The sequence below is a fragment of the Haliotis rufescens genome, unplaced genomic scaffold, assembly GCF_023055435.1.
Source record: "Haliotis rufescens isolate VD_foot unplaced genomic scaffold, xgHalRufe1.0.p SCAF_18, whole genome shotgun sequence".
NCBI classification, from domain to species: Eukaryota; Metazoa; Mollusca; class Gastropoda; order Lepetellida; family Haliotidae; genus Haliotis; species Haliotis rufescens.
In genome coordinates, this window is record NW_025963868.1 from 1,752,355 (window position 1) to 1,896,533 (window position 144,179).

Genomic DNA, 144,179 nt, shown 5'->3' on the forward strand with positions numbered 1-144,179 from the left:
ATATATGTTCTTAAGATCGGAAGATCGGAAGATTCTCATTACGTAGGTGATTTTATAACTAGGGGCACAACAGGTGTTCGGAACATAATATTTTTTTATTAAAATGAATTTTTGTTTTTAAAATATTGTTGTTGATATTTGAGGTTTATCCTAAAATAGTCTGCAGTTACGGCAGATTCATGATGTGTACTGAATCCATGGCATTACCAAATGCATTATAGTTAACCATTTTGGGTATCAAATGAATAATTTGTTATGTTTTTACTTCGAACCAAGTGTTTCTCAGTCTGTGTTTTGAAAGGTGACGTCCTTGCTAAACTCCACTTTTGGATTACGGACTTGTACATTTCCCTTGTCGATGTTGACCTGGTACACGACTTATGTAACTTTCATTTCCTACTAAATGGCACTAAAGCGGATATGTTTGAACCCAGATCAGTACAAAATGTACCTGATATCACTTACGGATGTGTAAGGAAGGTAAAGGTTCACAAAGCATGTTGTCTGTGTCTTGCCCCTATGTGTTGTTTATGCTCACTACATGCTAGCAATAAAACCATTCCCCCACGTCTTAACGATTGCGGTATCCACAACGATGCCCCTCATATTGATTATCCGGTAAATATTGTTTTCTTTCGTCATTTCTTTGATGCAGACCAAATCCAAAACACCACCCCTATATTGTTAGCACAGGCACCGGTTTAATACAGAACCGCATCTCTCCGTTCGGCAAATGCTACTTTTAAAAACCTTAGTGTCAGTCTTATACACATGGTGGTACAAGCAAAGACCAGATTAAACATACTGATCCCTCTGAGCAGTTGTTTATAAATTCCTGAGCGAAGAGTCCGATACATACGGTTGGACTAAAAACCCTGTTCACTTATCTAACCATGGCCAAGTTCGGAATAATGATTCTATCTGAACTTTTATTATTTACCCTTAATCGTAGAGTTGGCCTGTGCGGGTCCAACTACTAGCCCGAGGTGTCCCCGCGGTGACCGTATCAACAACGCTGGACATATTAGTTTGGACTCCCTCCACACCTGGCACTGCAGCCAACTCTACCCCGCCCATACTTGCTCGTATTCAAGAGTATCTCAAACTGGAAATAATCATTCTGGTACTCATGTTCATTTTTGTCCTCATGTTGAGTCTAAACACACATCAAACCAACACATTTCTATTGGTGTTTGTCGGGCACCAAGTCTGTTCGCCTCAAAGTGGACGATATCAGTGCCCCACCCCTTGTTCTGTCCCTCTCTGACCAGGAGTATCCGTGTTCATCCATGGATATATTTTTAATGTGAAGTATACACGATATACGGCTTTTTTCCATTGGACGAGAGGTCGGTCACATGGGCGCGAAATTGTCGACTCAATCCGTGTCTAGACTGACAGTGCCAGTCGATAGCGACCTATGAATTTACCTCAGTATCTATTCTCACATCTTTATGATCACATTTCAATGATCGGCCAATTGATCAATGATGTAGCCACAGGTTCATGAACAACTTCGGTCATTTTGACGCCTTGTACTTGATGTGTGCAAAATTCAGATGTTACACTGTGTAGCATTCTCTATTTTTAGAAATCCATTCATCTAGTCGTAGCATATAATGACTCATTATTTTCAGAATATGCATGGGAAGAGTACCGTAGCAAGAATTAGGGATTAAGAAAATAGATACATTACATTGATTTGGTAAATTCAATTGAAGCTGTCAAAGTTTCTGGCTAAGATATGACTGACGCGAAATCACGCACAACGACAGCGCTTTTTATCGGCTTTTGTGACTATTTCTCTTGGTTACAAAGAAAAACATAAAAAAATATCAATACACAGATTGTCATTATATTTCTGACTACTTACATGGTACATCTATGCATGTACGATCCCTGAATCAACGAAAGTCCGCACGTACAATCACGCATTGTGATGTCATTTGACACAGGGACCCTTTTGTAAAAGTTGATCACCGGTTGTGATGTCATGTGTCAACGTATGTTGTCCATGTTTGGTAACTTCTTTGAGGTGAAAGTAGGTTGAAAACAAAAGTAATTTCTGATGTTAAATTAATAAAAGTAACAATGAGTTGGGTTTTTTTAATTTATGGAATTGGAACTACTTTGCTGTTCGGAAGTGTGAAGCATATATCCGCTAGTGTGTTACTGCATTCCAATATATAGAAGATATCTCAGGTGTCTCGTGAAATATGATGTTTCTCTCATTGAGTGACGGGGACAAGGAGATATTTCTTTTCCTTCGTCACGAGATGAGAGAAACATGATATTTCACCAGACACGTGGAATGTCCTATTTATTATATACTTTTTGTGTAGTTGACTGCAAGAAAATGTTGTTGTTTTTTTATTACAAATATGAAGCCTTGAAACGGAAATGAACTTTACCCAACACGCAGAGATGTTTCACTACCCCTTGTAATTGCGACCTAACAAGTAGTTCCGAGTTTGCAAAATCTTAAAAAGTACAAGGTCAATTTAAATCTTTATCATACACATGAATATGATTATATACAAAATCAACTTTAAAAAATTATTCTTGAAAGCTGTTGTAAGCGAAAGAATACACGTTGATCAAGTAACAAAATAGACGAACAGTCTCCATTGACAATTAAAATGAGAAAATTACATAGTTTATAACCAAAAATTATCAAAATAATAGCAAACGGCAAGAAGCGACATTAACTCCATAAATAACCATCTGACATTATTTTGCCTTGTCAATGCGGAACTAACGTAAAAAGGAAGACAACAGTTTGTGTACAGGAGATATACTTACGATAAAAGGAGACATTTTGCGAGGAGTGAGTGAGTGAGTGAGTGAGTTAGTTGGGTTTAACGCCGCTTTTAACAATATTCCAGTTAAAACACGACGTGTAAGCTTAATGTGGGAGGAAAGCCCGAAGTGGTGCAGGTCTCAGACGTTTACCACTTCGGTGAAACCCACGAGCACGGGTATGGTGCTGACAAACCTAGAAACATAGTCGGGGCCAACCGGGATTCGAACCCGCAATCATAGGTTTCTGGTGTGCCCAAGGGACGCAACTCTGGACAGCGAATCGCGGCGCTTTCGTCGTCTGGGCTACCCTTGCCCCCTATTTTGCGAGGAGGTAGCTCTTGTATGACAATAGTTGCGGCACAGTGTTATGTTCACTGCAGTGAAATATCAAGTGTTATGGATAACAACTTCTTTAATACACAGGACGAAGGTCCATACCATAAGTTCTTTTGATGCTGTCAGCAGGTAATTACACTATGGTATTTATAACACTTTCGGTCACCGCTCACACACCAAAGGTTCCCTATTTCAAATCAGATTATGGTACTCTGCACGCTTTTGTTTGTGTTTTTAACGCCACAATCAGCAATACTCCAGCTACCTCAGGGCTGCCATTAAATAATTGTCTCTGGACAAGGCAAACCATGCAATGACTTAAAGCACGGGCAACGATCCGCACAGTCAGTGACAGCAAGTCACATGAGCCTCTCAAAACAACCAATAGATAGTTGGAAAACTTGTTCATTCCTACTCTGTTCCACACGGGTACGTCTACACAAAGTAATATATGTCTAGTAATATATTTCCACAACATCAGGTACAACGGGAAATAACACACTTTTATACGGAAATATTATCGAGCGAAACTGAATTTTGTTACCCCTTACAAACAAATCACAATCGCTATCTGTCAGTATTAACTCAACACAGCGGCGACTATGTTTCTGTTTTACGTTGTGGCCGGAGGACTATTTGAGTGTGGTATGTATCTGTCTTCGTATATATTATATTGAGCTGTGCTTAAATCCTATTTTGCTTTAATAATTCGCAACATTAATATTTCTATCTACTCTTAACAAACATAATGGTGTATGGTGTTTATTTGTTTTGTGTGCAGCTCTTGTTTCCGTGACAGCTGACTACCGACACACTGTCACACGTGCTGGCTACGATGTTGACATGACCATGAACCCAGCTAATGTCAGCTACCTATATAACGTACGGGTGAATGGTTCGGTAAATGAAGTACTGTTAGTGGTCGTGCCTAAGTCACACCGAGTAGAAGTACGCAACACCTGGCACACCGGCTACACGACCAGGATCAGATACATAGGGCAGGACTCACCATCACAGACCGGACAGCTGAGGTTCACCATCTACAATGTTACTATACAGGACGCTGGTACTTACTACTGTGAAGGAAGCAAAAAGCAGAAAGTACCTGGATGTAGGCAGATCCTCGTTGTATCACGTAAGTATTATATGGGATCAACAGAAGAATATTCCAAGAAATGAAAGTGCATTAAGCTGCATTGCGGTAATAAATAAACAATGTCAGAAAGAAATCCCTGGTAGCAGAGGCTTCAGTTGTGAAGGAAGTAAAACCGTTAGGTGTATAAAGATAGGAGTGGGATATTACTTTTTAATGTTTCATACACATTGGGTCAGGAGTGTTTAGGTGTTTTGCATGGCGACATCATGGACGTCACATTTATCACTTGTGCCGTTGTGTCATTATCGCTATCCTTCGGAATTGTAAGATTTAAAAAAAAGCTGCCATGGCCTCCAAGATAAATTTTACGGAACAACATATTGAAGATAAGAACTGAAGAACGTACTGATTCCCTCAACAGAAAGGTGAATTGGAACTTGATATTTCAATTTGAGATATAACGATTGAAATACTGACATGATCTGGGGAAATGCACTCAAACGGCCGTTGGTTATAAGATAAATAGAGATGGCGTAATATCATGTCCAATGCATCATGATAAAACATTGTTAATTTCGATTTCCATTTACTTGGTGAGGTGGGGTAGCATAGTTGTAAAAGCTTTCGCTCGTCACGCTGAAGACCCAGGTTCGATTCCCCACATGGCTACAATATGTAAAGACCGTTTCTCGTGTCCCTCGCGGTGATATTGCTGGAATATTCCTAAAAACGACGTAAACCATACTCTCTCATTTACTCTATGTACTTGATATATGAAACGACGCAATATTATGGCCCTGGTTTAATTTTGAAATATTCATAATATACTCAACAGGTAAATAATGACAATGGGTTTCGAATGCTACCGTAATGAAAATATCAACACAACATAGTAAAGCCTTGTTTATTGACACTTGTGTTATGATCCTAGTACTGTGGTTTAACACGTTGAGGTAATAATATTTTAATAGGGAAGCCGACCACACCTTCTATCACAGGACCTGCCTCAGCTGTATCAGGTGAGAATGTCACCCTGACATGCTCCTCCTTCTCCCGGAGTCTGCCCCCGGACCACCCCCCACTGACCATGACCTACACCTGGAGGAGGAACAGGACCCTGCTAGAATCTGGTGACGGGTCTCACACAGGCGGTGATGTCCTGACAATAACCCACATCAGCAGAGAGAACCAGGGAGACATCTACACCTGCCAGGCTGTGGGGGAGGGGCCGAAGTCTGACTGGAGTCACGGACATGTACTGGAGGTTCACTGTGAGTAAGAACGTACCTTATTTAGGGTATAAGACGAAAATATACCTCATCTTTTCAACTGCGGTCGTGAGTGACAGTTTTGTAAGAACTGTGTTGGCTGAAGTAATATGTGTTGTGTACAAAGAGCCTTCATACCCTGAATTATTATTTTCAAAGTATGTTGGCGGGTCGGATCAGAATAAATAGCCAAAGTTTCAGCTTCATGGGCCTACAGTTTCAGAGGACATTCCTAACATGCATGATCACTATAACAATAGTGTCACAGCAATGTAGTTCACCTGGATATATTGTTATTATTATCAACAAAGACAGACACTTAACACTCAGTATAAATACAGGGGTTCAACACCTAATGCTAAACTATATAGTTTGAACGGCATATGATTACATCCTAAGAAGACGCATGGATGCTAAAGTTCACATTCCTCAGTCTGGCAATTTCAGAGAAGGTTAAAGAGTCAAATGTGCATGTTTTGAGAATGTATGAGCTTGGTAAAACACAAAAGTGAAAACAAAGGTCAAATTTTATAATATTGCGAAAACCGGAACGTATGAGACCCACTATCAACTAAACATATACCAAGTTTATGACATTTAGAACAAACATTGCTGAGTACGTAGTGGTCATTTACCGACCAACATTGGCTTCAAATGTTTACCTTGGCACTAAAACAGATATGTCGATATTGTTTTAATCTGTTTGTTTAGCACGTGGTGTTATAATGATAAGAACGATATCTCAGGTTCCTGATTGTGTCATTTATGGACCATGAACATGATAGAAGGGTAGCACCGGATCATATTTCCCATTACACTGCGATACGTGCTTTCTGCATTCCTTGTCTAAGAATACTTTCCGCTTGAGTACATTCTACCTGGAAGAATTTCTTGTAGGTACCATTAAATATGTACGCCACATGCACTGTTGCTAATCACCAATTAAACGATCCCTTTTCTGTCAGTGTGAAATTATAAAATGGGCCTCGTCCGACGTCCCTTGTCCACAGGTCGGTCCGTCTGTTAGCATTGAAACTTATTCTAATCCAGATTTATTGAACATATCAGTTTCATGTTCACATACCAGATTCTTCATCCACGTTCTACTTGGAAGCTCGACAAATTCAAATGTCCACCGCAGCAGAACATTTTTAAATTTAGGTAAATCTTAGTGCCAATCTCCTCTCCACAGAAAATGTTTGATATATTCTTTACAACACTTCAGAGGACCCGCCTTAAACATGAGTGAGTGAATATGGTTTTACGCCGCTTGTAGCAATATTCCAGCAATATCACGGCGGTGGACACCAGAAATAAGCTTCACACATTGTACCAATGTGGGAATCGAACCCGAGTCTTCAACGTGACGAGCGAACGCTTAAACCATTGGGCTACCTCACCACCCGTCTTAAACATGAAATAAGATCTTGTCATTGCTAATGTTACAACGAAATCATTTGTAATATGTTGGCTCCAATTATGTCTGTCACATACGTCCTGCACCAGCATACTCTTAAGCAACCCTAAATATTTAGAAGTGATTACACTGTAATAAGATGAGTTGACTGTCAAGGTCAACGTCACTATTGAAATCATCATGCAAAGTGTGTATAACCTAAATATTTTATGATCGGGTATTCCCTTAACCAGAAACACTGACCTTAATTGATCGTGAAAATTACAGCGTTTCCTCTTTCTCAACCCTTCACTGTACCTCTCCTTTTCATCACTCTTCGAGAGGCCCAGTTGTCTTAGGCACCGCGATTTGCTGTGCAGAGTTACGTCCCTTGGGCACGCCAGAAACCATTGATTGTTGGTTCGATTAGGTTTCTAGGTTTGTCAGCACGATACCCGTGCTCGTGGTTTTCACCGAAGTGGTAAACGTCTGAGACCTGCATCACTTCGGGCTTTCCTACCACATAAAGCCGACACACCGTGATATAACTGGAATAATGTTAAAAGCGTTGTTATACCCAATTCACTCACTCATTCATCCCTCCTTCCCCATCTATCCCCTCCCCCTTGTACAATATTGGCCCCTCCGTCACATGTGTGTTTCCAGTAGTTACACACGTACATGTCACAGAAACAATGTGCACATGTTTATCTTGCTATCCAGACACATATATTACAAAACCAAACTATACGCGTACATCACATTGTTTAGGATCAGAAGGATCCGCTGTCGCGTGCAGTAGCGTTTTCCGTTTAGCTGGTGATACAGTGTGGAACTACTGACCATAGTACATCAAACATTCCAGATGGACCTGACCTGATACAGTTTAACGGCGCTAGTGACAGGCTAAAGGCAGAAGAAGGGAAACCTCTCACAGTGAGATGTTCTGCCGACTGTCACCCCGCCTGCACTGTGACCTGGTGGAACACATCCAGACAGGGGGAGATCACGGGTCAAGCTGAGTTGTATATACCAGCTGTAGACAGATCTGTGTCTGGACAGTACACGTGTCACGTCAGCAACACGCATGGAAGTACATCACGGATCCTGACGCTGGAAGTTTTCTGTAAGACTTCCACAACATTGCTGGTGATAGACAGAATCTGTAACATTTATTTGGATAACTCCAGTAATAACCAATTTCATTTTCATTCATTTCAACTTTCTCTAATCCCACAGAGATGATAAATAATTTAAACAGGTAATATTGACTATATTCTGATGATGTGACATCACGTCAATGCGATTCTTGAGATTCTTTCAAATGGCAAGGCGTTTCTGTTCATTCAAAATCAACTTAACAAAGATCTGTATTAAAGACAGAAATCGATTGTTTATTTACTACCTAATTCAACAAACGAAACTGTTCCGATAACTCGTAAGATTTGCGACAAATTAGCTGAAGTTCACCACATTTACAAATTAAAGTGACTGCTTATTCCATGTGTTATATATCGGAAACATTAGAATCCTAAACAATGCTTTTGTTATTTATTAAATGTTCCAGCACGTGAGGTTACTAAAGCTGGTGTCGCTCCCATAGTCATGGGTTTCACCGAAGTGGTAAACGTCTAAGACCTGCATCACTTCGGGCTTTCCTACCACATAAAGCCGACACACCGTGATAATACTGGAATCATGTTAAAAGCGGCGTTATACCCAACTCACTCACTCACTCACTCACTCACTCACTCACCATCCTACCCCTCCCCCTTGTACAATATTCGCCCCTCCGTCACATGTGTACTTCCAGTAGTCACACACGTACATGTCACAGAAACAAACTGCACATGTTTATCTCGCTATAAACACATATATTATAAAACCAAACTGTACGCGTACATCACAGTATTCAGGATCAGAACGAACAGTTATCACGTTCAGTAGCATTTTCCGTTGTTAGCTGGTGATACAGTGTGGAACTACTGGCCATAGTACATCAAACATTTCAGATGGACCTGACCAGATACAGTTTACCGGTGCAAGTGACAGGCTAAAGGCAAAAGAAGGGAAACATATCACAGTGAGATGTTCTGCTGACTGTAACCCCGCCTGCACTGTGACCTGGTCGGATACATCCAGACAGAGGGAGATCACGGGACAGGGGGAGGCTGTGTTGTATATACCAGCTGTAGACAGATCTGTGTCTGGACAGTACATCTGTCACGCCAACAATACATATGGGAATACATCACGGAGCCTGACGCTGGACGTTCCCTGTAAGACTTCTACAACATTGCTGGTGATAGACAGAATCTGTAACATTTATTTGGATAACTCCTCTAATGACCAATTTCATTTTCATTCATTTCAACTTTCTCTAAACCCACATAGATTCAAAATAATGAGTAATTCTAACACGAACTATTGATCAGGAACTTTCAGGTTCTTCAAATGTCAAAAACAGTTCTGTTATTTCAAACTAAAATAAAAACAGTTCTGCACTGAAGACAGTAACCCATTGTTTACGTAATACATAATTCGACAAAAAATACACTGTTCCCATAGCTCCTAACATTTTTCACACTTGTACTGTATTTCACCATATATTCAAATTAAAATGTCAGCTTATTCCATATATACATCGGGAACATTAGAATCCTTAACAATGTTTTTGTTATATTTTGAATGGTCCAGTTGGTGAGGGTACTGAACCTGTCGTCGCTTCCATCGTCTACGTGGCTGCTGTCTGTTCTTTCCTGATCGTCGTCATCGCTGTACTCGTCGTCGTCGTTGCTTACAAAAACAGAATCAAGAAAGGTATTGTCTTAGTAATGATTGAGATAACAGAATCTGAATTGTGCTGATATTAGGGGCATTATAGGCATTTATAGTAGGTTGTTTTACTACAATTACTGCAAATACTGAATACTTTTAAAATTACTTTTTGCTTTGAACGTGTTCATTTACTGGGATATTTATTATCTATTTCAGGAGGTGAAGTGTACAGGTATTGGCTCTTCCTTCCACGACTGATACACTGTTGCAGCGGGTAACTGTTGACGGTAGAATATTTAAAGAACAGTGAGAAGAAGAAGAATAGTGCCCACATCCACAAGTTAATATTCGAGAGTTACCTGTACAAGTAAAGGTCACAGGTTTATCTCTACAAGTAAAGGTTACATGTTACCTCTACAAGTAAAGGTTACAGGGTTACCTCTACAAGTAAAGGGTACATGTTACCTATACAAGTAACGGTTATATGTTACCTCTACAAGTAAAGGTTACATGGTTACCTCTACAAGTAAAGGTTACATGGTTACCTCTACAAGTAAAGGTTACATGTTACCTCTACAAGTAAAGGTTACAGGGTTACCTCTACAAGTAAATGTAACATGTTACCTCTACAAGTAAAGGTCACATGGTTTCCTCTACAAGTGAAGATTACAGTGTTACCTCGACAAGTAAAGGGTACATGTTACCTCTACAAGTAAAAGTTACATGGTTACCTCTACAAGTAAAGGTTACATGTTACCTATACAAGTAAAGGTTACAGGGTTCCCTCTACAAGTAAAGGTCACAGGGTTACCTATACAAGTAAAGGTTATATGTTACCTCTACAAGTAAAGGTTACATGTGACCTCTACAAGTAAAGGTCACAGGGTTACCTGTACAAGTAAAGGTCACAGGGTTACCTCTACAAGTAAAGGTTACATGTTACCTCTCCCAGTCAAGGTTACATGTTACCTCTACAAGTAAAGGTTACATGTTACCTCTACAAGTAAAGGTTACATGTTACCTCTACAAGCAAAGGTTACATGGTCACCTCTACAAGTAAAGGTTACAGGGTTACCTCTACAAGTAAATGTAACATGGTTACCTCTACAAGTAAATGTAACATGGTAACCTCTACAAGTAAATGATACATGTTACCTCTACAAGTAAAGGTTACATGTTACCTCTACAAGTAACGGTTACATGGTTACCTCTTCAAGTAAAGGTGACAGGGCTACCTCTACAAGTAAAGGTTACATGTTACCTCTAAGAGCAAAGGTTACATGGTTACCTCTACAAGTAAAGGTTACAGGGTTACCTCTACAAGTAAAGGGTACATGTTACCTATACAAGTAACGGTAATATGTTACCTCTACAAGTAAAGGTTACATGGTTACCTCTACAAGTAAAGGTTACATGGTTACCTCTACAAGTAAAGGTTACATGTTACATATACAAGTAAATGTTACATGTTACCTCTACAAGTAAAGGTTACAGGGTTACCTCTACAAGTAAATGTTACATGTTACCTCTACAAGTAAAGGTCACAGGGTTACCTCTACAAGTGAAGATTACATTGTTACCTCGACAAGTAAAGGGTACATGTTACCTCTACAAGTAAAGGTTACATGTTACCTCGACAAGTAAAGGGTACATGTTACCTCTACAAGTAAAGGTTACATGGTTACCTCTACAAGTAAAGGTTACATGTTACCTATACAAGTAAAGGTTACAGGGTTACCTCTACAAGTAAATGTTACATGTTACCTCTACAAGTAAAGGTCACAGGGTTACCTCTACAAGTAAAGATTCAATGGTAACCTCGACAAGTAAAGGGTACCTGTTACCTATACAAGTAAAGGTTACATGGTTACCTCTACAAGTAAAGGTTACATGTTACCTATACAAGTAAAGGTTACAGGGTTCCCTCTACAAGTAAAGGTTACAGGGTTACCTCTACAAGTAAAGGTCACAGGGTTACCTCTACAAGTAAAGGTCACAGGGTTACCTATACAAGTAAAGGTTATATGTTACCCCTACAAGTAAATGTAACATGGTTACCTATACAAGTAAATGTAACATGGTTACCTCTACAAGTAAATGATACATGTTACCTCTACAAGTAAAGGTTACATGTTACCTCTACAAGTAAACGTTACATGTTACCTCTACAAGTAAACGTTACATGTTACCTCTACAAGTAAAGGTTACATGTTACCTCTACAAATAAATGTAACATGGTTACCTATACAAGTAAATGTAACATGGTTACCTCTATAAGTAAATGATACATGTTACCTCTACAAGTAAAGGTTACATGTTACCTCTACAAGTAATGCTTACATGGTTACCTCTACAAGTAAATGATACATGTTACCTCTACAAGTAAAGGTTACATGTTACCTCTACAAGTAACGGTTACATGGTTACCTCTACAAGTAAAGGTGACAGGGCTACCTCTACAAGTAAACGTTACATGTTACCTCTACAAGTAAAGGTTACATGGTTACCTCTACCAGTAAACGTTACATGGTTACCTCTACAAGTAAAGGTTACATAGTTACCTCTATAAGTAAAGGTCACAGGGCTACCTCTACAAGTAAAGGTTACATGTTACCTCTACAAGTAAAGGATACAGGGTCCCCTCTACAAGTTAAGGTTACATGGTTACCTCTACAAGTAAAGGTCACAGGGTTACCTCTACAAGTAAACTTTACATTTTACCTCTACAAGTAAAGGTCACAGGGTTACCTCTACACGTAAACGTTACATGTTACCTCTACAAGTAAAGGTCACAGGGTTACCTGTACAAGTAAAGATTACAGGGTTACCTGTACAAGCTTATCTTAGAGGGTTACCATTACAAGGTAATGTTACAGGACTACCTCTACAATGTTTTAGTTACAGGCATAGCATAAGAACTAGATGTTACAGCAGCTACAGGTTAAGCTTTAGACGTTATAGCTACAGGGTAAACACAAGGGTCTAAAGCTCAAACTTTGGAATGTATAACACAGTAAGATGTGTGTTACTTCTTCCTTCACTTCACATGTCTCTCTTTTCAGAGTTGGCGACCCAAATATGGGTGACAATGAAGGACAGTTTCAGCAAGATCCCAGCGGTAAGTATGGCAGGTCTTGCTATGGTATTGAATTGTCGGTTAATACCAATACATACAATATATATAAGGAAAGTATAATACATGTAAACTGTAAAGGGTGTGCCATACATCCTTCACAGTTGGGCTCAGAACGTTTCAGCAACCCCTCGTAATTCGCACATACCATTATGTTTCAAGTATGTCAGAGGTGACTTTCTGTGTTTTCCTCCAAGTCAGGAACTTCCCTCCAAGGATGACATCCCAGTCGGATGCTCTGTCAGAGCCATCACTAGTCCAAATTATGATATCCCAAATTACAACAGTAAAACCAGACGGTTACATTGAATGTATCAGAGGGCCCTCAGGGAAAGTACTAGACGTTACGATCACATGGTAACCACGAGAACATATAGCTTCAGGTTTAGCTCTAGTAGCTATGTTTACAGGTTTAGCTCAAGAAATTACACTTACGGAGTAAGCTCTAAAAGTTACTGTCACAGGGTAAGAACTAGATCTTAGTCACAGGGTAAGCACAACATATACAGCTATAGAAGCTACAGTGACAGGTTTTAGCTCTAGAAGCTACACTGACAGGTCTAGCTATAAACTTACACTTACATGTTTAGGTGTTGAATGTACAGTTCAGGGGTTAGCTCTAGAAGCTACAGTTAAAGGATTAGCTGTGGAATGTACAGTTCAGGGGGGAGCTCTAGAAGCTACAGTTAAAGGATTAGCTGTGGAATGTACAGTTCAGGGGGGAGCTCTAGAAGCTACAGTTAAAGGATTAGCTGTGGAATGTACAGTTCAGGGGGGAGCTCTAGAAGCTACGGTTAAAGGATTAGCTGTGGAATGTACAGTTCAGGGGGGAGCTCTAGAAGCTACAGTTAAAGGATTAGCTGTGGAATGTACAGTTCAGGGTGAGCTCTAGAAGCTACAGTTAAAGGATTAGCTGTGGAATGTACAGTTCAGGGGGGAGCTCTAGAAGCTACAGTTAAAGGATTAGCTGTGGAATGTACAGTTCAGGGGGGAGCTCTAGAAGCTACAGTTAAAGGATTAGCTGTGGAATGTACAGTTCAGGGTGAGCTCTAGAAGCTACAGTTAAAGGATTAGCTGTGGAATGTACAGTTCAGGGGATAGCTCTAGAAGCTACAGTTAAAGGATTAGCTGTGGAATGTACAGTTCAGGGTGAGCTCTAGAAGCTACAGTTAAAGGATTAGCTGTGGAATGTACAGTTCAGGGTGAGCTCTAGAAGCTACAGTTAAAGGATTAGCTGTGGAATGTACAGTTCAGGGGGGAGCTCTAGAAGCTACAGTTAAAGGATTAGCTGTGGAATGTACAGTTCAGGGGGGAGCTCTAGAAGCTACAGTTAAAGGATTAGCTGTGGAATGTACAGTTCAGGGGGGAGCTCTAGAAGCTACAGTTAAAGGATTAGCTGTGGAATGTACAGTTCAGGGTGAGCTCTAGAAGCTACAGTTAAAGGATTAGCTGTGGAATGTACAGTTCAGGGGATAGCTCTAGAAGCTACAGTTAAAGGATTAGCTGTGGAATGTACAGTTCAGGGTGAGCTCTAGAAGCTACAGTTAAAGGATTAGCTGTGGAATGTACAGTTCAGGGGGGAGCTCTAGAAGCTACAGTTAAAGGATTAGCTGTGGAATGTACAGTTCAGGGGGGAGCTCTAGAAGCTACAGTTAAAGGATTAGCTGTGGAATGTACAGTTCAGGGGGGAGCTCTAGAAGCTACAGTTAAAGGATTAGCTGTGGAATGTACAGTTCAGGGTGAGCTCTAGAAGCTACAGTTAAAGGATTAGCTGTGGAATGTACAGTTCAGGGGGGAGCTCTAGAAGCTACAGTTAAAGGATTAGCTGTGGAATGTACAGTTCAGGGGGGAGCTCTAGAAGCTACAGTTAAAGGATTAGCTGTGGAATGTACAGTTCAGGGGGGAGCTCTAGAAGCTACAGTTAAAGGATTAGCTGTGGAATGTACAGTTCAGGGTGAGCTCTAGAAGCTACAGTTAAAGGATTAGCTGTGGAATGTACAGTTCAGGGGGGAGCTCTAGAAGCTACAGTTAAAGGATTAGCTGTGGAATGTACAGTTCAGGGTGAGCTCTAGAAGCTACAGTTAAAGGATTAGCTGTGGAATGTACAGTTCAGGGGGGAGCTTTAGAAGCTACAGTTAAAGGATTAGCTGTGGAATGTACAGTTCAGGGGGGAGCTCTAGAAGCTACAGTTAAAGGATTAGCTGTGGAATGTACAGTTCAGGGGATAGCTCTAGAAGCTACAGTTAAAGGATTAGCTGTGGAATGTACAGTTCAGGGTGAGCTCTAGAAGCTACAGTTAAAGGATTAGCTGTGGAATGTACAGTTCAGGGGGGAGCTCTAGAAGCTACAGTTAAAGGATTAGCTGTGGAATGTACAGTTCAGGGTGAGCTCTAGAAGCTACAGTTAAAGGATTAGCTGTGGAATGTACAGTTCAGGGTGAGCTCTAGAAGCTACAGTTAAAGGATTAGCTGTGGAATGTACAGTTCAGGGGGGAGCTCTAGAAGCTACAGTTAAAGGATTAGCTGTGGAATGTACAGTTCAGGGTGAGCTCTAGAAGCTACAGTTAAAGGATTAGCTGTGGAATGTACAGTTCAGGGTGAGCTCTAGAAGCTACAGTTAAAGGATTAGCTGTGGAATGTACAGTTCAGGGGGGAGCTCTAGAAGCTACAGTTAAAGGATTAGCTGTGGACTGTACAGTTCAGGGTGAGCTCTAGAAGCTACAGTTAAAGGATTAGCTGTGGAATGTACAGTTCAGGGTGAGCTCTAGAAGCTACAGTTAAAGGATTAGCTGTGGAATGTACAGTTCAGGGGGGAGCTCTAGAAGCTACAGTTAAAGGATTAGCTGTGGAATGTACAGTTCAGGGTGAGCTCTAGAAGCTACAGTTAAAGGATTAGCTGTGGAATGTACAGTTCAGGGTGAGCTCTAGAAGCTACAGTTAAAGGATTAGCTGTGGAATGTACAGTTCAGGGGGGAGCTCTAGAAGCTACAGTTAAAGGATTAGCTGTGGAATGTACAGTTCAGGGTGAGCTCTAGAAGCTACAGTTAAAGGATTAGCTGTGGAATGTACAGTTCAGGGGGGAGCTCTAGAAGCTACAGTTAAAGGATTAGCTGTGGAATGTACAGTTCAGGGTGAGCTCTAGAAGCTACAGTTAAAGGATTAGCTGTGGAATGTACAGTTCAGGGTGAGCTCTAGAAGCTACAGTTAAAGGATTAGCTGTGGAATGTACAGTTCAGGGGGGAGCTCTAGAAGCTACAGTTAAAGGATTAGCTGTGGAATGTACAGTTCAGGGTGAGCTCTAGAAGCTACAGTTAAAGGATTAGCTGTGGAATGTACAGTTCAGGGTGAGCTCTAGAAGCTACAGTTAAAGGATTAGCTGTGGAATGTACAGTTCAGGGGGGAGCTCTAGAAGCTACAGTTAAAGGATTAGCTGTGGAATGTACAGTTCAGGGTGAGCTCTAGAAGCTACAGTTAAAGGATTAGCTGTGGAATGTACAGTTCAGGGTGAGCTCTAGAAGCTACAGTTAAAGGATTAGCTGTGGAATGTACAGTTCAGGGGGGAGCTCTAGAAGCTACAGTTAAAGGATTAGCTGTGGAATGTACAGTTCAGGGTGAGCTCTAGAAGCTACAGTTAAAGGATTAGCTGTGGAATGTACAGTTCAGGGGTTAGCTCTAGAAGCTACAGTTAAAGGATTAGCTGTGGAATGTACAGTTCAGGGTGAGCTCTAGAAGCTACAGTTAAAGGATTAGCTGTGGAATGTACAGTTCAGGGTGAGCTCTAGAAGCTACAGTTAAAGGATTAGCTGTGGAATGTACAGTTCAGGGGGGAGCTCTAGAAGCTACAGTTAAAGGATTAGCTGTGGAATGTACAGTTCAGGGGTTAGCTCTAGAAGCTACAGTTAAAGGATTAGCTGTGGAATGTACAGTTCAGGGGGGAGCTCTAGAAGCTACAGTTAAAGGATTAGCTGTGGAATGTACAGTTCAGGGTGAGCTCTAGAAGCTACAGTTAAAGGATTAGCTGTGGAATGTACAGTTCAGGGGGGAGCTCTAGAAGCTACAGTTAAAGGATTAGCTGTGGAATGTACAGTTCAGGGGTTAGCTCTAGAAGCTACAGTTAAAGGATTAGCTGTGGAATATATAGTTAAATGGTTAGCTCTAGAAGCTACAGTTAAAGGATTAGCTGTGGAATGTACAGTTCAGGGGTTAGCTCTAGAAGCTACAGTTAAAGGATTAGTTGTGGAATGTACAGTTCAATGGTTAGCTCTAGAAGCTACAGTTAAAGGTTTAGCTGTGGAATGTACAGTTCAGGGGATAGCTCTAAAAGCTACGGTTAAAGGTTTAGCTGTGGAATGTACAGTTCAGGGGGGAGCTCTAGAAGCTACGGTTAAAGGTTTAGCTGTGAAATGTACAGTTCAGGGGATAGCTCTAGAAGCTACAGTTAAAGGATTAGCTGTGGAATATATCGTTCAATGGTTAGCTCTAGAAGCTGCAGTTAAAGGTTTAGCTGTGGAATGTACAGTTCAGGGGTTAGCTCTAGAAGCTACAGTTAAAGGATTAGCTGTGGAATATATAGTTCAATGGTTAGCTCTAGAAGCTACAGTTAAAGGATTAGCTTGGAATGTACAGTTCAGGGGTTAGCTTTAGAAGCTTCAGTTAAAGGATTAGCTGTGGAATGTACAGTTCAGGGGTTAGCTCTAGAAGCTACAGTTAAAGGATTAGCTGTGGAATATATAGTTAAATAGTTAGCTCTAGAAGCTACAGTTAAAGGATTAGCTGTGGAATGTACAGTTCAGGGGTAAGCTCTAGAAGCTACAGTTAAAGGTTTAGCTGTGGAATGTACGGTTCAGGGGATTGCTCTAGAAGCTACAGTTAAAGGATTAGCTGTGGAATATATAGTTAAATGGTTAGCCTTAGAAGCTACAGTTAAAGGATTAGCTGTGGAATGTACAGTTCAGGGGTAAGCTCTAGAAGCTACAGTTGAAGGTTTAGCTGTGGAATGTACAGTTCAGGGGATTGCTCTAGAAGCTACGGTTAAAGGTTTAGCTGTGGAATGTACAGTTCAGGGGATAGCTCTAGAAGCTACAGTTAAAGGTTAAGCTGTGGAATATATAGTTCAATGGTTGGCTCTAGAAGCTACGGTTAAAGGTTTAGCTGTGGAATGTACAGTTCAGGGGTTAGCTCTAGAAGCTACAGTTAAAGGTTTAGCTGTGGAATGTACAGTTCAGGGGATAGCTCTAGAAGCTACGGTTAAAGGTTTAGCTGTGGAATATATAGTTCAATGGTTAACTCTAAAAGCTACGGTTAAAGGTTTAGCTGTGGAATGTACAGTTCAGGGGTTAGCTCTAGAAGCTACGGTTAAAGGTTTAGCTGTGGAATGTACAGTTCAGGGGATAGCTCTAGAAGCTACGGTTAAAGGTTTAGCTGTGGAATGTATAGTTCAGGGGATAGCTCTAGAAGCTACGGTTAAAGGTTTAGCTGTGGAATGTACAGTTCAGGGGATAGCACTAGAAGCTACAGTTAAAGGTTTAGCTGTGGGATGTACAGTTCAGGGGATAGCTCTAGAAGCTACAGTTAAAGGTTTAGCTGTGGAATATATAGTTCAATGGTTAGCTCAAGAAGTTACGGTTAAAGGTTTAGCTGTGGAATGTACAGTTCAGGGGTTAGCTCTAGAAGCTACAGTTAAAGGTTTAGCTGTGGGATGTACAGTTCAGGGGACAGCTCTAGAAGCTACAGTTAAAGGTTTAGCTGTGGAATGTACAGTTCAGGGGATAGCTCTAGAAGCTACAGTTAAAGGATTAGCTGTGGAATGTACAGTTCAGGGGTTAGCTCTAGAAGCTACAGTTAAAGGATTAGCTGTGAAATGTAAGGATTAGCTTAGGAATGTACAATTCAGGGGTTAGCTCTAGAAGCTACAGTTAAAGGTTTAGTTGTGGAATATATAGTTAAATTGTTGGCTCTAGAAGCTACAGTTAAAGGATTAGCTGTGGAATGTACAGTTCAGGGGTTAGCTCTAGAAGCTACATTTACAGGTTTAACTATAGAAGTTTCACTTACAGATTTAGCTCACGAGATTACAGTTACGGGGTTAATTCTAGAATTTGCAGATAAGCATTAGAAATGATACGGGTAAGCATTAGAAATGACTATATCCCCATTACAACTGTAAATGCAGACAAGTGTATCAACTGTATCGGAGGCCGTATTAAAAGCTTCGGTAGAATTAAACGCGTAAATTCGTGCATACCATCCAGTGATTCATAAACACACGATTATGATATATGAATGTATATAATATTATCTTAATTCGTATTAAATTTCATTTTCATTTCCTCAGAAACATATCGATTTTTAGTACAACATTATGATATGACACTATTTTGACACTTTTGAGGAGTTTGCTAGAGAGTTTGTTGGAGATAAGATGCTGTTATATTATCGAATGGTCAGCCCGTAATTGACCTCATTGTTAATAGTTCAGCCACACTTTCACCGAGATGAACCGGGAAACATTTCATCTTCAGCAACCCATGCTTTCGTAAGAGGCGACTTACGGGATCGGGTGGTCATGCTCGCTGACTTGGTTGATGCATGTCATCGTATCTCAGTTGCGTCGATGCTCATGACGTCAATCACTGGATAGTCTGGTCCAGACTCAATTATTTACAGACCGTCGTCACAAAGCTGGAATATGTCTAAATGTTAAGTTAAATAAACAAATAAAACAAGCAATTGAATTGTTGCTGATAACAGCTGGCTGTAGATAAGTCAAGTAATTATAGCACTCTGATCAGTCGACATATATAGGTTAGGGAATGTTTTACACAAATTACAATACTGAATTGGTACATGCACTGGGCGAACGATTCCGTGTTAGAGTAGGTCTTCAGCAACCCATGGTTGCCGTAAAAGGTGACTATGCTTGTCGTAAGAGGCGACTAACGGGATAGGGTGGTCATGCTCGCTTACTTGGTTGATGCATGTCATTGTATCTCGATTGCGTCGATGCTCATGACGTCAATCACTGGATAGTCTGGTCCAGACTCGATTATTTACAGACCGCCGTCATAAAGCATGAATATTGCTGAGTGCGGCGTTAAACAACAAACAAACCAACTTGACGAAAGTTTAAGTACGTTGTTATATCCTAAGTCACCACGAAGCACATTAAGAAGAGGAGAAAATGTTTGGCTTCTTGTTGAATTCAGAGGTTATCCTCCCAAATACATCACGTCATATTTTGTTCATCGTTACTCAACATGAAATTGTTTAAGGATGTGTGTCTAACCGGCAGCAATACACCCCCCCCACCCCCCCCCCCCCCCACCCCCCCCCCCCCCCACCCCCCACCCACCCCACCCACCCTTCCCTGTATTTGATTTCGGATTCCTTGTACTTGAAGTCCTTTGCCTCTCATCAATATCGCTTTTAAATCATGCATCGATGACTCTTTTATCTTCCTGTTCGCCCGGAAGAGGACCCGAGAACATGGTTCTAGTCATGTATTCAAAAATTAGAAACAAGATGAACCCTCTAACAAATATGTTAGCTGACATTGAAGTTCCTTTTAGAAGAATAGTGTTCGCAAACAAGGAAGCTTTTCGGACTTGACACTGCAAACGTCGTGTACAGTCCCTTACACATGACCCATGCAGTCGGTGCCACGTAGCATTAACAAGACTGTTAGCAGTTTGTCATGTCATGTCTGGTATATGTTTATGGGTGATAGCAGGTCGTTTACTACAGAATAAACGTTCATGAGAGTTTTATGAATTTACGTCAAATGTTCCGCTGGCTCTGGAGAACACCGTATCTCAAACTTTGAACATCTCTTGATGAGGAAATCGGTATTAGCAACACTATAGCCTTCGCTGTTCTATCATGTATTCACCAACAAGCCACAGCAGATACATCAAGCAAACATAAAGCAACTATATAATGTATAAAACATACAAACCATTCTCTAAAAATGCTCACTATGACCACGGGCACAAGAACGACTAATGTTTTGTTTGTTTGTTGTTTAACGCCGCACTCAGCAATGTTCCAGCTATATGACGGCGGTCATACAAGAAATAGTAGCAGTCTTAAGATCAATTTGTTGTCATTTAATAACCTCTAATTTGCACATGTTTGTAAGTACATACAGGTTTGGTTTTGTTTGTTTGTTTGTTTTTTTGCCAAACACCACACTCAGCAATGTTCCAACTATCTGACGGCGGTCTGTAAATAATCGAGTCTGGATCAGACAATCCAGTGAATGACATCAACAGCGTCGATCCAAGCAATTAGGACGCGAAGCTGTGCATGATAAGCCGTTTCGTAAATGGATAAGATTTCAAAGTAGAAATCGACACAATTAGGTAACCACTACCTCAGGCATCTACCATTAATACTACCCCGATCTGGATTAGAATTGGTTTTCGTCTGGCTATTCTTGCCGTAAAAGACGACTATGCTTGTCGTTAGGTGACTAAGGGGATCGGGTGGTCAGACTCACTGACTTGGTTCATGTCATTGCATCCCAATTGCGTAGATCGATGCACGTGATGTCAGTCACTGGATTGTGTGGTCCAGACTCGATGATTTACATATAGCCGTCTCACAGCATAAATATTGCGGCGTTAAACAACAAACAACAAACAAAACTATTGATATTATTATTTCGTTGTTGTTATTTGTTTATGATTGTGTTTGCTTCTGCCTCCAGACCTGTATGCCAAGGTGAACAAAAAGAGGGGCAGAAGAGAAGGTTTGGCCTGTTATTTTTTACTTGTGGGCAGTAAGTCTCAACTGAGGTGATGCTTTAAACATGACGTGGTTATTACGCCCTGACTGACGCTACCTTACGGCATGTCCGTTTGTCTTTGCATCTGAGGGTGGGTTGTTGGCCCGGCTGTCTAAAGCGTTGCAATTCGCTGAGCATAGTGTCGATCCTTGGGCACGCCAGAAACCTATGATTGTGGGTTAGAATCCCGGTTCGCCCCGATTATGTTTCTAGGTTTGTCAGCACCATACCCGTGCTCGTGGGTTTCACCGAAGTGGTAAACGTCTGAGATCTGCATCACTTCGGGCTTTCCTCCCACATTAAGCTGACACGCCCTGATATAACTGGAATACTGTTAAAAGCGGCGTTAAACCCAACTCACTCACTCACTTTTTCTCTGAGGGTGGGTGGTTGCAATTCGCTGAGCATAGTGTCGATCCTGGGGCACGCCAGAAACCTATGATAATGGGTTCGAATCCAAGATTCCCCCTGGTTATGATTCTTGGTTTGTCAGCATCAGATCGGAAGTGGTAAACGGCTAAAAACCCGAAGGACTTCGGTATTTGGCCCAACCTTACCGCCCCCTATCTGACTGATGAAGGCGACCGGCTCCGTGGTCTAGTGGTAGAGCGTCCGCCCGGAGAGCGGAAGGTCCGGGGTTCTATCCCCGGCCGCGTCATACCAAAAGACGTAAAAAGATGGTACTTGTTGTTACCCTGTCTGGCGCTCGGCATTTAGGGTTAAAGCAAGGACTGGTCGGCTCGGAGTCAGTATACTGTGTCTGAGTGGGGTATTCATGTTAAACTGAGGCATGGTATCTCAGTGGGCTAGCACTATAAATCGGCATCAGTCCGGTCTAGTACAAGCAGCCACACACTCACACACACACACACACACACACACACGTGCATGCAGTCGCTATATAAGTGCAATAATCTTTGACGCGACGTTAAACCCAATTTTACCTCACCTCACCTCACCTGATGAAGGTACAAATAATTGATACTTCCTGGTTCTCCCCTCTGCAGGGTCTGAAGTGTATGCCACAGTCCAGAAGGTTATATCCAAACAGTTCACGAACAGGGCGTTTCAAGGCGCAGCGCCGTCGGTAAGTGTGCATTTGCGTTTATTGGAATTGTTGTGCTGTAAAACATTTGCTGAAAAAAGTATAATCTATTGCCATTAGTGTGCGTTTCGTTTAGCTGTGTGTGGACCAGCGGGGGGGATGGGGGCAAGCAACCTGAAAGAATGAACGGAATATATAAAAATAACATGAGTGAGGATGGTTTTGCGCCACTTTTAGCAATATTCCAGCAATATCAGGGCGGGGATACCTGAAATTGACTTCACACATTGTACCCATGTCGGGAATCGAACCCGGGTCTTCGGCGTGGCGAGCGAGCGCTTTAACCACTAGGCTACCCGACTGCCCAAAAATAAATTACATAATATGTTTTTTTCAGGTTATGGAGGAGATCTCTAAGATCATATATATTTTTGTTATCTCCAGCATGAGAGAGCAGTTCTCATCAACTTCCCAGACCAATTCAAAGCAGAAAGCAACAACCGTGGCGAAACGGTAGGTCCAGTAACTGTAGAAGGTGGATTTATACGTATATTCACTGATAAACTTAATCTAAAAGAAAGTTAGACGGTTGTTAGTGAAGTTTGTTACGCTTTCAGAACGATGACGGTCTGACGTATGCCGACCTTGACCTTGCCCCGCCCACCCTGATTGACGGCATGTCCGTCATACACAGCAGGGAGGAGCCCGTGGTGTACGAGGAGATAGACTTCTCCCTCACCCCCGGGCCACAGATGCCGGACAAGATCTGGGAGGTTGAGGAGGAGGAGTGGGAGGAGCGCCGCAGGCAGAACTTCTGGGAATGAAGATGAACAAAACCTGAGAATATCAAGGTTTTGTTTCGATGTTTACGAGATTATTGCATTGAAATATTAATTTCTCTCTTGGACGTTTTGAATTCATATTACGATCTAAAGTTAACCGTTATTCAGAAACATTTTCAATAGATTCAATTCCTGCACCTTCATGATGAAATATATATCAACTTGACGTCATTAGTTATAAATTATTTTTTTAAACCTAAATCAGACTGCCTGCCGTACCCAACCATACCAAATTGAGGTTTACGTCAGAGGCAACTTTCACGGCATTTGTATATAGAGATGACGCTAAAGTGAATCTGTACATATGTTAGCTTTCACATCATTTAAAAAAACAAAACGCTCCATCAAATATGTTTAGTATGTGAGATTAAAATTTAGAAAATATATATTCATATATATTATGTATAAATATAAATATATCACCCTCACATGAGGAGTACGGTTGTCTACATTATTATCATATGACACTTTTGAACGTTTATTTTTCCTTTCTAATGTGCTTTTCATTTACACAAAGATAACAATACAATAATACACCCAAATGTGTTTATTTAAGGTTGTGTACGAGCTGTTTTGACATTTAAGTTTTATACGGCACTCTAAATGGCGATCAATTCTTACTTAAAGCCTATATATTTCAGTTGACATTATAATTTTGTACGTAGTGACAGTTTTGAAGGTATATTTTAAGTAATGATAAATAAAAATAAAATAATAATAATAACAATTACAATAACAATAATAATAATAACAATAATAATAATAATAATAATAATAATAATAATAACAATAATAACAATAACAATAATAATAATAACAATAATAATAATAACAATAATAATAATAACAATAATAATAACAATAACAATAATAATAATAACAATAATAATAATAATAATAATAATAATAATAATAACAATAATAATAATAACAATAATAATAATAATAATAATAATAATAATACAAATAGTTGAAGGCATTACGCTGATCAACCCTCGTTCACAGTTATGAATCTGCCGACTTCTATTTCGTCTAATTACCCAAATGTGATCCTACCGTTATCACGAATCGGTTGTTTATTTCCACTCATATTGATCCAAACAACAACGGGAGCAAATGATTACATCGAAGGTTCTAAAGTGAACAAAGCCAGGTTACTCTCATGTATTTTCGAAGCAAAGACCGACATAGAACGAATCCGGGCTTTCGGCGTGAGAGGCGAACGCTTTAACCACAAAGCTACCTCAATCATCCCTTTTTGGTGAGAAATATTATTTTTGGAACAGTTTAAATATAGTAGTAGTAGTAGTAGTAGTAGTAGCAGTAGTAGTAGTAGTGGAAGTGATAGTGTGTGCTAGTAGTAGTGGTAGTGGTAGTAGTAGTGGTAGTAGTGGTAAAAGTGGTTGTGGTAGTGGTAGTAGTGGTAGTGGTAGTGGTAGTAGTGGTAGTGGTTGTAGTAGTAGTAGTAGTAGAAGTAGACGTATTTGAAGTAGTAGTGATAGTGGTAGTGGTAGTAGTGGTAGTGGTAGTAGTAGTAGTAGTAGTGGTAGTGGTAATAGTAGTGGTAGTAGTAGTGGTAGTAGTAGTAGTAGTAGACGTAGTAGAAGTAGTTGTGATAGTGGTAGTTTTAGTGGTAGAAGTGGTAGCGGTAGTGGTAGTAGTAGTAGTAGTACCTATGGTAGTAAAGTTAATAATAGTATTTAGAATAAAGTAGTGGTGGTAAAAGTGGTAGTGGTGGTCAAAGTGATAGTGGTAGTGGTAGTAGTGGTAGTGGTAGTGGTAGTGGTAGTAGTAGTAGTAGTGGTAGTGGTTGTAGTAGTAGTAGTAGAAGTAGTAGTGATAGTGGTAATGGTAGTGGTAGAAGTAGTAGTGGTAGTGGTAGTAGTAGTAGTAGTAGTAGTGGTAGTGGTAATAGTAGTGGTAGTAGTAGTAGTGGTAGACGTAGTAGAAGTAGTTGTGATAGTGGTAGTGGTAGAAGTGGTAGTGGTAGTAGTAGTGGTAGTGCTAGTGGTAGTAGTAGTAGTAGTAGTAGTAGTGGTAGTGGTGGTAGTGGTAGTGGTAGTGGTGGTAGTAGTGGTAGTAGTAGTAGTGGTAGTGGTACTAGTGGTAGTGGTAGTGGTAATGGTAGGAATGGTAGTAAAGTTAATAAAGTTAATAATAGTATTTAGAATAAATCAATTAATCATAAATACATAATATTATAAATAATAATGATAATAAAATAGTTTGATACAGCGTCCTAATTTTCCTTGTGCGACATAACGGAAGTCGAGTATATAATAGGCATTAGATCCATGACACAATGCATTTGATAACCTTGATCTCGTCGAGAAAATCTGATCTCATTTGTGCCCACAGAAAGTAATACCCACACGTACATGTGTGAATCTATATGTAAATGTTTCGTTTTATGGTCATCTGTATAAGTTTGGCATTTTGAAGTCAATGTATTATTTTAGAATTGGATACAGGCGCCTAGAATGCTCAAAATTGTTTGTCTGATATTTCCATCATGTAGATGGTACAAATTTACTTCATCCTTTACTTCAGCAGTATCATCGTCATGTAAATATGTGTATATGCTATAACTTGTGGCAGGATCGTGAGGGGTACGTGGGGGTTTTATGCCTCCGTCGTTGGGTTTTATCCCACTCGTGGGACGCATAAACCCCCATGTATCCTGAGTGATCCTGCTACAACGGAATTATCTTACCGACATGTTTTAATATGACACAGTTAAAGAATTAAAATAAATTCAAAATTGATATAAAACAGCTGTTTGATTGAGCTGATGTAAACTTATAATGCCACGTGACTTTCATTGACTCGGAAAAAGATTGTGGTCTTTTGCTTCGAAGCGGGTTATAAGGGATTTGTTCTAGCTGTCAGAAATCCACGTGCAGCCTGACTTGTTCGTGAAGAGCTATAAGAGACTTAATCTCCCGCTGATCAATTTATTTCCCTCCCAGGCGGGAAACATTGTATTTTATCAAGATCACGTGAACCAATTAGATCTCATCATTCTGACATGGAGGTATGATAATGAAACATGTTCAATTGTCAAGTGAACAACTTGATCTCCCTACTCCCATGTAACTTTGGTCTGAAGATGCGATACTTGTTTTGTTACAGATATGTCTCTACCTATCGAATACCCACCATGACTGTTTGACTGTATATATGGAATACCCACCATGACTGTTTGACTGTATATATCAAATACCAACCATGACTGTTTGACTGTTCATATGGAATACCCACCATGACTGTTTGACTGTTCATATGGAATACCCACGATGACTGTTTGACTGTATATATGGAATACCCACATGACTGTTTGACTGTTCATATGGAACACCCACCATGACTGTTTGACTGTTCATATGGAATACCCACCATGACTGTATATATGGAATACCCACATGACTGTTTGACTGTATATATGGAATACCCACAATGACTGTATGACTTTATATATGGAATACCCACCATGACTGTTTGACTGTATATATGGAATACCCACCATGACTGTTTGACTGTTCATATGCAATACCCACCATAACTGTATGACTGTATATATGGAATACCCACCATACTGTTTGACTGTTCATATAGGATACCCCCCATGACAGTTTGACTGTTCATATGGAATCCCACCATAACTGTTCATATGGAATTCTCACCATGACTGTACCGCTCAAATACCCGACACGACTGTACCGCTCAAATACCCACCATGACTATACCCATCAAATACCCACCATGACTGTATGCCTGTACATATCGAATACCCACCATGACTGTGTGCCTCTACGTATCGAATACCCATAACGACTGTGTGCCTCTACGTATCGAATACCCACCATGACTGTATGCCTCTACGTATCGAATACCCACCATGACTGTGTGCCTCTACGTATCAAATACTCACCATGACTGTGTGCCTCTACGTATTGAATAGCCACCATGACTGTATGCCTGTACATATCGAATACCCACCATGACTGTGTGCCTCTACGTATCGAATACTCACCATGACTGTATGCCTCTACGTATCGAATACCCACAATGACTGTGTGCCTCTACGTATCGAATACCCACCATGACTGTATGCCTCTACGTATCGAATACCCACCACGACTGTATGCCTCTACGTATCGAATACCCACCTTGACTGTGTGCCTCTACGTATCAAATACCCACAATGATTGTATGCCTCTACGTATCGAATACCCACCATGACTGTGTGCCTCTACGTATCGAATACCCACCATGGCTGTGTGCCTCTATGTATCGAATATCCACCTTGACTGTGTGCCTCTGCGTATCGAATACCCACTATGACTGTGTGCCTCTACGTATCGAATACCCACCATGACTGTATGCCTCTACGTATCGAATACCCACCATGACTGTGTGCCTCTACGTATCGAATACCCACCAAGACTGTGTGCCTCTACGTATCGAATACCCGCCACGACTGTGTGCCTCTGCGTATCGAATACCCACCACGACTGTGTGCCTCTACGTATCGAATACCCACCATGACTGTGTGCCTCTACGTATCGAATACCCACAATGATTGTATGCCTCTATGTATCGAATATTCACAATGACTGTACGCCTCTGGGTATCGAATACCCACCATGACTTTGTGCTTCTGCGTATCGAATACCCGTCATGATTGTATGCCTCTGCGTATCGAATACCCACCATGACTGTGTGCCTCTACGTATCGAATACCCACCAAGACTGTGTGCCTCTACGTATCGAATACCCACCATGACTGTGTGCCTCTACGTATCGAATACCCACAATGATTGTATGCCTCTACGTATCGAATATTCACAATGACTGTGTGCCTCTACGTATCGAATACCCATCATGACTGTGTGCCTCTACGTATCGAATACCCACCAAGACTGTGTGCCTCTACGTATCGAATACCCACCATGACTGTGTGCCTCTACGTATTGAATACCCACCATGACTGTGTGCCTCTACGTATCGAATACCCACCATGACTGTGTGCCTCTACGTATCGAATACCCACCATAACTGTGCCTCTACGTATCGAATACCCACCATGACTGTATGCCTCTACGTATCGAATACCCACCATGACTGTGTGCTTCTACGTATCGAATACCCACCAAGACTGTGTGCCTCTACGTATCGAATACCCACCATGACTGTTTGACTTTTCATATGGAATACCCATCATGACTGTGTGCTTCTACGTATCGAATACCCACCAAGACTGTGTGCCTCTACGTATCGAATACCCACCATGACTGTTTAACTGTATATATGGAATACCCACCATGACTGTACCAATCAAATACTCACCATGACTTTTCATATGGAATACCCAACAAGACTGTGTACCTCTATGTATCGAATACCCACCATGACTGTTTGACTGTTGCTGTAACCTCATGGTGGGTATCGAATACCCACCATGACTGTATGCCTCTACGTATCGAATACCCACCATGACTGTGTGCCTCTACGTATCGAATACCCACCATGACTGTATGCCTCTACGTATCGAATACCCACCATGACTGTGTGCCTCTACGTATCAAATACCCACCATGACTGTGTGCCTCTACGTATCGAATACCCACCATGACTGTACATATGAAATACCTACAATGACTGTATATTAGAAATGCCCACAGCGTCTATAGGACTGTACATACGGAATACCCACTATGTTTATCTGATCTCTCTTTGCCAAACATCGCAGCAACGTGTGTGTTCGTTGATAGTAAGACTTTGCATCTTGGTGTTTGTATATGACTTGGCATCCTGCCATTGTTATTGTAAGACTTGGCCTCATGCTGTAATCAAAGGCTTCGCATCTTGGAGTTCATATGATGCTTGTCATCTTGATGTTCTTATAAGGCATGGCATCCTGGTGTTGCTATAAGTCTTGGCATAATGGTGTTCATAAGTTAGTGAGTAGTTTTCTATCATGCTACGGCAATCATGCCAATATGTGTTTTGATATCCCCGTTACTGCAAACAGCTTTACTTTTTGTTATATTTGTGTTGTTTTCACATGTTACACCGGCAGGTATTCTGTTGACTACAATTGTGTAGTACAAAGCAAGTTTAGTCAACCTCTGTCCATATGGACTTTAGCATTACGGGTTGAAGTTCGCCAGTTGCCCCGACACTCTGAGATGAGTGTATCGTTTGTAAGACGGGTTGATTTCGTTTGTTTTCGGAATAGTGTCAGATATGGTGTAAATACATTTTTACACGTTTAATATATAATTCTTATACTTTTATATACTTTTTTTTATCATTTCAATCATTAATTGCTTAACACAATTTCATTACAATCAGAATTAAGTGTTAGCTAAGGTTGTTGTTTAACGAGGTCTGCATGTGATACAGAAACCAGTATTTCGGTGTTACGAGGGAGGTATCACTGAAGAAGGAGCGTTGTACATATTAAGTGTTTGATCTTCAAATATATCGTAAACAAATTGTCTACATATGATAAGCGAATGTGACTGGGGAACGGGTGCCCAATGGTGACGTTGTTCGTGTTACTGTTGTTCATGATGATATTCATGGTGCTGCCATGTCAACATCACAAAGTCAGGCGTTGTTCTTGTTACTGTTGTTCATGATGATATTCATGATGCTGACATGTCAACATCACAAAATCAGGGATACATAACCAAATCAAATGTGAACAGTATTATTCATACACACGCTGTATGTGGTTACCTGTGGGTGTATATTAATATATTTACACATGGGCATCATTAAAGCACCACAAAACTTTTCCGATATGTGTTAAATCAAACTTTGACTGGGGTGGTTCGTTGTTGAAAACACGACAAAAGGTTTGTCATTATTTTTTTCAAAATTTGATTTTACATCAGATGGTACTTAATAAGTATATATACTAGAACCGCCCAGTACAAGCATGTACATAGTCTAGTCTTTTGGTTACCAACGCTTATTTGTTTTCAATATCTTCATGACTCAAGGTGAAAATTGTCAGATTATTTTTATTCTTTATTTGCTATTTTGCAATAACTGATTATCGGAAATAAATGCTTGAGCAAATCGAGTCTTACATTTTTTGTTACACTTGGCAGTGCTACCAATACATACATTGACACCTCATTTTTCCGGCTGCTGGTTTCCTTAACACTGCTGGGTACATAAATACAAAAGTGGGCCCCGTGAAGATCCGGGTTAGAATTGGTCTTCAGCTGCCCATGCATGTCGAAAGAGGTGACTAACGGGATAAAAAATACAAGGCGTATTATTTCATAACCATTATTTCCTAACACAGGTCTGGCTTAATGCGGACACCACTGTCCGGATTAACGAGGTTTCACTGTTTTAGATATGCTTGTGTTACTCGTTCATTGTTTTTTACCCGGATGTTCGTTGAGTGAATTGGGTTTGTTTGTTTGTTGTTTAACGCCGCACTGAGCAATAGTCCAGCTATATGACGGCGGTCTGTAAATAATCGAGTCTGGGTCAGACAATCCAGTGATTGACATCATGAGCATCGACCCACGCAATTGGAATCGATGACATGCATCAAGCATCAGCGAGTCTGACCACCCGTTCCTGTTAGTCGCCTCTTACGACAAGCATAGTCGCCTTTTAAGGCAAGCGTGGGTTGCTGAAGACCTATTCTAGCCCTAACAAGTGTAGAATGTTTAGTTATATATTAGTTGTAGTTTCGTGACATCACCTCCATATCAGGGCCCAGTTCTATAGAGCGATTTTAAGACACACCTGCACAGTTCCCATGCTTTAAGGCTGATTTACGACATTCGTAGTGCTAAGATCGCTTCGTGGCACATGTACAGACTACATAGTGGATCTATTCGTGCATGCAGTATGAAAGTAGAAAACAATTCAAAGACACATCCTACACAGGTATCTCATGCTTTATTTTCTCTTCCAAGACCCATCGAGCACGTAATTCTATGGATAATCTGCTAATGATGGGATAGTTACCATGGCAGCTGACCTCGTTGTCATGACAACACATCCTACATATCATTAATAAAATATCATTAATACTCCATAGCCATATAACTAGACATTGATTATTTCAGGTCATGATAACCCACATGAATACAATACCACTACCACCAATACCAGCTGGCAATGAATGATCTGCACGTGACAGGACCCGTAACGATCCGTTGTAGAATAGGTCTTCAGCAATCGTAAAAGGCGACTATACCTGTCGTAAGAGGCGACTAACAGGACCGGGTGGTCAGGCTCGCTGACTTGGTTGATGCATGTCATCGTATTCCAATTGCGTGGATCGATGATCATGATGTCAATTACTGTATTGTCTGATCCAGACAGGATTATTTACAGAACACCTTCATATGGCTGGAGTATTGCCGAGTGCGGCGTTAAACAACAAACAAACAAACAAACAAACAAACAAACAAACACACAAACAAACGTGACATCTTTCTCTGCTTAAGAACACTCAAGTTGGTTGGATGGATTGTTGTTTTACGCCGCACTCAGCAATATTCCAGCTATATGACGGCGGTCAACACCCAAGTAAACCCAACAAATGTCGCACATGTCGACTACGCCCTTGTTGAAGAAACCAAATATTTTAACAAAAAAGAGCTTTATATTTCATAATTTCCTTCATTCAGGACATTCATGAACATAATGTATAAACATACTTAATCATTATGTTAATATGCATTACTACTGCTTTTGTAAAACTGCCACAACATTTCAGAGCAGGCAGGTCATGAAGGTCACATCTTCTTCCTTGTGTCGGCCCGCACTGACCTGTCCAACAGGAAATATGTCATCTGTCCCCCTCGTTTGACTTTACACACGCGAAACTACCTCAAACAGCCAACCTGGTTGATATTCTACTGCTGAAAGTGAAATACTTCCCGGTTCATTATTCATTGATGCTGTAATTGATTTCCTTCTCCAACACAGACGAGCCTTGCAAGCGTGTAGAAACCGGGTGGTGTGGGTTCAGTCGACAGGGCTTCTTTGATAAGATGCATGGTTGTGAAAGTAAGGAAACATGTACATTGAGGAAATTTCATGTGTCGAGTGAAATATTTCCTTTTGCCCGCCACGATATGAGAGAGACGTGATATTACATGAGACATGCAGAATATCCTATTTATTATATACTTTTTTGTGTAGCTGTCTACTGGTAAATTTAATTATTTCATTACAAATGTAAAACCTTGAAACGTAAATTCTCCCTGCCTAAGACACGGGGACAGTTAACCAGCTCTTGTATTTGAGACTAAAAGAGTAGGGTCACGAAATTTCTGTATCATGCATACAGATATTATTATTATATAGAAAATCAACAATAACAAAAAACATTCTTGAAAACTACGAGGCCGCTGTTGCAAGCGAAAGAATACACGCTGGTCAAGTAACAAAACTGGCGCTGTGCGAAAAGTACAGACTCGATTGACGAGTTAAATGAGAAATTTACAGTTTATAACGAAACATTTTCAAGGGAATAACAAATGGCAAGAAGTTATATTAACTCCATAAATGGCCATCTGTCATTATTTTGCCTCGTAAATGTGGAACTAACATAAAAAGGAAGTCAACAGTTTGTGTAGGGGTCAGAATATACGATAAAGGAAGACAATGTTAGGGAAGGTCACTCTTGTATGACAATAGTTCCGTCAAAGTGTTACGATCACAGCAGTGAAATATCAAGTGTTATGTTCACTGCAATGAAAATATCCCTTTACTCAATTTCGGAAAACTCACTTGAACACTGAAGCACATAATAAACTATGTTAGAAACAGTTGTATGACAAGCACATCTTATCCATAATTTATATATGATATGTCAGTGAATATGAGACTGTTTGGACATGATTTATTCAACACAACTCCACGTCATGAATCCTGGGGAAGGAAGCATCTGCCACGTGATTCACACGTGGACCAGGCAGACAGTCTGAAACAGAAACCTTCACTTAGCTATCGGTACAAACAGATATTCAGTTTAATTTCAATCACACAAAACATGAATTTCCATTTGAAAAGACATCAACCACACAAAGGTGGTTTCTGTAGTTGTGTCCGCATGACAGGTTCACGGTGCAGTTCTGAATCCCTATCTGACCATATCATTAAGGAGCGATGAGTTAATATTCTAGGGGTGGGTGGCAAGGCAAGATATTTTGTCCGTCACTTTTTCCAAACATGCACATTTTTCTCTGAAAGGAGGAGACGAAGAACTTATTTTTACACCGTGTTTTGGTCAATACATCCAGAATACCAAGCAAACATAAAACTTGTATCCATGGACATGTGCCAGATTACTTTTCCCAGTATTTGCTGGAAACAGGCGTCAGGAAAGTGCATGTCTTTCACTACTGAAGTCCCAGAATATATTCATAAAATATGGTTAAAAATTTGGTAGTTTCTCGTCACCGACACATGCACACCGATCTACAGGTCGGGAGTCTCTCAGAGTGTATATGACCGCCTCCGTGGTCTAGTGGTAGAGCGTCCGCCCGGAGAGCGGAGGTCCGGGGTTTGATCCCCGGCCGCGTCATACAAAAATACGTTAAAAGATGGTACTTGTTGTTACCCTGTCTGGCGCTCGGCATTAAGGGGCTAAAACAAGGACTGGTCGGCTCGGAGTCAGTATACTGTGTCTGAGTGGGGGTATTCATGTTAAACTGCGGCATGGTATCTCAGTGAGCTAGCACTATAAATCGGCATCAGTCCGGACTAGTACAAACAGCCACAGAAACACACACACGTACATGCACGTCGCTATATAAGTGCAGTAATCTTGGACGCGACGTTAAAACCCCATTTCACCTCACCTCACCTCAGATTTGACGTGCGCTTTCCGACTGATGCGTATTTCGCACACGGGTGTATGAGTGTATGTTAGATTCCGCTTTTATACCCGACTGAGTCTCTTACCTCTGCGGTTATCGAGCATATTTCTCAACAATCTTTCATTTGATATAGCGGATTAGTTTATTCATGAACGTAATTAATATGACCATCATGAGAATGTGCAGCGTTGGTATTTTAAGAAGATGTGTTATACCCAAGGACCAAGTGGTTTATAGTTACAGCAGACAATGTAACTAAAACCCGATGAGAAATCAAAATTGTAATACCGGAAACATTAGAATGAGTGAGTGAGTGAGTGAGGTTTTACGCCGCTTTTAGCAATATTCCAGCAATATTAGTCGGGGGACACCAGAAATGGGCTTCACGCATTGTATCCATGTCGGGAATCGAACCCGGGTCTTCGGCGTGACGAGCTAACTCTTTAACCACTAGGCTACCCGACCGCCCCACATTAGAATGAGAAATCACACATATAACTAGTGGTTACATACAACATGTTGTGCATGTTGCATATACAATACCACAAACACATTAGATGTACGTTTACATTAAGCAAAAAGTGCTGCAGATCAATGTAGATCATTGTCACAATCAGGAAAACATTATAAGGACAAAATGGGAAATTTGATAACAACAATGTATCTCCTTTGTTCCAAAACTTCATTCTTCTAGCAGTCACCCCCTCACTCTCCTCTTCTGATATACTTCAAGGGGCGGTCGGGTAGCCTAGTGGTTAAAGCGTTCGCTCGTCACGCCGAAGACCCGGATTCAATTCCCGACATGGGTACAATGTGTGAAGCCCATTTATGGTGTCCCCCGTCGTGATATTGCTGGAATATTGCTAAAAGCGGCGTAAAACCATACTCACTCACTCACTGATATACTTCCAACATCTTATCTCGGTATAGTTCAGTAATAACTTCCAACGCCATCATAATGCAATACATGCATAACCATATCGTTCTGTGTTGCAGCCGAAGACCCGGGTTCGAATCCCGACATGGGTACAATGTGTGAAGCCCATTTCTGGTGACCCCCGTCGTGATATTGCTGGAATATTGCTAAAAGCGGCGATTACTGATTACTGGTTACCGTATCCTGATTACCTGAGTGAGTGAGTGAGTATGGTTTTACGCCGCTTTTAGCAATATTCCAGCAATATCACGGCGGGGGACATCAGAAATGGGCTTCACACATTGTACCCATGTCGGGAATCGAACCCGGGTCTTCGGCGTGACGAGCGAATGTTTTAACCACTAGGCTACCCGACCACCCCTCCTGATTTCCTGAACTGAACTGAACTTTATTCACACTCAGGCCGCTATCAGAGGTACAAAATTATTTCAATAACATAATACATATACATATAAATATAGAATATATACAAAAACATCTTGGCCGAGTATGCATGTATATTTATACAGATTTACTGTGGTAGCAATACATGTGCAATTCAATAAGAGGGAGAGTTACTTGATAGGTTTAAACAATGACATGATGATTTTACAGAATTTGGACAGTTTTCTTGTTGTTCCTAGTCGTGAATTATTGAAAAGTAAATTCATTTTATGCATATTGGGTTTAATGTAGTAGAATCTGTGTAAAAAATGTTTTCTTTCGTTTTCTAAAGATGGACAAATAAACAAATAATGAAATTCATCACCTATGTCAGATAATTTGCAAAGTTGGCAAATCCTTTCGGTTAAATGTATTTTTCTCCATCTTCCATGCAGGTTCAATAGGTAGATTATGATTACATGTTATAAACTTAAGTAAGACTCGCCTAGGATGTGGCTTATCATCCCAGCCTATGGATTACCAGTGTCAACAACAAACAAACAATCATCAATCTTGTGGAACTCGTGTTTCACACATGCTGTTTGCTACTGGTTGATTACTTGTTTGCGTTAACTGACATTCCACTCTAGTCTTTCATTCAGCCATGACGATTCATTTCTGGGCTTAAAATATGTGTGTCCACGATATTGTTTCATCGTGTCAGTGTTGTGAGTGAGTGTGGTTTTACGCCGCTTTTAGCGATGTTCCAGCTATATGACGGCGGGGGACACCAGAAATGGGCTTCACACATTGTACCCATGTCGGGAATGGAACCCGGGTCTTCGGCGTGACGAGCGAATTAACGCTTTAAACACTAGGCTAGCCGACCGCCCCGTGTCAGTGTAAAGTGTGCACGTGGTTTTTTTCTTCCTGACGTCCCAAGACCACACATCTCCACAGTTACCGCCTCTAGTATTATCCTTACTTGGTCATATGCATGCATGCTACATAATCCATCCGTGACTCAACAGGGAAGTCAAAAGTCGTGACTCACAAAGAGAGTCAAAAGTACAAACGATCAATTCACATGCGATCTTTTCTCGACACATGTAAACAACCGGAAACATGACTGGATGTGAACGGCTAAACTCGCACACTCATGCATGCTCTTGTGAATATACTCAACATGCCCACGCATTACAAGAATATACCAAACATATAAAATGACCTTTATGATACTAGTGTGTATGTATGATTCCCTGTTGATTAGAACTTACACAATACATTTGAAAGCGCGTCATACCAATAGACGTTAAAAGATGGTACTTGTTTTGTTTTGTTTCTTAAATATTTTTGTATTCAATTCAGTATATGACATTACAGAGTTATACACGCGGCATTTACCTGTCAGGCACTATGAACTCACCTAAAGGAGAGATTAAGGTCTGGAGTAGAGGTAGTGGAAATGAAAGGGGTAGAGCTTTCTGGGGATTAGGGAACTTTAAGGAAAGTTTTAAAAAAAAGAATTAATGTAAGTGTAATGAAAGATGCCTGTATGATGAGAAGACAATTTTTAGAAATTACAAAAATAACAATAGGAAGAAACAATTATTACACTGAGAAACTGAGATGAGACGATTTACAGTTGAGATGGCTAGGTTTAGTATATAGATACTTGAAACTGACTAACATGACATCAACATGGCTGGTCTTCGCAATGCTGAGTTTGTTATGTCAATTGTTTATCTCAATCTATTCGTGTTTCTTGGGTTGTTCCATCGTATCAAATAGGTAACAGACTAGGGATTAGCAGTGCCATGGACCGGGAACTTTGTTGTCTTAAGCTGTAGGGGAAATGGGATGTAGGTTACCCTGACATTGAATGTGAAGGTCTAAACCCGCACACTCATGCATGCTCTTGTTTTTGTGTGCAATTGATTTCTCTATCCGAAATATATCAATTTAAGTCTTCAGAAACTTTTAAGATGGTACTTGTTGTTACCCCGTCTGTCGCTCGGCATTTGGGGCTAAAACCAGGACTGGTCGGCTCGGAGTCAGTATACTGTGTCTGAGTGGGTTGTTCATGTTAATTTGCGGCATGGTATCTCAGTATGCTAGCACTATAAATCGGCATCAGTCCGGACTATCACTGCAAAAAAAATTCATATGTATATACAAGCTTGTATATCCTTTGGAAAGATGATATTTCCAAAGGATATACAAGATTGGAAAGATGATATATACAAAATATACAAGTTTGTATATATGACATATACAAAATATACAAATTTGTATATATGGTGTATCCAAATTTGTTTTGTTTGTATATATTGGTAAAGGGAGATAATTATTATGTATTTGTGTATAATTATGATATATGTGCAAAGTGAAGTGTTTTAAGTTGAGCACTGTGTTTCTTTGTATATGTTGGTAAAGGAGGATAATTGCTATGTATTGCTCTATAAATGTTTTGTATGTGCAAAATAGTATCAGCAAGTTACAAAAAACTGATTTAGTGGCGGGTAACATTACTGGAATGTTTAATTAGTACTCCACACTGTTAGCGGGAGTACATTCTGTCCTTGCAATGATATTGACGGGTGGGCGGTTGAGGCGTCTGGTATGTGAGTAGACTTTATGGTCAAATGCACAGAGGGGATTAGCTGTCGGGGGCGATTGCTTTGGCGGTAACTTCTGTATTGAAAGTGTTTGATCTTGGATTTGTTTTACGGGGAGGCCGCGATGTGTTTTGTAACATGCTCTCGTGCACATATGCCAACAGAGTGGATTGCACAGAGGATGAAAACTATTTTATAACTACTTAAAAGTGTTGAATTTGGTTTGTTCTGAGCTGTCGGTTTCATTGTAGATATACATTGTTATAATGTGAAATCTCGGCGGAAACGCGGAAAATCGCGTTTTGTAAAACGGTAGTCCTTGGGGAAAATTGTATTATGAGCAACCGGATGCGTAAATAACGTGTGTAATATATTCCCGTATTATATTTTATAATACTTGTTCTTTAAATATTGTTATCAATGCGAGAACGAAGATTACCTTGAAAAAACACAACAGCATGCATATGTTCTAGCAAAAGGAAACTTGATATATATTCATTTGGCTTAATTTCTACTTTGGAAAACTTAGTTGGCGCTCTAAAAGCTTGACGCTGTATAATTTGGCACGCGCATGGTTGGGTGCAAACCATATGTACATCAATAATAATAGTAAAAATAATAATAATAATAATAATAATAATACATCATGATGGCAGTTTCAATGCAAAGATTAAGTATTTTTAAAGATATGGACAATAAATCTTGATAACTGCTTTAATCTTTGATCTTTGGGAAAATAATAATGGAATTGGTTGAGTGACTAACGTATTCTACTTTAAAAGTGACAGGAACGTGATTTACATAATTAAAATATAGAATAATATACAAATTATAAGAGAGGGTTTGTGATTTATTTTGGGATGAAGTCAGTGTTTAACTTGCGCTTTCCGACATTATGCGTATTTCGCACACGGTTAAGAAAAAAAATGCAATTCATTTATTTATAAAAAGTACGAATGCATCAATCCTACATCACAGGACCATGTACATAATTTGTTGAATGTTATTTCGTGAATACACAAATTGCATAACACATTCCCTGAGGACAAACCCAAATTGCCCGTCCCTTTGAGACAGGTGTTGATTAGAGAATGTATTGCCACCATATTATGTCCCGGCACTTTTATGACATGTAATGAACCTAGTCAATCCCTGGGTCTGTAACAACAACATGGGTCTAATAAAATCAAAGTAACATAAATGTTACGTCATTCGAATTAAAAAAGAGACTGAAAAAATGTAACATGAATATAATTGCCCTTTTGAGGGTAATATAATTTTGGGAAAATATACGTTTTCTTGTATTTATGGACGACTTCACACAAGCTGAAAAATTAAACATATGTTTATATAGCTATATTTACATACATGGCATTAACATGTAATAATAATATTGATCATGTTTGTTAATTTGTAAATTTCGTTGTTATTGGTATCCTGAGTATGTTGTAATAATGCATGTGTTCTGATCTTATTTGACGTAGATTACATGAACTAGTAGAGTGACTTTCTTTCATCAGCGTGGAAGGATTACCCACACATATACCCTTAATCCTTTGTCAAACAGAAAGAAGTCATATAGATATCATATCTAACTGGTACTAAAAGTTCACTATCAATCTCCTCTGATAACAAACTTACATTTAATATCCCCAAGCTACAATACCAAGCATGCTCATGGAGTAATTATGAGAAACCCGAATGATATCCTGTCTACGTGGTCACACCCGGTGATTGTTAAGACATTCAGACAATATGGCAGTCTGTATTCATTTCTTATATCCCAAAAGTCCCCACCAAGCTTCCTTTTATTAACATTGGGATGAGGGGAGATATACATATTGTATTAAATAATACATCAATACATCAAAACAGAACAAAAAAGATAGGTCAACAGTGCGGTTGATGGAAAGGGGTTTCCTAAGAAAAGTTATTTAACTCTTTAATACTTAATACGTGTCTCAAAGTATGTATTAAGTCTTACTACTAGTTATTATATATGTGCAAATCCACCCGAACGTCGGATGTACATGGCCGATTTCAAAATAGCTAAATTAGGCACTGTTCAAATTGTTTCCAATAAACCACTGATTAGAAACTCACTTAACCTTTAGAATAGAATCGTTTCTAAATATATTGTAGTTGGGGCATGTGTAAAAATTAATGCAGTGTACCATTGTGACAGCCACAAGAGCATGCATGATGTGTTATCTGAGATGTGTTTTTTAAGCCGATGGAAGTTTAAAGTGACAAAATCTGGTATCATGGCTTAACTGAATATAACATTGTCTAAGTTTAATAATCCTCTTTTTCCGGTGACTATTCCAATTATTAATGGTATCAGGTAGGAATGACTTGCATTCAGTTCTACAACGTATAGCCTGTGAATTGGTTAGATTTCTTTACATGTAATCACTAACAGCAAAGATGTTTTCCATCTTGTAAAAAGGTGTAATGGCTACGTTGGTCTCACTCTACATTTTCACGTGGCTTGTACCTCTTATTGGCCCACAAATAGTCCGTAATCAGTGAGTGGGCGAGGTAAAAATTAACGTCTCATCGGCATTATTTCAGCGTCCGTAATGAATTAATGTGTAGACATTCTAGGATTAATTCTTTTTCTTTGGTACAATTATCCAAAACATGGGAGCAAAATATTGGCAATATATAAATGCTTGTTCATGACTTATGTAAAAGGGGTTATTTAACTGAGTGATTGAGTATGGTTCACGGCGGTGGACACCAGAAAGGTATTTAAGACAATTAATCATAGGGCTTACCTCGTTAACTCGCCAATATCATAATCTGACTGAAATATTAATACCAAAGTCCTTTCATTTTAAGATAAGGTTTTGCACTTGGGCACACTTTGACGAGATATTGAACAGTTTTCTTTTTCCCCCCGATTAAGTTTTACTTGCATTCATTCATTTGGTAATTTTCTCCAAATAAGCATTAATATTTTATGCAGTAGTATTTGGAACTGTCCATTTTGGGAATAGGGTTGACCCCACCGCAAGCACAGTAAACAGAAATTCCAAGGTGAATAATATGTACTATAGTATGTTGGCTCGACATGCAAGACTCCATAATTTCAGCTATAAATTCATAGTAATATTAAATTAATTTTTTTTATAAAGAATTCATTGATGTATTTGACATGAGACGTAGCGACCCTCATGTATTTTATAATAATGTACAATTTCAATGCCTTAAATCTGTTGCATTAAACAATTTCTTTGATTTGATGTTGTCATATTGTGACTCAATTTGTGTCTAGTCTTCCAAATGTTCTATTGCGAATACATATAGTGTCAGCGCTCATGATCGCCATATCTATGAATGGATGAAAATATCATCATTAATAAACTTACCTGAGCTCAATATGTGTTCTGAAGACAAATCGCTGTAAAGCATCTTGCACGGCTTCGTTCACGTTCACCCTCAAATGTACGAAAGGAAAATCTGCAACTGTGCGTGTTCAATGTTCGTTGGCAATTTTGTGACAGGCGGTCGTTATTTTCATTAAGATTCCACAAATTCATAAATCACAACTGATGTAGCTGCCTTGGTTAACTGGAGTCAGGATATAACTAATTACAAACTCTGTTCTAATTATGCTAATCGAGGAAGTGCATTATACTGGATAAAAAACTTAGTAATCCTTTCACACTAATCCTTGTTTACAATGAACGCATGTCAAATGACTAAATAAACATCCTTTTTTATTTTCTTAAGTAGAAGTATCACAATGGGCGGTGAACACAACTGTTTGTAGAATGATAGTTTCAGAAAGGAATACAAATACAAATATACAGAAAGGGGTTTAAAATGGTTTCTTTCTTTGCATCCACGCATTGTTGTTGTTGATGCGGTTATTTGCTGTCGGAATTGTTTTTGCAATTCAATTAGTTAATTACATGTCACATGGCAACTGCATGTCACGGGGGCCTGGACATAAATCACGTGGTGCACTATTAGGCCAATAATAACCCCCAACGGGTCGGAAGGGGTCACCCTAAGTGGACTGCAAGCCCTCCAAAACAAAAATACCAAAAACCGACCTAAATTAATAAATCAAATACTTAAAAGCTCTAACGACCTAACTAAGGCAGGCAAACAAATAACCTTCTTGTGGATACCCGCCCACGTAGGAATATACGGTAATGAAAACGCCGATAAAGCAGCTAAACTATCCCTCAAAATCCCAGAAATAAGCTTAAACTTACCCATCTCAAAATCAGAAATTAAAAGTGTAAACAAGCAAAAAATCACAAAAAAATGGCATAACCTATATCTAAACTCAAATAGCCAAATCAAAAAAGTGCTCAGCAAACCACTAACCAAACCAAAAATTCTCCATCCATCCAAAAAAATCGACAGAGTAATCACTAAACTCCAAACAGGACACACCAACCTAAATAACCACCTAAAATTTTTTAAAAAACACACTACAGGTAACTGCCCACACTGCAAACAACCAGAAACCCCAGAACACGCACTCATCCACTGCACACACTACCTAACACATCGAATCGCATTACAAACCACCCTCAATCTAAACAAGGCTCTAACTCTAGAAGCAATACTAAACCCACAAAATAAACTAGAAAACTTCAAGGCCTTGGGCGTATTCTTAATAAAAACGGAACTAATAAAACGCATCTAAAAACACAATAACCTACCAAATCAAAATCACATAAACAAACAAACATCCACCATACCCAGCTCCCTTAGTTCACCTCCCCAATCCCATCGGCATCTATTCCAAATCTCAAAATTCCCCAATTCTATATAAGCAACCCCTAAAACCCCCCTCTTGTGTTGCACAGACCACCTTCGCCCCTTTCGGAAATACATTAAATGGCCTGGCCGGGCCCGTGTGCGAAATACGCATCAGTCGGAAAGCGCACGTTAAATCTCCAAAGTAAGTAAGTAAGTAAGTAAGGAAGGGGTCAACCTTGATTCTGCATCAATTCAAAAACTCCTGAATCCTCATCGACTCCTGAACACTTAGATTTTGACGTTGTCATCTTGATCATCAGAACCATCAAAGGCGGCAAAATACAGTAAGCAACTTTTCTCCCACTTTTCAATTCAGATGTAGACAAGTACAACACGTTTAGTAATGATTTAAAAAATTGTACGAGTTTCTTAGTGTCAATAATTAGTAGAACAGACGTAAAACAGACATACGAATGGACACGTTATAGACAACAATCCTATATATTTTAGTAACAATGATTAGTTGGAGTGACCAGTATATATTTGCAAAAAATAGATTTATAAAAGTTCAGCTTATTAAGTACAATACACCCATCAAATAGAGCTGCATGTGTCAGGGACCCAATCTAGATAGCGCCAACATCTAGAACCGCTGCGCCGGAAGTAGGTAACGTTTCTAGCACTTACGTCGAGTAAAATCAGAAATGATTCGCGTGATACATATATGATGTACATATATGTGAACAGCCTCTCGTTATTAATGCCCTTTAATTGTAGTCATCTTACTATTTGATCGTTTGTGCCACACAAAGCTATAAGTTCCGTAATAAAAATACGGAAAAATGAACGGATTAATCCCATGGACATATATTCAAAAATGGTAGCATAACGAATGAAGTAATGTTTTAATTTCCGTTCCCATAATACTGTTTAGATGAAACACCGTTAGCAACTTGAATGGGAATAAACAGTGGTAGCTGTCACTAGCCAAAGGATACTAGACTATACAAGAACAGTTTTAGCATCTCACACCGTCCCGACAGGCGCCAACCTCTCAAATATTGCACAACATATATTGATGGCGTAGTATGATATTAATATTACATTGTTTCTTGAATACTGTGCGAAGAATATTTTGTACGATGGCAAGATTCAAAACAAGTATCATTATCTTCTTTGCGAGGAATTTAGAAGTTGGAGTATTGAGAGAGGATAAGATCTGTGGATGAACAACATCACTTGCTTGATAATGGTGTTACAACATACACCTAAGCGTCGCTCCTAACTGTAATAAAGACGTTGTTCATCAATATATCTTATCTCTACTCAGTTTTCATTATCGCTAAAATTAGACAAAACTGTAAAAATGGTTTAACATGTGTGGTAGCACAGCTAGTCCCTGTAAAATTTTCATTTAAAAAAAATAAATAAAAAATCACAGCGCACAGGGAAATTGAGCGAGGCTCAATTCGAACGGTATTCCCATGTTATGTTATGTTTTTCTGAAAATGTACATGAAGCGGATTGGTCAAGAAGTTTATATGAAGACCACTCCGGAATACAATGATTCAAAAATGCATACATGATATTGTAAATATATCTAGATTTTTAGACAGGATAATGCATAGATAATATTCCAACAGTCAGATTAACCAGATTAAACAGATTCCTCTTCGCTGGGCAAACACTGGTCTATGTAGAATCATATCGTTATCTGGGACTACGGGTTGACGAGCATCTAGATATGTGAAACTGTGAAAGAGTTGTACAATTCTGCCAGCCATGCTTTGTCTTATTCTGTTGGGTGTATGTCTTATGATGTTTTTTTTATGAAACTGTATGAACGTCTTGTTGAGCCGGTAATGATCTATGGCTCTGGTATATGAGGATAAAACATTAATCTAATCCACAATAGAGCCGGTAAATTATTTCTTGGTGTTAGTAACGGTACCTCCATGTATAGCCACTAATGGAGACATGGGTCTCTCCTCCCCGTTTGTTACATTACATGCTAATGTTTTTAGACTACCCCAAGATTTAATAACAGTACTTGATGAAGAAAATGGTTACTATGTAAAGGTTCATGGAGTACTAAAGTTGTTAAAATTGCCTGTAATCTTAATATTTATGATGTTATCAATATTATGACTGCTCCAATGTCCCGAAAGAAGAAAATTGCCCATATTAAAAACGTTCTCGTAAACAAAGATTAACTGAGCTGGAGAACAGAGCTTTGGAACGATAAACATAACGTTAAGGGCAATACATTAAGAACTTTCATGATCGTAACGTTGTTGCTCCTTATGTTTTAAATACAGGGACCACCGTCGCATTTTAGCTAGTTTTAGATCTGGATCGAAACAGGACGATTTACAACCCCCCAAACCTTTTAGAAAATAGAATCTGCCCGCACTGTTTTAAAATTGTTCATAAAAGTTTGTCGAAAATGAATTTCACCTTATTAAATGTTATGTCCTTTATGATCTTAGAAGTATTTTACTTAGATAATGGTCATCTTTTTTGAAACACGTGACGCATTCATAAAATAACTTCCTCTGTAAGGTTCACACCCAATTGTCAGACATCCCATTTGGCAGGTGACCGAATCATCAGACAGACCAGTCAAGTGTGACCAGTGTATTCGCCTGGTCTAAACTACTAATTACTGTGCTGCTCTCGACCGTGGGCAGAGTAAGCTATTCACCACTCGTTAAGTGATACAGATTAACCAGATTCCTCTTCGCTGGGCAAACACTGGTCTATGTAGAATCATATCGTTATCTGGGACTACGGGTTGACGAGCATCTAGATATGTGAAACTGTGAAAGAGTTGTACAATTCTGCCAGCCATGCTTTGTCTTATTCTGTTGGGTGTGTGTCTTATGATGTTTTTTATGAAACTGTATGAAAGTCTTGTTGAGCCGGTAATGTTCTATGGCTCTGGTATATGAGGATAAAACGTTAATCTAATCCAAAATAGAGCCGGTAAATTATTTCTTGGTGTTAGTAACGGTACCTCCATGTATAGCCACTAATGGAGACATGGGTCTCTCCTCCCCGTTTGTTACATTACATGCTAATGTTTTTAGACTACCCCAAGATTAATAACAGTACTTGTAACGCTTTGATGAAGAAAATGGTTACTATGTAAAAGTTCATGGAGTACTAAAGTTGTTAAAATTGCCTGTAATCTTAATATTTATGATGTTATGAATATTATGACTGCTCCAATGTCCCGAAAGAAGAAAATTGCCCATATTAAAAACGTTCTCGTAAACAAAGATGAACTGAGCTGGAGAACAGAGCTTTGGAACGATAAACATCAATGTTTAAAACTACTTTCAACTACTTGTTGCTGGCGTACGCATTTTATATTGATCAAACTGTTATTAAGATCTGTAAAACATAACGAAATACAAATTATTTCATAACATCATATAGTTGTCATAATGAAAATAGTATTAAAGCATTATTGTCACATGCAATAATTATACTGTTCGGTATCATTAGTAAACTTTGCAACCACATATTATGTGAAACATTCTATAAGAGGTGAGGAAATTGAATGAAGCAGTGGTAAAATCTAACCATATATACAAAATTGTATATTTTGGAAATACCAACTATACAAAATTGTATATTTTGGAAATATCAAATATACAAAATTGTATATTTTGTATATATGGGTATTTTTTCTTGTGAGCTAGTACAAGCTGCCACACACACACGTGCATGCACGTCCCTATATAAGTGCAATAATCTTGGTCGCGACGTTAAACCCCATTTCACCTCACCTCATTTGGAAACCGCAAATGCAACATTCATTCCACAGTATACACTATGCTACACCATATGCGCTGTATACGTGGATTACACAGCTTTCACACTCCCATGTACTTTGTTTCCACGAAACCATTCATTTTATGCAGCAGTATATTGATTTTCAAATATACATCGACTGTTCAATATTGCAACAATGGAGGACTCTTTCGTGCACACGACACATGCTTGTTGTTTCAGTGTGTTGATGTTCGATGTTTCAGTGTGTTGATGTTCGATGTTTCGGTGTGTTGATGTTCGATGTTTCAGTGTATTAGACAAAATACTACACTAATCAAACATACACCACTGGATATCTGTGTACCATGAAGGCTATTCACTATCACGGGGCTGAGCCTGGTAAAATGCATGTCAAGCAGGCTATTGGGAGTTATAAATAACCCCATCAACATTCACCACAACCCACGCGGCAAAGTGAAGTGTCTAGATACCCGGGCATAGGCAACGTCTTAGGATCTGTTGTAAAGGGCGACAGAACGTCCGCAGTCGTACTGTATCATATCAACTATTACTGTATTAAACTAGTCGGAGTCATATTACTATACTATTTGAGTAGTTGTACATCTAAGCCGCGATGGTGGCTGATTGTAGCTGGGGTTGCAATTGTCATTAAAGTTGTACGTGTGATTGTAGCTGTTGTCGATGTGATTGTAGCTGTTGTAAGTGTGGTTCTAGCTGTGGTTGTAGCCATGGTTGTAGGTGTGGTTGTAGCCGTGGTTGTACGTTGATTGTAGGAGTAACTGTAGGTTTGTTTGCCTCTAGGTGTGGCAGTAACTGTAGTTGTAGGTGTGACTGTAGTTATGGTTGTAGATGTGGTTGTAGGTGTGGTTGTAGGTGTGGTTGTAGCTGTGGTTGTTGGTGTGGTTGTAGGTGTGACAGTAACTGCAGTTGTAGGTGTGACTGTAGCTGTGGTTGTAGCTGTGGTTGTGGCTGTCGTAGCTGTGATTTGTAGCTGTGGTTCTTGTAGCTGTGGTTGTAGGTGTGGTAGGTGTGATTGTAGGTGTGGTTGTAGGTGTGGTAGGTGTGATTGTAGCTAAGGTTGTAGGTGTGGTTGTAGGTGTGATTGTAGCTAAGGTTGTACCTGTGGTTGTAGGTGTGGTAGATGTGATTGTAGCTGTGGTTGTAGCTGTGATCTTAGCTGTGGTTGTAGGTGTGGTTGTAGCTGTGGCTGTAACTGTGGTTGTAGGTGTGGTTGTAGCAGTGGTTGTAGCTGTGGTTGTAGATGTGGTTGTACCCCTGATTTGTAGCTGTGGTTGTGGCTTTGATTGTAACTGTGGTCATGGTTGTAGGTGTGATTGTAAGTGTGGTTGTAGCTGTGGTTGTAGGTGTGGAAGGTGTGATTGTAGCTAAGGTTGTACCTGTGGTTGTAGCTGTGATCTTAGCTGTGGTTGTAGCTGTGGTTGAAGCTGTGGTTGTACCCCTGATTTGTAGCTGTGGCTGTGGTTGTAGCTGTGATTGTAGCTGTGGTTATAGCTCTTATTTGTAGCTATGGCTAAAGATTTGAATGTAGGTGTGGTTGTAAGTGTGGTTGTAGCTCTGAGTGTAGCTGTGGTTGTAGGCGTGGTTGTCACTGTGGCTGTGGTTGTAGGTTTGATTGTAGCTGTGGTTGTAAGTGTTGTTTAGCTGTGGTTGTAGGTGTGGTTGTATGTGTGATTGCAGCTGTGATTGTAGCTGTGGTTGTAGTTGTGATTGTAGCTGTGGTTGTAGGTTTGTTTGCAGCTGTGGTCATAGCTGTAGTTGTAGCTGTGGTTGTAGGTGTGGTTGTAGCTCTGATTTGCAGCTGTGGTTGTAACTGTGGCTGTGGTTGTGGCTGTGGGTGTAGGTTTAAATATAGCTGTGATTGTAGCTGTATTTGAAGGTGTTGTTGTAGCTGTGGTTGTAGCTGTGATTGTAGGTGTGGTTGTATGTGTGGTTGTAACTGTGAACGTAGCTGTGGTTGTAGCTGTGATTGTAGGTGTGGTTGTATGTGTGGTTGTAACTGTGAACGTAGCTGTGGTTGTAGCTGTGATTGTAGGTGTGGTTGTATGTGTGGTTGTAACTGTGAACGTAGCTGTGGTTGTAGCTGTGATTGTAGGTGTGATTGTATCCCTGCTTGTAAGTGTTGTTAAGCTGTGGTTGTAAGTGTGGTTGTAGCTCTGATTTGTAGGTGTGGTTGTAGGTGTGGTTGTGACTGTGGCTATGGTTGTAGGTGTGGTTGTAGCTGAGATTGTAGCTGTGGTTGAAGGTGTGGTTGTAGCAGTGATTGTGGCTGTGGTTGTAGGTGTGGTTGTAGCTGTGGTTCAAGGTGTTGTTGTAGCTGTGGTTGTAGTTGTGGTGGTAGGTGTGATTGTAGCTGTTGTTGTAGGTGTGATTGTAGCTGTGGTTGAAGGTGTGATTGTAGCTGTGGTTGTAGGTGTGATTGTAGCTGTGGTTGTAGCTGTGGTTGAAGGTGTGGTTGTAGCTGTGGTTCAAGGTGTTGTTGTAGCTGTGGTTGTAGTTGTGGTGGTAGGTGTGATTGTAGCTGTTGTTGTAGGTGTGGTTGTAGCTGTGGTTGTAGGTGTGGTTGTAGCTGTGGTTGAAGGTGTGATTGTAGCTGTGGTTGTAGGTGTGATTGTAGCTGTGGTTGTAGGTGTGGTTGTAGAAGTGGTTGTAGCTGTGTTTGTAAGTGTGAACGTAGCTGTGGTTGTAGGTGTGGTTGTAGCTGTGATTGTACGTGTGATTGGAGCTACGGTTGTAGGTGTGATTGTAGCTGTAGTTTTAGCTGTGGTTGTAGCATTGGTTGAAACTGCAGGTGTGTGGGTGAGTGGACAGTGAGTCCCGGTGGGTGTAGGAGTGTGCAGGTGTGTGGGTGAGCAGACAGTGAGTCCCAGTGGGTGTGGGAGTGTGCAGGTGTGTGGGTGTGTGGACAGTGAGTCCCAGTGGGGGTGGGAGTGTACAGGTGTGTGGGTGAGTGGACAGTGAGTCCCAGTGGGTGTGGGAGTGTGCAGGTGTGTGAGTGAGCGGACAGTGAGTCCCAGTTTGTGTGGGAGTGTGCAGGTGTGTGGGTGAGCGGACAGTGAGTCCCAGTGGGTGTGGGAGTGTGCAGGTGTGTGGGTGATTGCAGTGAGTCCAAGTGGGCGTGGGAGTGTGCAGGTGTGTGAGTGAGCGGACAGTGAGTCCCAGTGGGTGTTGGAGTGTGCATTGTGACGGTGAGTGGACAGTGAGTCCCAGTGGGTGTGGGAGTGTGCAGGTGTGTGGGTGTGTGGACAGTGAGTTCCAGTGGGTGTGAATTGTGCAGGTGTGTGGGTGAGTGGACAGTGAGTCCCAGTGGGTGTGGGAGTGTGCAGGTGTGTGAGTGAGTGGACAGTGAGTCCCAGTGGGTGTTGGAGTGTGCAGGTGTGTGGGTGAGTGGACAGGGAGTCCTAGTGGGTGTGGGAGTGTGCAGGTGTGTGGATGAGTCCCAGTGGGTGTGGGAGTGTGCAGGTGTGTGGGTGAGTGGACAGTGAGTCCCAGTGGGTGTGGAAGTGTGCAGGTGTGTGGGTGAGTGGACAGTGAGCTCCAGTGGGTGTGGGAGTGTGCAGGTGTGTGGGTGAGCGGACAGTGAGTCCCGGTGGGTTTGGGAGAGTGCAGGTGTGTGGGTGAGTGGACAGTGAGTCCCGGTGGGTTTGGGAGTGTGCAGGTGTGTGGGTGAGTGGACAGTGAGTCCCAGTGGGTGTGGGTGTGTGCAGGTGTGTGGGTGAGTGGACAGTGAGTCCCAGTGGATGTGGGAGTGTGCAGGTGTGTGGGTGAGTGGACAGTGAGTCCCAGTGGGTGTGGGTGTGTGCAGGTGTGTGGGTGAATGGACAGTGAGTCCCAGTGGGTGTGGGTGTGTGCAGGTGTGTGAGGGAGCGAACAGTGAGTCCCGGTAGGTGTGGGTGTGTACAGGTGTGTGGGTGAGTAGACAGTGAGTCCCAGTGGGTGTGGGAGTGTGCAGGTGTGTGGGTGAGGGGACAGTGAGTCCCAGTGGGTGTAGGAGTGTGCAGGTGTGTGGGTGAGTCCCAGTGGGTGTTGGAGTGTGCAGGTGTGTGGGTGAGTGGACAGTGAGTCCAAGTGGGTGTGGGTTGTGCAGGTGTGTGGGTGAGTGGACAGTGAGTCCCAGTGGGTGTGGGAGTGTGCAGGTGTGTGGATGAGTGGACAGTGAGTCCCAGTGGGTGTGGGTGTGTGCAGGTGTGTGGGTGAATGGACAGTGAGTCCCAGTGGGTGTGGGTGTGTGCAGGTGTGTGAGGGAGCGAACAGTGAGTCCCAGTGGGTGTGGGTGTGTACAGGTGTGTGGGTGAGTAGACAGTGAGTCCCAGTGGGTGTGGGAGTGTGCAGGTGTGTGGGTGAGGGGACAGTGAGTCCCAGTGGGTGTAGGAGTGTGCAGGTGTGTGGGTGAGTCCCAGTGGGTGTTGGAGTGTGCAGGTGTGTGGGTGAGTGGACAGTGAGTCCAAGTGGGTGTGGGTTGTGCAGGTGTGTGGGTGAGTGGACAGTGAGTCCCAGTGGGTGTGGGAGTGTGCAGGTGTGTGGATGAGTGGACAGTGAGTCCCAGTGGGTGTGGGAGTTTGCAGGTGTGTGGGTGAGTGGACTGTGAGTCCAAGTGGGTGTAGGAGTGTGCAGGTGTGTGGGTGAGTGGACTGTGAGTCCCAGTGGGTGTGGGAGTGTGCAGGTGTGTGGGTGAGTGGACTGTGAGTCCCAGTGGGTGTGGGAGTGTGCAGGTGTGTGGGTGAGTGGACAGTGAGTCCCAGTGGGTGTGGGTGTGTGCAGGTGTGTGGGTGAGTGGACAGTGAGTCCCAGTGGGTGTGGGCATTTTGCAGGTGTGTGGGTGTGCTTTTCACCATGTTTTCATATATGTAGGGCCTAAAGCACCTGTCTACTTATTGACAGAACAGCTTAGACAGACTCACATATGTTCCAGAAATAAAGTCATGGATCTGGTTAAATACATTCTGTGAGGGAATCTTTGATCATTAAGGAACCCTGAAGTCTCCTTGAGTTGAAAAGGGGATAAGTACAGGCTGATAGAGCCGAGAAGGGGATGAGTATAGGCTGATAGAGCTGAGAAGGGGATGAGTATAGGCTGATAGAGCTGAGAAAGAGATGAGTATAGGCTGATAGAGCTGAGAAAGAGATGAGTATAGGTTGATAGAGCAGAGAAGGAGATGAGTATAGGCTGAAAGAGCCAAGAAGGGGATGAGTATAGGCTGATAGAACAGAGAAGGGACCGAGTATAGGCTGAAAGAGCTGAGAAAGGGATGAGTATAGGCTGATAGAGCAGAGAAGGGGATAAGTATAGTCTGAGAGAGCAGAGAAGGGGGTGAGTATAGGCTGATAGAACAGAGAAGGGACCGAGTATAGGCTGAAAGAGCTGAGAAAGGGATGAGTATAGGCTGATAGAGCAGAGAAGGGGATAAGTATAGTCTGAGAGAGCAGAGAAGGGGATGAGTATAGGCTGATAGAGCAGAGAAGGGGATAAGTATAGTCTGAGAGAGCAGAGAAGGGGGTGAGTATAGGCTGATAGAACAGAGAAGGGACCGAGTATAGGCTGAAAGAGCTGAGAAAGGGATGAGTATAGGCTGATAGAGCCAAGAAGGGGATGAGTATAGGCTGATAGAACAGAGAAGGGGGTGAGTATAGGCTGAAAGAGCCGAGAAGGGGATGAGTATAGGCTGATAGAGCAGAGAAGGGGGTGAGTATAGGCTGATAGAGCAGAGAAGGGGATGAGTATAGGCTGATAGAGCAGAGAAGGGGATGAGTATAGGCTGATAGAACAGAGAAGGGGATGAGTATAGGCTGAAAGAGCCGAGAAGGGGATGAGTATAGTCTGATAGAGCAGAGAAGGGGGTGAGTATAGTCTGATAGAGCAGAGAAGGGGATGAGTATAGTCTGATAGAGCAGAGAAGGGGATGAGTATAGTCTGATAGAGCAGAGAAGGGGGTGAGTATAGGCTGATAGAGCCAAGAAGGGGATGAGTATAGGCTGATGGAACAGAGAAGGGGGTGAGTATAGGCTGATAGAGCAGAGAAGGGGGTGAGTATAGGCTGATAGAGCCAAGAAGGGGATGAGTATAGGCTGATAGAGCAGAGAAGGGGGTGAGTATAGGCTGAAAGAGCCAAGAAGGGGATGAGTATAGGCTGATAGAGCCAAGAAGGGGATGAGTATAGGCTGATGGAACAGAGAAGGGGATGAGTATAGGCTGAAAGAGCCAAGAAGGGGATGAGTATAGGCTGATAGAGCCAAGAAGGGGATGAGTATAGGCTGATAGAGCCAAGAAGGGGATGAGTATAGTCTGATAGAGCAGAGAAGGGGGTGAGTATAGGCTGATAGAGCCAAGAAGGGGATGAGTATAGGCTGATGGAACAGAGAAGGGGGTGAGTATAGTCTGATAGAGCTGAGAATGGGATGAGTATAGGCTGATAGAGCAGAGAAGGGGATGAGTATAGGCTGATAGAGCAGAGAAGGGGGTGAGTATAGGCTGAAAGAGCCAAGAAGGGGATGAGTATAGGCTGATAGAGCCAAGAAGGGGATGAGTATAGGCTGATGGAACAGAGAAGGGGATGAGTATAGGCTGAAAGAGCCAAGAAGGGGATGAGTATAGGCTGATAGAGCCAAGAAGGGGATGAGTATAGGCTGATAGAGCCAAGAAGGGGATGAGTATGGCTGATTGAGCCGAGAAGGGACCGAGTATAGGCTGATAGAGCCAAGAAGGGGATGAGTATAGGCTGATAGAGCCAAGAAGGGGATGAGTATGGCTGATTGAGCCGAGAAGGGACCGAGTATAGGCTGATAGAGCCAAGAAGGGGATGAGTATAGGCTGATTGAGCCGAGAAGGGACCGAGTATAGGCTGATAGAGCCGAGAAGGGGATGAGTATGGCTGATAGAGCCGAGAAGGGGATGAGTATGGCTGATAGAACCGAGAAGGGGATGAGTATAGGCTGCTAGAGCTGAGAAGGGGATGAGTATAGGCTGATAGAACCGAGAAGGGGGCGAGTTTAGGCTGATAGAACCGAGAAGGGGATGAGTATAGACTGATAGAGCAGAGATGGGGAAGAGTATGGGCTGATAGAGACGAGAAGGGGATGAGAGATGGAATATGGGTGGTATAATATGCTGTTGGGTCCTTTAGAGAAAACATCTAAGATAAGTGCCAGTCATGAGTTTTCTCTGTACATCGTACAGCAGCACGTGAAGTTAAGAAATCCAATCAGACAGAATGACATAATGCAACTCTAATAGAACCAGCACGGAAAATCGATGTACTTAATGGGTGTTTCACTGATATCTCAAAGGAGTCTGATCACTTCATACGCATGCTGGGGCCATACTTTCCCATGACATGGATGACCCAGCGGCTTTCAACGCTACCCTGGATGGAAAATCCATTGTGGGCTTGGAAATAATCGCAGCTTCCAAACTGATTGTATATATGAATATTAACTGCTTTGGGTGTGAAAACCTTGCAGTGTACAATTGTACATGCATCGTAACTGCCCTTGGGAAGAGATTTTAGAATGAATGAACTGGCGTTGGGCCAATACTGTGGTCATGTAATAGAAAAGTACCTGGGGTAGTTGCTGGTGCTAATGGAGACTTATGAGTAGGTGTTACAGATGACTGGGCCACACATGCCCCCCCTAATGCTTAAGAGAAATCTATCCATTTTATTCCAAGTTGATGAATTGCTAATACCTTTATTATTTGGTACAATGTTTAGTATTAACAACAGTAAACCACCCCCCCCACCCCATCCCACCACACACACATGTGGACTCACCGCACACACACACACACATGTACAAACAACTACATTTACCAGTAATCTGAGTCGGTCCACATCTCATAACACAATTATCATGGACTGTTATGGGATGAAAAAAACCGTCCAAATGGCGTGCTGGTTTTCTTGGGGAATTAGTCAGCAAAGAGCCGGAGTCACAGGAGACTAATAACAATTTTATTTACAAGAACAATTAACAATGAGCAAGTTACAAAATCTTAGAATATAGCTGGGGGTGCCACAGGGAGTCGGTACAACCCTCTGGGCTGTGGGAGAGAGGTCTGCTTGGTAAGAGAGTGAACCCACCTTTTTGCTTACTTACTTACTTATATTAGGGGATTTTACGTGCGCTTTCCGACTGGAGCGTATTTCGCACACGGGCCCGGCCGGGCCATTTAGTGATATAAAAGGGGAAGCGAGAAGAGTGCAACCAAGGAGGGGGGTTTAGTGGTTGCTTATATAAAGTTTTGACATTTTGAGATTTGGAAGACATGCCTTGGGGGAGTGGTTGGGACTAAGGGAGTGTGTGGGGGTGAGTTGTTGTTTTTAGATGTTTAGTGTTGGTGGTTTAGTGAAGTTTTTAAATACGGTTAATTAGGTCTGTTTTGGTTAGGTAAATGCCTAGGGCTTTGAAGTTTTCTATTTTATTTTGGGGGTTAAGGATTGCTTCTAAGGTAAGAGCTTTATTTGGATTTAGGTTGGTTTGTAATGTTGTACGTTGGGTGAGGAAGTGGGTGCAATGTAGTAGTACGTGGTCTATTGTTTCTGGGTGAGTGCAGTGTGGGCACTTCCCGTTTGCGTGTTTTTTTAGTTTTAGAAGGTGGTTATTTAGTTTGGTGTGTCCTGTTTGGAGTTTGGTGATTATTCTATCGATTTTTTTGGAGGGATGGAGGATTTTTGGTTTGGTAAGGGGTTTTTTGAGGATTTTTAAGATTTGGGTTTTTGTGTTTTGATAGAGGTTATGCCATTTTTGGGTGATTTTACGTTTGTTTATACTTTTGATCTCTGCTTTAGATATTGGTAGCTTAAGGCTTATGTCTGGTATATTTAGGGATTGTTTTGCGGCTCTGTCTGCGTTTTCATTCCCGTATATTCCTACGTGAGCTGGTATCCAGATAAGTTGTATGTTTTTGCCTGCCTCTGTTAGTTTGTTTACGCTTTTGAGAATTTGGTTTATTAATTTGGGGCGGTTTTTGGTGTTTTTGTTTTGGAGGGCCTGAAGTCCACTTAGTGAGTCTGAGAGTATTAAGATTTTTTTTTGGTTTTTAGTGTGATGGCTGTGGAGCGCCGTGGCGATACCCATGAGTTCTGCGGTGAAGATGGATTGGTTGTTTGGGAGTCGGAAGGATTGAGTATTTTTAACTGGTTGGGCTATGTGGACTCCGAAACCTGTGTGATTTGTGATCGGATCAGCGGATCCGTCTGTGTATATGTGACACCAATTTGGCCATTTTTGATGAATGTAAGCTAGTGAGGTGGTTTTAGCTAGGTTTGGGTCAGTTTGTTTGTTTATTGTGTTGGCTAGGGATGTGTCTATTTTGGGGATTTTAAGTTTTGGGGTGAATACGTTTGATTGCTTGCAGTTTTGTTGTTGGTTTCCTATTTGGTGTTCGTTATGGTAGTTTATTATTCGTTGGGATATTGGAGTGAGTAGAGGGTGTTTCCTAGTTAGTGCCTGGTTTTGGGGACGTATGTTTTGGTTTAGCATGTTTTGGAGAAGGGGGTTTGAGTGAGATGCTGCCCAGAAGTTTAGTGTTAAGTGTTGTCTACGTAAATTTAGTGGCATTTCTCCTGTAAGGGCCTGCAGTGATGTGAGGGAGGTGCCATGTTGAGTACGTGTTACTAGTTTGAGGGCTTGATATTGTATTGAATCTAGTTTTTTGGTTAGGGTTTCGTTTAGGGTATCGTATATGGCACAGCCGTAGTCTAGTTTAGATCTGATTAGGGATGTGTAGAGGCTGAGGAGGGTATCTTTAGAGGCTCCCCAGTTGGAGCCGGTTAGGCATCTTAGTGTGTTTAGATCTTTGCTACATCTGGTGGTTAGGTTTTGGACGTGAGCATCCCAGGAGAGATGCTCGTCGAAAATTAGACCTAGGAATTTAGTTTGCTTTTGGAATTTGATTGGTTTATTGTTTAGTTTGAGGAAAGGGGAGGCCCGTTTCATACTTTTGTGTTTGAATACTATTCCTGTCGTTTTTTCGGAGTTTAGGGAGAAGCCCCATTTGTCTGCCCATTTTTGTATTTTGTTTAGGGATTTTTGTAGTAAGTCCTGAGATGTTAAGATACTTTTGGAGCGGATCCAGAGGGCTCCGTCATCCGCAAATTTTGAGGTGTTTATTTTAGGGGATAAGCCATCAAATAGGTCGTTTATCATTATATTAAAAAGTGTGGGGCTAAGAATGCTGCCTTGTGGGGTGCCGTTTTCTAGGGGACACTGCTCCGACAAGGCCTGGTCTATACCCACTGTAATTTTGCGGTTTTGGAGGAAGCTTTGGATGTAATTAACGATTTGACCTTTAAGTCCTATTTTTTAAAGTTTTTGGATTAATCCGTTATGCCATACCATATCAAAGGCTTTAGAGAAATCCAGAAAGATGCCTGTTGTGTATTGTTTGTTTAGTTGACCGGTTTTAATATCCTGTTCGAGACGAGCGAGGTTATCTAGGGTGGAGCGGCCAGGAGTGAAACCGCTTTGATCTGAGTTTATTATGTTATTTTGAGATAGATAGTGTTGAAGTCTATTTTTGGCCATGGATTCCATTACTTTGCAAAGGTTTGAAGTAAGAGAAATTGGTCTATAAGAGTTAGCTTGGTTGGTTGGTTTACCGGGTTTGGGAATAGGTATGATTAGCGCCTCCTTCCAGGGGGTTGGTACATGGCCTTTTATGTAGATTAGATTATATAGTTTGAGTAGTGTCTGGAGTAGTTTAGGGGGGAGTTTTTTTAATATTTGGTAGGAGGTTAGGTCTAGTCCTGGGGCTGTTCCCTTTTTCCTATTTTGGAGTACATAATTGAGTTCTTCTATTGTGTACGGCTGATTTATTTCTAGGGCGTCGTTATTTGGGTCTTGGCTAGGTTTGGTTTCTGTTTTAAGTTTTAGTTGGAATTTGTCACTGAAATTGTTATTACTGCTTGTGGCCGAAAAGTGGTTTGCTAGGTTGTCTGCTTTTTCGCTAGGAGTTGTTGAGTTATTTATGTTAGGTGTCTTTTTGTGACGTTTTAGGCCTCTAACGGCGTGGATTTTACGCCAGACCGTTCTGGCGTCTGTACGGTTGTTTAATCCCTCACAGAATTTTTTCCAGTCTCTAGTTTTTGCTATTTTAACTAGTTTTTGTACCTGGTGGTTTAGTTGGTGAGCTACTGGTATGTGGTTATGGTCGCGTTTGGCTTTGTTGAAGGCTGTTTTACGTTTTTGTCTAGTTAGTTCTATTTCCTCGTTCCACCAGGGTACAGAGGGCCTACCCGATTTATTGGGTTTTTTAAAGGGGATTGCGCTTTTGGCTGCGTTTATTATGAAGTCCGTTAGGTTTTGGCAATATATTTCTGGGTCACTATTTTCTAGTTCTACTAGGTTAGCTTGGTTGCATATGTCTTGGAATTTATCCCAGTTAGCCTGGTTGTAGTTAAATTTGGGTTCTGAACTTTCGGATTGATTTGGGACGTTAGTGTTTCCTATGGTTATGTTTATGGGGAAGTGATCACTTCCTAGGGGGGCGTCGTGAACTTCCCATTGGGTACTTTGAGCTAAGTCTGCTGTACATATGGTTAGGTCGATAGCCGACATGTCTCTATTGTTTTTATCGTATCTGGTAGGTTGGTTGTTATTTAATAGTACTAAATTGTTTGTTTCTATCCATTCTGATATTAGTTTGCCGTGATTATCTAGTTTATCTCCCGTGCCCCAGGAAGGGTGGTGGGCGTTGAAGTCTCCTAGAAAGATGGTAGATTTGTTGCCTATCTTTTTGAGTATGTTTAGATCCTCCGGTTGGATTTTCTGTTGTTGCCAGTGGTAAATGTTTATGATGTTTATTTTTTGGTTTTTAAGGGTGATTTGGATACCATTGGCTTCTAGGTTTGGGGTGTTTATTTTGATTTCCTCGTAACTTATGTCTTCTCTAATCAGTATTAGTAGGCCACCTGATGCTCTAATTGTTTTGTTTTTAGGTCTATCATGTCTGACTATGTTGTAGTTTGGTAGGTAGAATTTGGATTTATTGGAGAATTTAGTTTCCTGGATGCACGCTATATGTGGTCCTTGTTTTAGTTTAAATCTAGCTTTTAATTCGTGGCTGTGGGAGTTAAGCCCGTCCGCATTCCACTGAAAGATATTTAGGCCTGTCATTATTTGGGCTTTTAGTGTTTGGAGATTATGGATTTATTGTTTGTTTGGATTGTCTTTAGTCCTGCGGTTGCTGTTGAGTAGTTTGTAAGAAATTCCTTGTAACTTTGAGTGGTCAGTTTTAGGTTTAGGGCTACTTTGTGAAGATTTTTGGAGCTAGCCTCTGGGTTTATTTGTTTGAGCATGTAGGCCAGTAAGATTGTGATGTTGTTTAGTTTGGAAGTTATGGGGGTTTGGGGTTGAGATTGGATTTTGCGTTTGCGGTTTTTAAATTTTTTAGGTGCTGATCGGGTAATTTCAATTTCGTTTGCATTATCTTCAGTATCGTATTCGTCTTCGTCTATATTGCTTTGGTTTATCTCCTCACTCTCCATGGGGGTTGTTTGTGTGTTTGGTAGTGCTTGCGTGTGCGTGCTGGGTATGTCCATGGGTTCAGTGCTGTTTGTGTCTTCAGGTAGTGCTTGCTCGTGTGTGGTTGTTGTTGCCCTGGTGGCTGCGGGTTGTATGGTGTTGGGTAGGGTTGAGGCGTGTGAGGTGCGGTTTGTTTTGCTTGCGGGTGTGGATGCAGCGAGTGGCTGTGGTGTGGCGAAGGTTTGGGGGTTGCGTGGGTGGTGGTTGAGTGTGGTTGTTGCTTGGGGGATTACCTTGGGGATGCCATCCCATGGGGATTGTAGGTGTCGGTCGTTGTTTGGTTGCGGTGTGGGTAAGAGTGGATTGTTTGTATGCTGTGTTTGTTTTCTTGTTTGGAGTTTGGCCGAGTCAATGTCGATGTGTTTGTTGGCCTGTTGGGTGAGGGTGTGTCTGTGGGGACATTTGTTGGAGAGAGAGGAGTGATTAGTTGCTTTACAATGTATGCACCAGGGAGCCCTTTTTGCCCTAACATGTGGTTTCTGTATGTTTTTAACAAAGATTAGAACAATAAAATGGAAGATGATTGGTTGATACACGATGGGTTGTGCCCTATGCTAAATGAATGGCTAGACAGAGGGGAATACTTAATCCTGTTAATCCGGTTGGACTGGCACTAATCTTGTTGACATATTTACTGGATGCTTTGAAAGAGGTTATGGTGTCACTATAGACGAGCTTGTGTTGGGCTAATCCTTAATATAGACGAGGTTGTATGGGGGCTAATCCTTAATGCACTATAGACGAGCTTGTATGGGGGCTAATCCTTAATGAGTCTAAATTGAAGTAATTGCTGAATGTTATTCTAATATAGGTGATGACAGATTTACTTAAATAAAATAGTTCAAGGTAATCTATAAGACTATGTAGACATATCTTTTGTCTGGGAGATGGGATCTTGATACCTTAGGCTAGTATTTATCTAAAAGCTTCAAATCTATTAAACTATGTAGACATAACTCTTGTCTTATTGAATAGTATGTCTAGAAGATGCGCTCCCATTACCTTAGGCTAGCATCTATCTAAAAAGCTATAACTGAAACTACTGATATTTTATATATGCATTTTACCTGTCGATAAGTATTACTTGCTAAACTATAATTATATGAAATGATGTATAAATATTACACCATGATAACTCATAAAAGCACTTGATGTGGATCTAATTATTATAGGAAAACTTAGTAGAAATGTTATATCATGATACAGCCATGCATACAGGTGACCGGCAGCTGTAATTGAACCTTGTGATGTTGTTCACAGGTTTCCCAGCCAGGATATAATGCTGACAAACCTTGAAACATATTCGGGGAAAATGGGACTCCCGCCACCAGTCACAACTTCCTTGCGTGGCCAAGGGACAAAACCCTGCACGGCACCTTAGATGACTGGACAAGCAAATTCTGGCATGATCAAACGACACAACTACACACAATAACTTTTTATTCGTACAGCTAATAACTCGTTACCACTACATTCATGTGGAATAAACGCAGTTACCGTATTCCACAAAATAAGCGCACAGGGCGCTCTCAAAATTAGAAATAGGGGGCTCATATTAGAATATTATTTTGGTGAAAGAGTTGAAAGTTCGTAAATTTTCTGATTTATGCTGACAGCCTGAAATGATACAAAAGAAAAGTCTGTGCGTATTATACACAACAGATATATTTTTCCAGAATTTAGTTGACTGTAATTAAGGGTCCATATAACACACGAGTGAGTATTATAGACAAAGAAATAAGTCTTGTCTCGATTGTTCAATCGGAAGGGTGCTAATTGGGATTGTTCACTAGCCAATACATTGGCAAATATCGCCATTGGCGTTTATTAGAGCGGGTCACTTATTACGTCGAATACGGTAAGTATGTCCCAATCTGTCTCAACTTCACCATCTGCTTCCGGAGCTTCCTATTATGAGTTATTCCTGTCCTAGATTATTACCAACTGCATGAGTCTCACCATGAGGGCATGACAACACATCCTACGCATCCTACATGCTCATTAACATCTGTCTGTGTTGTTCACAGGCATCTAGTCAGCAACACAACTGTATTTGTCATCTATACATTTATAGTTTAAACTATAAGTCACATGAGGTTGTCATAGCTTTCCTCCCGCATTAAGCTGACACTGGAATACTGTTAAAAGCGGAGTTAAACCCAACTCACTCACTCACTCACTCTTTTGGCAGTGAGTATAATTTTATCGAAAGTATGTCACCAATATGCCAAATGAATAAACGTGTGGTTTGTTTGAAAAGAGAGTCGCAGGCACACCCATGAAAACCTACTCCAAAACCCAACATACTTCATTGTAGGCAGAAAGGAATGTTTCCTGTGACTGTCAGGGGATTAATTCACGCCAACACACTGGTGAATTCACATGACAGTAAAAAAAATGTTTTTCATGATGAAAGAAGCTACTGTCCTGTTAGCAATAATGTTATTCAACTGACAACACTCAGAGTCTATTCCCTTCCCATGGGAGTATTTTATAAAGCACATCCATCTCACCCTCATGCCGCTTTTAGCAATATTCCAGCAACATCATGGCTGGGGACACCAGCAATGGGCTTCACACATTGTACCCATGTGAGTGAGTGAGTGAGTGAGTGAGTGAGTGAGTGAGTGAGTGAGTGAGTGAGTGAGTGAGTGAGTGAGTGAGTGAGTGAGTGAGTGAGTGAGTGTGAGTGAGTGAGTGAGTGAGTGAGTTGGGTTTAACGCTGCTTTTAACATTATTCCAGTTTTATCACGGCGTGTCAGCTTAATGTGGGAGGAAAGACCCAAGCGATGTAGGTCTCAAACGTTTACCACTTCGGTAATGGGAATGGTGCTGACAAACCTAGAAACATAATCAGGGTGAACCGGGATTCGAACCCCAAATCCTAGGTTTCTGGCATGCCTAAGGGACGCAACTCTGCACAGCGAATCGCAGCGCCTAAGACGTCTGGGCCACCTGTGCCCCCGCCATTACATATTTTTTCTTGAAAGCAGCTTCTTTGTACAACATTGCAGAGCTACATCTTGCTCCTTCATCATTCACCTGCACGTAAAAGGCGACTCTGCTTGTCGTAAAAGGTGACTAACGGGGTCGGGTGGTCAGGCTCGCTGACTTGGTTGATGCATGTCATCGATCCCAAATGCATAGATCGATGCTCATGATATCAATCACTGGATTGTCTGGTCCAGACTCAATTATTTACAGACCGCCGTCACATAGCTGGAATAGTGCTGAGTGCGGCATTAAACATCAACAACAACAACATTCACCTGTATTCACAAAGAACATAACAAGTTGCTATCCATAAGAAGTTCTCCCAACTTCTAAATGCCTATCAAAGACTTCATCATGTTCATTAGATGTAATGCCAATTGTTAATCCTTATTGTATTGTACATGGACAGCCATCCTGATCGAGCTGTGCCACAATGTCACTTCTCATTGTGACTGTTGTTTATATTTATGACTTAATTCCTGTCAGATGACCTTCGATATAGAAGTGACCCCTACGATTCCGACACCAGCACCTTTGTTTACAGTGTCTGACTACACCAGGAGGGCAATCTCTCACTCATGCAGTCCCCGGGGAGAAGCCATCTTTGATATCATTTCAAGTGTTTTATAATACCCCTGATCTGGCCAATGGAAATAGTCCCTAAATGAAACTTGTGATAACTTTTGTATCGGATGTTTGTCCTGGATAGTTTTTATAAGCGTGTGTGGCCTACACACTTTAGTGCTGCTCTCAAGGGTGGGGTGTAAATCAAGCACTGTAGCCGGTGTCTAACTTTGAAAGGCAACAAGCCTAGGCAACATGACAGTATCACATTCATGTGGATTCATTGATACGTTAAAAATCATGTTGGCCTGGATTTGTGTATTCAGGTTTGCAGATTTGAAGTTTCCTCCTTGTTCCTTTCTTTGAGGCTGTGCTCCGTCATAACAGACCGTCTCCTCGACAAAGGCATGCATTGAATGTCTCACCTTGTGTCACAGTGCACTCAGATTAAGATCTCACCATCATGTGAAGGGAACTAACAGGTTTCAGTGAGCAGTCAAGGTTTCACCATGATGTGAAGGGAAGTAACAGGTTTCACTGAGTAGTCCAGGTCTCACCGTGATGTGTAGGGAACTAACAGGTTTCACCGTGATGTGTAGGGAAGTAACAGGTTTCACTGAGTAGTTAAAGTCTCACAATGATGTGAAGGGAAGTAACAGGTTTCACTGAGTAGTCAAGGTCTCACCATGATGTGTAGGGAACTAACAGGTTTCAGTGAGTAGTCAAGGTCTCACCATGATGTGTAGGGAAGTAACAGGTTTCAGTGAGTAGTCAAGCACTTACCATGGTGTGTAGGGAAGTAACAGGTTTCACTGAGTAGTCAAGGTCTCACCGTGATGTGTAGGGAAGTATTAGGTTTCACTGAGTAGTCAAGGTCTCACCGTGATGTGTAGGGAACTAACAGGTTTCACTGAGTAGTCAAGGTCTCACCGTGATGTGAAGGGAAGTAACGGGTTTCACTGAGTAGACAAGGTCTCACTATGATGTGAAGGGAAGTAACAGGTTTCACTGAGTTGTTAAAGTCTCACCATGATGTGAAGGGAACTAACAGGTTTCACTGAGTAGTCAAGGTCTCACCATGATGTGAAGGGAAGTAACAGGTTTCACTGAGTAGATCAAGGTCTCACCATGATGTGAAGGGAAGTAACAGGTTTCACTGAGTAGTCAAGGTCACACCATGATGTGTAGGGGAGTAACAGGTTTCACTGAGTAGCCAAGGTCTCACCGTGATGTGTAGGGGAGTAACAGGTTTCACTGAGTAGTCAAGATCTCACCATGATGTGAAGGGAAGTAACAGGTTTCACTGAGTAGTCAAGGTCTCACCGTGATGTGTAGGGAACTAACAGGTTTCACTGAGTAGTCAAGGTCTCACCGTGATGTGAAGGGGAGTAACAGGTTTCACTGAGTTGTCAAGGTCTCACCGTGATGTGTAGGGGAGTAACAGGTTTCACTGAGTTGTCAAGGTCTCACCGTGATGTGTAGGGGAGTAACAGGTTTCACTGAGTTGTCAAGGTCTCACCATGATGTAAAGGGAAGTAACAGGTTTCACTGAGTAGATCAAGGTCTCACCATGATGTGAAGGGAACTAACAGGTTTCACTGAATAGTCAAGATCTCACCATGATGTGAAGGGAAGTAACAGGTTTCACTGAGTAGTCAAGGTCTCACCGTGATGTGTAGGGAAGTAACAGGTTTCACTGAGTAGTCAAGGTCTCACCATGATGTGTAGGGAAGTAACAGGTTTCACTGAGTAGTCAAGGTCTCACCGTGATGTGTAGGGAAGAAACAGGTTTCACTGAGTTGTCAAGGTCTCACAGTGATGTGTAGGGAAGTAACAGGTTTCACTGAGTAGTCAAGGTCTCACCGTGATGTGTAGGGAAGTATTAGGTTTCACTGAGTAGTCAAGGTCTCACCGTGATGTGTAGGGAAGTAACAGGTTTCACTGAGTAGTCAAGGTCTCACCGTGATGTGTTGGGAAGTAACAGGTTTCACTGAGTTGTCAAGGTCTCACAGTGATGTGTAGGGAAGTAATAGGTTTCACTGATTTGTCAAGGTCTCACAGTGATGTGTAGGGAAGTAACAGGTTTCACTGAGTAGTCAAGGTCTCACCGTGATGTGTAGGGAAGTAACAGGTTTCACTGAGTAGTCAAGGTCTCACCGTGATGTGTAGGGAAGTATTAGGTTTCACTGAGTAGTCAAGGTCTCACCGTGATGTGTAGGGAAGTAACAGGTTTCACTGAGTTGTCAAGGTCTCACAGTGATGTGTAGGGAAGTAATAGGTTTCACTGAGTAGTCAAGGTCTCACCATGATGTGTAGGGAAGTAACAGGTTTCACTGAGTAGTCAAGGTCTCACCGTGATGTGAAGGGAAGTAACAGGTTTCACTGAGTAGTCAAGGTCTCACCGTGATGTGTAGGGAAGTATAAGGTTTCACTGAGTAGTCAAGGTCTCACCGTGATGTGTAGGGAACTAACAGGTTTCACTGAGTAGTCAAGGTCTCACCGTGATGTGTAGGCAACTAACAGGTTTCACTGAGTAGTCAAGGTCTCACCGTGATGTGTAGGGAACTAACAGGTTTCACTGAGTAGTCAAGGTCTCACCGTGATGTGTAGGGAACTAACAGGTTTCACTGAGTTGTCAAGGTCTCACCGTGATGTGTAGGGAACTAACAGGTTTCACTGAGTTGTCAAGGTCTCACCATGATGTGTAGGGAAGTAACAGGTTTCACTGAGTAGTCAAGGTCTCACCATGATGTAAAGGGAAGTAACAGGTTTCACTGAGTAGATCAAGGTCTCACCATGATGTGAAGGGAAGTAACAGGTTTCACTGAGTAGTCAAGGTCACACCATGATGTGAAGGGAAGTAACAGGTTTCACTGAGTTGTCAAGGTCTCGCCATGATGTGAAGGGAGGTAACAGGTTTCACTGAGTAGATCAAGGTATCGCCATGATGTGAAGGGAAGTAACAGGTTTCACTGAGTAGTCAAGGTCACACCATGATGTGAAGGGAAGTAACAGGTTTCACTGAGTAGTCAAGGTTTCACCATGATGTGTAGGGAACTAACAGGTTTCACTGAGTTGTCAAGGTTTCACCATGATGTGAAGGAAAGTAAAAGGTTTCACTGAGTAGTCAAGGTCTCACCATGATGTGAAGGGAAGTAACAGGTTTCACTGAGTAGTCAAGGTTTCACCATGATGTGAAGGAAAGTAACAGGTTTCACTGAGTAGACAAGGTCTCACCATGATGTGAAGGGAGCTAACAGGTTTCACTGTGTAGACAAGGTCTCACTATGATGTGAAGGGAGCTAATAGGTTTCACTGAGTAGTCAAGGTCTCACTATGATGTGAAGGGAGCTAATAGGTTTCACTGTGTAGACAAGGTCTCACTATGATGTGAAGGGAGCTAACAGGTTTCACTGTGTAGACAAGGTCTCACTATGATGTGAAGGGAGCTAACAGGTTTCACTGAGTAGTCAAGGTCTCACCATGATGTGAAGGGAGCTAACAGGTTTCACTGAGTAGTCAAGGTCTCACTATGATGTGAAGGGAGCTAACAGGTTTCACTGAGTAGTCAAGGTCTCACTATGATGTGAAGGGAAGTAACAGGTTTCACTGTGTAGACAGGGTCTCACTATGATGTGAAGGGAAGTAACAGGTTTCACTGAGTAGACAAGGTCTCACCATGATGTGAAGGGAAGTAACAGGTTTCACTGAGTAGTCAAGGTCTCGACATGATGTGAAGGGAAGTAACAGGTTTCACTGAGAACAAACCTGGAAAATATAGTTCAGGCTACTACTCCACAGTTGTACACTGACACACTCCACAGTTGCACACTGACACACTCCACAGTTGCACACTGACACACTCCACAGTTGCACACTGACACACTCAAAAGTTGTACACTGACACACTCCACAGTTGCACACTGACACACTCCACAGTTGTACACTGACACACTCCACAGCTGCACACTGACACACTCCACAGTTGCACACTGACACACTCCACATGTTGTACACTGACACACTCCACAGTTGTACACTGACACACTCCACAGTTGCACACTGACACACTCCACAGTTGCACACTGACACACTCCACAGTTGTACACTGACACACTCCACAGTTGCACACTGACACACTCCACAGTTGTACACTGACACACTCCACAGTTGTACACTGACACACTCCACAGTTGTACACTGACACACTCCACAGTTGCACACTGACACACTCCACAGTTGGACACTGACACACTCCACAGTTGTACACTGACACACTCCACATGTTGTACACTGACACACTCCACAGTTGTACACTGACACACTCCACAGTTGCACACTGACACACTCCACCGTTGTACACTGACACACTCCACAGTTGTACACTGACACACTCCACAGTTGTACACTGACACACTCCACAGTTGTACACTGACACACTCCACAGTTGCACACTGACACACTCCACAGTTGTACACTGACACACTCCACAGTGACACACTCCACAGTTGTACACTGACACACTCCACAGTTGTACACTGACACACTCCACAGTTGTACACTGACACACTCCACATGTTGTACACTGACACACTCCACAGTTGCACACTGACACACTCCACAGTTGCACACTGACACACTCCACAGTTGTACACTGACACACTCCACAGTTGCACACTGACACACTCCACAGTTGTACACTGACACACTCCACAGTTGCACACTGACACACTCCACAGTTGCACACTGACACACTCCACAGTTGCACACTGACACACTCCACAGTTGTACACTGACACACTCCACAGTTGCACACTGACACACTCCACAGTTGCACACTGACACACTCCACAGTTGTACACTGACACACTCCACAGTTGTACACTGACACACTCCACAGTTGTACACTGACACACTCCACACACTCCACAGTTGTACACTGACACACTCCACAGTTGTACACTGACACACTCCACAATTGTACACTGACACACTCCACATGTTGTACACTGACACACTCCACAGTTGTACACTGACACACTCCACAGTTGTACACTGACACACTCCACAGTTGCACACTGACACACTCCACAGTTGTACACTGACACACTCCACAGTTGTACACTGACACACTCCACAGTTGTACACTGACACACTCCACAGTTGCACACTGACACACTCCACAGTTGCACACTGACACACTCCACAGTTGTACACTGACACACTCCACATGTTGCACACTGACACACTCCACAGTTGCACACTGACACACTCCACAGTTGCACACTGACACACTCCACAGTTGTACACTGACACACTCCACAGTTGTACACTGACACACTCCACAGTTGTACACTGACACACTCCACAGTTGTACACTGACACACTCCACAGTTGTACACTGACACACTCCACATGTTGTACACTGACACACTCCACAGTTGTACACTGACACACTCCACAGTTGTACACTGACACACTCCACAGTTGCACACTGACACACTCCACAGTTGTACACTGACACACTCCACAGTTGTACACTGACACACTCCACAGTTGTACACTGACACACTCCACAGTTGTACACTGACACACTCCACATGTTGTGTGAACCGATGCTCAGAACTACATCACATGCAACATCATAGATCTATGACGCGAGATGTACCCTTTGTCTTGTGCAGGATTGGCTATTCAAGTTCAGTTAATCATAAATACTCACCACCAAAAGAAAATATCATACATGTTGGTTGACATATGAAGATTTGTTCAATGCACAAATGGGACAGTCGGGTAGCCTTGTGGTTTAAGCGTTCACTCGTCACGCCGAAGACCCGGGTTCGATTCCCGATATGGGTACAATGTGTGAAGCCCATTTCTGGTGTCCCCCGCCATGATATTGCTGGAATATTGCTAAAAGCGGCGTAAAAACATACTCACTCACTCAATGCACAAAAAAACCATACTGATAGTCATATGAACCGATGCTCATGAACGCATCACATGTGACGTCATAGATCCATGACTCAAGATGCACTATTTGTCTCGTGCAGGATTAGCGTGTAAGTTTGGAAATCACACGCAGCATATCGTGATAAGAATAAAGTCACTCTGTGGTAACACTTGACTGATTGTTAGTTTTGTCATGAAGTGGTTCACATTGGAAACATCTATCTTAACATACATATTTCTCTTTATGTTTCTATGGTCAGTATTTCTTTTGGTAGTAGGGCACGGGTAGCCCAGTTGTCTAAGGCGCCTCGATTTGCTGTGCAGAGTTGTGTCCCTTAGGCACACCAGAAACCTTTGATTGTTGGTTCAAATCCCGGTTCGCCCTGATTATGTTTCCAGGTTTGTCAGCACCATGCCCGTGCTCGTGAGTCTCACCGAATCACTTCGGACGTTCCTCCTACATTAAGCCTGACACTGGAATACTGTTAAAAGCGGCGTTAAACCCAACTCACTCACTCACTCTTTTGGAAGTGAGTATAACTTTATCGAAAGTATGTCACCAATATGCCAAATGAATAAACGTGGTGTTTGTTTGAAAAGAGAGTCGCAGGCACACCCATGAAAACCTACTCAAAAACCCAACATACTTCATTGTAGGCAGAAAGGAATGTTTCCTGTGGCTGTCAGGGGATTAACTCACGCCAACACACTGGTGAATTCACATGACAGTAAAAAAAATGTTCTTTATGAAAGAAGCTACTGTCCTGTTAGCAATGATGTTATTCAACTGACAACACTCAGAGTCTATTCCCATCCCATTGAAGTATTTAAAAACCACACCCATCTTACATACATCTCACCCTCACGCCGCTTTTAGCAATATTCCAGTGAGTGAGTGAGTGAGTGAGTGAGTGAGTGAGTGAGTGAGTGAGTTAGGTTTTACGTCGCTTTTAGCAATATTCCAGCAACATCATGGCTGGGGACACCGGAAATGGGCTTTACACATTGTACCATGTCGGGACTATAACTAAAGACATATTCAACCACACATAAATGAACACATGTTGCCATGCAAACATTTGAACATAATGAAAAATCAACTAAAGTTGGATTTCTATTCAGCATTGCTCACTGGCACAGACCCGGGACTGCATATACTACTTGGTGTACACCCTCCTTTGTAACCCTTCAGACCGCCTCCGTGGTCTAGTGGTTGAGCGTCCACCCGGAGAGCTGAAGGTCCGGGGTTCAATCCCCGGCTGCATCATACCAAAAGACGTTAAAAGGTGGTACTTCTTGTTACCCTGTCTGGCGCTCGGCATTAAGGGGCTAAAACAAGGACTGGTCGGCTCGGAGTCAGTATACTGTGTCTGAGTGGGGGTATTCATGTTAAACTGCGGCATGGTATCTCAGTGAGCTAGCACTGTCGGCATCAGTCCGGACTAGTACAAGCAGCCACACACACATATGTGCATGCACGTCGCTACATAAGTGCAATAATCTTGGATGCGATGTTAAACCCCATTTCACCCCACCTTGTAACCCTACAGCAGGCAGAGAAGCTGACAGGAATATGCTACCTTGACAGTTTGGAGCCATAACAAACATGATCTATTAGCAACACACTGATGAATTCACATGACAGTGATATTGTCAAAATAAGCTCTTTATAATTTTTATACCACCAAATAGGCATATATATCTTGTGCTTTTAAAATTAATGTTAAGCTCCTCGTTGTCCTCTTATGAAAGTTCAGGCAGTGCAGTGAAATATACATCCACAGAGAACTTGATATTCCCGAATGCACAATACATGTATCTGTATCTGCAGCAAATCACCATGGTTGATAGCTAAACGAAGCAGCTGCCTTTCCGCAAAAATATGCTGCTTTTGAAAAAAACACAGGCAGGTGAAAACTGATGAAAGGAAAGTTTGTATTCAATCAAAATGCTTTGCCATATTTGAAAGATACCTTAACCCTACAGGAGTGAATGAACAAGTGTAGCCACCCAAATGTAGCCCGCCAAATGTAGCCCGCCAAACAGGTGGCAAGCACAGGTAGAAGTTTGAAAATAGCCTTTTCAGACGCAGGAAATGTTTTTTATTGAAAGGTTAAGTGGTGTTTAAAGCTATCATATTATCTCAGGGGCTGTCAACGAAAACAAATTTGTAGAACATAATATTTTAACTTTTAGAGCTATCCTGGCCAGGCAGTTGACGTTCATCAGCAGGTGCTTGCAGGTCATATTTTGCATTTCATCAGTTATTATTTCAAATTAGACACAATTTATGGACATTGAGAAACTCACCTGAGTGTCTTTTGATATCAAAAATATCAACACTCATTAATAAAAGTGGAAAAAACTCTGTGGCTTTGATCAACGAGTGTTGATATATTTGATATCAGAAGACACAAGGGTGAGATTTTGTTTATCATCCAACATCATTCTTCCAACTTTTTCCGCTTGTAGAAGTAATAAACAGTGTCTTAAGTGTGAAAAGTACTACTAACAGCTTCAGTAGCAGAGCCATTAGTGATGTCATTTGATTGTGACGTAATGGTAACTGCAAAGCAAGGCATTGTGATGCAATTTCATAGCAGCGATATCTACAATGTAGGTAAAGCTTCATCTCACCCAAGCATATCTCCTGTGGGAGCCAGTTTGGGATGATAAAACAACTTCTCCGATTAGATCCTTATACTGTTGTCAAATAAAGAAGTTGTTATCTATAAATTGTGTTTACTTTGTCATCCGTCAACTTCCAAGTAATGCCTATCAAATAATTATTTTAGATTTGTTCAGGTTTTTATTGTGGTTCTTTTGATTTTATCACAAATCAAACAGACAAGCAGCTAGTAAATAATATTTTAGTTTGATATTTTAGTTAGTCAATCTGCAAATTGAAACATTAAAAGTCTCCCTCGCATACAATACCTTATTATCAATGTTCCCCGAACACATGAACAAATAAGTCTTCAGTAATTAATCAATAAACTAAATATATGAATAAAAGGGGGAAAAAACACACAATATTATATGAAAACACTACAATATCCCACAACAATGTTGGTTAGGATTGCAACAACATTAGATCATATCTATTTCCATGCGCACTATTTTGAAAGCATGCATTACATATGCTTTTGATTTAGGCATAGAAAACATACAGTTCTTGAACCATTCCTTCATCCAACCTCTCACACAATTTATAAACATCCACATCGGAGAGACGCACTACGTTCTCCTATCTAACATCCAGAGCTTTTACACCTGCCTCGATCGACCAGGTAACCACACAGGTAAGTGATTACGCTATATCGCTGTGACATTGATCATGCCTGCTTGCACTCAGTTCGGAAGATATTTTATATTGAATATGGAGTGGCGGGGGCGTGGGGTGAGGGGGATGGTTAACAAATAGGTCCGTTTACAATGATGTGAGAAGGTGTCTTAAAATATTCTTCTTTGAGGATAATTGAACCTCACCTACATCTGGTTAACAGCCTGTTGTGTGCATTCGTGACCGACTCCTGCCCTTCCGGTGTCATAGAGTACAATATCCCTAGCCAAATGCCTCCCCGGATAAATCACTATATATTAGTCAAATATTAAAGAATCAGAATCTCTGTATACTGTTGTAGATGATGTTTCTTATCACACTTCCAAGAAGCTTGTTACCAAGTGCAACTGTCTACATAGATCAACAGTTTGAAAATATTTCGTCGCAACATAAAGCTTAGTATTGTTGGTGATTTGCAGTTGTTTTGTCAAAGTGCAAACAGATGAAAATAGTTTATCAAGAAAATACGTTTAACAACATTCACCAAAAGAGTCGTTGAAGTTAAAATGTGTGTCAAATACTGTGTTTTGATTATTGTTGAGGTGAAGTATCAGCTTGAAACTCGCAATAACTCGCATAAACGTTCTCTTGCATGAATGACATACTGCTGATCTCTCTCATCGACATTGAGTACACTGAACGTCACACGTAGGCTAAAGACTAGTTGAAAATGATTCGCGATGTATTCAGGCTGCACTATTACTAAGTTAAGTAAGTAATGTTTAAAGGAGAAGTAGAGTGTCGTCTATCATTGTACACATAATATATAGCGATCGCCATTTCTGTATATTTATTTTGACATAATTTAATATGGTGACAAAAAGTGCTTTATATCTTCTTCCCTTCATACTCACCTCATATTACGGCCGCGGACTTAATTTCTCGATAAAAACATTAAAGCATGATAATATCAATATCAAATTGATTTTTCTTTTTATCTAAAAATGCATACTCATTATCACCAACAATACTCACGACAAGGGCATTTATCTTGCGTTCAAATTGGTGGACATGAGGTAGGTCAAAGATGATCACGATGAGTGGAAGACTGGAAGTAGAACTTTATACTGGATGATTAGGAAAATAAACTCTGACAGCACTGACACTGAATAAATTTATTCAGTGTCAGTGCTGTCAGAGTTTATTCTCCTAATCATCCTCATCGTGATCATCTTAGACCTAAATTAAGTCCATAAGGTGAGTATGAATGGAAAAAAGTCCGATTGTGTCTGAAATGAGAAAAATGAGGTCATACGTGTACCATCCGCATTATAAAAACTTTATGTTTTAGTTTCGTGCATATTTAGTGTCTCGCAACACTCTTCCATCTTGGACATAGTCTAATTTACGTACCTTTGAAAACGATTTAACAGTTGTGTCTGCAATAGGTTTATCCCCAAAAAACCATTCGATTGCCAAGAATGGCTGGACCTCATAGCTCCAGGTAAAGGAAGCTGTTCCGCCTATGCATGTGGCCACTGTCATATTTTGGTCGCTGGAGTCTGCAAGTTATGAAAAGTTGTTTGAACAAAGATAATGACCATCTCCTCATTCCCTGTCGGATATTATCCTAAAAACATGTTTCGTTCTGAACACTTTTTCCATCACATCTTAACCAGAAGCCTTTCGTTCCTCTCTGTAGACAGTATCATTAGGGGACTACCATTTGATGGTGGCTGTTTTTTTGTACAATCATGGTTTTTTAATATAAAAGAGAGCTGAAATTTTGTAAGGTCACTTTTCAAGTTCAACCAATAGAAAGATTGTTAAAATTGACTCACTGTTCAGAAATATAAAAGGTGAGGTGAAATGGGGTTTAACGTCGCGTCCAAGATTATTGCACTTATATAGCGACTGCATGCACGTGTGTGTGTGTGTCCGGACTTGTGCCGATTTATAGTGCTAGCCCACTGAGATACCATGCCGCAGTTTAACATGAATACCCCACTCAGACACAGTATACGGACTCCGAGCCGACCAGTCCTTGTTTTAGCCCCTTAATGCCGAGCGCCAGACAAGGTAATAACAAGTACCATGTTTTTACGACCACCAGGTCGCCCTTATAACCAGTATCAGTTAGCAGAGGACATCCGAGGTGAATGGCGTCGAATGACATAGTTTTATAAGTCAGAATATATGTAAGACACCCATTTAGGTAATTTAACCCCCTTTATATTAATTACATTAAGCTGCTATTCACACTTTTTATAAGCAGTCAATTGTGACATTTGTACGATAGCATCATTTTATTGTAATTAATGTCAGGAGTTGGAGGTTGTGTTTATAAATTTCAAGATAATTCGTTTGAATGTTATATATCTTTGCGTGTATGATTTAAGCTGTACCATCCATCATATACTTGCGAATATTTATAGAGTAATCATTTTTTCCAAGCATCTGGTACTTTATTATATTAAACTGACGTCCAAAAGAAACTTTACCAACTGAAAATATAAATTTCAGACAAAGTATAAATTGTTTTTCGATGAAGTCTATCTAAAACACATAACCTAAATACAACAATAGTGTATGCGGAAAATGTTAATTGTCTGTTACATGTTTGCGAGATAACACGCGAAAAAGTGAAAAACACGTGCACCACGGACAACTGCAAATGCACGTGCGGGTAAGGGTATAAAACGATTGTAACGGCAAGTCAGACATCCACAGTGACAAAAAAACACAAAAGAAATGCCACGACTCAAAGTCGAAAAATGTGAACGAGCCTTGGGTATGGTACAGATGGGAGCCACCCACGCCCATATTGCACAAACCTTCGGTTGCTCCCATGTTGCCGTTACCAACTTGATGCAACGTTACAGACGGACAGGGCGGACCGCTGACAGGCCAAGAACAGGCAGGCCCAGGGTACCCACGCCCTATGATGACCGGTACATGCGTACCTTGCACCTCCAAAATCGCTTCCTGACAGTGACGTCATCGGCGACAAATGCCTAAGGTCACAGGGTTAGTCGACAGACAGTGGCCAGGAGAATCAGGGCTCATGGAATCAGGGCTTTTAGACCATACAGATGACAGCTATTGACAGCGCAACATCGTCGTCTGCGATTGAGATAGGCCCGGACTGTACGACGTTGGCAACGACGTGACTGGCAGAGGGGTGAACGAACGGTGGCGTGTTGCGTGGAGGGGGTGTCATGGTGTGGGGAGGGATCTGTGGGCAGGAGAGGACACCGCTGGTCATCGTTGACGGCAACTTGACAGCTCAGCGGTACATGGATAACATTCTACGTCCAGTTGTCCTACCATTTCTCCAACAGCAGCCACGTGGTGTCATTTATCAGCATGACAACGCTAGAGCCCATACAGCCAGAATTGTCACTAACCTCCTCGCAGCCAACAACGTCAACGACCTGCCGTGGCCTGCACGCTCACCCGACATGTCCCCCAACACCTCTGGGACTTGATGGATCGTCGTGTTCGACAACGACCACACTCTCCAGCCAACCGGCAGGAACTGATCTTAGCCCTCCAAGAAGTATTGCGTCAAATCCCACGTGACCTCATCAGATGACTGACTTTTTCTGTGCGTCGAAGAGTTTTTGGGTGTATTGAGGCATTTGGTGGTCACACACGCTACTAATGACTTGTTATTGAACGTGAGCGATTGTTTATGTACTCTGCCTATTGTCCATGATTCTGAAAGCTCGAGTATTGTACCACACCCAACTTTGGGGGGCTCTGACGTCATTCTCGGTCGCGGTATGATTGTCATTTTCAGTGTTGATTATGTTGATATATTGATCTTCTTAATACACTTTACTTCATGCATGTATGTTTTGTTGTTTTTGAGCAAGAGTGATTTCAATCTCTGGTAAAGTTTCTTTTGGACGTCAGTTTATAATAATTACAGCAATTAAATCCGGTTAAATATGTTTTACTTAACACTGTCCTATTTTTAATATATATAATCCATTCACACAAAACCCACCCGTCAATATGTTAATAAAGCAAAGTTGAACATAATTGTTAAAGCACTATAGTTATGGAAAAGTGGACACGTCAGTGCTAGCTGTCGTGACTATGGTATACATTATCTTTATACCCCAGGGCAATGTCTTACAAAGTCATATCTACATTTATTCTTGGGTCGACTGCAGTATTTTGGTCCCCATTTCGGCGGTTTCCGTTATTAGGCTGCCATCAGCAGCTAAGAGTTTTACGATTAAAACTGTGCTCGTGTTCGCCTATATTTATGTTTGTCGTTTTGGTGTTAGAGAACTACTGACGTCCCGTAAGGTCATATAAAGGATCTACTACTATAGAGCCCTGTCTCATTGTGATACTTGATCCGTGAAGATCCGGGGTAGAATAGGTCTTCAGCAACCCATGCTTGCTGTAGGGTGACCATGCTTGTCGTAAGAGGCGACTAACGGGATCGGGTGGTCAGACTCACTGACTTGGTTGATGTATGTCAGTGATCTCAATTGCGTGGATCGATGCTCATGATGTCAATCACTTGATTGTCTGGTCCAGACTCGATTATTTACAGACCGCCGTCATATAGCTGGAATATTGCTGAGTGCGGCGTTAAACTACAAACAAACCAACGAACTAACTGTGGCAATGGAGTCAAGACGTAGCAGTGAGAACCAAACGCACCAACTGTATTGCTTTAGATTGTTTGATAGGTCACAGTCAGCAGCCGATGACGGTACTATAGCATAAGACGGTGATTCATTTCACAGAAGCGAAAGAGTTGGAACATGAACAACTGTAATCTTGTCGTTTTGCCACCTGAAGAGTTTAGCGATATAACGGTTTAAATTTACATAGAATGACCATGTTAAATTGCAAGATCGAGCAAGCTTTCTGTCGCGTTTGACGTCAGTGTCCATGGTCCATAAAAATTACAGCAGCGTTCACTGGTCAATTGTATTGAAAAAGGAGGGTTCCACACCCCTTTATCCCCTCGTTTTTCTTTTTTCTTATTCTTACTTCCAGTTTTTTAAACTGATATAATTATATGACGACAGCGTTTGGCAACAAAATAGCGCCCGTAAAATCCTCTCGCTTCGATTGTAAATAACAAAGAATGCATGCGTGGAACGTTTTTGATACGTGAACTTCCGTAAATACGATAAACGTAAATACTATAAACTCCTTGTTTGGGGATCCAAATACTGCAGTCTACCTGATATTCTCTTTTAAATAAAGCTATCATTTGGAAACGTGTCTAAATCAAGCTAAGCTGACATAGATGTTGTGTACCATCACAAAGTATGAATGACCTGAGCAAATTCAACCGTCTCTACAGTTATACGTCCACTTTACAAATTGTAATATTACAGTACACCATTTTATAAATCTAAAGTATGAAAATTCCTAATGTTTTGTATTGTCTTCACTTAAGCATTAGCCATCTTGACCTGTTAATAAAATGTTTGTAAATATGGCAAATGGACTAAACTGTCCGCAACACAATATCATATAAGGAGAGTTTAATAAGGACTCGAATATATTAAATCGGTGATAAGGTAAGTACTTTAATACATGTTTCAACTCTTGGTATAGTATCGAAAGGAATATTATTATGTCTTTTGGGCTTAAATTAACGAATATCGTTACCGTTTCGACTCATGGTTTTTAGTTTTTAGGAAGGAGGGTGGAATTTGAACATAAAACCCATAATAACAGTCGAAACTGTCACAAATATATTGTCTTTGTGATAGACAGTGAAAATACATTAGTTTCCAAAATACAGCTACAAAATGTTGCACACCTGGAACTGACGAAGGAGTGCTAATGTCGCACGCTGTGTATGAGGTAAGCAGCAACAGTGGTATGATCAGCTGCCAATCTGCAAATCAAAATGTAACAGAAATCAGCAAACTCACGAATACTGCAAATTAGAACTTTCAAATGTTTTGGTATTGATGTCTCACAGGATTTAATTTATTCCCCTTTAACAAGGATACACATATGTAATACAAATGAAGATGTGAGAAACGTTTAATATACGAGATGATTAATGGCGAAGGTGTTGATTGAAAACTGCTATTTTAAGATTTGACTTTGAAGGCACATATGACCGTTGATGAAGATATTGGTAAATACGATCACGCATTTGAGTAGATGAATGATAGAGTACTTAAGTTCTACTTTGGGAGTCATATCGTTTCTTGATCCTAAAGTGTCATCCTTTAAGGGCCTTAAAATTTATTTGGGTGACAATTTAAACCATCTCGTTGCTGAAGTGGTTTTTTTCTCAGTAGGCATAGTAAACAGCATATATTAAAGATTGACAGTTTCAGAATGTGGCAATACAACACAACAAACTAAATGCCAAATTTCATTTAACTTACATTTTGTACAACAATGACCGAGTAAGGGCCATGCGTTTCAGCATGGTTGAGGTTCAAAGTTCTGATCAAGGTCAAAACTGAAAATATCACAAAAACGGAACATAATGTTTTGAGACCCACTATTGCCTACACATGTGCCAACCTTCATTACATTTTGAGCAAAGAATAACTAAGTAATGGCGAACACCCTGAACAAATTCTTTAAGTTTCAGCTTCATTGTCAAGTGGATGCTGAGATAAATATGTTCAGGTGAGCTAAATAGGTAACCGAAGTTTCTATTTATTATGCATCCACTCTGTGTGAAAATTAAACAGGTTAAATGTTATTCCGTGTGCCACATGCTGCAATTCAAGATTGTATACTTTTTCAAGGTGCTGCCTCTGTCACTACGTTTAAAACTTTTTTACTATCATTTACTTGAAGTACCTACTTGGCAAATGCTGTATTCCCTTCATTAGCCGTACATTTGCGCCAGTATAATCCACGGTATCCATTTGGAGATCGTCCTTAAGTGAGCGTACATCTGCAAAAAGAAATCGAGTACAGGAATTTAGGTATTTCTCCTGTTTTGGTTTAAAACCATTTGGGGATTCTGGTTCAAAACAACACCTGGGTATCAACCCATCCTTGTCGAGCCGACTGATGTAGAAAAAGGGCTGTGAAAGTGACCTGGATTACTCTCATGTTTGGGGATTAGAGGATGTGCGGTGTGTACGGTGCTACGCATTCTAAACATGTGCACGTAAATGGAAACAACAAAATGACTTGGTGGTGATTTTTCAGGTTAATGTGCTCTATGTTATATTGCATCCCTTCCCCTTTGCACTTATTACGTTTCCCCGTTTGGTCTGCATTATGAAATAAATGGAAATGAATGCTGCAAGCAGGTCGGTTTTTAATGTTCTCCAGCCTGGAAATCTTCTTTTCATTACGTAAGAGTACTTTTCTTCATAAGTGTCTTTTTGTTCTCAAAGCCAAATTTGCGGAAAAAAACGTACCATTTACTATTGACACTTAACATACCACGCCCAAACAAAAACAGTACACAAATTGTTAAGTACATCTGATCTAACATAGGTTTGCTTGTAGAAGCTGTATCAGTCAACTTGTTGGTAAAACACCTTGTGGTGTAAACAGTATTTAGCTGTATATTGTACAAACTATTACAATACTTACAAAAACGAAAAGTCCATAATACACACTGCACAGCCTCGGTGATCCAGCATGGCGCAATGGCGTTATAGGCGGTCCTGATTATCACAACGTACAGCGGACCATCGTCAACCGCCCATTGTTGACATGTTTGTATTTTAAATACGTGTGCGGTTTCCGTAACTTTTGACGAATTTCGGTATTTCTTCTTTATTGGTTAATCATGATGGGGATTCTGGATCAAAACAACACCTGGGTATCAATCCATCCTTGTCGACCCGACTAATGCAGACAGGTCTGTGAAAGTGACCTGGATAATGCGTGTCATTGTCAGTCCACACGTTACTCTCCTGTGTGGAGGCGGTGTGTGTGTGTGTGTGTGTGTGTATGTGTGTGTGTGTGTGTGTGTGTGTGTGTGTGTGTGTGTGTGTGTGTGTGTGCGTGTGCGTGTTTTACATGCTAAACATGATTGGTGATCGGTTTTCATGTTAATTAGTGAGTGAGAGAGTGAGAATGATTTTACCTCGCTAGTAGCAATATTCCAGCAATATCACGGCGGGGGACACCAGAAATGGGGAATCGAACCCGGGTCTTCGGCGTGACGAAAGAAGGCTTTAACCACTAGGCTACCCCACTGTTAATATGTTTTATGTTAAGTTGTACACCTTCCCTTTTCCACAAAGTACGTGTCCACGGTCGATCAGCACTGTAAAATGATAGATCGGTTGATATATGTTCTTAAGATCGGAAGATCGGAAGATTCTCATTACGTAGGTGATTTTATAACTAGGGGCACAACAGGTGTTCGGAACATAATATTTTTTTATTAAAATGAATTTTTGTTTTTAAAATATTGTTGTTGATATTTGAGGTTTATCCTAAAATAGTCTGCAGTTACGGCAGATTCATGATGTGTACTGAATCCATGGCATTACCAAATGCATTATAGTTAACCATTTTGGGTATCAAATGAATAATTTGTTATGTTTTTACTTCGAACCAAGTGTTTCTCAGTCTGTGTTTTGAAAGGTGACGTCCTTGCTAAACTCCACTTTTGGATTACGGACTTGTACATTTCCCTTGTCGATGTTGACCTGGTACACGACTTATGTAACTTTCATTTCCTACTAAATGGCACTAAAGCGGATATGTTTGAACCCAGATCAGTACAAAATGTACCTGATATCACTTACGGATGTGTAAGGAAGGTAAAGGTTCACAAAGCATGTTGTCTGTGTCTTGCCCCTATGTGTTGTTTATGCTCACTACATGCTAGCAATAAAACCATTCCCCCACGTCTTAACGATTGCGGTATCCACAACGATGCCCCTCATATTGATTATCCGGTAAATATTGTTTTCTTTCGTCATTTCTTTGATGCAGACCAAATCCAAAACACCACCCCTATATTGTTAGCACAGGCACCGGTTTAATACAGAACCGCATCTCTCCGTTCGGCAAATGCTACTTTTAAAAACCTTAGTGTCAGTCTTATACACATGGTGGTACAAGCAAAGACCAGATTAAACATACTGATCCCTCTGAGCAGTTGTTTATAAATTCCTGAGCGAAGAGTCCGATACATACGGTTGGACTAAAAACCCTGTTCACTTATCTAACCATGGCCAAGTTCGGAATAATGATTCTATCTGAACTTTTATTATTTACCCTTAATCGTAGAGTTGGCCTGTGCGGGTCCAACTACTAGCCCGAGGTGTCCCCGCGGTGACCGTATCAACAACGCTGGACATATTAGTTTGGACTCCCTCCACACCTGGCACTGCAGCCAACTCTACCCCGCCCATACTTGCTCGTATTCAAGAGTATCTCAAACTGGAAATAATCATTCTGGTACTCATGTTCATTTTTGTCCTCATGTTGAGTCTAAACACACATCAAACCAACACATTTCTATTGGTGTTTGTCGGGCACCAAGTCTGTTCGCCTCAAAGTGGACGATATCAGTGCCCCACCCCTTGTTCTGTCCCTCTCTGACCAGGAGTATCCGTGTTCATCCATGGATATATTTTTAATGTGAAGTATACACGATATACGGCTTTTTTCCATTGGACGAGAGGTCGGTCACATGGGCGCGAAATTGTCGACTCAATCCGTGTCTAGACTGACAGTGCCAGTCGATAGCGACCTATGAATTTACCTCAGTATCTATTCTCACATCTTTATGATCACATTTCAATGATCGGCCAATTGATCAATGATGTAGCCACAGGTTCATGAACAACTTCGGTCATTTTGACGCCTTGTACTTGATGTGTGCAAAATTCAGATGTTACACTGTGTAGCATTCTCTATTTTTAGAAATCCATTCATCTAGTCGTAGCATATAATGACTCATTATTTTCAGAATATGCATGGGAAGAGTACCGTAGCAAGAATTAGGGATTAAGAAAATAGATACATTACATTGATTTGGTAAATTCAATTGAAGCTGTCAAAGTTTCTGGCTAAGATATGACTGACGCGAAATCACGCACAACGACAGCGCTTTTTATCGGCTTTTGTGACTATTTCTCTTGGTTACAAAGAAAAACATAAAAAAATATCAATACACAGATTGTCATTATATTTCTGACTACTTACATGGTACATCTATGCATGTACGATCCCTGAATCAACGAAAGTCCGCACGTACAATCACGCATTGTGATGTCATTTGACACAGGGACCCTTTTGTAAAAGTTGATCACCGGTTGTGATGTCATGTGTCAACGTATGTTGTCCATGTTTGGTAACTTCTTTGAGGTGAAAGTAGGTTGAAAACAAAAGTAATTTCTGATGTTAAATTAATAAAAGTAACAATGAGTTGGGTTTTTTTAATTTATGGAATTGGAACTACTTTGCTGTTCGGAAGTGTGAAGCATATATCCGCTAGTGTGTTACTGCATTCCAATATATAGAAGATATCTCAGGTGTCTCGTGAAATATGATGTTTCTCTCATTGAGTGACGGGGACAAGGAGATATTTCTTTTCCTTCGTCACGAGATGAGAGAAACATGATATTTCACCAGACACGTGGAATGTCCTATTTATTATATACTTTTTGTGTAGTTGACTGCAAGAAAATGTTGTTGTTTTTTTATTACAAATATGAAGCCTTGAAACGGAAATGAACTTTACCCAACACGCAGAGATGTTTCACTACCCCTTGTAATTGCGACCTAACAAGTAGTTCCGAGTTTGCAAAATCTTAAAAAGTACAAGGTCAATTTAAATCTTTATCATACACATGAATATGATTATATACAAAATCAACTTTAAAAAATTATTCTTGAAAGCTGTTGTAAGCGAAAGAATACACGTTGATCAAGTAACAAAATAGACGAACAGTCTCCATTGACAATTAAAATGAGAAAATTACATAGTTTATAACCAAAAATTATCAAAATAATAGCAAACGGCAAGAAGCGACATTAACTCCATAAATAACCATCTGACATTATTTTGCCTTGTCAATGCGGAACTAACGTAAAAAGGAAGACAACAGTTTGTGTACAGGAGATATACTTACGATAAAAGGAGACATTTTGCGAGGAGTGAGTGAGTGAGTGAGTGAGTTAGTTGGGTTTAACGCCGCTTTTAACAATATTCCAGTTAAAACACGACGTGTAAGCTTAATGTGGGAGGAAAGCCCGAAGTGGTGCAGGTCTCAGACGTTTACCACTTCGGTGAAACCCACGAGCACGGGTATGGTGCTGACAAACCTAGAAACATAGTCGGGGCCAACCGGGATTCGAACCCGCAATCATAGGTTTCTGGTGTGCCCAAGGGACGCAACTCTGGACAGCGAATCGCGGCGCTTTCGTCGTCTGGGCTACCCTTGCCCCCTATTTTGCGAGGAGGTAGCTCTTGTATGACAATAGTTGCGGCACAGTGTTATGTTCACTGCAGTGAAATATCAAGTGTTATGGATAACAACTTCTTTAATACACAGGACGAAGGTCCATACCATAAGTTCTTTTGATGCTGTCAGCAGGTAATTACACTATGGTATTTATAACACTTTCGGTCACCGCTCACACACCAAAGGTTCCCTATTTCAAATCAGATTATGGTACTCTGCACGCTTTTGTTTGTGTTTTTAACGCCACAATCAGCAATACTCCAGCTACCTCAGGGCTGCCATTAAATAATTGTCTCTGGACAAGGCAAACCATGCAATGACTTAAAGCACGGGCAACGATCCGCACAGTCAGTGACAGCAAGTCACATGAGCCTCTCAAAACAACCAATAGATAGTTGGAAAACTTGTTCATTCCTACTCTGTTCCACACGGGTACGTCTACACAAAGTAATATATGTCTAGTAATATATTTCCACAACATCAGGTACAACGGGAAATAACACACTTTTATACGGAAATATTATCGAGCGAAACTGAATTTTGTTACCCCTTACAAACAAATCACAATCGCTATCTGTCAGTATTAACTCAACACAGCGGCGACTATGTTTCTGTTTTACGTTGTGGCCGGAGGACTATTTGAGTGTGGTATGTATCTGTCTTCGTATATATTATATTGAGCTGTGCTTAAATCCTATTTTGCTTTAATAATTCGCAACATTAATATTTCTATCTACTCTTAACAAACATAATGGTGTATGGTGTTTATTTGTTTTGTGTGCAGCTCTTGTTTCCGTGACAGCTGACTACCGACACACTGTCACACGTGCTGGCTACGATGTTGACATGACCATGAACCCAGCTAATGTCAGCTACCTATATAACGTACGGGTGAATGGTTCGGTAAATGAAGTACTGTTAGTGGTCGTGCCTAAGTCACACCGAGTAGAAGTACGCAACACCTGGCACACCGGCTACACGACCAGGATCAGATACATAGGGCAGGACTCACCATCACAGACCGGACAGCTGAGGTTCACCATCTACAATGTTACTATACAGGACGCTGGTACTTACTACTGTGAAGGAAGCAAAAAGCAGAAAGTACCTGGATGTAGGCAGATCCTCGTTGTATCACGTAAGTATTATATGGGATCAACAGAAGAATATTCCAAGAAATGAAAGTGCATTAAGCTGCATTGCGGTAATAAATAAACAATGTCAGAAAGAAATCCCTGGTAGCAGAGGCTTCAGTTGTGAAGGAAGTAAAACCGTTAGGTGTATAAAGATAGGAGTGGGATATTACTTTTTAATGTTTCATACACATTGGGTCAGGAGTGTTTAGGTGTTTTGCATGGCGACATCATGGACGTCACATTTATCACTTGTGCCGTTGTGTCATTATCGCTATCCTTCGGAATTGTAAGATTTAAAAAAAAGCTGCCATGGCCTCCAAGATAAATTTTACGGAACAACATATTGAAGATAAGAACTGAAGAACGTACTGATTCCCTCAACAGAAAGGTGAATTGGAACTTGATATTTCAATTTGAGATATAACGATTGAAATACTGACATGATCTGGGGAAATGCACTCAAACGGCCGTTGGTTATAAGATAAATAGAGATGGCGTAATATCATGTCCAATGCATCATGATAAAACATTGTTAATTTCGATTTCCATTTACTTGGTGAGGTGGGGTAGCATAGTTGTAAAAGCTTTCGCTCGTCACGCTGAAGACCCAGGTTCGATTCCCCACATGGCTACAATATGTAAAGACCGTTTCTCGTGTCCCTCGCGGTGATATTGCTGGAATATTCCTAAAAACGACGTAAACCATACTCTCTCATTTACTCTATGTACTTGATATATGAAACGACGCAATATTATGGCCCTGGTTTAATTTTGAAATATTCATAATATACTCAACAGGTAAATAATGACAATGGGTTTCGAATGCTACCGTAATGAAAATATCAACACAACATAGTAAAGCCTTGTTTATTGACACTTGTGTTATGATCCTAGTACTGTGGTTTAACACGTTGAGGTAATAATATTTTAATAGGGAAGCCGACCACACCTTCTATCACAGGACCTGCCTCAGCTGTATCAGGTGAGAATGTCACCCTGACATGCTCCTCCTTCTCCCGGAGTCTGCCCCCGGACCACCCCCCACTGACCATGACCTACACCTGGAGGAGGAACAGGACCCTGCTAGAATCTGGTGACGGGTCTCACACAGGCGGTGATGTCCTGACAATAACCCACATCAGCAGAGAGAACCAGGGAGACATCTACACCTGCCAGGCTGTGGGGGAGGGGCCGAAGTCTGACTGGAGTCACGGACATGTACTGGAGGTTCACTGTGAGTAAGAACGTACCTTATTTAGGGTATAAGACGAAAATATACCTCATCTTTTCAACTGCGGTCGTGAGTGACAGTTTTGTAAGAACTGTGTTGGCTGAAGTAATATGTGTTGTGTACAAAGAGCCTTCATACCCTGAATTATTATTTTCAAAGTATGTTGGCGGGTCGGATCAGAATAAATAGCCAAAGTTTCAGCTTCATGGGCCTACAGTTTCAGAGGACATTCCTAACATGCATGATCACTATAACAATAGTGTCACAGCAATGTAGTTCACCTGGATATATTGTTATTATTATCAACAAAGACAGACACTTAACACTCAGTATAAATACAGGGGTTCAACACCTAATGCTAAACTATATAGTTTGAACGGCATATGATTACATCCTAAGAAGACGCATGGATGCTAAAGTTCACATTCCTCAGTCTGGCAATTTCAGAGAAGGTTAAAGAGTCAAATGTGCATGTTTTGAGAATGTATGAGCTTGGTAAAACACAAAAGTGAAAACAAAGGTCAAATTTTATAATATTGCGAAAACCGGAACGTATGAGACCCACTATCAACTAAACATATACCAAGTTTATGACATTTAGAACAAACATTGCTGAGTACGTAGTGGTCATTTACCGACCAACATTGGCTTCAAATGTTTACCTTGGCACTAAAACAGATATGTCGATATTGTTTTAATCTGTTTGTTTAGCACGTGGTGTTATAATGATAAGAACGATATCTCAGGTTCCTGATTGTGTCATTTATGGACCATGAACATGATAGAAGGGTAGCACCGGATCATATTTCCCATTACACTGCGATACGTGCTTTCTGCATTCCTTGTCTAAGAATACTTTCCGCTTGAGTACATTCTACCTGGAAGAATTTCTTGTAGGTACCATTAAATATGTACGCCACATGCACTGTTGCTAATCACCAATTAAACGATCCCTTTTCTGTCAGTGTGAAATTATAAAATGGGCCTCGTCCGACGTCCCTTGTCCACAGGTCGGTCCGTCTGTTAGCATTGAAACTTATTCTAATCCAGATTTATTGAACATATCAGTTTCATGTTCACATACCAGATTCTTCATCCACGTTCTACTTGGAAGCTCGACAAATTCAAATGTCCACCGCAGCAGAACATTTTTAAATTTAGGTAAATCTTAGTGCCAATCTCCTCTCCACAGAAAATGTTTGATATATTCTTTACAACACTTCAGAGGACCCGCCTTAAACATGAGTGAGTGAATATGGTTTTACGCCGCTTGTAGCAATATTCCAGCAATATCACGGCGGTGGACACCAGAAATAAGCTTCACACATTGTACCAATGTGGGAATCGAACCCGAGTCTTCAACGTGACGAGCGAACGCTTAAACCATTGGGCTACCTCACCACCCGTCTTAAACATGAAATAAGATCTTGTCATTGCTAATGTTACAACGAAATCATTTGTAATATGTTGGCTCCAATTATGTCTGTCACATACGTCCTGCACCAGCATACTCTTAAGCAACCCTAAATATTTAGAAGTGATTACACTGTAATAAGATGAGTTGACTGTCAAGGTCAACGTCACTATTGAAATCATCATGCAAAGTGTGTATAACCTAAATATTTTATGATCGGGTATTCCCTTAACCAGAAACACTGACCTTAATTGATCGTGAAAATTACAGCGTTTCCTCTTTCTCAACCCTTCACTGTACCTCTCCTTTTCATCACTCTTCGAGAGGCCCAGTTGTCTTAGGCACCGCGATTTGCTGTGCAGAGTTACGTCCCTTGGGCACGCCAGAAACCATTGATTGTTGGTTCGATTAGGTTTCTAGGTTTGTCAGCACGATACCCGTGCTCGTGGTTTTCACCGAAGTGGTAAACGTCTGAGACCTGCATCACTTCGGGCTTTCCTACCACATAAAGCCGACACACCGTGATATAACTGGAATAATGTTAAAAGCGTTGTTATACCCAATTCACTCACTCATTCATCCCTCCTTCCCCATCTATCCCCTCCCCCTTGTACAATATTGGCCCCTCCGTCACATGTGTGTTTCCAGTAGTTACACACGTACATGTCACAGAAACAATGTGCACATGTTTATCTTGCTATCCAGACACATATATTACAAAACCAAACTATACGCGTACATCACATTGTTTAGGATCAGAAGGATCCGCTGTCGCGTGCAGTAGCGTTTTCCGTTTAGCTGGTGATACAGTGTGGAACTACTGACCATAGTACATCAAACATTCCAGATGGACCTGACCTGATACAGTTTAACGGCGCTAGTGACAGGCTAAAGGCAGAAGAAGGGAAACCTCTCACAGTGAGATGTTCTGCCGACTGTCACCCCGCCTGCACTGTGACCTGGTGGAACACATCCAGACAGGGGGAGATCACGGGTCAAGCTGAGTTGTATATACCAGCTGTAGACAGATCTGTGTCTGGACAGTACACGTGTCACGTCAGCAACACGCATGGAAGTACATCACGGATCCTGACGCTGGAAGTTTTCTGTAAGACTTCCACAACATTGCTGGTGATAGACAGAATCTGTAACATTTATTTGGATAACTCCAGTAATAACCAATTTCATTTTCATTCATTTCAACTTTCTCTAATCCCACAGAGATGATAAATAATTTAAACAGGTAATATTGACTATATTCTGATGATGTGACATCACGTCAATGCGATTCTTGAGATTCTTTCAAATGGCAAGGCGTTTCTGTTCATTCAAAATCAACTTAACAAAGATCTGTATTAAAGACAGAAATCGATTGTTTATTTACTACCTAATTCAACAAACGAAACTGTTCCGATAACTCGTAAGATTTGCGACAAATTAGCTGAAGTTCACCACATTTACAAATTAAAGTGACTGCTTATTCCATGTGTTATATATCGGAAACATTAGAATCCTAAACAATGCTTTTGTTATTTATTAAATGTTCCAGCACGTGAGGTTACTAAAGCTGGTGTCGCTCCCATAGTCATGGGTTTCACCGAAGTGGTAAACGTCTAAGACCTGCATCACTTCGGGCTTTCCTACCACATAAAGCCGACACACCGTGATAATACTGGAATCATGTTAAAAGCGGCGTTATACCCAACTCACTCACTCACTCACTCACTCACTCACTCACCATCCTACCCCTCCCCCTTGTACAATATTCGCCCCTCCGTCACATGTGTACTTCCAGTAGTCACACACGTACATGTCACAGAAACAAACTGCACATGTTTATCTCGCTATAAACACATATATTATAAAACCAAACTGTACGCGTACATCACAGTATTCAGGATCAGAACGAACAGTTATCACGTTCAGTAGCATTTTCCGTTGTTAGCTGGTGATACAGTGTGGAACTACTGGCCATAGTACATCAAACATTTCAGATGGACCTGACCAGATACAGTTTACCGGTGCAAGTGACAGGCTAAAGGCAAAAGAAGGGAAACATATCACAGTGAGATGTTCTGCTGACTGTAACCCCGCCTGCACTGTGACCTGGTCGGATACATCCAGACAGAGGGAGATCACGGGACAGGGGGAGGCTGTGTTGTATATACCAGCTGTAGACAGATCTGTGTCTGGACAGTACATCTGTCACGCCAACAATACATATGGGAATACATCACGGAGCCTGACGCTGGACGTTCCCTGTAAGACTTCTACAACATTGCTGGTGATAGACAGAATCTGTAACATTTATTTGGATAACTCCTCTAATGACCAATTTCATTTTCATTCATTTCAACTTTCTCTAAACCCACATAGATTCAAAATAATGAGTAATTCTAACACGAACTATTGATCAGGAACTTTCAGGTTCTTCAAATGTCAAAAACAGTTCTGTTATTTCAAACTAAAATAAAAACAGTTCTGCACTGAAGACAGTAACCCATTGTTTACGTAATACATAATTCGACAAAAAATACACTGTTCCCATAGCTCCTAACATTTTTCACACTTGTACTGTATTTCACCATATATTCAAATTAAAATGTCAGCTTATTCCATATATACATCGGGAACATTAGAATCCTTAACAATGTTTTTGTTATATTTTGAATGGTCCAGTTGGTGAGGGTACTGAACCTGTCGTCGCTTCCATCGTCTACGTGGCTGCTGTCTGTTCTTTCCTGATCGTCGTCATCGCTGTACTCGTCGTCGTCGTTGCTTACAAAAACAGAATCAAGAAAGGTATTGTCTTAGTAATGATTGAGATAACAGAATCTGAATTGTGCTGATATTAGGGGCATTATAGGCATTTATAGTAGGTTGTTTTACTACAATTACTGCAAATACTGAATACTTTTAAAATTACTTTTTGCTTTGAACGTGTTCATTTACTGGGATATTTATTATCTATTTCAGGAGGTGAAGTGTACAGGTATTGGCTCTTCCTTCCACGACTGATACACTGTTGCAGCGGGTAACTGTTGACGGTAGAATATTTAAAGAACAGTGAGAAGAAGAAGAATAGTGCCCACATCCACAAGTTAATATTCGAGAGTTACCTGTACAAGTAAAGGTCACAGGTTTATCTCTACAAGTAAAGGTTACATGTTACCTCTACAAGTAAAGGTTACAGGGTTACCTCTACAAGTAAAGGGTACATGTTACCTATACAAGTAACGGTTATATGTTACCTCTACAAGTAAAGGTTACATGGTTACCTCTACAAGTAAAGGTTACATGGTTACCTCTACAAGTAAAGGTTACATGTTACCTCTACAAGTAAAGGTTACAGGGTTACCTCTACAAGTAAATGTAACATGTTACCTCTACAAGTAAAGGTCACATGGTTTCCTCTACAAGTGAAGATTACAGTGTTACCTCGACAAGTAAAGGGTACATGTTACCTCTACAAGTAAAAGTTACATGGTTACCTCTACAAGTAAAGGTTACATGTTACCTATACAAGTAAAGGTTACAGGGTTCCCTCTACAAGTAAAGGTCACAGGGTTACCTATACAAGTAAAGGTTATATGTTACCTCTACAAGTAAAGGTTACATGTGACCTCTACAAGTAAAGGTCACAGGGTTACCTGTACAAGTAAAGGTCACAGGGTTACCTCTACAAGTAAAGGTTACATGTTACCTCTCCCAGTCAAGGTTACATGTTACCTCTACAAGTAAAGGTTACATGTTACCTCTACAAGTAAAGGTTACATGTTACCTCTACAAGCAAAGGTTACATGGTCACCTCTACAAGTAAAGGTTACAGGGTTACCTCTACAAGTAAATGTAACATGGTTACCTCTACAAGTAAATGTAACATGGTAACCTCTACAAGTAAATGATACATGTTACCTCTACAAGTAAAGGTTACATGTTACCTCTACAAGTAACGGTTACATGGTTACCTCTTCAAGTAAAGGTGACAGGGCTACCTCTACAAGTAAAGGTTACATGTTACCTCTAAGAGCAAAGGTTACATGGTTACCTCTACAAGTAAAGGTTACAGGGTTACCTCTACAAGTAAAGGGTACATGTTACCTATACAAGTAACGGTAATATGTTACCTCTACAAGTAAAGGTTACATGGTTACCTCTACAAGTAAAGGTTACATGGTTACCTCTACAAGTAAAGGTTACATGTTACATATACAAGTAAATGTTACATGTTACCTCTACAAGTAAAGGTTACAGGGTTACCTCTACAAGTAAATGTTACATGTTACCTCTACAAGTAAAGGTCACAGGGTTACCTCTACAAGTGAAGATTACATTGTTACCTCGACAAGTAAAGGGTACATGTTACCTCTACAAGTAAAGGTTACATGTTACCTCGACAAGTAAAGGGTACATGTTACCTCTACAAGTAAAGGTTACATGGTTACCTCTACAAGTAAAGGTTACATGTTACCTATACAAGTAAAGGTTACAGGGTTACCTCTACAAGTAAATGTTACATGTTACCTCTACAAGTAAAGGTCACAGGGTTACCTCTACAAGTAAAGATTCAATGGTAACCTCGACAAGTAAAGGGTACCTGTTACCTATACAAGTAAAGGTTACATGGTTACCTCTACAAGTAAAGGTTACATGTTACCTATACAAGTAAAGGTTACAGGGTTCCCTCTACAAGTAAAGGTTACAGGGTTACCTCTACAAGTAAAGGTCACAGGGTTACCTCTACAAGTAAAGGTCACAGGGTTACCTATACAAGTAAAGGTTATATGTTACCCCTACAAGTAAATGTAACATGGTTACCTATACAAGTAAATGTAACATGGTTACCTCTACAAGTAAATGATACATGTTACCTCTACAAGTAAAGGTTACATGTTACCTCTACAAGTAAACGTTACATGTTACCTCTACAAGTAAACGTTACATGTTACCTCTACAAGTAAAGGTTACATGTTACCTCTACAAATAAATGTAACATGGTTACCTATACAAGTAAATGTAACATGGTTACCTCTATAAGTAAATGATACATGTTACCTCTACAAGTAAAGGTTACATGTTACCTCTACAAGTAATGCTTACATGGTTACCTCTACAAGTAAATGATACATGTTACCTCTACAAGTAAAGGTTACATGTTACCTCTACAAGTAACGGTTACATGGTTACCTCTACAAGTAAAGGTGACAGGGCTACCTCTACAAGTAAACGTTACATGTTACCTCTACAAGTAAAGGTTACATGGTTACCTCTACCAGTAAACGTTACATGGTTACCTCTACAAGTAAAGGTTACATAGTTACCTCTATAAGTAAAGGTCACAGGGCTACCTCTACAAGTAAAGGTTACATGTTACCTCTACAAGTAAAGGATACAGGGTCCCCTCTACAAGTTAAGGTTACATGGTTACCTCTACAAGTAAAGGTCACAGGGTTACCTCTACAAGTAAACTTTACATTTTACCTCTACAAGTAAAGGTCACAGGGTTACCTCTACACGTAAACGTTACATGTTACCTCTACAAGTAAAGGTCACAGGGTTACCTGTACAAGTAAAGATTACAGGGTTACCTGTACAAGCTTATCTTAGAGGGTTACCATTACAAGGTAATGTTACAGGACTACCTCTACAATGTTTTAGTTACAGGCATAGCATAAGAACTAGATGTTACAGCAGCTACAGGTTAAGCTTTAGACGTTATAGCTACAGGGTAAACACAAGGGTCTAAAGCTCAAACTTTGGAATGTATAACACAGTAAGATGTGTGTTACTTCTTCCTTCACTTCACATGTCTCTCTTTTCAGAGTTGGCGACCCAAATATGGGTGACAATGAAGGACAGTTTCAGCAAGATCCCAGCGGTAAGTATGGCAGGTCTTGCTATGGTATTGAATTGTCGGTTAATACCAATACATACAATATATATAAGGAAAGTATAATACATGTAAACTGTAAAGGGTGTGCCATACATCCTTCACAGTTGGGCTCAGAACGTTTCAGCAACCCCTCGTAATTCGCACATACCATTATGTTTCAAGTATGTCAGAGGTGACTTTCTGTGTTTTCCTCCAAGTCAGGAACTTCCCTCCAAGGATGACATCCCAGTCGGATGCTCTGTCAGAGCCATCACTAGTCCAAATTATGATATCCCAAATTACAACAGTAAAACCAGACGGTTACATTGAATGTATCAGAGGGCCCTCAGGGAAAGTACTAGACGTTACGATCACATGGTAACCACGAGAACATATAGCTTCAGGTTTAGCTCTAGTAGCTATGTTTACAGGTTTAGCTCAAGAAATTACACTTACGGAGTAAGCTCTAAAAGTTACTGTCACAGGGTAAGAACTAGATCTTAGTCACAGGGTAAGCACAACATATACAGCTATAGAAGCTACAGTGACAGGTTTTAGCTCTAGAAGCTACACTGACAGGTCTAGCTATAAACTTACACTTACATGTTTAGGTGTTGAATGTACAGTTCAGGGGTTAGCTCTAGAAGCTACAGTTAAAGGATTAGCTGTGGAATGTACAGTTCAGGGGGGAGCTCTAGAAGCTACAGTTAAAGGATTAGCTGTGGAATGTACAGTTCAGGGGGGAGCTCTAGAAGCTACAGTTAAAGGATTAGCTGTGGAATGTACAGTTCAGGGGGGAGCTCTAGAAGCTACGGTTAAAGGATTAGCTGTGGAATGTACAGTTCAGGGGGGAGCTCTAGAAGCTACAGTTAAAGGATTAGCTGTGGAATGTACAGTTCAGGGTGAGCTCTAGAAGCTACAGTTAAAGGATTAGCTGTGGAATGTACAGTTCAGGGGGGAGCTCTAGAAGCTACAGTTAAAGGATTAGCTGTGGAATGTACAGTTCAGGGGGGAGCTCTAGAAGCTACAGTTAAAGGATTAGCTGTGGAATGTACAGTTCAGGGTGAGCTCTAGAAGCTACAGTTAAAGGATTAGCTGTGGAATGTACAGTTCAGGGGATAGCTCTAGAAGCTACAGTTAAAGGATTAGCTGTGGAATGTACAGTTCAGGGTGAGCTCTAGAAGCTACAGTTAAAGGATTAGCTGTGGAATGTACAGTTCAGGGTGAGCTCTAGAAGCTACAGTTAAAGGATTAGCTGTGGAATGTACAGTTCAGGGGGGAGCTCTAGAAGCTACAGTTAAAGGATTAGCTGTGGAATGTACAGTTCAGGGGGGAGCTCTAGAAGCTACAGTTAAAGGATTAGCTGTGGAATGTACAGTTCAGGGGGGAGCTCTAGAAGCTACAGTTAAAGGATTAGCTGTGGAATGTACAGTTCAGGGTGAGCTCTAGAAGCTACAGTTAAAGGATTAGCTGTGGAATGTACAGTTCAGGGGATAGCTCTAGAAGCTACAGTTAAAGGATTAGCTGTGGAATGTACAGTTCAGGGTGAGCTCTAGAAGCTACAGTTAAAGGATTAGCTGTGGAATGTACAGTTCAGGGGGGAGCTCTAGAAGCTACAGTTAAAGGATTAGCTGTGGAATGTACAGTTCAGGGGGGAGCTCTAGAAGCTACAGTTAAAGGATTAGCTGTGGAATGTACAGTTCAGGGGGGAGCTCTAGAAGCTACAGTTAAAGGATTAGCTGTGGAATGTACAGTTCAGGGTGAGCTCTAGAAGCTACAGTTAAAGGATTAGCTGTGGAATGTACAGTTCAGGGGGGAGCTCTAGAAGCTACAGTTAAAGGATTAGCTGTGGAATGTACAGTTCAGGGGGGAGCTCTAGAAGCTACAGTTAAAGGATTAGCTGTGGAATGTACAGTTCAGGGGGGAGCTCTAGAAGCTACAGTTAAAGGATTAGCTGTGGAATGTACAGTTCAGGGTGAGCTCTAGAAGCTACAGTTAAAGGATTAGCTGTGGAATGTACAGTTCAGGGGGGAGCTCTAGAAGCTACAGTTAAAGGATTAGCTGTGGAATGTACAGTTCAGGGTGAGCTCTAGAAGCTACAGTTAAAGGATTAGCTGTGGAATGTACAGTTCAGGGGGGAGCTTTAGAAGCTACAGTTAAAGGATTAGCTGTGGAATGTACAGTTCAGGGGGGAGCTCTAGAAGCTACAGTTAAAGGATTAGCTGTGGAATGTACAGTTCAGGGGATAGCTCTAGAAGCTACAGTTAAAGGATTAGCTGTGGAATGTACAGTTCAGGGTGAGCTCTAGAAGCTACAGTTAAAGGATTAGCTGTGGAATGTACAGTTCAGGGGGGAGCTCTAGAAGCTACAGTTAAAGGATTAGCTGTGGAATGTACAGTTCAGGGTGAGCTCTAGAAGCTACAGTTAAAGGATTAGCTGTGGAATGTACAGTTCAGGGTGAGCTCTAGAAGCTACAGTTAAAGGATTAGCTGTGGAATGTACAGTTCAGGGGGGAGCTCTAGAAGCTACAGTTAAAGGATTAGCTGTGGAATGTACAGTTCAGGGTGAGCTCTAGAAGCTACAGTTAAAGGATTAGCTGTGGAATGTACAGTTCAGGGTGAGCTCTAGAAGCTACAGTTAAAGGATTAGCTGTGGAATGTACAGTTCAGGGGGGAGCTCTAGAAGCTACAGTTAAAGGATTAGCTGTGGACTGTACAGTTCAGGGTGAGCTCTAGAAGCTACAGTTAAAGGATTAGCTGTGGAATGTACAGTTCAGGGTGAGCTCTAGAAGCTACAGTTAAAGGATTAGCTGTGGAATGTACAGTTCAGGGGGGAGCTCTAGAAGCTACAGTTAAAGGATTAGCTGTGGAATGTACAGTTCAGGGTGAGCTCTAGAAGCTACAGTTAAAGGATTAGCTGTGGAATGTACAGTTCAGGGTGAGCTCTAGAAGCTACAGTTAAAGGATTAGCTGTGGAATGTACAGTTCAGGGGGGAGCTCTAGAAGCTACAGTTAAAGGATTAGCTGTGGAATGTACAGTTCAGGGTGAGCTCTAGAAGCTACAGTTAAAGGATTAGCTGTGGAATGTACAGTTCAGGGGGGAGCTCTAGAAGCTACAGTTAAAGGATTAGCTGTGGAATGTACAGTTCAGGGTGAGCTCTAGAAGCTACAGTTAAAGGATTAGCTGTGGAATGTACAGTTCAGGGTGAGCTCTAGAAGCTACAGTTAAAGGATTAGCTGTGGAATGTACAGTTCAGGGGGGAGCTCTAGAAGCTACAGTTAAAGGATTAGCTGTGGAATGTACAGTTCAGGGTGAGCTCTAGAAGCTACAGTTAAAGGATTAGCTGTGGAATGTACAGTTCAGGGTGAGCTCTAGAAGCTACAGTTAAAGGATTAGCTGTGGAATGTACAGTTCAGGGGGGAGCTCTAGAAGCTACAGTTAAAGGATTAGCTGTGGAATGTACAGTTCAGGGTGAGCTCTAGAAGCTACAGTTAAAGGATTAGCTGTGGAATGTACAGTTCAGGGTGAGCTCTAGAAGCTACAGTTAAAGGATTAGCTGTGGAATGTACAGTTCAGGGGGGAGCTCTAGAAGCTACAGTTAAAGGATTAGCTGTGGAATGTACAGTTCAGGGTGAGCTCTAGAAGCTACAGTTAAAGGATTAGCTGTGGAATGTACAGTTCAGGGGTTAGCTCTAGAAGCTACAGTTAAAGGATTAGCTGTGGAATGTACAGTTCAGGGTGAGCTCTAGAAGCTACAGTTAAAGGATTAGCTGTGGAATGTACAGTTCAGGGTGAGCTCTAGAAGCTACAGTTAAAGGATTAGCTGTGGAATGTACAGTTCAGGGGGGAGCTCTAGAAGCTACAGTTAAAGGATTAGCTGTGGAATGTACAGTTCAGGGGTTAGCTCTAGAAGCTACAGTTAAAGGATTAGCTGTGGAATGTACAGTTCAGGGGGGAGCTCTAGAAGCTACAGTTAAAGGATTAGCTGTGGAATGTACAGTTCAGGGTGAGCTCTAGAAGCTACAGTTAAAGGATTAGCTGTGGAATGTACAGTTCAGGGGGGAGCTCTAGAAGCTACAGTTAAAGGATTAGCTGTGGAATGTACAGTTCAGGGGTTAGCTCTAGAAGCTACAGTTAAAGGATTAGCTGTGGAATATATAGTTAAATGGTTAGCTCTAGAAGCTACAGTTAAAGGATTAGCTGTGGAATGTACAGTTCAGGGGTTAGCTCTAGAAGCTACAGTTAAAGGATTAGTTGTGGAATGTACAGTTCAATGGTTAGCTCTAGAAGCTACAGTTAAAGGTTTAGCTGTGGAATGTACAGTTCAGGGGATAGCTCTAAAAGCTACGGTTAAAGGTTTAGCTGTGGAATGTACAGTTCAGGGGGGAGCTCTAGAAGCTACGGTTAAAGGTTTAGCTGTGAAATGTACAGTTCAGGGGATAGCTCTAGAAGCTACAGTTAAAGGATTAGCTGTGGAATATATCGTTCAATGGTTAGCTCTAGAAGCTGCAGTTAAAGGTTTAGCTGTGGAATGTACAGTTCAGGGGTTAGCTCTAGAAGCTACAGTTAAAGGATTAGCTGTGGAATATATAGTTCAATGGTTAGCTCTAGAAGCTACAGTTAAAGGATTAGCTTGGAATGTACAGTTCAGGGGTTAGCTTTAGAAGCTTCAGTTAAAGGATTAGCTGTGGAATGTACAGTTCAGGGGTTAGCTCTAGAAGCTACAGTTAAAGGATTAGCTGTGGAATATATAGTTAAATAGTTAGCTCTAGAAGCTACAGTTAAAGGATTAGCTGTGGAATGTACAGTTCAGGGGTAAGCTCTAGAAGCTACAGTTAAAGGTTTAGCTGTGGAATGTACGGTTCAGGGGATTGCTCTAGAAGCTACAGTTAAAGGATTAGCTGTGGAATATATAGTTAAATGGTTAGCCTTAGAAGCTACAGTTAAAGGATTAGCTGTGGAATGTACAGTTCAGGGGTAAGCTCTAGAAGCTACAGTTGAAGGTTTAGCTGTGGAATGTACAGTTCAGGGGATTGCTCTAGAAGCTACGGTTAAAGGTTTAGCTGTGGAATGTACAGTTCAGGGGATAGCTCTAGAAGCTACAGTTAAAGGTTAAGCTGTGGAATATATAGTTCAATGGTTGGCTCTAGAAGCTACGGTTAAAGGTTTAGCTGTGGAATGTACAGTTCAGGGGTTAGCTCTAGAAGCTACAGTTAAAGGTTTAGCTGTGGAATGTACAGTTCAGGGGATAGCTCTAGAAGCTACGGTTAAAGGTTTAGCTGTGGAATATATAGTTCAATGGTTAACTCTAAAAGCTACGGTTAAAGGTTTAGCTGTGGAATGTACAGTTCAGGGGTTAGCTCTAGAAGCTACGGTTAAAGGTTTAGCTGTGGAATGTACAGTTCAGGGGATAGCTCTAGAAGCTACGGTTAAAGGTTTAGCTGTGGAATGTATAGTTCAGGGGATAGCTCTAGAAGCTACGGTTAAAGGTTTAGCTGTGGAATGTACAGTTCAGGGGATAGCACTAGAAGCTACAGTTAAAGGTTTAGCTGTGGGATGTACAGTTCAGGGGATAGCTCTAGAAGCTACAGTTAAAGGTTTAGCTGTGGAATATATAGTTCAATGGTTAGCTCAAGAAGTTACGGTTAAAGGTTTAGCTGTGGAATGTACAGTTCAGGGGTTAGCTCTAGAAGCTACAGTTAAAGGTTTAGCTGTGGGATGTACAGTTCAGGGGACAGCTCTAGAAGCTACAGTTAAAGGTTTAGCTGTGGAATGTACAGTTCAGGGGATAGCTCTAGAAGCTACAGTTAAAGGATTAGCTGTGGAATGTACAGTTCAGGGGTTAGCTCTAGAAGCTACAGTTAAAGGATTAGCTGTGAAATGTAAGGATTAGCTTAGGAATGTACAATTCAGGGGTTAGCTCTAGAAGCTACAGTTAAAGGTTTAGTTGTGGAATATATAGTTAAATTGTTGGCTCTAGAAGCTACAGTTAAAGGATTAGCTGTGGAATGTACAGTTCAGGGGTTAGCTCTAGAAGCTACATTTACAGGTTTAACTATAGAAGTTTCACTTACAGATTTAGCTCACGAGATTACAGTTACGGGGTTAATTCTAGAATTTGCAGATAAGCATTAGAAATGATACGGGTAAGCATTAGAAATGACTATATCCCCATTACAACTGTAAATGCAGACAAGTGTATCAACTGTATCGGAGGCCGTATTAAAAGCTTCGGTAGAATTAAACGCGTAAATTCGTGCATACCATCCAGTGATTCATAAACACACGATTATGATATATGAATGTATATAATATTATCTTAATTCGTATTAAATTTCATTTTCATTTCCTCAGAAACATATCGATTTTTAGTACAACATTATGATATGACACTATTTTGACACTTTTGAGGAGTTTGCTAGAGAGTTTGTTGGAGATAAGATGCTGTTATATTATCGAATGGTCAGCCCGTAATTGACCTCATTGTTAATAGTTCAGCCACACTTTCACCGAGATGAACCGGGAAACATTTCATCTTCAGCAACCCATGCTTTCGTAAGAGGCGACTTACGGGATCGGGTGGTCATGCTCGCTGACTTGGTTGATGCATGTCATCGTATCTCAGTTGCGTCGATGCTCATGACGTCAATCACTGGATAGTCTGGTCCAGACTCAATTATTTACAGACCGTCGTCACAAAGCTGGAATATGTCTAAATGTTAAGTTAAATAAACAAATAAAACAAGCAATTGAATTGTTGCTGATAACAGCTGGCTGTAGATAAGTCAAGTAATTATAGCACTCTGATCAGTCGACATATATAGGTTAGGGAATGTTTTACACAAATTACAATACTGAATTGGTACATGCACTGGGCGAACGATTCCGTGTTAGAGTAGGTCTTCAGCAACCCATGGTTGCCGTAAAAGGTGACTATGCTTGTCGTAAGAGGCGACTAACGGGATAGGGTGGTCATGCTCGCTTACTTGGTTGATGCATGTCATTGTATCTCGATTGCGTCGATGCTCATGACGTCAATCACTGGATAGTCTGGTCCAGACTCGATTATTTACAGACCGCCGTCATAAAGCATGAATATTGCTGAGTGCGGCGTTAAACAACAAACAAACCAACTTGACGAAAGTTTAAGTACGTTGTTATATCCTAAGTCACCACGAAGCACATTAAGAAGAGGAGAAAATGTTTGGCTTCTTGTTGAATTCAGAGGTTATCCTCCCAAATACATCACGTCATATTTTGTTCATCGTTACTCAACATGAAATTGTTTAAGGATGTGTGTCTAACCGGCAGCAATACACCCCCCCCACCCCCCCCCCCCCCCACCCCCCCCCCCCCCCACCCCCCACCCACCCCACCCACCCTTCCCTGTATTTGATTTCGGATTCCTTGTACTTGAAGTCCTTTGCCTCTCATCAATATCGCTTTTAAATCATGCATCGATGACTCTTTTATCTTCCTGTTCGCCCGGAAGAGGACCCGAGAACATGGTTCTAGTCATGTATTCAAAAATTAGAAACAAGATGAACCCTCTAACAAATATGTTAGCTGACATTGAAGTTCCTTTTAGAAGAATAGTGTTCGCAAACAAGGAAGCTTTTCGGACTTGACACTGCAAACGTCGTGTACAGTCCCTTACACATGACCCATGCAGTCGGTGCCACGTAGCATTAACAAGACTGTTAGCAGTTTGTCATGTCATGTCTGGTATATGTTTATGGGTGATAGCAGGTCGTTTACTACAGAATAAACGTTCATGAGAGTTTTATGAATTTACGTCAAATGTTCCGCTGGCTCTGGAGAACACCGTATCTCAAACTTTGAACATCTCTTGATGAGGAAATCGGTATTAGCAACACTATAGCCTTCGCTGTTCTATCATGTATTCACCAACAAGCCACAGCAGATACATCAAGCAAACATAAAGCAACTATATAATGTATAAAACATACAAACCATTCTCTAAAAATGCTCACTATGACCACGGGCACAAGAACGACTAATGTTTTGTTTGTTTGTTGTTTAACGCCGCACTCAGCAATGTTCCAGCTATATGACGGCGGTCATACAAGAAATAGTAGCAGTCTTAAGATCAATTTGTTGTCATTTAATAACCTCTAATTTGCACATGTTTGTAAGTACATACAGGTTTGGTTTTGTTTGTTTGTTTGTTTTTTTGCCAAACACCACACTCAGCAATGTTCCAACTATCTGACGGCGGTCTGTAAATAATCGAGTCTGGATCAGACAATCCAGTGAATGACATCAACAGCGTCGATCCAAGCAATTAGGACGCGAAGCTGTGCATGATAAGCCGTTTCGTAAATGGATAAGATTTCAAAGTAGAAATCGACACAATTAGGTAACCACTACCTCAGGCATCTACCATTAATACTACCCCGATCTGGATTAGAATTGGTTTTCGTCTGGCTATTCTTGCCGTAAAAGACGACTATGCTTGTCGTTAGGTGACTAAGGGGATCGGGTGGTCAGACTCACTGACTTGGTTCATGTCATTGCATCCCAATTGCGTAGATCGATGCACGTGATGTCAGTCACTGGATTGTGTGGTCCAGACTCGATGATTTACATATAGCCGTCTCACAGCATAAATATTGCGGCGTTAAACAACAAACAACAAACAAAACTATTGATATTATTATTTCGTTGTTGTTATTTGTTTATGATTGTGTTTGCTTCTGCCTCCAGACCTGTATGCCAAGGTGAACAAAAAGAGGGGCAGAAGAGAAGGTTTGGCCTGTTATTTTTTACTTGTGGGCAGTAAGTCTCAACTGAGGTGATGCTTTAAACATGACGTGGTTATTACGCCCTGACTGACGCTACCTTACGGCATGTCCGTTTGTCTTTGCATCTGAGGGTGGGTTGTTGGCCCGGCTGTCTAAAGCGTTGCAATTCGCTGAGCATAGTGTCGATCCTTGGGCACGCCAGAAACCTATGATTGTGGGTTAGAATCCCGGTTCGCCCCGATTATGTTTCTAGGTTTGTCAGCACCATACCCGTGCTCGTGGGTTTCACCGAAGTGGTAAACGTCTGAGATCTGCATCACTTCGGGCTTTCCTCCCACATTAAGCTGACACGCCCTGATATAACTGGAATACTGTTAAAAGCGGCGTTAAACCCAACTCACTCACTCACTTTTTCTCTGAGGGTGGGTGGTTGCAATTCGCTGAGCATAGTGTCGATCCTGGGGCACGCCAGAAACCTATGATAATGGGTTCGAATCCAAGATTCCCCCTGGTTATGATTCTTGGTTTGTCAGCATCAGATCGGAAGTGGTAAACGGCTAAAAACCCGAAGGACTTCGGTATTTGGCCCAACCTTACCGCCCCCTATCTGACTGATGAAGGCGACCGGCTCCGTGGTCTAGTGGTAGAGCGTCCGCCCGGAGAGCGGAAGGTCCGGGGTTCTATCCCCGGCCGCGTCATACCAAAAGACGTAAAAAGATGGTACTTGTTGTTACCCTGTCTGGCGCTCGGCATTTAGGGTTAAAGCAAGGACTGGTCGGCTCGGAGTCAGTATACTGTGTCTGAGTGGGGTATTCATGTTAAACTGAGGCATGGTATCTCAGTGGGCTAGCACTATAAATCGGCATCAGTCCGGTCTAGTACAAGCAGCCACACACTCACACACACACACACACACACACACACGTGCATGCAGTCGCTATATAAGTGCAATAATCTTTGACGCGACGTTAAACCCAATTTTACCTCACCTCACCTCACCTGATGAAGGTACAAATAATTGATACTTCCTGGTTCTCCCCTCTGCAGGGTCTGAAGTGTATGCCACAGTCCAGAAGGTTATATCCAAACAGTTCACGAACAGGGCGTTTCAAGGCGCAGCGCCGTCGGTAAGTGTGCATTTGCGTTTATTGGAATTGTTGTGCTGTAAAACATTTGCTGAAAAAAGTATAATCTATTGCCATTAGTGTGCGTTTCGTTTAGCTGTGTGTGGACCAGCGGGGGGGATGGGGGCAAGCAACCTGAAAGAATGAACGGAATATATAAAAATAACATGAGTGAGGATGGTTTTGCGCCACTTTTAGCAATATTCCAGCAATATCAGGGCGGGGATACCTGAAATTGACTTCACACATTGTACCCATGTCGGGAATCGAACCCGGGTCTTCGGCGTGGCGAGCGAGCGCTTTAACCACTAGGCTACCCGACTGCCCAAAAATAAATTACATAATATGTTTTTTTCAGGTTATGGAGGAGATCTCTAAGATCATATATATTTTTGTTATCTCCAGCATGAGAGAGCAGTTCTCATCAACTTCCCAGACCAATTCAAAGCAGAAAGCAACAACCGTGGCGAAACGGTAGGTCCAGTAACTGTAGAAGGTGGATTTATACGTATATTCACTGATAAACTTAATCTAAAAGAAAGTTAGACGGTTGTTAGTGAAGTTTGTTACGCTTTCAGAACGATGACGGTCTGACGTATGCCGACCTTGACCTTGCCCCGCCCACCCTGATTGACGGCATGTCCGTCATACACAGCAGGGAGGAGCCCGTGGTGTACGAGGAGATAGACTTCTCCCTCACCCCCGGGCCACAGATGCCGGACAAGATCTGGGAGGTTGAGGAGGAGGAGTGGGAGGAGCGCCGCAGGCAGAACTTCTGGGAATGAAGATGAACAAAACCTGAGAATATCAAGGTTTTGTTTCGATGTTTACGAGATTATTGCATTGAAATATTAATTTCTCTCTTGGACGTTTTGAATTCATATTACGATCTAAAGTTAACCGTTATTCAGAAACATTTTCAATAGATTCAATTCCTGCACCTTCATGATGAAATATATATCAACTTGACGTCATTAGTTATAAATTATTTTTTTAAACCTAAATCAGACTGCCTGCCGTACCCAACCATACCAAATTGAGGTTTACGTCAGAGGCAACTTTCACGGCATTTGTATATAGAGATGACGCTAAAGTGAATCTGTACATATGTTAGCTTTCACATCATTTAAAAAAACAAAACGCTCCATCAAATATGTTTAGTATGTGAGATTAAAATTTAGAAAATATATATTCATATATATTATGTATAAATATAAATATATCACCCTCACATGAGGAGTACGGTTGTCTACATTATTATCATATGACACTTTTGAACGTTTATTTTTCCTTTCTAATGTGCTTTTCATTTACACAAAGATAACAATACAATAATACACCCAAATGTGTTTATTTAAGGTTGTGTACGAGCTGTTTTGACATTTAAGTTTTATACGGCACTCTAAATGGCGATCAATTCTTACTTAAAGCCTATATATTTCAGTTGACATTATAATTTTGTACGTAGTGACAGTTTTGAAGGTATATTTTAAGTAATGATAAATAAAAATAAAATAATAATAATAACAATTACAATAACAATAATAATAATAACAATAATAATAATAATAATAATAATAATAATAATAACAATAATAACAATAACAATAATAATAATAACAATAATAATAATAACAATAATAATAATAACAATAATAATAACAATAACAATAATAATAATAACAATAATAATAATAATAATAATAATAATAATAATAACAATAATAATAATAACAATAATAATAATAATAATAATAATAATAATACAAATAGTTGAAGGCATTACGCTGATCAACCCTCGTTCACAGTTATGAATCTGCCGACTTCTATTTCGTCTAATTACCCAAATGTGATCCTACCGTTATCACGAATCGGTTGTTTATTTCCACTCATATTGATCCAAACAACAACGGGAGCAAATGATTACATCGAAGGTTCTAAAGTGAACAAAGCCAGGTTACTCTCATGTATTTTCGAAGCAAAGACCGACATAGAACGAATCCGGGCTTTCGGCGTGAGAGGCGAACGCTTTAACCACAAAGCTACCTCAATCATCCCTTTTTGGTGAGAAATATTATTTTTGGAACAGTTTAAATATAGTAGTAGTAGTAGTAGTAGTAGTAGCAGTAGTAGTAGTAGTGGAAGTGATAGTGTGTGCTAGTAGTAGTGGTAGTGGTAGTAGTAGTGGTAGTAGTGGTAAAAGTGGTTGTGGTAGTGGTAGTAGTGGTAGTGGTAGTGGTAGTAGTGGTAGTGGTTGTAGTAGTAGTAGTAGTAGAAGTAGACGTATTTGAAGTAGTAGTGATAGTGGTAGTGGTAGTAGTGGTAGTGGTAGTAGTAGTAGTAGTAGTGGTAGTGGTAATAGTAGTGGTAGTAGTAGTGGTAGTAGTAGTAGTAGTAGACGTAGTAGAAGTAGTTGTGATAGTGGTAGTTTTAGTGGTAGAAGTGGTAGCGGTAGTGGTAGTAGTAGTAGTAGTACCTATGGTAGTAAAGTTAATAATAGTATTTAGAATAAAGTAGTGGTGGTAAAAGTGGTAGTGGTGGTCAAAGTGATAGTGGTAGTGGTAGTAGTGGTAGTGGTAGTGGTAGTGGTAGTAGTAGTAGTAGTGGTAGTGGTTGTAGTAGTAGTAGTAGAAGTAGTAGTGATAGTGGTAATGGTAGTGGTAGAAGTAGTAGTGGTAGTGGTAGTAGTAGTAGTAGTAGTAGTGGTAGTGGTAATAGTAGTGGTAGTAGTAGTAGTGGTAGACGTAGTAGAAGTAGTTGTGATAGTGGTAGTGGTAGAAGTGGTAGTGGTAGTAGTAGTGGTAGTGCTAGTGGTAGTAGTAGTAGTAGTAGTAGTAGTGGTAGTGGTGGTAGTGGTAGTGGTAGTGGTGGTAGTAGTGGTAGTAGTAGTAGTGGTAGTGGTACTAGTGGTAGTGGTAGTGGTAATGGTAGGAATGGTAGTAAAGTTAATAAAGTTAATAATAGTATTTAGAATAAATCAATTAATCATAAATACATAATATTATAAATAATAATGATAATAAAATAGTTTGATACAGCGTCCTAATTTTCCTTGTGCGACATAACGGAAGTCGAGTATATAATAGGCATTAGATCCATGACACAATGCATTTGATAACCTTGATCTCGTCGAGAAAATCTGATCTCATTTGTGCCCACAGAAAGTAATACCCACACGTACATGTGTGAATCTATATGTAAATGTTTCGTTTTATGGTCATCTGTATAAGTTTGGCATTTTGAAGTCAATGTATTATTTTAGAATTGGATACAGGCGCCTAGAATGCTCAAAATTGTTTGTCTGATATTTCCATCATGTAGATGGTACAAATTTACTTCATCCTTTACTTCAGCAGTATCATCGTCATGTAAATATGTGTATATGCTATAACTTGTGGCAGGATCGTGAGGGGTACGTGGGGGTTTTATGCCTCCGTCGTTGGGTTTTATCCCACTCGTGGGACGCATAAACCCCCATGTATCCTGAGTGATCCTGCTACAACGGAATTATCTTACCGACATGTTTTAATATGACACAGTTAAAGAATTAAAATAAATTCAAAATTGATATAAAACAGCTGTTTGATTGAGCTGATGTAAACTTATAATGCCACGTGACTTTCATTGACTCGGAAAAAGATTGTGGTCTTTTGCTTCGAAGCGGGTTATAAGGGATTTGTTCTAGCTGTCAGAAATCCACGTGCAGCCTGACTTGTTCGTGAAGAGCTATAAGAGACTTAATCTCCCGCTGATCAATTTATTTCCCTCCCAGGCGGGAAACATTGTATTTTATCAAGATCACGTGAACCAATTAGATCTCATCATTCTGACATGGAGGTATGATAATGAAACATGTTCAATTGTCAAGTGAACAACTTGATCTCCCTACTCCCATGTAACTTTGGTCTGAAGATGCGATACTTGTTTTGTTACAGATATGTCTCTACCTATCGAATACCCACCATGACTGTTTGACTGTATATATGGAATACCCACCATGACTGTTTGACTGTATATATCAAATACCAACCATGACTGTTTGACTGTTCATATGGAATACCCACCATGACTGTTTGACTGTTCATATGGAATACCCACGATGACTGTTTGACTGTATATATGGAATACCCACATGACTGTTTGACTGTTCATATGGAACACCCACCATGACTGTTTGACTGTTCATATGGAATACCCACCATGACTGTATATATGGAATACCCACATGACTGTTTGACTGTATATATGGAATACCCACAATGACTGTATGACTTTATATATGGAATACCCACCATGACTGTTTGACTGTATATATGGAATACCCACCATGACTGTTTGACTGTTCATATGCAATACCCACCATAACTGTATGACTGTATATATGGAATACCCACCATACTGTTTGACTGTTCATATAGGATACCCCCCATGACAGTTTGACTGTTCATATGGAATCCCACCATAACTGTTCATATGGAATTCTCACCATGACTGTACCGCTCAAATACCCGACACGACTGTACCGCTCAAATACCCACCATGACTATACCCATCAAATACCCACCATGACTGTATGCCTGTACATATCGAATACCCACCATGACTGTGTGCCTCTACGTATCGAATACCCATAACGACTGTGTGCCTCTACGTATCGAATACCCACCATGACTGTATGCCTCTACGTATCGAATACCCACCATGACTGTGTGCCTCTACGTATCAAATACTCACCATGACTGTGTGCCTCTACGTATTGAATAGCCACCATGACTGTATGCCTGTACATATCGAATACCCACCATGACTGTGTGCCTCTACGTATCGAATACTCACCATGACTGTATGCCTCTACGTATCGAATACCCACAATGACTGTGTGCCTCTACGTATCGAATACCCACCATGACTGTATGCCTCTACGTATCGAATACCCACCACGACTGTATGCCTCTACGTATCGAATACCCACCTTGACTGTGTGCCTCTACGTATCAAATACCCACAATGATTGTATGCCTCTACGTATCGAATACCCACCATGACTGTGTGCCTCTACGTATCGAATACCCACCATGGCTGTGTGCCTCTATGTATCGAATATCCACCTTGACTGTGTGCCTCTGCGTATCGAATACCCACTATGACTGTGTGCCTCTACGTATCGAATACCCACCATGACTGTATGCCTCTACGTATCGAATACCCACCATGACTGTGTGCCTCTACGTATCGAATACCCACCAAGACTGTGTGCCTCTACGTATCGAATACCCGCCACGACTGTGTGCCTCTGCGTATCGAATACCCACCACGACTGTGTGCCTCTACGTATCGAATACCCACCATGACTGTGTGCCTCTACGTATCGAATACCCACAATGATTGTATGCCTCTATGTATCGAATATTCACAATGACTGTACGCCTCTGGGTATCGAATACCCACCATGACTTTGTGCTTCTGCGTATCGAATACCCGTCATGATTGTATGCCTCTGCGTATCGAATACCCACCATGACTGTGTGCCTCTACGTATCGAATACCCACCAAGACTGTGTGCCTCTACGTATCGAATACCCACCATGACTGTGTGCCTCTACGTATCGAATACCCACAATGATTGTATGCCTCTACGTATCGAATATTCACAATGACTGTGTGCCTCTACGTATCGAATACCCATCATGACTGTGTGCCTCTACGTATCGAATACCCACCAAGACTGTGTGCCTCTACGTATCGAATACCCACCATGACTGTGTGCCTCTACGTATTGAATACCCACCATGACTGTGTGCCTCTACGTATCGAATACCCACCATGACTGTGTGCCTCTACGTATCGAATACCCACCATAACTGTGCCTCTACGTATCGAATACCCACCATGACTGTATGCCTCTACGTATCGAATACCCACCATGACTGTGTGCTTCTACGTATCGAATACCCACCAAGACTGTGTGCCTCTACGTATCGAATACCCACCATGACTGTTTGACTTTTCATATGGAATACCCATCATGACTGTGTGCTTCTACGTATCGAATACCCACCAAGACTGTGTGCCTCTACGTATCGAATACCCACCATGACTGTTTAACTGTATATATGGAATACCCACCATGACTGTACCAATCAAATACTCACCATGACTTTTCATATGGAATACCCAACAAGACTGTGTACCTCTATGTATCGAATACCCACCATGACTGTTTGACTGTTGCTGTAACCTCATGGTGGGTATCGAATACCCACCATGACTGTATGCCTCTACGTATCGAATACCCACCATGACTGTGTGCCTCTACGTATCGAATACCCACCATGACTGTATGCCTCTACGTATCGAATACCCACCATGACTGTGTGCCTCTACGTATCAAATACCCACCATGACTGTGTGCCTCTACGTATCGAATACCCACCATGACTGTACATATGAAATACCTACAATGACTGTATATTAGAAATGCCCACAGCGTCTATAGGACTGTACATACGGAATACCCACTATGTTTATCTGATCTCTCTTTGCCAAACATCGCAGCAACGTGTGTGTTCGTTGATAGTAAGACTTTGCATCTTGGTGTTTGTATATGACTTGGCATCCTGCCATTGTTATTGTAAGACTTGGCCTCATGCTGTAATCAAAGGCTTCGCATCTTGGAGTTCATATGATGCTTGTCATCTTGATGTTCTTATAAGGCATGGCATCCTGGTGTTGCTATAAGTCTTGGCATAATGGTGTTCATAAGTTAGTGAGTAGTTTTCTATCATGCTACGGCAATCATGCCAATATGTGTTTTGATATCCCCGTTACTGCAAACAGCTTTACTTTTTGTTATATTTGTGTTGTTTTCACATGTTACACCGGCAGGTATTCTGTTGACTACAATTGTGTAGTACAAAGCAAGTTTAGTCAACCTCTGTCCATATGGACTTTAGCATTACGGGTTGAAGTTCGCCAGTTGCCCCGACACTCTGAGATGAGTGTATCGTTTGTAAGACGGGTTGATTTCGTTTGTTTTCGGAATAGTGTCAGATATGGTGTAAATACATTTTTACACGTTTAATATATAATTCTTATACTTTTATATACTTTTTTTTATCATTTCAATCATTAATTGCTTAACACAATTTCATTACAATCAGAATTAAGTGTTAGCTAAGGTTGTTGTTTAACGAGGTCTGCATGTGATACAGAAACCAGTATTTCGGTGTTACGAGGGAGGTATCACTGAAGAAGGAGCGTTGTACATATTAAGTGTTTGATCTTCAAATATATCGTAAACAAATTGTCTACATATGATAAGCGAATGTGACTGGGGAACGGGTGCCCAATGGTGACGTTGTTCGTGTTACTGTTGTTCATGATGATATTCATGGTGCTGCCATGTCAACATCACAAAGTCAGGCGTTGTTCTTGTTACTGTTGTTCATGATGATATTCATGATGCTGACATGTCAACATCACAAAATCAGGGATACATAACCAAATCAAATGTGAACAGTATTATTCATACACACGCTGTATGTGGTTACCTGTGGGTGTATATTAATATATTTACACATGGGCATCATTAAAGCACCACAAAACTTTTCCGATATGTGTTAAATCAAACTTTGACTGGGGTGGTTCGTTGTTGAAAACACGACAAAAGGTTTGTCATTATTTTTTTCAAAATTTGATTTTACATCAGATGGTACTTAATAAGTATATATACTAGAACCGCCCAGTACAAGCATGTACATAGTCTAGTCTTTTGGTTACCAACGCTTATTTGTTTTCAATATCTTCATGACTCAAGGTGAAAATTGTCAGATTATTTTTATTCTTTATTTGCTATTTTGCAATAACTGATTATCGGAAATAAATGCTTGAGCAAATCGAGTCTTACATTTTTTGTTACACTTGGCAGTGCTACCAATACATACATTGACACCTCATTTTTCCGGCTGCTGGTTTCCTTAACACTGCTGGGTACATAAATACAAAAGTGGGCCCCGTGAAGATCCGGGTTAGAATTGGTCTTCAGCTGCCCATGCATGTCGAAAGAGGTGACTAACGGGATAAAAAATACAAGGCGTATTATTTCATAACCATTATTTCCTAACACAGGTCTGGCTTAATGCGGACACCACTGTCCGGATTAACGAGGTTTCACTGTTTTAGATATGCTTGTGTTACTCGTTCATTGTTTTTTACCCGGATGTTCGTTGAGTGAATTGGGTTTGTTTGTTTGTTGTTTAACGCCGCACTGAGCAATAGTCCAGCTATATGACGGCGGTCTGTAAATAATCGAGTCTGGGTCAGACAATCCAGTGATTGACATCATGAGCATCGACCCACGCAATTGGAATCGATGACATGCATCAAGCATCAGCGAGTCTGACCACCCGTTCCTGTTAGTCGCCTCTTACGACAAGCATAGTCGCCTTTTAAGGCAAGCGTGGGTTGCTGAAGACCTATTCTAGCCCTAACAAGTGTAGAATGTTTAGTTATATATTAGTTGTAGTTTCGTGACATCACCTCCATATCAGGGCCCAGTTCTATAGAGCGATTTTAAGACACACCTGCACAGTTCCCATGCTTTAAGGCTGATTTACGACATTCGTAGTGCTAAGATCGCTTCGTGGCACATGTACAGACTACATAGTGGATCTATTCGTGCATGCAGTATGAAAGTAGAAAACAATTCAAAGACACATCCTACACAGGTATCTCATGCTTTATTTTCTCTTCCAAGACCCATCGAGCACGTAATTCTATGGATAATCTGCTAATGATGGGATAGTTACCATGGCAGCTGACCTCGTTGTCATGACAACACATCCTACATATCATTAATAAAATATCATTAATACTCCATAGCCATATAACTAGACATTGATTATTTCAGGTCATGATAACCCACATGAATACAATACCACTACCACCAATACCAGCTGGCAATGAATGATCTGCACGTGACAGGACCCGTAACGATCCGTTGTAGAATAGGTCTTCAGCAATCGTAAAAGGCGACTATACCTGTCGTAAGAGGCGACTAACAGGACCGGGTGGTCAGGCTCGCTGACTTGGTTGATGCATGTCATCGTATTCCAATTGCGTGGATCGATGATCATGATGTCAATTACTGTATTGTCTGATCCAGACAGGATTATTTACAGAACACCTTCATATGGCTGGAGTATTGCCGAGTGCGGCGTTAAACAACAAACAAACAAACAAACAAACAAACAAACAAACACACAAACAAACGTGACATCTTTCTCTGCTTAAGAACACTCAAGTTGGTTGGATGGATTGTTGTTTTACGCCGCACTCAGCAATATTCCAGCTATATGACGGCGGTCAACACCCAAGTAAACCCAACAAATGTCGCACATGTCGACTACGCCCTTGTTGAAGAAACCAAATATTTTAACAAAAAAGAGCTTTATATTTCATAATTTCCTTCATTCAGGACATTCATGAACATAATGTATAAACATACTTAATCATTATGTTAATATGCATTACTACTGCTTTTGTAAAACTGCCACAACATTTCAGAGCAGGCAGGTCATGAAGGTCACATCTTCTTCCTTGTGTCGGCCCGCACTGACCTGTCCAACAGGAAATATGTCATCTGTCCCCCTCGTTTGACTTTACACACGCGAAACTACCTCAAACAGCCAACCTGGTTGATATTCTACTGCTGAAAGTGAAATACTTCCCGGTTCATTATTCATTGATGCTGTAATTGATTTCCTTCTCCAACACAGACGAGCCTTGCAAGCGTGTAGAAACCGGGTGGTGTGGGTTCAGTCGACAGGGCTTCTTTGATAAGATGCATGGTTGTGAAAGTAAGGAAACATGTACATTGAGGAAATTTCATGTGTCGAGTGAAATATTTCCTTTTGCCCGCCACGATATGAGAGAGACGTGATATTACATGAGACATGCAGAATATCCTATTTATTATATACTTTTTTGTGTAGCTGTCTACTGGTAAATTTAATTATTTCATTACAAATGTAAAACCTTGAAACGTAAATTCTCCCTGCCTAAGACACGGGGACAGTTAACCAGCTCTTGTATTTGAGACTAAAAGAGTAGGGTCACGAAATTTCTGTATCATGCATACAGATATTATTATTATATAGAAAATCAACAATAACAAAAAACATTCTTGAAAACTACGAGGCCGCTGTTGCAAGCGAAAGAATACACGCTGGTCAAGTAACAAAACTGGCGCTGTGCGAAAAGTACAGACTCGATTGACGAGTTAAATGAGAAATTTACAGTTTATAACGAAACATTTTCAAGGGAATAACAAATGGCAAGAAGTTATATTAACTCCATAAATGGCCATCTGTCATTATTTTGCCTCGTAAATGTGGAACTAACATAAAAAGGAAGTCAACAGTTTGTGTAGGGGTCAGAATATACGATAAAGGAAGACAATGTTAGGGAAGGTCACTCTTGTATGACAATAGTTCCGTCAAAGTGTTACGATCACAGCAGTGAAATATCAAGTGTTATGTTCACTGCAATGAAAATATCCCTTTACTCAATTTCGGAAAACTCACTTGAACACTGAAGCACATAATAAACTATGTTAGAAACAGTTGTATGACAAGCACATCTTATCCATAATTTATATATGATATGTCAGTGAATATGAGACTGTTTGGACATGATTTATTCAACACAACTCCACGTCATGAATCCTGGGGAAGGAAGCATCTGCCACGTGATTCACACGTGGACCAGGCAGACAGTCTGAAACAGAAACCTTCACTTAGCTATCGGTACAAACAGATATTCAGTTTAATTTCAATCACACAAAACATGAATTTCCATTTGAAAAGACATCAACCACACAAAGGTGGTTTCTGTAGTTGTGTCCGCATGACAGGTTCACGGTGCAGTTCTGAATCCCTATCTGACCATATCATTAAGGAGCGATGAGTTAATATTCTAGGGGTGGGTGGCAAGGCAAGATATTTTGTCCGTCACTTTTTCCAAACATGCACATTTTTCTCTGAAAGGAGGAGACGAAGAACTTATTTTTACACCGTGTTTTGGTCAATACATCCAGAATACCAAGCAAACATAAAACTTGTATCCATGGACATGTGCCAGATTACTTTTCCCAGTATTTGCTGGAAACAGGCGTCAGGAAAGTGCATGTCTTTCACTACTGAAGTCCCAGAATATATTCATAAAATATGGTTAAAAATTTGGTAGTTTCTCGTCACCGACACATGCACACCGATCTACAGGTCGGGAGTCTCTCAGAGTGTATATGACCGCCTCCGTGGTCTAGTGGTAGAGCGTCCGCCCGGAGAGCGGAGGTCCGGGGTTTGATCCCCGGCCGCGTCATACAAAAATACGTTAAAAGATGGTACTTGTTGTTACCCTGTCTGGCGCTCGGCATTAAGGGGCTAAAACAAGGACTGGTCGGCTCGGAGTCAGTATACTGTGTCTGAGTGGGGGTATTCATGTTAAACTGCGGCATGGTATCTCAGTGAGCTAGCACTATAAATCGGCATCAGTCCGGACTAGTACAAACAGCCACAGAAACACACACACGTACATGCACGTCGCTATATAAGTGCAGTAATCTTGGACGCGACGTTAAAACCCCATTTCACCTCACCTCACCTCAGATTTGACGTGCGCTTTCCGACTGATGCGTATTTCGCACACGGGTGTATGAGTGTATGTTAGATTCCGCTTTTATACCCGACTGAGTCTCTTACCTCTGCGGTTATCGAGCATATTTCTCAACAATCTTTCATTTGATATAGCGGATTAGTTTATTCATGAACGTAATTAATATGACCATCATGAGAATGTGCAGCGTTGGTATTTTAAGAAGATGTGTTATACCCAAGGACCAAGTGGTTTATAGTTACAGCAGACAATGTAACTAAAACCCGATGAGAAATCAAAATTGTAATACCGGAAACATTAGAATGAGTGAGTGAGTGAGTGAGGTTTTACGCCGCTTTTAGCAATATTCCAGCAATATTAGTCGGGGGACACCAGAAATGGGCTTCACGCATTGTATCCATGTCGGGAATCGAACCCGGGTCTTCGGCGTGACGAGCTAACTCTTTAACCACTAGGCTACCCGACCGCCCCACATTAGAATGAGAAATCACACATATAACTAGTGGTTACATACAACATGTTGTGCATGTTGCATATACAATACCACAAACACATTAGATGTACGTTTACATTAAGCAAAAAGTGCTGCAGATCAATGTAGATCATTGTCACAATCAGGAAAACATTATAAGGACAAAATGGGAAATTTGATAACAACAATGTATCTCCTTTGTTCCAAAACTTCATTCTTCTAGCAGTCACCCCCTCACTCTCCTCTTCTGATATACTTCAAGGGGCGGTCGGGTAGCCTAGTGGTTAAAGCGTTCGCTCGTCACGCCGAAGACCCGGATTCAATTCCCGACATGGGTACAATGTGTGAAGCCCATTTATGGTGTCCCCCGTCGTGATATTGCTGGAATATTGCTAAAAGCGGCGTAAAACCATACTCACTCACTCACTGATATACTTCCAACATCTTATCTCGGTATAGTTCAGTAATAACTTCCAACGCCATCATAATGCAATACATGCATAACCATATCGTTCTGTGTTGCAGCCGAAGACCCGGGTTCGAATCCCGACATGGGTACAATGTGTGAAGCCCATTTCTGGTGACCCCCGTCGTGATATTGCTGGAATATTGCTAAAAGCGGCGATTACTGATTACTGGTTACCGTATCCTGATTACCTGAGTGAGTGAGTGAGTATGGTTTTACGCCGCTTTTAGCAATATTCCAGCAATATCACGGCGGGGGACATCAGAAATGGGCTTCACACATTGTACCCATGTCGGGAATCGAACCCGGGTCTTCGGCGTGACGAGCGAATGTTTTAACCACTAGGCTACCCGACCACCCCTCCTGATTTCCTGAACTGAACTGAACTTTATTCACACTCAGGCCGCTATCAGAGGTACAAAATTATTTCAATAACATAATACATATACATATAAATATAGAATATATACAAAAACATCTTGGCCGAGTATGCATGTATATTTATACAGATTTACTGTGGTAGCAATACATGTGCAATTCAATAAGAGGGAGAGTTACTTGATAGGTTTAAACAATGACATGATGATTTTACAGAATTTGGACAGTTTTCTTGTTGTTCCTAGTCGTGAATTATTGAAAAGTAAATTCATTTTATGCATATTGGGTTTAATGTAGTAGAATCTGTGTAAAAAATGTTTTCTTTCGTTTTCTAAAGATGGACAAATAAACAAATAATGAAATTCATCACCTATGTCAGATAATTTGCAAAGTTGGCAAATCCTTTCGGTTAAATGTATTTTTCTCCATCTTCCATGCAGGTTCAATAGGTAGATTATGATTACATGTTATAAACTTAAGTAAGACTCGCCTAGGATGTGGCTTATCATCCCAGCCTATGGATTACCAGTGTCAACAACAAACAAACAATCATCAATCTTGTGGAACTCGTGTTTCACACATGCTGTTTGCTACTGGTTGATTACTTGTTTGCGTTAACTGACATTCCACTCTAGTCTTTCATTCAGCCATGACGATTCATTTCTGGGCTTAAAATATGTGTGTCCACGATATTGTTTCATCGTGTCAGTGTTGTGAGTGAGTGTGGTTTTACGCCGCTTTTAGCGATGTTCCAGCTATATGACGGCGGGGGACACCAGAAATGGGCTTCACACATTGTACCCATGTCGGGAATGGAACCCGGGTCTTCGGCGTGACGAGCGAATTAACGCTTTAAACACTAGGCTAGCCGACCGCCCCGTGTCAGTGTAAAGTGTGCACGTGGTTTTTTTCTTCCTGACGTCCCAAGACCACACATCTCCACAGTTACCGCCTCTAGTATTATCCTTACTTGGTCATATGCATGCATGCTACATAATCCATCCGTGACTCAACAGGGAAGTCAAAAGTCGTGACTCACAAAGAGAGTCAAAAGTACAAACGATCAATTCACATGCGATCTTTTCTCGACACATGTAAACAACCGGAAACATGACTGGATGTGAACGGCTAAACTCGCACACTCATGCATGCTCTTGTGAATATACTCAACATGCCCACGCATTACAAGAATATACCAAACATATAAAATGACCTTTATGATACTAGTGTGTATGTATGATTCCCTGTTGATTAGAACTTACACAATACATTTGAAAGCGCGTCATACCAATAGACGTTAAAAGATGGTACTTGTTTTGTTTTGTTTCTTAAATATTTTTGTATTCAATTCAGTATATGACATTACAGAGTTATACACGCGGCATTTACCTGTCAGGCACTATGAACTCACCTAAAGGAGAGATTAAGGTCTGGAGTAGAGGTAGTGGAAATGAAAGGGGTAGAGCTTTCTGGGGATTAGGGAACTTTAAGGAAAGTTTTAAAAAAAAGAATTAATGTAAGTGTAATGAAAGATGCCTGTATGATGAGAAGACAATTTTTAGAAATTACAAAAATAACAATAGGAAGAAACAATTATTACACTGAGAAACTGAGATGAGACGATTTACAGTTGAGATGGCTAGGTTTAGTATATAGATACTTGAAACTGACTAACATGACATCAACATGGCTGGTCTTCGCAATGCTGAGTTTGTTATGTCAATTGTTTATCTCAATCTATTCGTGTTTCTTGGGTTGTTCCATCGTATCAAATAGGTAACAGACTAGGGATTAGCAGTGCCATGGACCGGGAACTTTGTTGTCTTAAGCTGTAGGGGAAATGGGATGTAGGTTACCCTGACATTGAATGTGAAGGTCTAAACCCGCACACTCATGCATGCTCTTGTTTTTGTGTGCAATTGATTTCTCTATCCGAAATATATCAATTTAAGTCTTCAGAAACTTTTAAGATGGTACTTGTTGTTACCCCGTCTGTCGCTCGGCATTTGGGGCTAAAACCAGGACTGGTCGGCTCGGAGTCAGTATACTGTGTCTGAGTGGGTTGTTCATGTTAATTTGCGGCATGGTATCTCAGTATGCTAGCACTATAAATCGGCATCAGTCCGGACTATCACTGCAAAAAAAATTCATATGTATATACAAGCTTGTATATCCTTTGGAAAGATGATATTTCCAAAGGATATACAAGATTGGAAAGATGATATATACAAAATATACAAGTTTGTATATATGACATATACAAAATATACAAATTTGTATATATGGTGTATCCAAATTTGTTTTGTTTGTATATATTGGTAAAGGGAGATAATTATTATGTATTTGTGTATAATTATGATATATGTGCAAAGTGAAGTGTTTTAAGTTGAGCACTGTGTTTCTTTGTATATGTTGGTAAAGGAGGATAATTGCTATGTATTGCTCTATAAATGTTTTGTATGTGCAAAATAGTATCAGCAAGTTACAAAAAACTGATTTAGTGGCGGGTAACATTACTGGAATGTTTAATTAGTACTCCACACTGTTAGCGGGAGTACATTCTGTCCTTGCAATGATATTGACGGGTGGGCGGTTGAGGCGTCTGGTATGTGAGTAGACTTTATGGTCAAATGCACAGAGGGGATTAGCTGTCGGGGGCGATTGCTTTGGCGGTAACTTCTGTATTGAAAGTGTTTGATCTTGGATTTGTTTTACGGGGAGGCCGCGATGTGTTTTGTAACATGCTCTCGTGCACATATGCCAACAGAGTGGATTGCACAGAGGATGAAAACTATTTTATAACTACTTAAAAGTGTTGAATTTGGTTTGTTCTGAGCTGTCGGTTTCATTGTAGATATACATTGTTATAATGTGAAATCTCGGCGGAAACGCGGAAAATCGCGTTTTGTAAAACGGTAGTCCTTGGGGAAAATTGTATTATGAGCAACCGGATGCGTAAATAACGTGTGTAATATATTCCCGTATTATATTTTATAATACTTGTTCTTTAAATATTGTTATCAATGCGAGAACGAAGATTACCTTGAAAAAACACAACAGCATGCATATGTTCTAGCAAAAGGAAACTTGATATATATTCATTTGGCTTAATTTCTACTTTGGAAAACTTAGTTGGCGCTCTAAAAGCTTGACGCTGTATAATTTGGCACGCGCATGGTTGGGTGCAAACCATATGTACATCAATAATAATAGTAAAAATAATAATAATAATAATAATAATAATACATCATGATGGCAGTTTCAATGCAAAGATTAAGTATTTTTAAAGATATGGACAATAAATCTTGATAACTGCTTTAATCTTTGATCTTTGGGAAAATAATAATGGAATTGGTTGAGTGACTAACGTATTCTACTTTAAAAGTGACAGGAACGTGATTTACATAATTAAAATATAGAATAATATACAAATTATAAGAGAGGGTTTGTGATTTATTTTGGGATGAAGTCAGTGTTTAACTTGCGCTTTCCGACATTATGCGTATTTCGCACACGGTTAAGAAAAAAAATGCAATTCATTTATTTATAAAAAGTACGAATGCATCAATCCTACATCACAGGACCATGTACATAATTTGTTGAATGTTATTTCGTGAATACACAAATTGCATAACACATTCCCTGAGGACAAACCCAAATTGCCCGTCCCTTTGAGACAGGTGTTGATTAGAGAATGTATTGCCACCATATTATGTCCCGGCACTTTTATGACATGTAATGAACCTAGTCAATCCCTGGGTCTGTAACAACAACATGGGTCTAATAAAATCAAAGTAACATAAATGTTACGTCATTCGAATTAAAAAAGAGACTGAAAAAATGTAACATGAATATAATTGCCCTTTTGAGGGTAATATAATTTTGGGAAAATATACGTTTTCTTGTATTTATGGACGACTTCACACAAGCTGAAAAATTAAACATATGTTTATATAGCTATATTTACATACATGGCATTAACATGTAATAATAATATTGATCATGTTTGTTAATTTGTAAATTTCGTTGTTATTGGTATCCTGAGTATGTTGTAATAATGCATGTGTTCTGATCTTATTTGACGTAGATTACATGAACTAGTAGAGTGACTTTCTTTCATCAGCGTGGAAGGATTACCCACACATATACCCTTAATCCTTTGTCAAACAGAAAGAAGTCATATAGATATCATATCTAACTGGTACTAAAAGTTCACTATCAATCTCCTCTGATAACAAACTTACATTTAATATCCCCAAGCTACAATACCAAGCATGCTCATGGAGTAATTATGAGAAACCCGAATGATATCCTGTCTACGTGGTCACACCCGGTGATTGTTAAGACATTCAGACAATATGGCAGTCTGTATTCATTTCTTATATCCCAAAAGTCCCCACCAAGCTTCCTTTTATTAACATTGGGATGAGGGGAGATATACATATTGTATTAAATAATACATCAATACATCAAAACAGAACAAAAAAGATAGGTCAACAGTGCGGTTGATGGAAAGGGGTTTCCTAAGAAAAGTTATTTAACTCTTTAATACTTAATACGTGTCTCAAAGTATGTATTAAGTCTTACTACTAGTTATTATATATGTGCAAATCCACCCGAACGTCGGATGTACATGGCCGATTTCAAAATAGCTAAATTAGGCACTGTTCAAATTGTTTCCAATAAACCACTGATTAGAAACTCACTTAACCTTTAGAATAGAATCGTTTCTAAATATATTGTAGTTGGGGCATGTGTAAAAATTAATGCAGTGTACCATTGTGACAGCCACAAGAGCATGCATGATGTGTTATCTGAGATGTGTTTTTTAAGCCGATGGAAGTTTAAAGTGACAAAATCTGGTATCATGGCTTAACTGAATATAACATTGTCTAAGTTTAATAATCCTCTTTTTCCGGTGACTATTCCAATTATTAATGGTATCAGGTAGGAATGACTTGCATTCAGTTCTACAACGTATAGCCTGTGAATTGGTTAGATTTCTTTACATGTAATCACTAACAGCAAAGATGTTTTCCATCTTGTAAAAAGGTGTAATGGCTACGTTGGTCTCACTCTACATTTTCACGTGGCTTGTACCTCTTATTGGCCCACAAATAGTCCGTAATCAGTGAGTGGGCGAGGTAAAAATTAACGTCTCATCGGCATTATTTCAGCGTCCGTAATGAATTAATGTGTAGACATTCTAGGATTAATTCTTTTTCTTTGGTACAATTATCCAAAACATGGGAGCAAAATATTGGCAATATATAAATGCTTGTTCATGACTTATGTAAAAGGGGTTATTTAACTGAGTGATTGAGTATGGTTCACGGCGGTGGACACCAGAAAGGTATTTAAGACAATTAATCATAGGGCTTACCTCGTTAACTCGCCAATATCATAATCTGACTGAAATATTAATACCAAAGTCCTTTCATTTTAAGATAAGGTTTTGCACTTGGGCACACTTTGACGAGATATTGAACAGTTTTCTTTTTCCCCCCGATTAAGTTTTACTTGCATTCATTCATTTGGTAATTTTCTCCAAATAAGCATTAATATTTTATGCAGTAGTATTTGGAACTGTCCATTTTGGGAATAGGGTTGACCCCACCGCAAGCACAGTAAACAGAAATTCCAAGGTGAATAATATGTACTATAGTATGTTGGCTCGACATGCAAGACTCCATAATTTCAGCTATAAATTCATAGTAATATTAAATTAATTTTTTTTATAAAGAATTCATTGATGTATTTGACATGAGACGTAGCGACCCTCATGTATTTTATAATAATGTACAATTTCAATGCCTTAAATCTGTTGCATTAAACAATTTCTTTGATTTGATGTTGTCATATTGTGACTCAATTTGTGTCTAGTCTTCCAAATGTTCTATTGCGAATACATATAGTGTCAGCGCTCATGATCGCCATATCTATGAATGGATGAAAATATCATCATTAATAAACTTACCTGAGCTCAATATGTGTTCTGAAGACAAATCGCTGTAAAGCATCTTGCACGGCTTCGTTCACGTTCACCCTCAAATGTACGAAAGGAAAATCTGCAACTGTGCGTGTTCAATGTTCGTTGGCAATTTTGTGACAGGCGGTCGTTATTTTCATTAAGATTCCACAAATTCATAAATCACAACTGATGTAGCTGCCTTGGTTAACTGGAGTCAGGATATAACTAATTACAAACTCTGTTCTAATTATGCTAATCGAGGAAGTGCATTATACTGGATAAAAAACTTAGTAATCCTTTCACACTAATCCTTGTTTACAATGAACGCATGTCAAATGACTAAATAAACATCCTTTTTTATTTTCTTAAGTAGAAGTATCACAATGGGCGGTGAACACAACTGTTTGTAGAATGATAGTTTCAGAAAGGAATACAAATACAAATATACAGAAAGGGGTTTAAAATGGTTTCTTTCTTTGCATCCACGCATTGTTGTTGTTGATGCGGTTATTTGCTGTCGGAATTGTTTTTGCAATTCAATTAGTTAATTACATGTCACATGGCAACTGCATGTCACGGGGGCCTGGACATAAATCACGTGGTGCACTATTAGGCCAATAATAACCCCCAACGGGTCGGAAGGGGTCACCCTAAGTGGACTGCAAGCCCTCCAAAACAAAAATACCAAAAACCGACCTAAATTAATAAATCAAATACTTAAAAGCTCTAACGACCTAACTAAGGCAGGCAAACAAATAACCTTCTTGTGGATACCCGCCCACGTAGGAATATACGGTAATGAAAACGCCGATAAAGCAGCTAAACTATCCCTCAAAATCCCAGAAATAAGCTTAAACTTACCCATCTCAAAATCAGAAATTAAAAGTGTAAACAAGCAAAAAATCACAAAAAAATGGCATAACCTATATCTAAACTCAAATAGCCAAATCAAAAAAGTGCTCAGCAAACCACTAACCAAACCAAAAATTCTCCATCCATCCAAAAAAATCGACAGAGTAATCACTAAACTCCAAACAGGACACACCAACCTAAATAACCACCTAAAATTTTTTAAAAAACACACTACAGGTAACTGCCCACACTGCAAACAACCAGAAACCCCAGAACACGCACTCATCCACTGCACACACTACCTAACACATCGAATCGCATTACAAACCACCCTCAATCTAAACAAGGCTCTAACTCTAGAAGCAATACTAAACCCACAAAATAAACTAGAAAACTTCAAGGCCTTGGGCGTATTCTTAATAAAAACGGAACTAATAAAACGCATCTAAAAACACAATAACCTACCAAATCAAAATCACATAAACAAACAAACATCCACCATACCCAGCTCCCTTAGTTCACCTCCCCAATCCCATCGGCATCTATTCCAAATCTCAAAATTCCCCAATTCTATATAAGCAACCCCTAAAACCCCCCTCTTGTGTTGCACAGACCACCTTCGCCCCTTTCGGAAATACATTAAATGGCCTGGCCGGGCCCGTGTGCGAAATACGCATCAGTCGGAAAGCGCACGTTAAATCTCCAAAGTAAGTAAGTAAGTAAGTAAGGAAGGGGTCAACCTTGATTCTGCATCAATTCAAAAACTCCTGAATCCTCATCGACTCCTGAACACTTAGATTTTGACGTTGTCATCTTGATCATCAGAACCATCAAAGGCGGCAAAATACAGTAAGCAACTTTTCTCCCACTTTTCAATTCAGATGTAGACAAGTACAACACGTTTAGTAATGATTTAAAAAATTGTACGAGTTTCTTAGTGTCAATAATTAGTAGAACAGACGTAAAACAGACATACGAATGGACACGTTATAGACAACAATCCTATATATTTTAGTAACAATGATTAGTTGGAGTGACCAGTATATATTTGCAAAAAATAGATTTATAAAAGTTCAGCTTATTAAGTACAATACACCCATCAAATAGAGCTGCATGTGTCAGGGACCCAATCTAGATAGCGCCAACATCTAGAACCGCTGCGCCGGAAGTAGGTAACGTTTCTAGCACTTACGTCGAGTAAAATCAGAAATGATTCGCGTGATACATATATGATGTACATATATGTGAACAGCCTCTCGTTATTAATGCCCTTTAATTGTAGTCATCTTACTATTTGATCGTTTGTGCCACACAAAGCTATAAGTTCCGTAATAAAAATACGGAAAAATGAACGGATTAATCCCATGGACATATATTCAAAAATGGTAGCATAACGAATGAAGTAATGTTTTAATTTCCGTTCCCATAATACTGTTTAGATGAAACACCGTTAGCAACTTGAATGGGAATAAACAGTGGTAGCTGTCACTAGCCAAAGGATACTAGACTATACAAGAACAGTTTTAGCATCTCACACCGTCCCGACAGGCGCCAACCTCTCAAATATTGCACAACATATATTGATGGCGTAGTATGATATTAATATTACATTGTTTCTTGAATACTGTGCGAAGAATATTTTGTACGATGGCAAGATTCAAAACAAGTATCATTATCTTCTTTGCGAGGAATTTAGAAGTTGGAGTATTGAGAGAGGATAAGATCTGTGGATGAACAACATCACTTGCTTGATAATGGTGTTACAACATACACCTAAGCGTCGCTCCTAACTGTAATAAAGACGTTGTTCATCAATATATCTTATCTCTACTCAGTTTTCATTATCGCTAAAATTAGACAAAACTGTAAAAATGGTTTAACATGTGTGGTAGCACAGCTAGTCCCTGTAAAATTTTCATTTAAAAAAAATAAATAAAAAATCACAGCGCACAGGGAAATTGAGCGAGGCTCAATTCGAACGGTATTCCCATGTTATGTTATGTTTTTCTGAAAATGTACATGAAGCGGATTGGTCAAGAAGTTTATATGAAGACCACTCCGGAATACAATGATTCAAAAATGCATACATGATATTGTAAATATATCTAGATTTTTAGACAGGATAATGCATAGATAATATTCCAACAGTCAGATTAACCAGATTAAACAGATTCCTCTTCGCTGGGCAAACACTGGTCTATGTAGAATCATATCGTTATCTGGGACTACGGGTTGACGAGCATCTAGATATGTGAAACTGTGAAAGAGTTGTACAATTCTGCCAGCCATGCTTTGTCTTATTCTGTTGGGTGTATGTCTTATGATGTTTTTTTTATGAAACTGTATGAACGTCTTGTTGAGCCGGTAATGATCTATGGCTCTGGTATATGAGGATAAAACATTAATCTAATCCACAATAGAGCCGGTAAATTATTTCTTGGTGTTAGTAACGGTACCTCCATGTATAGCCACTAATGGAGACATGGGTCTCTCCTCCCCGTTTGTTACATTACATGCTAATGTTTTTAGACTACCCCAAGATTTAATAACAGTACTTGATGAAGAAAATGGTTACTATGTAAAGGTTCATGGAGTACTAAAGTTGTTAAAATTGCCTGTAATCTTAATATTTATGATGTTATCAATATTATGACTGCTCCAATGTCCCGAAAGAAGAAAATTGCCCATATTAAAAACGTTCTCGTAAACAAAGATTAACTGAGCTGGAGAACAGAGCTTTGGAACGATAAACATAACGTTAAGGGCAATACATTAAGAACTTTCATGATCGTAACGTTGTTGCTCCTTATGTTTTAAATACAGGGACCACCGTCGCATTTTAGCTAGTTTTAGATCTGGATCGAAACAGGACGATTTACAACCCCCCAAACCTTTTAGAAAATAGAATCTGCCCGCACTGTTTTAAAATTGTTCATAAAAGTTTGTCGAAAATGAATTTCACCTTATTAAATGTTATGTCCTTTATGATCTTAGAAGTATTTTACTTAGATAATGGTCATCTTTTTTGAAACACGTGACGCATTCATAAAATAACTTCCTCTGTAAGGTTCACACCCAATTGTCAGACATCCCATTTGGCAGGTGACCGAATCATCAGACAGACCAGTCAAGTGTGACCAGTGTATTCGCCTGGTCTAAACTACTAATTACTGTGCTGCTCTCGACCGTGGGCAGAGTAAGCTATTCACCACTCGTTAAGTGATACAGATTAACCAGATTCCTCTTCGCTGGGCAAACACTGGTCTATGTAGAATCATATCGTTATCTGGGACTACGGGTTGACGAGCATCTAGATATGTGAAACTGTGAAAGAGTTGTACAATTCTGCCAGCCATGCTTTGTCTTATTCTGTTGGGTGTGTGTCTTATGATGTTTTTTATGAAACTGTATGAAAGTCTTGTTGAGCCGGTAATGTTCTATGGCTCTGGTATATGAGGATAAAACGTTAATCTAATCCAAAATAGAGCCGGTAAATTATTTCTTGGTGTTAGTAACGGTACCTCCATGTATAGCCACTAATGGAGACATGGGTCTCTCCTCCCCGTTTGTTACATTACATGCTAATGTTTTTAGACTACCCCAAGATTAATAACAGTACTTGTAACGCTTTGATGAAGAAAATGGTTACTATGTAAAAGTTCATGGAGTACTAAAGTTGTTAAAATTGCCTGTAATCTTAATATTTATGATGTTATGAATATTATGACTGCTCCAATGTCCCGAAAGAAGAAAATTGCCCATATTAAAAACGTTCTCGTAAACAAAGATGAACTGAGCTGGAGAACAGAGCTTTGGAACGATAAACATCAATGTTTAAAACTACTTTCAACTACTTGTTGCTGGCGTACGCATTTTATATTGATCAAACTGTTATTAAGATCTGTAAAACATAACGAAATACAAATTATTTCATAACATCATATAGTTGTCATAATGAAAATAGTATTAAAGCATTATTGTCACATGCAATAATTATACTGTTCGGTATCATTAGTAAACTTTGCAACCACATATTATGTGAAACATTCTATAAGAGGTGAGGAAATTGAATGAAGCAGTGGTAAAATCTAACCATATATACAAAATTGTATATTTTGGAAATACCAACTATACAAAATTGTATATTTTGGAAATATCAAATATACAAAATTGTATATTTTGTATATATGGGTATTTTTTCTTGTGAGCTAGTACAAGCTGCCACACACACACGTGCATGCACGTCCCTATATAAGTGCAATAATCTTGGTCGCGACGTTAAACCCCATTTCACCTCACCTCATTTGGAAACCGCAAATGCAACATTCATTCCACAGTATACACTATGCTACACCATATGCGCTGTATACGTGGATTACACAGCTTTCACACTCCCATGTACTTTGTTTCCACGAAACCATTCATTTTATGCAGCAGTATATTGATTTTCAAATATACATCGACTGTTCAATATTGCAACAATGGAGGACTCTTTCGTGCACACGACACATGCTTGTTGTTTCAGTGTGTTGATGTTCGATGTTTCAGTGTGTTGATGTTCGATGTTTCGGTGTGTTGATGTTCGATGTTTCAGTGTATTAGACAAAATACTACACTAATCAAACATACACCACTGGATATCTGTGTACCATGAAGGCTATTCACTATCACGGGGCTGAGCCTGGTAAAATGCATGTCAAGCAGGCTATTGGGAGTTATAAATAACCCCATCAACATTCACCACAACCCACGCGGCAAAGTGAAGTGTCTAGATACCCGGGCATAGGCAACGTCTTAGGATCTGTTGTAAAGGGCGACAGAACGTCCGCAGTCGTACTGTATCATATCAACTATTACTGTATTAAACTAGTCGGAGTCATATTACTATACTATTTGAGTAGTTGTACATCTAAGCCGCGATGGTGGCTGATTGTAGCTGGGGTTGCAATTGTCATTAAAGTTGTACGTGTGATTGTAGCTGTTGTCGATGTGATTGTAGCTGTTGTAAGTGTGGTTCTAGCTGTGGTTGTAGCCATGGTTGTAGGTGTGGTTGTAGCCGTGGTTGTACGTTGATTGTAGGAGTAACTGTAGGTTTGTTTGCCTCTAGGTGTGGCAGTAACTGTAGTTGTAGGTGTGACTGTAGTTATGGTTGTAGATGTGGTTGTAGGTGTGGTTGTAGGTGTGGTTGTAGCTGTGGTTGTTGGTGTGGTTGTAGGTGTGACAGTAACTGCAGTTGTAGGTGTGACTGTAGCTGTGGTTGTAGCTGTGGTTGTGGCTGTCGTAGCTGTGATTTGTAGCTGTGGTTCTTGTAGCTGTGGTTGTAGGTGTGGTAGGTGTGATTGTAGGTGTGGTTGTAGGTGTGGTAGGTGTGATTGTAGCTAAGGTTGTAGGTGTGGTTGTAGGTGTGATTGTAGCTAAGGTTGTACCTGTGGTTGTAGGTGTGGTAGATGTGATTGTAGCTGTGGTTGTAGCTGTGATCTTAGCTGTGGTTGTAGGTGTGGTTGTAGCTGTGGCTGTAACTGTGGTTGTAGGTGTGGTTGTAGCAGTGGTTGTAGCTGTGGTTGTAGATGTGGTTGTACCCCTGATTTGTAGCTGTGGTTGTGGCTTTGATTGTAACTGTGGTCATGGTTGTAGGTGTGATTGTAAGTGTGGTTGTAGCTGTGGTTGTAGGTGTGGAAGGTGTGATTGTAGCTAAGGTTGTACCTGTGGTTGTAGCTGTGATCTTAGCTGTGGTTGTAGCTGTGGTTGAAGCTGTGGTTGTACCCCTGATTTGTAGCTGTGGCTGTGGTTGTAGCTGTGATTGTAGCTGTGGTTATAGCTCTTATTTGTAGCTATGGCTAAAGATTTGAATGTAGGTGTGGTTGTAAGTGTGGTTGTAGCTCTGAGTGTAGCTGTGGTTGTAGGCGTGGTTGTCACTGTGGCTGTGGTTGTAGGTTTGATTGTAGCTGTGGTTGTAAGTGTTGTTTAGCTGTGGTTGTAGGTGTGGTTGTATGTGTGATTGCAGCTGTGATTGTAGCTGTGGTTGTAGTTGTGATTGTAGCTGTGGTTGTAGGTTTGTTTGCAGCTGTGGTCATAGCTGTAGTTGTAGCTGTGGTTGTAGGTGTGGTTGTAGCTCTGATTTGCAGCTGTGGTTGTAACTGTGGCTGTGGTTGTGGCTGTGGGTGTAGGTTTAAATATAGCTGTGATTGTAGCTGTATTTGAAGGTGTTGTTGTAGCTGTGGTTGTAGCTGTGATTGTAGGTGTGGTTGTATGTGTGGTTGTAACTGTGAACGTAGCTGTGGTTGTAGCTGTGATTGTAGGTGTGGTTGTATGTGTGGTTGTAACTGTGAACGTAGCTGTGGTTGTAGCTGTGATTGTAGGTGTGGTTGTATGTGTGGTTGTAACTGTGAACGTAGCTGTGGTTGTAGCTGTGATTGTAGGTGTGATTGTATCCCTGCTTGTAAGTGTTGTTAAGCTGTGGTTGTAAGTGTGGTTGTAGCTCTGATTTGTAGGTGTGGTTGTAGGTGTGGTTGTGACTGTGGCTATGGTTGTAGGTGTGGTTGTAGCTGAGATTGTAGCTGTGGTTGAAGGTGTGGTTGTAGCAGTGATTGTGGCTGTGGTTGTAGGTGTGGTTGTAGCTGTGGTTCAAGGTGTTGTTGTAGCTGTGGTTGTAGTTGTGGTGGTAGGTGTGATTGTAGCTGTTGTTGTAGGTGTGATTGTAGCTGTGGTTGAAGGTGTGATTGTAGCTGTGGTTGTAGGTGTGATTGTAGCTGTGGTTGTAGCTGTGGTTGAAGGTGTGGTTGTAGCTGTGGTTCAAGGTGTTGTTGTAGCTGTGGTTGTAGTTGTGGTGGTAGGTGTGATTGTAGCTGTTGTTGTAGGTGTGGTTGTAGCTGTGGTTGTAGGTGTGGTTGTAGCTGTGGTTGAAGGTGTGATTGTAGCTGTGGTTGTAGGTGTGATTGTAGCTGTGGTTGTAGGTGTGGTTGTAGAAGTGGTTGTAGCTGTGTTTGTAAGTGTGAACGTAGCTGTGGTTGTAGGTGTGGTTGTAGCTGTGATTGTACGTGTGATTGGAGCTACGGTTGTAGGTGTGATTGTAGCTGTAGTTTTAGCTGTGGTTGTAGCATTGGTTGAAACTGCAGGTGTGTGGGTGAGTGGACAGTGAGTCCCGGTGGGTGTAGGAGTGTGCAGGTGTGTGGGTGAGCAGACAGTGAGTCCCAGTGGGTGTGGGAGTGTGCAGGTGTGTGGGTGTGTGGACAGTGAGTCCCAGTGGGGGTGGGAGTGTACAGGTGTGTGGGTGAGTGGACAGTGAGTCCCAGTGGGTGTGGGAGTGTGCAGGTGTGTGAGTGAGCGGACAGTGAGTCCCAGTTTGTGTGGGAGTGTGCAGGTGTGTGGGTGAGCGGACAGTGAGTCCCAGTGGGTGTGGGAGTGTGCAGGTGTGTGGGTGATTGCAGTGAGTCCAAGTGGGCGTGGGAGTGTGCAGGTGTGTGAGTGAGCGGACAGTGAGTCCCAGTGGGTGTTGGAGTGTGCATTGTGACGGTGAGTGGACAGTGAGTCCCAGTGGGTGTGGGAGTGTGCAGGTGTGTGGGTGTGTGGACAGTGAGTTCCAGTGGGTGTGAATTGTGCAGGTGTGTGGGTGAGTGGACAGTGAGTCCCAGTGGGTGTGGGAGTGTGCAGGTGTGTGAGTGAGTGGACAGTGAGTCCCAGTGGGTGTTGGAGTGTGCAGGTGTGTGGGTGAGTGGACAGGGAGTCCTAGTGGGTGTGGGAGTGTGCAGGTGTGTGGATGAGTCCCAGTGGGTGTGGGAGTGTGCAGGTGTGTGGGTGAGTGGACAGTGAGTCCCAGTGGGTGTGGAAGTGTGCAGGTGTGTGGGTGAGTGGACAGTGAGCTCCAGTGGGTGTGGGAGTGTGCAGGTGTGTGGGTGAGCGGACAGTGAGTCCCGGTGGGTTTGGGAGAGTGCAGGTGTGTGGGTGAGTGGACAGTGAGTCCCGGTGGGTTTGGGAGTGTGCAGGTGTGTGGGTGAGTGGACAGTGAGTCCCAGTGGGTGTGGGTGTGTGCAGGTGTGTGGGTGAGTGGACAGTGAGTCCCAGTGGATGTGGGAGTGTGCAGGTGTGTGGGTGAGTGGACAGTGAGTCCCAGTGGGTGTGGGTGTGTGCAGGTGTGTGGGTGAATGGACAGTGAGTCCCAGTGGGTGTGGGTGTGTGCAGGTGTGTGAGGGAGCGAACAGTGAGTCCCGGTAGGTGTGGGTGTGTACAGGTGTGTGGGTGAGTAGACAGTGAGTCCCAGTGGGTGTGGGAGTGTGCAGGTGTGTGGGTGAGGGGACAGTGAGTCCCAGTGGGTGTAGGAGTGTGCAGGTGTGTGGGTGAGTCCCAGTGGGTGTTGGAGTGTGCAGGTGTGTGGGTGAGTGGACAGTGAGTCCAAGTGGGTGTGGGTTGTGCAGGTGTGTGGGTGAGTGGACAGTGAGTCCCAGTGGGTGTGGGAGTGTGCAGGTGTGTGGATGAGTGGACAGTGAGTCCCAGTGGGTGTGGGTGTGTGCAGGTGTGTGGGTGAATGGACAGTGAGTCCCAGTGGGTGTGGGTGTGTGCAGGTGTGTGAGGGAGCGAACAGTGAGTCCCAGTGGGTGTGGGTGTGTACAGGTGTGTGGGTGAGTAGACAGTGAGTCCCAGTGGGTGTGGGAGTGTGCAGGTGTGTGGGTGAGGGGACAGTGAGTCCCAGTGGGTGTAGGAGTGTGCAGGTGTGTGGGTGAGTCCCAGTGGGTGTTGGAGTGTGCAGGTGTGTGGGTGAGTGGACAGTGAGTCCAAGTGGGTGTGGGTTGTGCAGGTGTGTGGGTGAGTGGACAGTGAGTCCCAGTGGGTGTGGGAGTGTGCAGGTGTGTGGATGAGTGGACAGTGAGTCCCAGTGGGTGTGGGAGTTTGCAGGTGTGTGGGTGAGTGGACTGTGAGTCCAAGTGGGTGTAGGAGTGTGCAGGTGTGTGGGTGAGTGGACTGTGAGTCCCAGTGGGTGTGGGAGTGTGCAGGTGTGTGGGTGAGTGGACTGTGAGTCCCAGTGGGTGTGGGAGTGTGCAGGTGTGTGGGTGAGTGGACAGTGAGTCCCAGTGGGTGTGGGTGTGTGCAGGTGTGTGGGTGAGTGGACAGTGAGTCCCAGTGGGTGTGGGCATTTTGCAGGTGTGTGGGTGTGCTTTTCACCATGTTTTCATATATGTAGGGCCTAAAGCACCTGTCTACTTATTGACAGAACAGCTTAGACAGACTCACATATGTTCCAGAAATAAAGTCATGGATCTGGTTAAATACATTCTGTGAGGGAATCTTTGATCATTAAGGAACCCTGAAGTCTCCTTGAGTTGAAAAGGGGATAAGTACAGGCTGATAGAGCCGAGAAGGGGATGAGTATAGGCTGATAGAGCTGAGAAGGGGATGAGTATAGGCTGATAGAGCTGAGAAAGAGATGAGTATAGGCTGATAGAGCTGAGAAAGAGATGAGTATAGGTTGATAGAGCAGAGAAGGAGATGAGTATAGGCTGAAAGAGCCAAGAAGGGGATGAGTATAGGCTGATAGAACAGAGAAGGGACCGAGTATAGGCTGAAAGAGCTGAGAAAGGGATGAGTATAGGCTGATAGAGCAGAGAAGGGGATAAGTATAGTCTGAGAGAGCAGAGAAGGGGGTGAGTATAGGCTGATAGAACAGAGAAGGGACCGAGTATAGGCTGAAAGAGCTGAGAAAGGGATGAGTATAGGCTGATAGAGCAGAGAAGGGGATAAGTATAGTCTGAGAGAGCAGAGAAGGGGATGAGTATAGGCTGATAGAGCAGAGAAGGGGATAAGTATAGTCTGAGAGAGCAGAGAAGGGGGTGAGTATAGGCTGATAGAACAGAGAAGGGACCGAGTATAGGCTGAAAGAGCTGAGAAAGGGATGAGTATAGGCTGATAGAGCCAAGAAGGGGATGAGTATAGGCTGATAGAACAGAGAAGGGGGTGAGTATAGGCTGAAAGAGCCGAGAAGGGGATGAGTATAGGCTGATAGAGCAGAGAAGGGGGTGAGTATAGGCTGATAGAGCAGAGAAGGGGATGAGTATAGGCTGATAGAGCAGAGAAGGGGATGAGTATAGGCTGATAGAACAGAGAAGGGGATGAGTATAGGCTGAAAGAGCCGAGAAGGGGATGAGTATAGTCTGATAGAGCAGAGAAGGGGGTGAGTATAGTCTGATAGAGCAGAGAAGGGGATGAGTATAGTCTGATAGAGCAGAGAAGGGGATGAGTATAGTCTGATAGAGCAGAGAAGGGGGTGAGTATAGGCTGATAGAGCCAAGAAGGGGATGAGTATAGGCTGATGGAACAGAGAAGGGGGTGAGTATAGGCTGATAGAGCAGAGAAGGGGGTGAGTATAGGCTGATAGAGCCAAGAAGGGGATGAGTATAGGCTGATAGAGCAGAGAAGGGGGTGAGTATAGGCTGAAAGAGCCAAGAAGGGGATGAGTATAGGCTGATAGAGCCAAGAAGGGGATGAGTATAGGCTGATGGAACAGAGAAGGGGATGAGTATAGGCTGAAAGAGCCAAGAAGGGGATGAGTATAGGCTGATAGAGCCAAGAAGGGGATGAGTATAGGCTGATAGAGCCAAGAAGGGGATGAGTATAGTCTGATAGAGCAGAGAAGGGGGTGAGTATAGGCTGATAGAGCCAAGAAGGGGATGAGTATAGGCTGATGGAACAGAGAAGGGGGTGAGTATAGTCTGATAGAGCTGAGAATGGGATGAGTATAGGCTGATAGAGCAGAGAAGGGGATGAGTATAGGCTGATAGAGCAGAGAAGGGGGTGAGTATAGGCTGAAAGAGCCAAGAAGGGGATGAGTATAGGCTGATAGAGCCAAGAAGGGGATGAGTATAGGCTGATGGAACAGAGAAGGGGATGAGTATAGGCTGAAAGAGCCAAGAAGGGGATGAGTATAGGCTGATAGAGCCAAGAAGGGGATGAGTATAGGCTGATAGAGCCAAGAAGGGGATGAGTATGGCTGATTGAGCCGAGAAGGGACCGAGTATAGGCTGATAGAGCCAAGAAGGGGATGAGTATAGGCTGATAGAGCCAAGAAGGGGATGAGTATGGCTGATTGAGCCGAGAAGGGACCGAGTATAGGCTGATAGAGCCAAGAAGGGGATGAGTATAGGCTGATTGAGCCGAGAAGGGACCGAGTATAGGCTGATAGAGCCGAGAAGGGGATGAGTATGGCTGATAGAGCCGAGAAGGGGATGAGTATGGCTGATAGAACCGAGAAGGGGATGAGTATAGGCTGCTAGAGCTGAGAAGGGGATGAGTATAGGCTGATAGAACCGAGAAGGGGGCGAGTTTAGGCTGATAGAACCGAGAAGGGGATGAGTATAGACTGATAGAGCAGAGATGGGGAAGAGTATGGGCTGATAGAGACGAGAAGGGGATGAGAGATGGAATATGGGTGGTATAATATGCTGTTGGGTCCTTTAGAGAAAACATCTAAGATAAGTGCCAGTCATGAGTTTTCTCTGTACATCGTACAGCAGCACGTGAAGTTAAGAAATCCAATCAGACAGAATGACATAATGCAACTCTAATAGAACCAGCACGGAAAATCGATGTACTTAATGGGTGTTTCACTGATATCTCAAAGGAGTCTGATCACTTCATACGCATGCTGGGGCCATACTTTCCCATGACATGGATGACCCAGCGGCTTTCAACGCTACCCTGGATGGAAAATCCATTGTGGGCTTGGAAATAATCGCAGCTTCCAAACTGATTGTATATATGAATATTAACTGCTTTGGGTGTGAAAACCTTGCAGTGTACAATTGTACATGCATCGTAACTGCCCTTGGGAAGAGATTTTAGAATGAATGAACTGGCGTTGGGCCAATACTGTGGTCATGTAATAGAAAAGTACCTGGGGTAGTTGCTGGTGCTAATGGAGACTTATGAGTAGGTGTTACAGATGACTGGGCCACACATGCCCCCCCTAATGCTTAAGAGAAATCTATCCATTTTATTCCAAGTTGATGAATTGCTAATACCTTTATTATTTGGTACAATGTTTAGTATTAACAACAGTAAACCACCCCCCCCACCCCATCCCACCACACACACATGTGGACTCACCGCACACACACACACACATGTACAAACAACTACATTTACCAGTAATCTGAGTCGGTCCACATCTCATAACACAATTATCATGGACTGTTATGGGATGAAAAAAACCGTCCAAATGGCGTGCTGGTTTTCTTGGGGAATTAGTCAGCAAAGAGCCGGAGTCACAGGAGACTAATAACAATTTTATTTACAAGAACAATTAACAATGAGCAAGTTACAAAATCTTAGAATATAGCTGGGGGTGCCACAGGGAGTCGGTACAACCCTCTGGGCTGTGGGAGAGAGGTCTGCTTGGTAAGAGAGTGAACCCACCTTTTTGCTTACTTACTTACTTATATTAGGGGATTTTACGTGCGCTTTCCGACTGGAGCGTATTTCGCACACGGGCCCGGCCGGGCCATTTAGTGATATAAAAGGGGAAGCGAGAAGAGTGCAACCAAGGAGGGGGGTTTAGTGGTTGCTTATATAAAGTTTTGACATTTTGAGATTTGGAAGACATGCCTTGGGGGAGTGGTTGGGACTAAGGGAGTGTGTGGGGGTGAGTTGTTGTTTTTAGATGTTTAGTGTTGGTGGTTTAGTGAAGTTTTTAAATACGGTTAATTAGGTCTGTTTTGGTTAGGTAAATGCCTAGGGCTTTGAAGTTTTCTATTTTATTTTGGGGGTTAAGGATTGCTTCTAAGGTAAGAGCTTTATTTGGATTTAGGTTGGTTTGTAATGTTGTACGTTGGGTGAGGAAGTGGGTGCAATGTAGTAGTACGTGGTCTATTGTTTCTGGGTGAGTGCAGTGTGGGCACTTCCCGTTTGCGTGTTTTTTTAGTTTTAGAAGGTGGTTATTTAGTTTGGTGTGTCCTGTTTGGAGTTTGGTGATTATTCTATCGATTTTTTTGGAGGGATGGAGGATTTTTGGTTTGGTAAGGGGTTTTTTGAGGATTTTTAAGATTTGGGTTTTTGTGTTTTGATAGAGGTTATGCCATTTTTGGGTGATTTTACGTTTGTTTATACTTTTGATCTCTGCTTTAGATATTGGTAGCTTAAGGCTTATGTCTGGTATATTTAGGGATTGTTTTGCGGCTCTGTCTGCGTTTTCATTCCCGTATATTCCTACGTGAGCTGGTATCCAGATAAGTTGTATGTTTTTGCCTGCCTCTGTTAGTTTGTTTACGCTTTTGAGAATTTGGTTTATTAATTTGGGGCGGTTTTTGGTGTTTTTGTTTTGGAGGGCCTGAAGTCCACTTAGTGAGTCTGAGAGTATTAAGATTTTTTTTTGGTTTTTAGTGTGATGGCTGTGGAGCGCCGTGGCGATACCCATGAGTTCTGCGGTGAAGATGGATTGGTTGTTTGGGAGTCGGAAGGATTGAGTATTTTTAACTGGTTGGGCTATGTGGACTCCGAAACCTGTGTGATTTGTGATCGGATCAGCGGATCCGTCTGTGTATATGTGACACCAATTTGGCCATTTTTGATGAATGTAAGCTAGTGAGGTGGTTTTAGCTAGGTTTGGGTCAGTTTGTTTGTTTATTGTGTTGGCTAGGGATGTGTCTATTTTGGGGATTTTAAGTTTTGGGGTGAATACGTTTGATTGCTTGCAGTTTTGTTGTTGGTTTCCTATTTGGTGTTCGTTATGGTAGTTTATTATTCGTTGGGATATTGGAGTGAGTAGAGGGTGTTTCCTAGTTAGTGCCTGGTTTTGGGGACGTATGTTTTGGTTTAGCATGTTTTGGAGAAGGGGGTTTGAGTGAGATGCTGCCCAGAAGTTTAGTGTTAAGTGTTGTCTACGTAAATTTAGTGGCATTTCTCCTGTAAGGGCCTGCAGTGATGTGAGGGAGGTGCCATGTTGAGTACGTGTTACTAGTTTGAGGGCTTGATATTGTATTGAATCTAGTTTTTTGGTTAGGGTTTCGTTTAGGGTATCGTATATGGCACAGCCGTAGTCTAGTTTAGATCTGATTAGGGATGTGTAGAGGCTGAGGAGGGTATCTTTAGAGGCTCCCCAGTTGGAGCCGGTTAGGCATCTTAGTGTGTTTAGATCTTTGCTACATCTGGTGGTTAGGTTTTGGACGTGAGCATCCCAGGAGAGATGCTCGTCGAAAATTAGACCTAGGAATTTAGTTTGCTTTTGGAATTTGATTGGTTTATTGTTTAGTTTGAGGAAAGGGGAGGCCCGTTTCATACTTTTGTGTTTGAATACTATTCCTGTCGTTTTTTCGGAGTTTAGGGAGAAGCCCCATTTGTCTGCCCATTTTTGTATTTTGTTTAGGGATTTTTGTAGTAAGTCCTGAGATGTTAAGATACTTTTGGAGCGGATCCAGAGGGCTCCGTCATCCGCAAATTTTGAGGTGTTTATTTTAGGGGATAAGCCATCAAATAGGTCGTTTATCATTATATTAAAAAGTGTGGGGCTAAGAATGCTGCCTTGTGGGGTGCCGTTTTCTAGGGGACACTGCTCCGACAAGGCCTGGTCTATACCCACTGTAATTTTGCGGTTTTGGAGGAAGCTTTGGATGTAATTAACGATTTGACCTTTAAGTCCTATTTTTTAAAGTTTTTGGATTAATCCGTTATGCCATACCATATCAAAGGCTTTAGAGAAATCCAGAAAGATGCCTGTTGTGTATTGTTTGTTTAGTTGACCGGTTTTAATATCCTGTTCGAGACGAGCGAGGTTATCTAGGGTGGAGCGGCCAGGAGTGAAACCGCTTTGATCTGAGTTTATTATGTTATTTTGAGATAGATAGTGTTGAAGTCTATTTTTGGCCATGGATTCCATTACTTTGCAAAGGTTTGAAGTAAGAGAAATTGGTCTATAAGAGTTAGCTTGGTTGGTTGGTTTACCGGGTTTGGGAATAGGTATGATTAGCGCCTCCTTCCAGGGGGTTGGTACATGGCCTTTTATGTAGATTAGATTATATAGTTTGAGTAGTGTCTGGAGTAGTTTAGGGGGGAGTTTTTTTAATATTTGGTAGGAGGTTAGGTCTAGTCCTGGGGCTGTTCCCTTTTTCCTATTTTGGAGTACATAATTGAGTTCTTCTATTGTGTACGGCTGATTTATTTCTAGGGCGTCGTTATTTGGGTCTTGGCTAGGTTTGGTTTCTGTTTTAAGTTTTAGTTGGAATTTGTCACTGAAATTGTTATTACTGCTTGTGGCCGAAAAGTGGTTTGCTAGGTTGTCTGCTTTTTCGCTAGGAGTTGTTGAGTTATTTATGTTAGGTGTCTTTTTGTGACGTTTTAGGCCTCTAACGGCGTGGATTTTACGCCAGACCGTTCTGGCGTCTGTACGGTTGTTTAATCCCTCACAGAATTTTTTCCAGTCTCTAGTTTTTGCTATTTTAACTAGTTTTTGTACCTGGTGGTTTAGTTGGTGAGCTACTGGTATGTGGTTATGGTCGCGTTTGGCTTTGTTGAAGGCTGTTTTACGTTTTTGTCTAGTTAGTTCTATTTCCTCGTTCCACCAGGGTACAGAGGGCCTACCCGATTTATTGGGTTTTTTAAAGGGGATTGCGCTTTTGGCTGCGTTTATTATGAAGTCCGTTAGGTTTTGGCAATATATTTCTGGGTCACTATTTTCTAGTTCTACTAGGTTAGCTTGGTTGCATATGTCTTGGAATTTATCCCAGTTAGCCTGGTTGTAGTTAAATTTGGGTTCTGAACTTTCGGATTGATTTGGGACGTTAGTGTTTCCTATGGTTATGTTTATGGGGAAGTGATCACTTCCTAGGGGGGCGTCGTGAACTTCCCATTGGGTACTTTGAGCTAAGTCTGCTGTACATATGGTTAGGTCGATAGCCGACATGTCTCTATTGTTTTTATCGTATCTGGTAGGTTGGTTGTTATTTAATAGTACTAAATTGTTTGTTTCTATCCATTCTGATATTAGTTTGCCGTGATTATCTAGTTTATCTCCCGTGCCCCAGGAAGGGTGGTGGGCGTTGAAGTCTCCTAGAAAGATGGTAGATTTGTTGCCTATCTTTTTGAGTATGTTTAGATCCTCCGGTTGGATTTTCTGTTGTTGCCAGTGGTAAATGTTTATGATGTTTATTTTTTGGTTTTTAAGGGTGATTTGGATACCATTGGCTTCTAGGTTTGGGGTGTTTATTTTGATTTCCTCGTAACTTATGTCTTCTCTAATCAGTATTAGTAGGCCACCTGATGCTCTAATTGTTTTGTTTTTAGGTCTATCATGTCTGACTATGTTGTAGTTTGGTAGGTAGAATTTGGATTTATTGGAGAATTTAGTTTCCTGGATGCACGCTATATGTGGTCCTTGTTTTAGTTTAAATCTAGCTTTTAATTCGTGGCTGTGGGAGTTAAGCCCGTCCGCATTCCACTGAAAGATATTTAGGCCTGTCATTATTTGGGCTTTTAGTGTTTGGAGATTATGGATTTATTGTTTGTTTGGATTGTCTTTAGTCCTGCGGTTGCTGTTGAGTAGTTTGTAAGAAATTCCTTGTAACTTTGAGTGGTCAGTTTTAGGTTTAGGGCTACTTTGTGAAGATTTTTGGAGCTAGCCTCTGGGTTTATTTGTTTGAGCATGTAGGCCAGTAAGATTGTGATGTTGTTTAGTTTGGAAGTTATGGGGGTTTGGGGTTGAGATTGGATTTTGCGTTTGCGGTTTTTAAATTTTTTAGGTGCTGATCGGGTAATTTCAATTTCGTTTGCATTATCTTCAGTATCGTATTCGTCTTCGTCTATATTGCTTTGGTTTATCTCCTCACTCTCCATGGGGGTTGTTTGTGTGTTTGGTAGTGCTTGCGTGTGCGTGCTGGGTATGTCCATGGGTTCAGTGCTGTTTGTGTCTTCAGGTAGTGCTTGCTCGTGTGTGGTTGTTGTTGCCCTGGTGGCTGCGGGTTGTATGGTGTTGGGTAGGGTTGAGGCGTGTGAGGTGCGGTTTGTTTTGCTTGCGGGTGTGGATGCAGCGAGTGGCTGTGGTGTGGCGAAGGTTTGGGGGTTGCGTGGGTGGTGGTTGAGTGTGGTTGTTGCTTGGGGGATTACCTTGGGGATGCCATCCCATGGGGATTGTAGGTGTCGGTCGTTGTTTGGTTGCGGTGTGGGTAAGAGTGGATTGTTTGTATGCTGTGTTTGTTTTCTTGTTTGGAGTTTGGCCGAGTCAATGTCGATGTGTTTGTTGGCCTGTTGGGTGAGGGTGTGTCTGTGGGGACATTTGTTGGAGAGAGAGGAGTGATTAGTTGCTTTACAATGTATGCACCAGGGAGCCCTTTTTGCCCTAACATGTGGTTTCTGTATGTTTTTAACAAAGATTAGAACAATAAAATGGAAGATGATTGGTTGATACACGATGGGTTGTGCCCTATGCTAAATGAATGGCTAGACAGAGGGGAATACTTAATCCTGTTAATCCGGTTGGACTGGCACTAATCTTGTTGACATATTTACTGGATGCTTTGAAAGAGGTTATGGTGTCACTATAGACGAGCTTGTGTTGGGCTAATCCTTAATATAGACGAGGTTGTATGGGGGCTAATCCTTAATGCACTATAGACGAGCTTGTATGGGGGCTAATCCTTAATGAGTCTAAATTGAAGTAATTGCTGAATGTTATTCTAATATAGGTGATGACAGATTTACTTAAATAAAATAGTTCAAGGTAATCTATAAGACTATGTAGACATATCTTTTGTCTGGGAGATGGGATCTTGATACCTTAGGCTAGTATTTATCTAAAAGCTTCAAATCTATTAAACTATGTAGACATAACTCTTGTCTTATTGAATAGTATGTCTAGAAGATGCGCTCCCATTACCTTAGGCTAGCATCTATCTAAAAAGCTATAACTGAAACTACTGATATTTTATATATGCATTTTACCTGTCGATAAGTATTACTTGCTAAACTATAATTATATGAAATGATGTATAAATATTACACCATGATAACTCATAAAAGCACTTGATGTGGATCTAATTATTATAGGAAAACTTAGTAGAAATGTTATATCATGATACAGCCATGCATACAGGTGACCGGCAGCTGTAATTGAACCTTGTGATGTTGTTCACAGGTTTCCCAGCCAGGATATAATGCTGACAAACCTTGAAACATATTCGGGGAAAATGGGACTCCCGCCACCAGTCACAACTTCCTTGCGTGGCCAAGGGACAAAACCCTGCACGGCACCTTAGATGACTGGACAAGCAAATTCTGGCATGATCAAACGACACAACTACACACAATAACTTTTTATTCGTACAGCTAATAACTCGTTACCACTACATTCATGTGGAATAAACGCAGTTACCGTATTCCACAAAATAAGCGCACAGGGCGCTCTCAAAATTAGAAATAGGGGGCTCATATTAGAATATTATTTTGGTGAAAGAGTTGAAAGTTCGTAAATTTTCTGATTTATGCTGACAGCCTGAAATGATACAAAAGAAAAGTCTGTGCGTATTATACACAACAGATATATTTTTCCAGAATTTAGTTGACTGTAATTAAGGGTCCATATAACACACGAGTGAGTATTATAGACAAAGAAATAAGTCTTGTCTCGATTGTTCAATCGGAAGGGTGCTAATTGGGATTGTTCACTAGCCAATACATTGGCAAATATCGCCATTGGCGTTTATTAGAGCGGGTCACTTATTACGTCGAATACGGTAAGTATGTCCCAATCTGTCTCAACTTCACCATCTGCTTCCGGAGCTTCCTATTATGAGTTATTCCTGTCCTAGATTATTACCAACTGCATGAGTCTCACCATGAGGGCATGACAACACATCCTACGCATCCTACATGCTCATTAACATCTGTCTGTGTTGTTCACAGGCATCTAGTCAGCAACACAACTGTATTTGTCATCTATACATTTATAGTTTAAACTATAAGTCACATGAGGTTGTCATAGCTTTCCTCCCGCATTAAGCTGACACTGGAATACTGTTAAAAGCGGAGTTAAACCCAACTCACTCACTCACTCACTCTTTTGGCAGTGAGTATAATTTTATCGAAAGTATGTCACCAATATGCCAAATGAATAAACGTGTGGTTTGTTTGAAAAGAGAGTCGCAGGCACACCCATGAAAACCTACTCCAAAACCCAACATACTTCATTGTAGGCAGAAAGGAATGTTTCCTGTGACTGTCAGGGGATTAATTCACGCCAACACACTGGTGAATTCACATGACAGTAAAAAAAATGTTTTTCATGATGAAAGAAGCTACTGTCCTGTTAGCAATAATGTTATTCAACTGACAACACTCAGAGTCTATTCCCTTCCCATGGGAGTATTTTATAAAGCACATCCATCTCACCCTCATGCCGCTTTTAGCAATATTCCAGCAACATCATGGCTGGGGACACCAGCAATGGGCTTCACACATTGTACCCATGTGAGTGAGTGAGTGAGTGAGTGAGTGAGTGAGTGAGTGAGTGAGTGAGTGAGTGAGTGAGTGAGTGAGTGAGTGAGTGAGTGAGTGAGTGAGTGTGAGTGAGTGAGTGAGTGAGTGAGTTGGGTTTAACGCTGCTTTTAACATTATTCCAGTTTTATCACGGCGTGTCAGCTTAATGTGGGAGGAAAGACCCAAGCGATGTAGGTCTCAAACGTTTACCACTTCGGTAATGGGAATGGTGCTGACAAACCTAGAAACATAATCAGGGTGAACCGGGATTCGAACCCCAAATCCTAGGTTTCTGGCATGCCTAAGGGACGCAACTCTGCACAGCGAATCGCAGCGCCTAAGACGTCTGGGCCACCTGTGCCCCCGCCATTACATATTTTTTCTTGAAAGCAGCTTCTTTGTACAACATTGCAGAGCTACATCTTGCTCCTTCATCATTCACCTGCACGTAAAAGGCGACTCTGCTTGTCGTAAAAGGTGACTAACGGGGTCGGGTGGTCAGGCTCGCTGACTTGGTTGATGCATGTCATCGATCCCAAATGCATAGATCGATGCTCATGATATCAATCACTGGATTGTCTGGTCCAGACTCAATTATTTACAGACCGCCGTCACATAGCTGGAATAGTGCTGAGTGCGGCATTAAACATCAACAACAACAACATTCACCTGTATTCACAAAGAACATAACAAGTTGCTATCCATAAGAAGTTCTCCCAACTTCTAAATGCCTATCAAAGACTTCATCATGTTCATTAGATGTAATGCCAATTGTTAATCCTTATTGTATTGTACATGGACAGCCATCCTGATCGAGCTGTGCCACAATGTCACTTCTCATTGTGACTGTTGTTTATATTTATGACTTAATTCCTGTCAGATGACCTTCGATATAGAAGTGACCCCTACGATTCCGACACCAGCACCTTTGTTTACAGTGTCTGACTACACCAGGAGGGCAATCTCTCACTCATGCAGTCCCCGGGGAGAAGCCATCTTTGATATCATTTCAAGTGTTTTATAATACCCCTGATCTGGCCAATGGAAATAGTCCCTAAATGAAACTTGTGATAACTTTTGTATCGGATGTTTGTCCTGGATAGTTTTTATAAGCGTGTGTGGCCTACACACTTTAGTGCTGCTCTCAAGGGTGGGGTGTAAATCAAGCACTGTAGCCGGTGTCTAACTTTGAAAGGCAACAAGCCTAGGCAACATGACAGTATCACATTCATGTGGATTCATTGATACGTTAAAAATCATGTTGGCCTGGATTTGTGTATTCAGGTTTGCAGATTTGAAGTTTCCTCCTTGTTCCTTTCTTTGAGGCTGTGCTCCGTCATAACAGACCGTCTCCTCGACAAAGGCATGCATTGAATGTCTCACCTTGTGTCACAGTGCACTCAGATTAAGATCTCACCATCATGTGAAGGGAACTAACAGGTTTCAGTGAGCAGTCAAGGTTTCACCATGATGTGAAGGGAAGTAACAGGTTTCACTGAGTAGTCCAGGTCTCACCGTGATGTGTAGGGAACTAACAGGTTTCACCGTGATGTGTAGGGAAGTAACAGGTTTCACTGAGTAGTTAAAGTCTCACAATGATGTGAAGGGAAGTAACAGGTTTCACTGAGTAGTCAAGGTCTCACCATGATGTGTAGGGAACTAACAGGTTTCAGTGAGTAGTCAAGGTCTCACCATGATGTGTAGGGAAGTAACAGGTTTCAGTGAGTAGTCAAGCACTTACCATGGTGTGTAGGGAAGTAACAGGTTTCACTGAGTAGTCAAGGTCTCACCGTGATGTGTAGGGAAGTATTAGGTTTCACTGAGTAGTCAAGGTCTCACCGTGATGTGT

The 144,179-nt window shown here is 41.2% G+C and overlaps 3 protein-coding genes across 5 annotated transcripts; 2 read left to right on the plus strand and 1 right to left on the minus strand.

Annotated features, from left to right (window-relative positions):
* Positions 1–12,700: 12,700 nt before the first annotated feature.
* On the plus strand, positions 12,701–24,160 carry LOC124123013. 2 transcript variants are annotated; one of them, XM_048398024.1, is made up of 5 exons: positions 12,701–12,794; positions 21,516–21,557; positions 22,601–22,680; positions 23,083–23,151; positions 23,256–24,160. In XM_048398024.1, the coding sequence occupies exons 1-5, from the start codon at positions 12,755–12,757 to the stop codon at positions 23,460–23,462; spliced, it is 438 nt and encodes a 145-aa protein (XP_048253981.1). In that variant the 5' UTR covers positions 12,701–12,754; the 3' UTR covers positions 23,463–24,160. The 2 variants fall into 2 exon arrangements, with proteins under 2 accessions (XP_048253981.1, XP_048253982.1); XM_048398025.1 differs by lacking the exon at positions 23,083–23,151.
* Positions 24,161–31,921: 7,761 nt separating this feature from the next.
* LOC125381508 lies at positions 31,922–79,990 on the minus strand. The gene is made up of 5 exons (XM_048398111.1): positions 79,692–79,990; positions 78,946–79,038; positions 77,932–78,009; positions 73,542–73,690; positions 31,922–33,453 (listed from the first exon to the last, which is right to left on the minus strand). Exons 2-5 carry the CDS (start codon positions 79,007–79,009, stop codon positions 33,430–33,432), a joined length of 315 nt encoding a protein of 104 aa, XP_048254068.1. The 5' UTR covers positions 79,010–79,038; positions 79,692–79,990; the 3' UTR covers positions 31,922–33,429.
* Positions 79,991–93,095: 13,105 nt separating this feature from the next.
* Positions 93,096–104,555, plus strand: LOC125381468. Of its 2 annotated transcripts, XM_048398026.1 has the most exons (5): positions 93,096–93,189; positions 101,911–101,952; positions 102,996–103,075; positions 103,478–103,546; positions 103,651–104,555. In XM_048398026.1, exons 1-5 carry the CDS (start codon positions 93,150–93,152, stop codon positions 103,855–103,857), a joined length of 438 nt encoding a protein of 145 aa, XP_048253983.1. In that variant the 5' UTR covers positions 93,096–93,149; the 3' UTR covers positions 103,858–104,555. The 2 variants fall into 2 exon arrangements, with proteins under 2 accessions (XP_048253983.1, XP_048253984.1); XM_048398027.1 differs by lacking the exon at positions 103,478–103,546.
* The last annotated feature ends 39,624 nt before the right edge of the window (positions 104,556–144,179 follow it).

What these genes read in the sequence shown, in the direction of transcription:
- LOC124123013 (XM_048398024.1), top strand. Translation starts at nt 12,755, where the DNA reads ATGGGTGACAATGAAGGACAGTTTCAGCAAGATCCCAGCG. An exon ending in GTTTCAGCAAGATCCCAGCG is followed by an intron (nt 12,795 to 21,515) that starts GTAAGTATGGCA and finishes TTCTGCCTCCAG; the next exon opens with ACCTGTATGCCAAGGTGAAC. An exon ending in AAAGAGGGGCAGAAGAGAAG is followed by an intron (nt 21,558 to 22,600) that starts GTTTGGCCTGTT and finishes TCCCCTCTGCAG; the next exon opens with GGTCTGAAGTGTATGCCACA.
- LOC125381508 (XM_048398111.1), bottom strand. Translation starts at nt 79,009, where the DNA reads ATGGATACCGTGGATTATACTGGCGCAAATGTACGGCTAATGAAGGGA. An exon ending in GGGAATACAGCATTTGCCAA is followed by an intron (nt 78,010 to 78,945) that starts GTAGGTACTTCA and finishes TTTGATTTGCAG; the next exon opens with ATTGGCAGCTGATCATACCA. An exon ending in CACTCCTTCGTCAGTTCCAG is followed by an intron (nt 73,691 to 77,931) that starts GTGTGCAACATT and finishes CATAACTTGCAG; the next exon opens with ACTCCAGCGACCAAAATATG.
- LOC125381468 (XM_048398026.1), top strand. Translation starts at nt 93,150, where the DNA reads ATGGGTGACAATGAAGGACAGTTTCAGCAAGATCCCAGCG. An exon ending in GTTTCAGCAAGATCCCAGCG is followed by an intron (nt 93,190 to 101,910) that starts GTAAGTATGGCA and finishes TTCTGCCTCCAG; the next exon opens with ACCTGTATGCCAAGGTGAAC. An exon ending in GCAACAACCGTGGCGAAACG is followed by an intron (nt 103,547 to 103,650) that starts GTAGGTCCAGTA and finishes TTACGCTTTCAG; the next exon opens with AACGATGACGGTCTGACGTA.